The sequence below is a fragment of the Astatotilapia calliptera genome, chromosome 14 (assembly GCF_964374335.1).
Source record: "Astatotilapia calliptera chromosome 14, fAstCal68.1, whole genome shotgun sequence".
NCBI classification, from domain to species: domain Eukaryota; kingdom Metazoa; phylum Chordata; class Actinopteri; order Cichliformes; family Cichlidae; genus Astatotilapia; species Astatotilapia calliptera.
The window spans coordinates 23,583,001-23,727,179 of record NC_137435.1 but is presented as its reverse complement, the minus strand read 5'-3'; the positions used below and the strand labels follow the sequence as shown (position 1 = coordinate 23,727,179).

General features: G+C 40.6%; 2 protein-coding genes, 1 long non-coding RNA gene and 1 pseudogene across 11 annotated transcripts; 2 read left to right on the top strand and 2 right to left on the bottom strand.

The window, feature by feature from the left end:
- The first annotated feature begins 31,849 nt into the window (after positions 1-31,849).
- On the top strand, positions 31,850-58,680 carry LOC145419908 (uncharacterized). Its single transcript, XR_013901166.1, has 3 exons — positions 31,850-31,951; positions 49,577-49,635; positions 57,904-58,680. It is a non-coding gene; the product is annotated as an uncharacterized LOC145419908 (long non-coding RNA).
- A 4,461-nt stretch (positions 58,681-63,141) lies between these two features.
- On the bottom strand, positions 63,142-95,497 carry ets1 (ETS proto-oncogene 1, transcription factor). 2 transcript variants are annotated; one of them, XM_026191928.2, is made up of 10 exons: positions 95,384-95,497; positions 93,658-93,734; positions 90,077-90,224; positions 71,106-71,225; positions 70,327-70,527; positions 69,964-70,041; positions 69,238-69,486; positions 67,312-67,572; positions 63,578-63,696; positions 63,142-63,397 (listed from the first exon to the last, which is right to left on the bottom strand). In XM_026191928.2, the coding sequence occupies exons 2-10, from the start codon at positions 93,724-93,726 to the stop codon at positions 63,182-63,184; spliced, it is 1,461 nt and encodes a 486-aa protein (XP_026047713.1). In that variant the 5' UTR covers positions 93,727-93,734; positions 95,384-95,497; the 3' UTR covers positions 63,142-63,181. The 2 variants fall into 2 exon arrangements, with proteins under 2 accessions (XP_026047713.1, XP_026047712.1); XM_026191927.2 differs by lacking the exons at positions 90,077-90,224; positions 93,658-93,734; positions 95,384-95,497 and adding an exon at positions 82,018-82,399.
- Positions 95,498-107,190: 11,693 nt separating this feature from the next.
- Positions 107,191-135,748, top strand: fli1 (Fli-1 proto-oncogene, ETS transcription factor). Of its 7 annotated transcripts, none has more exons than XM_026192256.2 (10): positions 107,191-107,371; positions 109,069-109,155; positions 118,392-118,603; positions 119,331-119,482; positions 120,345-120,548; positions 127,116-127,184; positions 132,927-132,986; positions 133,385-133,444; positions 134,286-134,333; positions 134,488-135,391. In XM_026192256.2, the coding sequence occupies exons 2-10, from the start codon at positions 109,117-109,119 to the stop codon at positions 135,015-135,017; spliced, it is 1,374 nt and encodes a 457-aa protein (XP_026048041.1). In that variant the 5' UTR covers positions 107,191-107,371; positions 109,069-109,116; the 3' UTR covers positions 135,018-135,391. The 7 variants fall into 7 exon arrangements, with proteins under 7 accessions (XP_026048041.1, XP_026048040.1, XP_080145399.1 ...); XM_026192255.2 differs by having other exon boundaries at positions 119,328-119,482; XM_080289273.1 differs by lacking the exon at positions 127,116-127,184 and having other exon boundaries at positions 119,328-119,482; positions 134,488-135,375.
- Positions 135,749-140,008: 4,260 nt separating this feature from the next.
- Positions 140,009-143,674, bottom strand: LOC113036338 (ATP-sensitive inward rectifier potassium channel 1 pseudogene; annotated as a pseudogene). The gene is made up of 2 exons (XR_013901542.1): positions 143,546-143,674; positions 140,009-141,926 (listed from the first exon to the last, which is right to left on the bottom strand). The product of XR_013901542.1 is annotated as an ATP-sensitive inward rectifier potassium channel 1 pseudogene (transcript).
- Positions 143,675-144,179: the final 505 nt, after the last annotated feature.

Here is a 144,179-nt window from a genome sequence, read left to right as displayed (position 1 = left end):
CCCCTGCCTGTTACCTTTGCTTTTAACTTAAAATCTTGCATGACCTCTTTCTTTTTTCCATTTAGTCTTTCTGTTTTTTGTTCTGTTCTTGATTGCAGAACAGATACTAACTCACTGCCTTTTATCAACTTCTCAGATTGTTTCAGGCCATCAGAGTCTCTGGATTCCAGAATGCTGTTATATTAATTTCTATGATTAACAACTTGTGGTGCAAAACACATTTTATGTGCAAACGGTAATTAATGCTTATTGAGCATTAAATATCCATCCGTGGCTAAAGAGAAGAATTGAGTCAAACTACTTTAGACATATGTGACAAAATGAGCATGTACGTTTCCACCTTTGTGCCAGTATAAACCATTTTAGCCATGAATGTGCACTGATGCTGCCGGCTGTTTGGTTTCAGTACATAACTTTTGCTGCTTGAGTTTGATTGAAAATGGACACTTTGTCTGGGTGCACTGTGTATGGAACTCAAGGCTGCCTTGAGATGGCAAGCGTCAAAGGTATGTCATCCAATCAGTAGTTTCTCCATTTGAATCCCATTTAGTTGAAATTAACAGTTGGAGCTCAACTCATTCAAATCTTAATCGCATCTTTATCAACATTTGATGAGTTCCAACTTATTCATGTGGCATTTAGAACATTGAAGAATGTTTAGATCCCTTTTTCTGTGGCCAGTATGTGTAGCTCATTTCTGAAATCAAGTTTCTGCATCATGCCAACAGTCCAGATTTATGAAGAAATAAAATGATTAAAAAAGTATAATTTCTAAATGCCTGTTGCAAGACTTTTAAACCCTTTGAGTATAACCAAAACTATTTTCTTCAGAATGCTTTTGGTTCGTTTCAAATCTGTTGTGATGGTGTACACAAGAAAAACTGCACACTATGCCCTGTCCAAATATTTATGGGCCTGCCTGCTTGTGTATGCTATTAGTAGACACAGCCAAGTAGAGTTCAGATTACTGGCCAGAATTTATTCTGGACAGCAAAAAAAAATATTAATAATAAATAAATAAAATTTAATCCAAACCACATTTGGAGGTCGTTTGAAATGCAATTCTAAGGCTGTTTCTTGGCCTGTATGCTTTAACCACTCAGACTTCAGTGTGTCTTTTTTTTTATCACTCTCAATGAGACATGCAATAGCAATGTTAAATGTAGATTTTTTTTAAAGTCCTTAGCAGAGTCTAAGATGCTTCTAGTAGTGGACTATGTAAAACAATCTGGAGAATAATATGCAGTAGACGGAGAGATAACTTACAAAAGCCAGTTTCCAATAGACACTTGCACTAGACTGTCCCCAGACTGCTGCTCAATATATAAATGTAATTTACACCTTTTCTGACTTGAGTAACAAACCTGTGAAATATGTCTTTTCCCCACTCAGTTCTACAAAATTCATTATGGAATAATTCATTTTTTATTGTTTCGATCAAATCCAAATTTCAAAATCTAGACTTATTTCAATAAGGAAAGCTTGCTTGGAAGAACTGAAAATGATTTCTTGACGTTAAGGATTTAATTAATAACCTTTTTGGTAATAAGACTCCAATGAACCATCATAGTGATGGCAATGAGAGCAATGACAGGGATTAGGATGTGGTTTCGGCAGTCTATGTGGATGCTGGTAGTTGTGAAGATGAAGGTTGAGGGTAAGGCAGTGATGGGGAGGAAAAGGTGGGTTGCACGAACTGTCTGAAAGGCAGCATGAAAGAAGAGCACTGAGATTTGCAGCACACAAAACAGAGGCTGATTGGGTCATAGAAGGCAGGCAAGAAAATGACTGGACAGAGTAATAATGTCAGTATTGAGTTTCACAATGTGGGGAAGAGGAAATGATTCAATCTTCCGTTTCAGATACAGTGTTCACTTCAATTCAGAGAATGTTATGTGAAGAATAGACAGATGAGCGATTACAGAATTTCCTTATAGAACTATTTCAGCTTCATTTCATTTCAGTTTAAAAAAAGATTAAAATATACTATTCACAATATAAACTGCAGCTACATTTCCTCCAGGCAGCCCTGGTTTCGATTGAGTGGCTGTAGTCTTTGCAAAAGCTGTGTGCTTGTATTTTTCAAATGAAGGTGTGGACTATTTTGCAGAATGATTGGCTGTTAGCAACATACTGGAAAATACTGGTGAATTGACTTATCTGGACAAAAGTGTTCTGAAATATTCTGAAACATTTTCTTGCTCTTCCATAGCCTTTTCCATGGCAAAAAGGCAGGCTGTAACTAAAAAATGATATTGATTTGTTTGAAAGCTGGTGGTTCTGCTGAGTAAGGCTCATCTGTTCCATCACCACCATCTGTGGGGGTATATGGCATGGAGAGTACCAAGTGAGCCTTGGTGATGTGTGTAAGGCACGTGAACAGCTTGTGCATGACCAAAAACTAGATCCTGAGCCGCCAACTCTTTTCATATTGCAGTACCAGCAGACATTACATTTGTTTCTCAGCTAATTCTTCAGCTTATATTATGATGCGCTGCTTTTATTTATTTATTGTTTTTTTTTCTTGGAGGGCCCTCAGAAAAGAGTTGACAGTAAAAGCTCATGCACCTGCACGCAGAAAACTGACATGTCATATGTAATAACATCTAGAAGTTGAAACATCCATCAGTTAATATTGCTGCAATGCATCACAAGCCCTCCCCCCATTTTTATTATGTATTTATTTATTGTGTGGGTGTGTGCATGCCCTCACCTGTATGTACATTTGTGAAGATATGTAGGTGATCTTTCTAATATCCACACCCCTAAAAGGCCAGGACAATGCACCACTATGAGACCCAAAAACCAAACATTTAACCAAGGATGAATATACAAGCACAGACAACACCAGGCAGTGTGGTGGACTCTGCTGTGAGGAGACATCCACTCCCATCAAAATCACCCAAATCTGAGTTCAAATTTCCTAACAAAGAGTCCTGATGAGGTGATTCTTGTTATTCCTGATATTACATTAATCCTACTTAATCGACCATCCTTATTATAAGGATTTTTTTTTATTAAAAAACAAACAAACACACATTTTATAAAGTGTACATGAAAATATAAGCATATACATATAAGCAGAAGTTACTAATCTTGAGCAAAATCAATACATTTATCACACTCTCATTATATTACATAAACCAGTTTTCCACCATCGAGATTAAGACAACAAAACAAGTGTAATTTCCATATTTTTATATTGTTGATTCTGTCTTTTTCACTCCAAAACACTAGAGGGCAGTAGTGCTCTGTCATAGAGGTTTTCTTAGTCAGTAGATTTACGTTTTGAGCGACTGTTCATTTTATGGTATTATATGCAAATTCAGACAAGGAAAAAAATAAACTAATTAAAATTCCCACTTTATTTGGGACCATGGCAACCAAAGTAACAACGTTTACTGCTTCTAAGTAATCACTGTTTTTTCTTTTTTTAGATAGCAAAGAAACCAGCCTTACATTCTTCCAGGTAAGATTCTTTACATTTAAGTGTAAAAACTGTTTTGTTTGTTTTTTTGCTTGTTTAAATCTGAGATGAGGATTTTTCCAAAAGCATTTTCTTTTCTTTTTTAAACTCGTCTCAGGTTTTCTCTTAACACTTTCATGTCCTCTAATATAATGCCTGCTTTTCCATCCTCTGTGACCATATCAGAAGATGTAAATCAGTCAGTGGCTGCCAATAGTGAATCAGGTGTCAGCATAGAGAGGTGGTGTCATGCCGTGTGGGTGGATGTCAAAGCAGGATGTGGTAAAGGGGGCCTAGTGTCAGCAATGTCAGGTTCAGCTTCCTGTGGCCTAATCACTTCAGCATAGGGGCTCAGAGGAGATTGGGTAGACCCTGTTCTCCTCTCCAGGACCGAGTCCAAAGCTTCACCTTGTTTGGCTCCCGACAACACCCAAGTAATCATGGGCGAGGAAAAACCTTGTGGCCCCCACCTACTTCACAAGATCTGAGGCCATAAATATTTAGGATTGGCTGTAAGTAGTAAGAGAAGGTAGGGAGAGAAAGATGTTAGAGAAGGGGAAAGAAGGGCATAGGGATGAAGGGAGGGGTGTTGTGCTGGGGTGATTTCACAGTCTAACTATTATAACCCGAGGAAAGGAAATCTAGACTGCTGGGATGCATAAGTGGGGCAGAGGAGACAGAAAAGGAGAGACGACGAAAGGAGCCTGAAATGTAAAAAATAATAATACTGCAAGCAGGTAAAGAGAGGAAAAAGAGGCAGTCTATCTGAAATTTGTCAACCACATAGAAAAGGAAAGTGTAAGAGAAATGAGAGGGAATATACAATCGAAATGACCAGGATGTGAGCGCAGCTCTTAAGTGTGACATGCAGGAAAGTAGGTTGAATCTAGAGAGAAAATGAATGACTGGAAGGCAGGTACACGGCTAGAGGAGTTAAGGCTGAGAAGTTGTGTTGGCTTGATATGAAACCGAGACTTGAAGTATGAAATCCTTGAGCCTCGAATGGCTCAGCTGGCTCCCACACTGTTGTTCTACTTTCATTTATGGCTCAAAATGACGGCTTGGAGAGACCTAAAACAGTCTCACAGCCACTGTATGATCTCCATGTAGTAACAGCTCAGTGCTTCTCCGCCGTTCTCATTTTCTCTGCTGTAATAGTGTTTCTAGGCGGTAACTTAAACTTGTCACTAAAATGGTCTGCTTTTTCATTTATACAAAAATAGGGAAAACAGAAAGAAGAGGAGGAATGTCTTCCCTTTGCATCTTCCCTTTGCATCTTCCCTTTGCATCTCAGCTGCTCAAGATGAGTACAGACCTTAAGCAGGGATGATACGTTGGATGTTGTACACAAGTACAAGTGCCTTTAAATTACAAAATTTGAGTTAATGTCTACAAATGTTCACACCACAGAAAACTAATGGGAATTGGTCCTCAAACAAAACAGGCAGGCTACTGATCCTGAGCTCAGTACGCCTATAGGTTGCGTATATGCAGTTTAAAAAAGGAAAAGTTTAAATTATATATACATTATTCCATAACAAAACTTAGAGGAAGCACATCCATAGAAAAGTGAATCAACCTTTTGTTTTGATTTGCCCAAGCATTAAATCAGTGCATCATTATGCATTATGCTTCCTTGTGCAGACACAAAGGGAGAAGCTGGCAGATATTACACCATGAGGAAATTAGCTGAATACTTTGGAGACTGTTCAGAGACAGGCTGATGCTATGTGAGCTCTGTGGGGAAGCGCCCATCAGTCGTCCCAAACTCGTCTCTCCGCTGAAGCAGAGAATCACAGATCTGTTGTCCTACTGAGCTTTCCAAAGTTGTGAAGACATGGAGAAAATGTGTGCTAAAAATAAAAAAAGCTCCGGACAAAAAGCTAAAAAGTTCACTTTTACACTAAACTTTGTCACAGGTGCTATTGGAGCAAATTAGTGCGTGCTGCTATAAGATGCAAAGTTTTGGTTGTCCATCTGCTGCAGAAAATTGCTCCTGAGATTCACTGAATAGTCTTATGTGGGCAAGGAATTGACATCATGCAGACTCTGTACTAAAGATAGTTGATCCGGGTGCATCAAACAGATTTTATTTTCACGTTCACCTCAGTTAGGCGTCGCATTAATCTGGAGTTATGTTTTTTATCTTAGTGGCATAAATAACTCAGATTTTGACTCTCTTTAGCCGGGCTTTTGTTCTCAATAAATCCTAAGGGAAAATCCTAGCGCTTTAGCTCCACTGTGCTCACTGTCTGTTTGGTGTAGAGCAGGTAGTACAAAGAAGATTATTAGATGTTTTTCACAGACTGAAAATTATCTGAAAAACTTCAATGAGCCTGCTGAGGACACAGTCAGGAAATGGCTCTCATACAGTGAAGAGAATATAACTACACACCTCTTTTCAGGTAATCAGGTTTACGTGGTTTAATATTCCAGTTCTTCATCTTCAGTGTTCTCGCCTTTGTATACTTAATTTAAAGAATGAAGGCGGCAGTTCTGTTCAGGCTTCAGCACAGAAAAGCTGATTGTAATTGAAGTTCACAGTTTCTGTTATAAAGGCACTGCGATGCTCCGAGTCACTTCCACTCATCAGTTTACCGTGGATATAATGAGAGACAAAGGGAAAACATCTGAGAGGACTGCATCTAGACCAGCGGCTGTGGAATAAACACCCTCACTTTCAGAAAAATGAAGAAGGCAGACAGATGCCAAAAGAAGCTGAGCTTAAATCAGTGCAATTTCCTCCCTTCATGTCTCTGGCCAAAAGGACCTTTGAGAGTTTTCTACCTCTTTTCCTTTTTTTCCCTTTTTTTTTTGGAAAAAGAAAAAAAAACCTGCTTTGAGATATACTGTAAATCACAATGCACAGGGAGGGGCTGAGCTAGTAAGAGAAAAGGGAGGCCTGTGGAAACACATTTATTATTTTCCTGCCAGTGTGCGTCTGCTTATGTTTTTCTTAGATCAAGACACAGTCCTAAAAAATCTGGTGCATTTCCTTCACTTCAGGAAGCACTTTCATAACTTCAAATATAATAATTTCCTTTTTGGAAAGACGCAGAGGATTATCCGTGTGTATTTGGATTTCATTTATCCGTTTTCTTACCCTGAAAGAAAAGGATTGAAGAAAAAAGGGGGCGCTCCCATACAGTTAATGGTTGGACCTCTGGCCTCTGATCCTAAATGGGTTTTGATAGGTGTGGTGAATTCAGTTTCAGCTCAGGGATTATGATTTACCGCCTCTCTGGTTTGGCTCCAGGAAAGCAGCACTCACATCCTCTGCCTATTTTCCTGTTTGTTTTGCCTCCCCGTGATGGCAGAAATAGTGATTATAAATGGCGTGCCGAAGAAATCCCTCCCTTCTCTGACATATGGCACTATAAAGAAGAAAGACTGAATTTTATTTGAAATGGAAGTGCAATCCATTTCAAATACACTAAAGTGCATTGATGAAAATCTAAAAGATTTGTATGGCATGCCAAAACTCGAAGAGTTGAACACTGAAGTGTCCTTAAGATTATTCGTGTTTCTCTATCAGAAGTGTTGGAACAAGGCTGGCTGGTAAAGACGCTTTGTTTGATCACATGGATTGTTTTAATTCTACATAGCAAACTTAAATGTTTTGCTAACTTTGTAGCTTTTATGTTTGTTCATTAGCAGATTTGGACTCTACTTTTAGCATTTTATATAGTCCTCATATTTGCCGTTCATGTACCTGCTTCAGACCCTGTCAGAAGGATCGGCTACCAGGTGAATTAATGACACCGTGTGTTTGAAACACTGATGTGATTTTTATTTAAATAAGGAAATAAACCTACCAAAACCACAAAAATAAACCATATTTATAATTATTATGATTTCCCTTACTTCAATAATGACACAAAGTGTCTTGTTTACAGGGAAACATGTTTTTAGTTTTAGTTTGGAATCTCCTCAGTTATGAAGTACAGCCAAAATATGTGCAACAAGAATAACTTTTGCCAATCCATCCAAGACGTCTTGAATTACAATGTTCACTTGTCATGCCCCCACCACCCCGTACTTTCTCACATTTGAGGCTTTCCCCCATAATCTCTGTAGCTGGTCAACTATTTATGCAGTTTTGGATCAACAGACCAAGAGAGTGTTTTTATTTTCATGCGACAGACTGAAGTCAGATACTTTTTGAGAATAATAGCAGAGTGAAATGAAAGGGCCCATTTTATGAATAGAGGCATTACATCAGCTTATGCATCAGAAGCATTTGGCTGTTGTGAAACAAACGTTTGAGATAGCATAAGGTAAGAGAAGATCTGAATGGAGGCAGAATGAAGTAAGGACAAATTTACTTAGAAAAGTGCAAAACAGGACGAACAACCTTGGAAATGTATGTGGTGTATATCCAATTCAATTCAATGGTATTTCTATAGTCCCAAATCCCAACAGCAGTTGCCTCAATGTGCTTTACATTGTAAAGACCCTACAATAATACAAAGAAAAAAGAGAAAACTCTAACAGTCACATGACCCCCTATGAGCAAGCGCATTCGTGACCTGTGGGCCAGAAAAACTAACTTTTAACAATATATATGCCCTGCTGATCTGAGGACAAGGCTCACACAAGTATGTGCAGAACGATGCTTATTTATGTTTGCTTATTTATACTTATTGTTTGCAGATTAGACATTTGACACTCCTGTCTCCGATAAGCTGACAATAAGCCAGCTAAACTACAACAACAGCTGATCATAACCTAACATTATGCCAGGTAATGTTAGGCTCCAGAGGCCCCCAAATCACACTTTCACTCTGAAAAACACTGTTTTTATTCATTTTAAGTGCCTGTGTCCAGTAATGTTAGAGCCGCCTCAATGATGGTTCACTGTTTTAACTAACAGTGGCTAACAGCAACTAACTAACAGTGGCAAAAATAGCAGTACTTGCAAACAGAAACATTCAGAATATCCTTAACAACTCGCCCTACATATTCACAGCTGAGAATAAGAATGGACTGACAACCTACTACAAACATTATACATAAAAGATGGCCAGGGTGTTTGTCCCACCCCAGCCACCGTACCTAAGATTATGCACTTCAGTCTACACATTGTTACTTTAAAGAAATCAATATTCAGTGCTAAAATCATTAAATACACCTGCTAGTGTTTCCATTTAGTTCCTGCAATATTTTTACTTTTGTATGAAAAAATGCTGTTATTTCTGAAGCACAAGACACTACATTTTTAACACTTAGCAGGTACACAAAACAATAATTGGAATTTCTGAGTCTATCTTGCAAGTTTGTCTTGAAGCCAGAGAAGTTTTCTCTCTAATAACACACTTATTTCCTCGCCATTCTCCCCACAGAGAAAACTTGATGAGAAATAAGTCGAGTGTAGTATTACAGCCTCATCTAATGGAAACATTATTGGGATGTGATACAGCAGAAACAGCAGCATTCAGCAGCATTTCCAAGAATCCATTTCAAAGCTCAGTTTACTCCTAATCTAGAGATAATCCTTGTCAGTCAAGAGGCGCCCCATTCACCGAATGAGAGCATGACCAGTCATTGTTAATTTTTACAGCTTTATCATCTATTTATTGGAGAAGTCATGAGAATATTGTGACAATGATGAATAAAAAATCACAACTGAAGTCATATATTATGAACTAAGTCGAGTAGCTAAACTCATGACTTAGGGTAACAAGGCTAAACAAATATAAACACCTCCTAAAGGCTGCATGCTGGAAATGCATTTGCAGTAATAATTCCATAGAAAATATTTAACAAGAAGTTATTGAATAATGGTAAAACTGTCAAGCAGCTCTTCTTCACTGCTCCTTGTGTCTCCTTAAAAACATTTAAAATAAGCATAGCCTTACTGTAGACTGGATTTTTATATGCTGCATATTTGTAAATCATCCTAGCTGGAATAAGAGAGAGGTTGACAAAATGAAACGGGACTGTAGAAAGGTGGGGCATTGTGATTTTGAAAGTGTTTGTGTGGACGTGGACAGGATGTGAACAAAGTTACCCACAGTGTGTTCATGTGCATGTGCCTGGCTCCATGTCTGACTGTAAATCAGACATGGAGTGATGGCAAATTGTGCAGCCACACCATATGCAAGTTTAGCAGCTTCTGCTTCAGTATAGCGTACTGTTTAGTACACATCTATAGCTGTCAACAGACATGCACATATACTGTACACAATTTGACATCTAAAATTCTTCAGTGGCATGTCAGAACTATGGAAATATACAGTAAGTGTCCAGTATATTTGATCCTATACAGCTTTAAAGCTGTATAAAAATTAAACTTCTGCTTCAACGGATTTTGAAAGCTCACCAGTGGAAGTTATGGTTTCATGCTCCTCTATTCTTTATACCTACATACAACAATCAAACAAAGAAAAAAATGCCAGCTTTGTGCAGTGGCAAATGCCACAGCTGATTCTATTAGATCATTACCAACACATCCTATACTTTTTAGGAACTCCAAAGCAGTGCGATTACAAAATTACATGGAGCTCATGCATTTGCATTGCATTTATGGTTCAAGGTAAAGTTGACAATAACCTATTATCAAAATGAGATGTAATAAAATATTATTTAAATCTGCAAAGAAATTAAATGAAATATAAAAATCTCCACTTTGAACTGGCGCAGCTTGCGACCTTGCTCAGGCCAAGCAAAGCTGCCATGGTCCCTCACTTGTTTTTCTTGTCTGCTATTTTTTTTCTTTCTTTTTTATCCCAAATGTTATCCCTCTGCCCTGTCCTATTGTTCCAGCGACACAGTGTGAACACAGGTTCTTGGATTCCCATTCAGTGAGGCGAAGGACAGCATTCCAACTCCTTGCCAAGACACCTTATCTGTGCCTGGCAGCCTGCAGACAGGAAAGAGCAGTAAGTGTGAGGGAGGGGGGGTGGCTGGGGAGGGCAAAGGCTAGAGGACACAAATGGAAAAATACAAAAAAATACTTGGTGGAAGATACACAGTACAGGTGAAAAATATAAAAAGAAAATATAAAGTTATATGCAGAAGTCCATGTTTGAATATTTGGATTGGTTTATTCAGCTTTGTTGCATTTGTTGCTGGATAAAATTAGACAGCAGATTACACATTAATGAAGCTAAGTGGAAGAAAAGATGAACAACATGTGCTGGCACAATGGCAAAGTATGGAGTAAGGGTGCAAAATACTGAGCTGAAACTTACACAGTTGTGAGGCAGCATACACACATACATGTACTGCGCTATAAGCAAAACAGCTGTCCCAGTGTCCTGTTCCACACTGCTTACATTAAAATCAATGACAATTGTACGTGTTCTGTAAGCTGGTGGACTGAACTAAAAGCACCATTCTTTAGGTTTGTTCTTGCTTTGGCAATTTCGAAACAATGTTGCTGCCAAGTGGTGACTTTTAAAAGGTAAATATCTTATTATAGGAACAAAAACAAGCTCTTGTTTGGCACTGGCATGATTCACTGGTTCCCTCTGTTTAAAAGTGATAGGGGGGATTTATTTGACTTTCCAATTCTGTGCTGATGTCTTCCTCTTGTTTGTTTTTCTTTGCTTTGTTGCTGAAGCATAACTTGACTTTAAATTGATTTTTAGGTGAGAACATTGAAAGTTCACAATTTTGCTTTAGCGCGAGCTTCGAATTGTTTAATTGTGTGTGTGTGTGTGCGTGTGTGTGTACATAGGTAACAAAGGACAAAAAAGGAAAAATCTTATTATTTTTGGTAAATAAAATGGCCTGTATTTATATAGCGCTTTACTAGTCCCTAAGGACCCCAAAGCGCTTTACATATCCAGTCACCTACATTGTAGCCACAGCCACCCTGGGGCGCACTGACAGAGGCGAGGCTGCCGGACACTGGCGCCACCGGGCCCTCTGACCACCACCAGTAGGCAACGGGTGAAGTGTCTTGCCCAAGGACACAACGACCGAGACTGTCCAAGCCGGGGCTCGAACCGGCAACCTTCCGATTACAAGGCGAACTCCCAACTCTTAAGCCACGATCGCCACGCGATAATTTCCATGAATTAAGGGGACCAGCTTTATGGATCACATGAAATAATTCAGATTCAATTTCCACATTAATATTGTATTTTTTATTGGAATTGCTGAAACTATCTGAAATTACCTGATGCAACTCACTACCAATTCTGGTTTTGATTTGCTCTCTGTTTGTTGTGCTGTGAGTAGTGAATTATGGATGCCAATCTGTGGCATCAAGACAAATCGTTTATTGCAAATCACACACTGGCTTACTGCATAATACTGTATACATTACTGTCTTGATCCACCGATTTCTTTAATTTTGTTTCCAGGGAGCCAGACCTTCTTATCATTTTTAAGGTGGCCCTGAAAATCAGTTCTCCAGTGTTTCTGAAGCTATTCCAGTGTGGTTTTTTTGTTGTTGTTTTTTTTATATTGGCTGCTTTTTTCATTCAGGAACTTTGAGGAATGTGTTTTTATTTGTTTGTTAACCCACTTAACTCTGACCTAGGATTCATTTAAGCATAGAAAATGAACTAAGGGATGATGACATAAAAGATAGAAAAAAAAAAAAAAGCTATTTTAAATTGCATCTTTAGGTTTTTGTTAATAGCAGTTTGTCGCAAAAATACAGTTTGTTTTTTCGAACATACTAAAAAAAGATGAAACAATTTGACAGAAAAGAGCACATACTGGGCAAGCATAACAGCTACAGCAAATGAAGAGTGTATGTAAGTCACGTCCTTAAAAAACAGGAAATAAATCCAGCAAAAACCTGACACGAGAACTAAGAGATGCATCTGGCCCTTCAGTTGATCCATCTACTGTTCACTGAAGCCTCATCAGAAATGGTCTCAGTGGAAGGTTGGCTGTCAAGAAGCCATTCTTAAGAAAGGGAAACATGCCAGATTACACAAGAACTGGACTCAAAATCAGTGGCAACATGTCTGATAGAGGGATATATCCAAATTTGTAATTTTTGGTCAATGTGTGCCGAGGAGGCCGTGAGAGACCTCCAACACTGTGTGTCTACAGCCATCTGTAACACACTGGAGTTTCTCTAATGGTTTTGGGGTACATTTGAGCCAAATTGATGGAATTATGAACACAGAAAAAATATTGTCAGATTTTGATCCACCATGCCCTACCATCTGGAAAGTGTCTAATTGGCAACAGCTTAATGTTTCTGCATGACAATGATCCCAAACACACTGTCAATGCAGAAAAACATACCTGAATAGACAACACTACCGGTCAAGACTGGATTCTCCAGAGCAAGAATCTCAATGCGACTGAATCAGTGTGAGATCATCTTAACAGAAAATGGAACAGAAGGCAGCAAACATCCAAAGATTTGCTTTGGATGTCCTTCAGGAAGAATGAAGAACTATTCCTGAAGACTCTGAAGAAATTTTGCCTAAGAGAGTTCAAAAGGTCCCTTTTGTAAGACTTATTTGTAAGACCTACTTTATACTGGTACACATTCTGAACCACATGTCCAAATCATGGTAGAACTTCATGTATTTGAAAAAAAAAAGAAAGAAAGAAAATAAAGTATGAAATACAGTTACCTACTGAAGCTTGACTGCTTCATCTAGTGCATCATCCTAAGTGCAAAACTTCAATTAATGTCAGCGGACTGAGCTCTAGTTGCTCGATTGACATACTGTTCCTATTCCACTGTATGCTGTAGGCACACAGTTTAGAGAAGCACTGCAGGAAACTATCCACATTTTGAGTCACAGACATCCTTTGAGCTTACTGTATATCAAGGGCAGGAAGGCCATCAAAAGGCCTTAAGTAACCCCAGTGTTTCCCACTTGACAGTGGATATTCTGACTCAAATCCCTTCCCACACTAATGTGAACTACATCCTCAGGAAATGTTTCAGTAATAATAAAAAATGAAGTGAAACAACATAAATAGCATATTTTGTTTTGTTTTTGCTTTGTTTTGTTTTCTCTGGAGTAAGCTGAAAGACATAATCTGGAACAACACTGTAGTGTTTTTTTCTTCCCCTGTGATTTTTCAGGTGTTCCATTTATCCATCTATTGATGATTACCTATTAAGTTTCCCATGCCACCCGAGCACAGGGATGGTGTGTTGCAAAAACTCTGAAGTTAATATACTGAGTCAAAAACTAGAACTGTCACATAAGATTTATCATTCATATTTATATGTTAGTGATTAACAACACTGCAGTTAGGGCTGCAATCATTATTACTTTTTTATTTATGTGTTCATGTGCATGTGTTAAATTCATAAAGGGAAAAAACAGAGTGAGAAGAGAGAAAGAAAACAGGTTTGAGAATCATTAAAGAGCCAGAGAGTGTGATGGTGAAATCTAGTATCCAGCTGGTTTTGCACCATCTGCTGTGCTAATGCACTGATACATCATTATGCAAGTGCGACGAAAATAATTATGAACCTCAAACACTCCATTTGTAGTTACTGCAAACGTCCACTAGATGACAGTCATGTTCCTTTAATGCTCTCTGCTTCAAAGAAAGAAAATGACTTGAAAGATGGGCTGAAAAGAAAAACTGTGTGTGTGTGTGTGTGTGTGTGTGTGTGTGTGTGTGTGACAGAGAGAGAGGGAGACTGTTTTAGATGGTCCTGCAGTATGGTATGTTGATTGCACATGGCTCTTTAAAATTTTCAGTTTATTGCTGTTTAATTTCTTCTCGTAGTTTTTTTTTTCCTGTTGTTGTTGTTTCATTGCTTTTTTCCGTTAGATCGGAGTTTCACCAAACAGTATCAAAGACCTGAGCTCTGAATAACACATAAACACTACTGTTTGAACCCAGTCTGCTTAAGCTCTGGTTCTTGTGTAACAGAGGTGTCCAACTCCAGTCCTTGGGAGCTACTGTCCTGCAGCTTTTAGATGCATCCCTACTCCAAGACAGCTGAATCAAATGGTTGGATTACCTCTTCAGCATGCCATCAAGTTTGGGAAGAGCCTGATAACAAACCATTCATTTGATTCAGGTTTGTCGGAACAAGATGCATCTAAAAGCTGAAGGACAGTAGCTCTCGAGGATTGGAGTTTGACACCCCTGACGTATAAGTTTACTAGCAGTTTGCCCAACAGTGTGACACTACTGGTAACAAGTTTTATTTGTTTTGTTTTTTTGCTTAAAACTCTGAGGCTCTAAAGGCACTTGTGCTCAAATTAAATTGTGCAATCTTTAACTCTGTAATTACTCAACTTACTTAAGGTATTACAGGGAAATAAGTTCGATTTTTAAATCACCTTTTAGAATGACTTTATTCAATCAGTTCATCTGACAACAGAGCTCAGAGCAGGTAGAAGGGGCATCCAGCCAGCAGACTGCAAACGTGCTCTCTGCTCAACCATAAGTTCCGTTATAGGAGTAACTGTGGTTCAGCGGTGGTACCATGCTGGCAGTCCATGAGCAGCTATGGACTGCCAGTTGTCAAATGGGGTCAGTGTCAAAAAAGATGTGGTACAGTCGGTCTGTGGGACACAGACTCATACTCGTGCTGTCGTTGGCCTGTTAGCCAGCCATTTGTTGTCAAATTTAAAGAAAAGAAGAGAAACCTTACATTAGAAACAATGAAGTATCCACTGCAGCCAATGTTCATGCTGTATATATTTATTTTTGATGGGGTTTTTTTCACACTTCTCCCATTCCCAGTAAACTCTGCTGTCACTTCCTTTCCTGGTTTGGCCCACTAGTCGACCAATCACAGTTTACATTATTTTGGCATCATGCAATTTGCATTTGGAATTTTGGAGGACTCCACGGGAGCGTATTTGTGCTGGTTGAAAACTCTTCGCTGTATGCAAACACATATGCACATTTGTGAATGAAGAATTACATGAAAACTGTGAATGGATCAAAGAGAAACACGTTGCAAAGCACTCTGTAGAACACTGAAGGTTAGAAAGTCTGATAAAATTATCCTTTCTTATCAGACAGGATGAGTTAAGATCAGATAGGTTTTAGGAAAGTAGGGGTCAATGCTGCATATTTGCCATTTCCTTTGCTTCCCTCTGTCCTTCCTTCCTTCCTTCCTTCCTTCCTTCCTTCCTTCCTTCCTTCCTTCCTTCCTTCCTTCTTTGCTTCCTTCCTTCCTTCCTTTCACACTTTCTCTTACCCTGCTGCTCTTTCTCTCAGTGGGACCTCGTGCAGACTCTACCCAAACACTGCCCTGTTGTTTAGGGCTGGGCAAGCTCTCTGCCTGACCACTCCCTGGACCTAATCGCCTCAGAGTTCGTTCCAAATTGCAATTACTGATAAACAGAGTTGGCTGATGGGGACAAGTGATTGTGCAGGCCATAGCTGGCAGTATCTGGCATCAGCCTAATTGTCACAAACAATTTGTCTCATTTCTTTACTCTTGCTATGATTCCACTGAGCACACTTGGGGAGCAAACCAGTTATGAGTATGCTCATTTGGGACTACTTTGAAGTGTTCTCTAGTGTTTCTCAAGAATCCCCCCCCACCCCGCCCAATCTTAGCAGTCTGCATTCTGGGATTGTGTTTAAACAGAGTCCATTTAGAGTTATTTTGATTCATCATCGGAGATGGAGGGGAAAATATTTAGTGAGCAAGACACAAAATGTAATGTCTGCGCTTGTTTCCCTTGGATTCTGCATGCAAACTCTTTTCATTTCACTAAATAAATAAGTTTCATTTATGCATTTTCATCATGGAAAAAGAAATTTACATTCCTGCCAGTGAATGACTGCACATCTGGGAACTCAGTGAAACTTTATCCTATTATACGCTCTCACCCATCCCTGATCAGGTAAGTTCCTCGCTAAAGGGTAAATGCCAACGGGTACATTGCCATGACTCAAGAATTTTTCCTACTGCCAGGCTAAACCGACAACATTCAGTCACAAACCCGTTGTTCAGCCTTTTAAACTGCCATGATCCTCTATTTAGAATTATATGAGCCCCGCAGTTTCACAAGGCCCTGTTTTCCCCAGATGTGAATTTAAACAAGTATGCAACATGAGAGTTAAATGTGGCTTTCAGAGTTAGTACTGGTGCACATATTCTTGAGGTAAATGTTTTTTTAAAAAGGGAACAAAAACCTTTCAGCATGTCTTTCTAGGTATGTTGTGGGTGGGTGCATATGTGTAAGTGAGTGATGGGCTGAAGATGATTAAAGGGAGGAAGTCATGACCTTGTTTGCTCCTCTTCCCTCCTGAGTTATAACCTCAGCCAAGCCCAAATCATTCCTGTGCAGAAAAGAAAGAGGAAATGACCCAACTCAAAAAGGAAGTGCTGCAAGGTGACCAGTAGCAGTCTACGGGTAGGTGGAGATGGTATGCTCACATTGTTGTGTGTGTGCGCACATGTGGCAGAGAGCCCTTGATTTGTGTTGGCCCACCTTTGGTTCTGCTAAACCACTGTTTCAGCAGTTTGGGGCAGGAAACAGCTGTGGAGAGTGAGGCTAAGGTAACAGTCTGCAAACAGCCGTTTGAGGGTTTTCAGTGCACTGCTCGCCAATATCAATCAAATTGCATGAAGCTTAGCTTTTACTGAGCTGGAAACCCACAGAATTTTAGCACATTCACACAGACACAGGCTTCAGCACACTGTCAGTAATGCTAGAGTATAAGATGATGGTTGAATTTTTTATTTTTTTTTGGAAAGTCATCGTTTTCATCTTAGCGAGTGAAAAATTGGCACTGATGTTTTATTTATGTATTCGTGTCATGTTTTGAAGTTGAGAGCCTCCTGAACGAGCACCCAAGCATCCATATCGAGCAGATGAAGAGTAAAAGTAACATGAGGATAAATGCAGACTTTAGTGACACAAGGACAGAGTCATCGGAATATTTTGAGCTTCACAGCTTGCGAGGAAGACGTGTCACTTTATGGGTAAATTAGTCACACCCCTCGCACAGCCAGCCACATCACCACAATCAACTGGGTGGCTTTTCTGTGGAATTTTGGCCTTGACAGTTAACATGTCTGCCACTAATGAAAACCATAATTTTGTACTGCTGTGTGTGTGTGCATATATGTATATATATATATATATATATCCATTTCATACAGATCCATATGCATATATATATATGCATATATATATATATATATATATATATGTATATATGTATATATATATATATGTATATATATGTATATATATATATATATATATATATATATATATATATATATATATATATATGTATATATATGTATATATATATATGTATATATGTATATATATGTATATATATATATGTATATATGTATATATATGTATATATATGTGTGTATATATATGTGTGTATATATATATATATATATATATATATATATATATATATATATATATATATATAGTATATGTATATGTATATGTATATGTATATATATATATATATATATATGTATATGTATATGTATATGTATATATATATATATATATATATATATATATATATATATATATATATATGTATATGTATATGTATATATATATATATGTATATATATATATATATATATATATATATATATATATATATGTATATATATATATATATGTATATGTGTATATATATATATATGTATATGTGTATATATATATATGTATGTGTGTATATATATATATGTATGTGTGTATATGTATGTATATGTATATGTATATATATGTGTATATATGGATATATATGCATATATATATATATATATATATATATGCATATGGATCTGTATGAAATGGATGTAGACAATATAGACATTTGCCATTTTCTCCTGAAGCATAGCCTGAAGCAATTTTTATTTGTATTCCCATGTATTTCTACCTGTAGCTAGTCCCTGCCAAAACAGTGGCATTTGGGGTATGCAAGTCCCCAGAGCTTGCTGTCAGCTCTGTCAGGTTAGGGTGAAATACGAGACTTGAATCAAGCCTGTAGGCAGCTCAAGCATTCACAGATGGTCTAGTAACAAAATAATCAAAACAGGCTCAGCTGTCTTGGTCCAGTGTTATTCTGAATGATTAAATGATATTAAAGTGAGAGATTCTTTTTGCTGCAATGTACTTTATGGATTCTAATTACATTTTCAAAGCCCTTGCCTGTCATTGACCTTCTGTATACAGGAGTTGCACAAACACAGCATTTTGGGATCCAACTTGAAAAAAGGCAGTGACACAGTTAGACCCAAACAAAACGTTAGAGAATCTCATTCAAACACTAGGTGGCTTATATGCCTTCCTGACAAATTTGCAAAAAATTAAAGCTTGTTAGAATAATAAAAACTTTAATTTTAGCCTTATAATCAGAATCAGATTAATAATTGATTTAATAATCCCAGAGGAAATTATGTGGTCACAGTTGCTTCAAGATAATAAAACCAGTCACCAACTTCACAAATTTAAATATTACAACATATTACAATATTACAAAATATAAAAAATTGCTCTAGTAAATACAAATAACTCTAATTATAAATATCCCAGTATACTGCACAAAATTAAAATACATATAGTTGGAACTAATGATATGAAAAGAGGGACATCTTTTCATGTCATATTATATAAGCTGAATCCATGTTCGTTTGCCTCTATCAATAAATCACTGCACCCATTTCCCATTTTTCAAACAAAAGAAAAGGAAACCAATGGTGGTTGAAGACTTTTACACAGTACTATATGTCTTATGCATCTAATATGAGTGACCTCGCAGTCAAGCAAGATTGTGCACTTGCTCATAAGCTCACAACTCAGGTCAAGTGAGTTGCTGTCCTGCTGGTTATGACCAGCAGCAGGACGTGGTTAACCACATGAATGCATTTTCAGTCATAATGTGCCTCTCATGAGGTGCAGCCTCTTCAGATGTAGAAACACTATATGTAATTTAGCCAATATCATTTCAGAAATCACTGATGATCCATCTGTTCTGTTCTTTACATATTACGATGTGTTTTTTGTTTTTTAAAAGTGTGTTCAACCCAAAGACTGGTTGACTTGGCATCTTTTCCCATGTCCATGACCTCCATGTAGTCCTTGTAAAGCTGATGCAACAAAAAGGAGACTCATGACCCCATGAAGCAACCAGGCAAAACACTTCATAATCCCTTTAAAATCCATTAACTCAGACTTGCTTTGTGTTCCAGTATTCCTTCAACACTCTATTTACATGTGTATAAAAGACATTTTCCTATTAACTTCATTATGAGTTCTTTTCTTGAGCTCAACATACATACATAACTGTGCAGCTACTTTTCATCTCCCCGAGCAAAGCCGAGCAGAGACCTCCGCTGCTTGTCATCTGGATGGGTGGCATCTTGTCTTCTGAAGATCTGAAAGTTATGTTAGAAAGATTGGATTTGACAGAGCGATGCCTCATTCATGGTTCAGCTCAAATAAAATGATGATTTAATCTCTAACAAAGAGATTTTAAATAAATATTTTGCTCATTTTTACATTACCTCCATTATTGATCAAGTGTCAGTTCAAGCACAGTTTGAGACTTAAAAAATAAGTTAAACCTTTAAAATAAAAACATGAATAACATAGCAGCTCCCTACTTATGATGACTCCTTTTTTGTCACAAACCATTTGTTTTACCAAGCTGAAGGACAGAAACAGAGGAAATAACTTCAGTTTTTGCACGTTAAAAAGGAAGAGGTGTCGTTTCCCAAGTTTTGTTACCATGTGGCTGTTTGTTGTTGTTTGTAGCTTTTGTTTTTTCAGAGAAAAGGGGCACTGTTCCTCAAAATCTGTTAACAAACAGTTCATCTGTAGCATTTTTAATAATCATCTGACTTTAACTTAAAGCAGCTGTAAGTGGTATTTATAGAATGATCTAAAATTTCATTGTATCTGTTATGCAGCTGCTGGGAGTACATCTGGCAAGCAGCCTGCTATACCTTGGAAGCATAATTCTCTCTCTCTCTCTCTCACACACACACACACAAACACACGCACGCACGCACACACACACACACACACACACACACACACACACACTGGCTCTCTTCATGCTTCTCTGTCCTTTGTTTTTCCAAAAAAACAAAGTTTTCCCTGAATGTAACCTGGAAACAAAATAAAGTATATGGCAATGATAATGCCAGAACTTGCAAACTCATCTGGAATATGAAGCTAGAGTAAAAAGCTTTCTGAAGGAAAAAAAAATCATAGGAGTGAAGCAGAAAACGACAAGCAACTAGCACTTTTAACGGTGTGGCACAGCCTTCTGTTCAGTAGTCTTACTTTAACTATTCTTAATGTTTATATTTTATACATTGATCAGCCACAACATTAAAACAACAAAAAATAGCATACCGAAGACCAGTGCTATTGATCTACTTGTGACCATGCAGTGTTTCATTGCGAAATATTTGCATTTCCATGAAATTCACCCTGCCCCTATCCCCTAAACACCCACCCACAAAATAACCCTACAACAGGCTTCTATATGGCTTGTGGAGAGTCTCAGATGTTGACTCAGCCTTCAAAAACACCCTAGATTAACATTTCCCTCAGCATCCATGGGATGCACCAGAACAAGACTCATCCATGGAGGCCATAACCTGAAACCCACATGACCCAAACAATCCACTGCCAACATCCCAATGCCAGGGCTACAAGACACCCTCAAACCTCCTATGCCCATAGTCTGACGGGTCAGAGTTGTGTTTGCCGAAAGATGGGGACCTACTGTACAGCATATTAGGCAAGTGGTTTCAATACTGTAGCTAATCGGTATGACCTGTTATTTAGTTCATAGCAAGAACATACTGAGTACATTTAAATCCTTGTATATGTTCTGTCATGAGAGCAGACACTCTAAAGAGCTTTTTCAAAAAAGTGTGTCCAAGTTGTAAATTATATGGCTGGGCTTGGTTTCTAAACTCTCCTGTGGGCCTCTATCACATTTTTATGGATTACAGTTCCTTAAAGTGAAATTCCATGCAAAGCAGAATTCAGACCAGCCATGGTAGACAATTCAGCCTTGAATAGTAGATAATGTGAAAATATAGGCGGACATAACAAATAAGCGATTCCCCTGGGCTTTAGGCTGAATATGTAAACGTCAATCATTGCAGTTATAGTCGTTTTTATTTTTTGAAAATAGTCTTTTGAGAATTTCTGTGTGTGCTTTTCATCCAAAACTAAATCCGAGGTCGACCACAGTACAACCACCCGATATTGTCTGCTTCCAGTGTCTTGTTCAATGTTCCTTCTGCAGGGTGAATGTTTGCTGTCTTAAATCCCACACAGTGTTTGTGGATTCAGTCTTTTACTGTTGATTACATAGTTTATTGAAGTTATCACAGATTTTTTTTTTTTTTTTTTTTTGGGGGGGGGGGTTGTAAGTCTTACTTTTATCTGCCTTTGGAAGATGTGTTATCTTTGATTGAGCTCGATTTTCTCATTTCGCCAGCTATAAACAAGGTAAAGATAAAACAAACATAAGTGCTTTCTGGGGTGGGGTGTATATCACACACATACCAACATATATTCATATCGGTGTATAGAGAAAGTCTACACAGCCATTCTGTTCTCTATAGTCTAAAGTGATAAAAAAAAGAAAAGAAAAAACAGTGCCTGGACACTCATAAATAACAACAACAGCAACAACACACACATATGGAAACACAGCATACCAAATAGGTCTGATTTTACAGTCTGTTGTGTATTTAGTGAAGAGTATTTGGTTGAATCCCCATAAAGTCACGCTACACCCTGCTCTGTGGGATGCCACTCCCTTCTAATAGGGCTCCCTCTGGACAAAACCATTACAGAAGAGCCTCAGACACATTTATATAATGAATGTATATTAATCGGCAAATGGGGGTGGGGGGTGTTCAGGATGTAAAATTCTTCCACTTTATTTCAATTCAAATAATAATAATTCAAATAATTCAAAATCTTTATCCTCTTGGTGGTATGTGCAGAGCAGTGTAACATGGTCCTCATGTGCGGCTCATTGACAGTGTGGTTTAGGCTTTGGCTTTCTGTTATTCAAGCAATAGTTTCAGTTTTGTTGTGAGGTTTTAGTGACTCTTTTGACTCAATTTGCTTTGGTAACAGACGTTTATGTTTGCGTCGCTTTGAATCTCTGTTAAACATTTCCTTTTTTGTTAATTAGGCAGTTATTTTTGTCAGACACCCTCTGATTCATTGTCGACTTATCTGCAGAGGGCTGTGACAGAGCTTCTGAAGAATGTACCCTGAATTTTTGAACACGTGGCCCTGTCTGACTTTGTTGAGTGTTAGCATGGCATGTTCCAGTGACTTGCACATTTGGACCTCGCTGGATCGCAGTCTGTTTCTGTTGGAGGACTGGGCCACATATTTGAGCCACATGTGTGTTTGAGACAGAAACCCAAATGAAATACACATTGGGACGCAGAAGTGCTGCGCATGCAGTTGCATTCCTGGAAGCCGGCTCGCAGGCTGACAAAAGAGGGAATGACTGTCACGGCTGAAACGGTATACCAGGAATTATCTGATGGACACTTTATTGTTATCGTTTTATTCCCTTTTAAAGGGTTTGGAACATTTGCTACTGTGTCTGTTTTTCATGTCTTGCTGCAGTAACCCTTATTTCTTGACAGAGGGCAGCAGTAAGCCATTAAAAAAACAGAAGAAGAAGTAAAAGTGCTTCTCTTTGGTCTCTTACCAGAGCCGCATGCCAAAGACAAGCCATGAACTTAAGCTGATCACACTCTTCCTAATTTGTCCAATTTAAGCTTGTTTGATTCATTGTTGAAAACTGTCTGTCTAAGGGGAGCCAAACCATCATTTGCTCCATCTCCAAAGCATAGTTGAAAGTCTGCCAGCCATATTTGGTGGTTGCCTGCACATTACTGCATTGAAACAATATGTCAGTTTGGAGCATGACTTAATTTGAGCAATAAGCAAATATGCCGGGTAAACCATCCTGATGTTGTGCAACAAAGTGCATGACAAGGGGAGTATCAGGGAGTTAAAAGTCACCATCAACTTCTTGTCATAACGTTTTTTTCTCTCTAATCTTTGGGACTGTTGTGTTGGCCTTTTGAGAATTTTTTTATTACTTCAGCATTCCATATAAGAGATTCTAATGGTCCTTATGTGTCCCATTAAGACTTTACACCATCCCATAGAACCAAACTGGGAAAGTCATTTTCTCTGTGACAACCTGCAGTAGAAGTTCTTAGGTTTCCTTCTCTTAAACTCATGAAAACGCATTAACTCACAGCTTGACTTATAGTTCATGTCATGCACTCTTGATTCAAAATGCTCCGGCTGCTGTCAGTTAAAAAAACCTTCAAACTCGAACAGTTTCAGTTTTAGTGGAAGCTTGGGCAAGTATGAAAGCGGTTGTGCGTGGAGTGTAATTGAACTCCGTGGAAATTTTTCTGGGTTTTTGCAAAATCTGAAGAGAAAAAAAAAATCAAGATAACACATAAGTAGATAGCGGGACACTACTATGATATGTGTTACAGTGCGGTCTAATGGAAAAATGTTTTATCTCAACATTTCATTCTGAGCTCAGCGTCCTTGCTGACCTGCTGTGTAACTAATAATGTTTTTGATCAAGATGAATATTGTTTGCCTTGTTGGGTAAGACAGAGGGAGGGCAGAACATTAAAATACTGACCGTACTTGATGGTGTCCCCCAAGGCTCCTTTGAGAAGCATAGCTTGTCTTCATAAACAGAGGTTACTGTGGCACAAAGGGGGGTTTCATTCCTACAAGGGTTCATGTACTTGAGCTTGGCATTTTTTCATATTTACATTGGTTGATAGTCTCAGTAGATCTGTTTATGATATTTCCCTCCTCGCTGTTTGTTTGTACTTCTTTCTTCTCAGCTTTTGCGATCTCTCTCTCCTCCATGTCCCTCCCTCTTTCACATTCTCTTTTTATCTCTTTCTTCTCTCAGTGTTATATCCTGAATAGTGGGTTTCTATTTTTTTTTCTCTCTCAAAGGCTTGCGTCATTATTCTCTGTCATTTAACTACATTTCACATGATATTCATTGTCTAAAACTTGATTTGTGTTGCCCTATCAGGACACATTTGTATTCCAGGTCCACAGAAGAGGGCTTTGTACAGAAAATATGGAAAAAAAGAGGCTACCTGTTTTGACAGCAGTTCAGATATGTGGCAAACACGTAGCTGGTGAACTGAGCAGCGACAAAAACCAGACTGTTTGTGATTGCCGCAGCAAATCTATTTCTCCTGGAAAGCCTAGTAGAGAAAAAAAACGGGCCACAAAATTTTGAAGCACAACCGTTTTCACTGCACTCAGTTTACTTTTAACTGTTTCACGCCGTCTGTCTCACACCTGGTTGCTGGGCACGGCACTGAACAGAGCGCGCTCTGTTCTGTCGCTAGAAAAAAATCTGCCGAGCCATACGGAAAATAAATCAGCTCCACGTTCATTAAACAAAAAAAGCTGTGGGCAGATTTATTTCATTATTGAGACACTCTCAGTTTAGTCCCCCCTCCCCGTGTACAGCAATTTAACTCTCAAAGGTATTCCTCCACCTCATTCCTTTTGGCTCCTTGTGGAGCTACTGGCAATGTCAACGCTACTCTGGTGGATCCTCTTCAAAGCAAACCAGTGTATTGGTTATGGGTCTCCACCCTTGTTGCTATCTCTTAAGCTGTGGTTTGTGAGGTGCTGTAAAAAAGGGGAAAAAAATACTAGCCCAGACACCCAAATTGCTGCATAATGAACCCGTGAAATATCCCCCACCGGGAGAGCCTAGGCTCTCTGAAACAACACAGACAAACCTGCACAAATATGCTGCTCTGTTTATGGAGAGGCAAAGCGCTCATGGAAATAATCGGCCTATTAGGGTCAGATATTTCAAAGTGTGCTATCTGTTTTCCCTCTTTACCCTCAGCTATGATCTTTGATGCAATTCCCACACCCAGTCTTAGAGTCGTTTGTGATAAAAATCCATCACTAGCTAATTTTCTGCCTATCTCTCTTTTCTTTTTTTTTCTTTCCTTCTGCCTATCTCTCCTGCATGTGGAACAGGTATCTAAAGTGTTGATTTGTTATCATTCTGACTTCGCAATGCTGGTGCACACTGAGGTCACAGAGCAGGGAAACTGTGAAACCACAGCGCCCAAATCTGACATTCATGCGAAAATAAACATGGTGGCATGTCGGTTTCATTTAAGGTCTTGTGAGATTATGCTGATTTTGATTTTCACTCCCTTTCCTTTTTGAAACTTTTAGATAATAGCGTGCAGCTAGTAAGTCATGAAAGCAGCAATTAAGAGCAGTAAATAGCAGAAGTAGGTTGGCTCATTGTTGTTACAGGAATATAACTGTGGTCTCTGAAAAGAATCACCTGCTTTGCGCACATGAAAAGGTGCCCTGCACGACCTTCCAGCTAAAAAAAGAAAAAAAAATCTTAGCCACTACCAGCTCCATCCTCTCAGGATCCACTGAGGAAGGAAGCATGTCAGGCTACCTTAGTGCCCCATGAGCTATGCAGCACCATCTCCTGCAGGGACATTGGTTATTTTTGGACTGAAGGCGGATCGTGTTACGACTACGAGAAGACCCCTCAGACAGGAAATCACCCAGCACGCCACCTAGCTGCTCCCACATTCTTGGCCGTCAGCCTGACTGAATAGTGCTTCAGCATGCAGATGGTGATGAGAGAGGAAAACCCATAAGAGCAAGAGAGCCATCTTCTTTTCAGCTACAAATGACCTCTTGCTCACTCAAGTCTCAGCCCTGTATGATAAAAATGTATATCGCCACACCCAGTTTGCTAAGGGCGTGCAATGCTTTAGTACCTTTCTAGATGGTATATTGTAGAAATGCAGAAATGATGCCATTATCATACAATTTTTGCATTTCTGAGTCCAGCAAGAGGAAAAGACAACATGGCGCATGGTTACTAATCAGCTTACATCTGGTTATTTAAAATTGGCATTTGAATCAGTATTTTTTTTCTTGTGTATTTTTGTTATTCATATGTGGCCTAATATGTGGCCTCCATAATATGACAGGTGGTATAAGTAGCATTATGCTAATCCGTTTTTGCTTACATAGCATCATAGATAAGCATGGCTAATGTTTCAGCAGTTTTCTGAGGCAGGCTTATGCTTACGCAAACTCTCTTTTAATCCCACAATGGTTTACAAAGGTGAAAGCAAGATTAGATCAAGCTTCTACACTGTTGAAATATTTCTTGCATCATTATCATAACCAAGCAAAAGCCTGCGCAACGAAGTCATGCGTTGTGCTATTTGTTTCATATGAACATTCCTGGGGTTAGCTGAAAAACCACCAAGTTATTATGTGGGAAATATCAAAGGCTGTGTGGCCACCAAGGCTGAAGTGAAGAGCGTGGGAGGTTTGTGACATACCCCCCGATTTCTTTCCATCTGCCCACCAAAAACATTTGTGTACTGCATTTGTGTGCGTGTGAGTGTAGTTAGTATGCATGACTGTGTGTGTCTAATGAGACTGTTTGCCTGCTCTGCTGTGGACTTCCGCTTAATTTCAATGAAGCCAAAAGAAATGGAAAAAAAAACCCAACTCATCTCCTCCAGGACAGTTGTTAACAGTCATGTAAATTTTATGAAACTTGTGCCTATGCTAAAATTTACTCTTGAAAGTGGCCACATTGTCATTTTTTTCATACAACATAATGTTTACCCGACTCACACCCTAAGACTGTACATGAATGATGGTCATATCCACCGTAATAACACCCACTGGTTCATTTGCTGTCATCTTGGTGTGTTTCTCGAGCCAGACATGGCCATGTTTGGAGAAGAAGATAATGTGAGTTATGAGTTCATGCTAACATTAGCAAGCTGCAACTAAAGACTGTATGGGTGCATTGCATATACACAGTTACCTGCTAATTAGTCCTCATCAAGATGCAAATAAAGAACAAATGTTAATGCCTGAAATTCTAGAGTCCACAGAGTTAACCAGCCTCAAGTGAACAGACAGAGCATGAAAAAGGCAGGGCGACGTGGCTAACACAACTTCAGCCCTTAATAAACATCTGCAAAGACAGCATGCTAGCACAAAGCTAGCCAACCCTAGTCGAGAAGCCAGAGAACAAAAGCAGTGAAGAGCACTCAGGCTTGCAGCTACAGTGCTGCAAGCCACCATTTCTATCTGCGCATGTTTCTACAGTAGAATAACTTGCTTTGAAGTCTTGATTTGTGTCAGTGTGTGAGACTGTACCCTCCAGTCTATATACTAACACTTATTTGCAGATTATTTGAATTGGATATCATAAGCAAATAAGTACAGATATTAGAACTTTCAATCATTTCTCTCTCTGAGGTCGCTAATATGAAATAAATAACAGAGGCCAAAGAGCAGAGTCCTGTGGGACACCACGCCGCAGGGGAATCTGACACCTAGCCTCCATCATAGAAAATGAAACTTATATGTGTAAGAAATGATTTGAACCATTTTAGGGCTGCACCTCAAACACCCACACAGTGTGACGCCAAGGCGTCAAGCTCAGAGCGGAAATTACCTACAAAGAGCAAAAATTCTTATGAAACATACAGCACATATTTGGTTATGTTTCCTTACAGTGACTTAAGTATCATTATGCCAAATCACACTGGACTAGCACTGTTTACTATCTAATATATCATGCTAATCTTATTATTGCACTATATAAAGTGGGACTATTTAAACTATTGAAATTTGGCCATACTGTGTAACCAAAACCAGACAGCTTCTTTCCATATTTCCCCCCCAAAACCTTTCAATAATAATAGTTTTTTGGGATACAGACAGTTACACTTTTGGTTTAGAATAGCTCTTTTGTTTATCTGTGCATTTTACAATGGAATGTGTGCCAGTGCCCGGTTTATTGGTGTTCACGTCAGCCTGACCTCAGGGTGTAAAAGGGCTGTTTCTTCACAGTTACTTCACCGGCTCAGGTTACGCACCATCAATCGAGCCTGAGAAAAACCAAGATGGAGGTGACCATTCCTTGAAACAACCCTGTTTTCTCGTATGCAAATGAAGAAATGTTTCAAATCTCCATAGCACCACATAGCATTTGGCATTCATTATGGATTTTGATGTATAGGTAAATAAAAGATCCCAAAATGCACCCATCGTGCAAGGTTTCCATCACACATAGAATGATCCGTAACGGATCTGATTCCTGCTTTGTAATCTTAAGATCTCAATAGTGTCTCAATAGCGAACACTGATTACTGTGTATTTATGGATTGTGTTTGTGAAGCTCATCATTACATCCACATCACTTGAATGAAATGTGCTACCTCAAAGACTTACACAAACTCAACAATACCTTCAATTACAATAACTTCCTTTATATGTGGGCTGCAAAGCATGCCTAAGTGTGACTCAGTTTGAGTTATTTTTTTAGTATATTTGGTGCTTTTTATAAAAATTTAAAGTGAGTAGAAACTATTCTCAATTTCCAGTCTCAGCTTTTTGTCCAAACATACTAGTGTTCATTCACTCTGTGCAGGTTACAGCAGCTAAGTTTGAATGACTGGGCTAAAGGTGAACCTCTCACCTACTCAAGCTTGAGTACAGTACATTCCCTGACTGGAAGGTGGAGAGCATGGGGAAGAAGGAGTAGACCGTCTGCCCTCTTTCATCATTTCCCCTCCACGCTGCTGCTGCCCCTGAACCCACCTTCATTAAAACTCACTAGAGGGTTATGAATGGGCCTGTCTGGCCTACTGCGCAGCCTTGAAAGCCCAGCTGGTTCCTATTACAGACTCTTACAATACACGCGTGTGTGCATGGTTTGGTGGGTGTGGGTGAGAGAAAGAGAGACAGAGCTCATTCATCTGACACAGAGGGGTAACAGGTTCTAGTTAATCCCTGGCAGGTAGCCCTGATGAGACCCAGTATTCAGGTGCTGCCAGAATTGAGCACCATTTGGAAGGGTGGGAGGGGCACAAACATCTTTCAGTGGAAGTAAAGGTGGAGAACAGCGACGTGACCCCCGCGTTTTCAAGCCGCAGTCAATGCTGTTTCCCCATGAAACTCTGAGACGCTTATCTTTCTCCTCCTGATCCCATCATCCTCAGCATCCTTGTACACAGCTTCCTTTAAAAAAAAAAATCATCTTCATCCTGCTCCCACCTTCCATGTGCTCATCACTCAGCTCTTTCAGTGTTTATGCTGTTCTTCTTTCACCTGCCTACCCTCTGTAATTTATAATAATACATTTCAAGAAAAAAAGGTGCCCTTTTTATGATAAGACATTATTTTCCTGGATGTTGTCCAAACACAAGGATGGGATTTCAGGCCCTGAGCCAGACATTTTGGGTCCACTTCTATGAAAGTATATAAATCTGACTGAGCCACAGAGGAAATGTATATAAGCTCAGTCCCATGGCCTTTTGTTCTCATGTTGGTCTCCTATTCTCCTATTGCAGCAACAAGCAGGGTGGAGGAGGGGGGTGACGACTGAAATAAAACTGCTTAGTTGAAGAGTCCGTGCTACAGTAGCTTCATGTATCATCCAAACAAGGGTCTTTCAAGCTGGAAGCATTTCCACTCAATTTGTTAAGGAGAAGAATGGGAGTTACAAGGCGACTGCCATTATGAATCATAATTACTGCACAAATCCACGTTATCCTATCCAACTTTGAATTATATTCCCTTGTACCTTTAATGCTGCCGGACTGTGATTAAAAACAAACCGGGTGCACTTGTGCTATCGGAGCCATCTGCATACTGACAAATGTCAGGCTGCTCTGAGTGACAGACGCTGTACATCACTGTGGTATTGGCGAGAAAGGGAAGCAAAAAAAAAAGAAAAAAAGGAAGACACGGAAAGAAGACATGTCTTATTTATGATAGCAATGTGGTTTAAATTGAGCCCACTCACACTAACCCCCCAACTCCACCCCCGCATTGAATTCCCAGGCTTGAGTAAATCGCCTCACTTACGTCGGAGTTTATATTCTCATGCCCTCCCAACCGCCAGGCCTTCGCTCCCACCCCCCACAAACAGATTTTTTTCCCCCCTCTTGTGTTTTTCTCTCTCCCATCACTAACACCCTCATTCACAGCAGCACCCTACACCCCCCACCCACCTCCCAAACCATCCTAAACTCCTGCACAGGGCAACACATGTGCTTCCGATTAAGTTTTCTTTTGTGAAGAAGCTGCCTCCTTCTTGCGTTCATGAGAAGAGATATATATGTATAAAAGGCATGTGTATAATGGTAAATTGCCCTCATTAGCAATGTGTAAAAAATATTTTTCCCATCCCATTTGCATATTTGAATTGGATTTAAGTTATATAGGTTTCATGCACATGTATTTACCTTTATTGCTTTTCTCAGACAATGCTATCAGGTGTAAATACAACATGCCTATTGCACGCCTGTCTCCGTTGCAAACGGCCTAAACAGGCAATCAAAAAATGTGCTTTTCTCATTGAGACACAAAGTGGATGCTAAAACGTATCAACTTCCTGAAGGTTTTGCTTGCGACCACTAGAGGAGCTCCTACAACACATGAACACAGCAGCCCACTCGGTCAGAGTCTGAGTAGTTGCCGTCTGTGGCTGGGAAGCTTTTTATCGTAACACTTCAATGAAATTCTTGCAATCATGTTTCAGCCACTAATGGTAGCGTGATTTCCTTTTACCCTCAAAGAGTGGAGGGGTTTGGCAGATGTCTCAGAGGGTCACATATCATTCAGTGTTAGGCTGTACATCCACTTTCATGAAATAAAGGAATTGGCTAAACATGCATGCACATATGTTTATTCATTGTTTACAGGTGACTCACATAGCAGCGATGTTTAAATGGGGTTGTTTTCGAGGCTGCTTGCTGCAGCTTGTGATTGAAATTACCGTTGCTAGGGAGACGCTCTAATTTGGCTTCATTGTAGACGTTGTGGTTTGAGCAACAGGTGCCTGTTATTTTTGGTTGCTTTGTTGCAGGGCTCTGCGTGTTTAAGTACGCTGTGTTTGCATGTGTGTGTGTGCGTGTGTTTCTTCTGCAAGGGTGTATGCACAAAAGTGTGTGTACTGATGTGTGTCCTACCATGCTACCTTTGCATCTTCAGAAGGACAGAAATACACAGCCGCAAGCTGAGACAAGCAGGAGCAAATAAGGCTCTGCGGTTCGCCGAGCTCCACACCCATGGGATGCTTAGCATTTGTTTACCAACCCTCTTGAAGGTGTGAGATTTTTTTTAAGGGTTATTTAAACCTCACTTCAATTCACACAAGCAAATCAGGTAAGAGGGGGAAAAAAATCAGGTTACCAAAGTTGTGTGAACTGAATCAACCGCCGCTCAACTTGACCTTTAAATTTTTCCATTCCTCTGTTTAACTAAACTGATACACAAGGGTTTGAGCTGACAGACTACGAGGATAAAGTGATTAGACTTTGCATACTCTGATCCTCGTTCTGTGATGTGAAACCGAAAGTGGGTTTATTATGAATTTAAATGACAACTTGTGCTAAAGTAGCCTGCATACATTGCAACCGCTTCATAATCCACCTTATGTTGACATAAAAATGAAGCAACATATGCGTGATACGGACCCATTTTTAAAGTAAGTCTGATGGTTCATTTTTATTCTGAAACAGTAATATTTCCATTGACTTAGCTGTCCCTGATGTCCACTGATAGTGACATAATGCATGTTAAATATAATTGGGGGTTTTGGTAGCACTTTATAGTTCTGTTCTGTAGTACTAAAACATTAATGGGGTAATAGGTCAATAAACAAGAGTGAATCGTGCCAGCCAGTTTTCTCTGGCAACGCCTGTCTGGCTAAATGTTTTTACCTTTTTTGTGCTAATGTGAGCATAAGTTAGCTGACCTGAATTGCAAGCTATGGTGGCTCAGCTTATTTGTCCTGAGAGCTGAGTCGCCGGTAAATTATTCAGCCTGCTCTTTTCAAAACTAACAGTTGAATGCGAGCTGCAAATAACACAGCCAAGTTAAACCTAGTTGTTTTGTCTAATGTTACTACAAATATTACCATGCATAGAACCTTTATCAGCTAGCACGATACTAGATTATTTATTATGTTAAACAACTTGGAATTTAGCTAACAAATTTGTAAATAAAGCTTGCCTACTAGCAAAGATGAGGTGTGGTGTGGTAGTTAGTTGTTAACAAGGGTGCAATTCGGTAGAAACCTCTAGTCTACATGTTCCTACTTATGCCCCAAAAGGCTGATTCTGTTCATCTGGACGTAATGTTTTCAATGGGAGAAACGTTTCGTCACTCACCCAAGTCACTTCTTCTGAAGAAGCACGTTTCGTCTTCATGACACAATTGAAAACTCGTCTTTCAAAGTGATAGTTTTAGCTATGCAAGGGGCTGCTTTCTGTAAGGAAATTAAGTGCATGGTTTGTTGGCTTTGGAACTGATGGTGCAATGCAAAGGTCTCAAACTTAAATGAGCTGTGGCCCACTGCTGTCATCTCTTTGGAGGGACACTTTAGTGTTCAAGTAGTACAAAAACAACCCCCCACCAAACAAGAAAATGTAGTGTTTGTTTGGTTTTTTAAAAAAAATTTCAAATAAACTGCAAATGTGAACACAATTGTTTTTCTGAAGCCTTCTTTTTCATTGAACTACCAACTAAACAAATTGTTACTCTCCTTCTTGCCAAACACGTGGCAGCACTTCTGCTGTCATTTTGTTCGTATTTAACAAAACAAAAATGCAGACATAAGTGTGCACATTCGTTTTTGACTGCTAGTCAAAATTGTTTTCTTTACAGACAACTCTCTCACTAAACTAACACAACCAATCCCTCAACATGTTTGTACTCTCTGCTCATATTAAATCATTTTTTGCTTTTTAAAGAACTTATTTTAACGTTGCACTCAACAACAAACAAATTCTCCCTAATAAAAGAATTAAGCTCAGGGGCCAAATCGCATTATAATTCTCCACGGCAATATCGGGGTGACATGGGCCATAAGTGGCTCCCGGGCGAGTTTGAGACCCCTGGTGAGCAAATTGCAAAGTCTGAAATTCTCAAACTGAGTAAATCAACAAGTTCACCTCATTCCTGTTAGAGCCCAGAGAATTGCTGATGTGCTGCACGAAAACAAAATCAAAACTTTTTTAAAATCTATTTATCAAATCTGTTCTGTAGGAAAATACCTGTATGGAAAAAACATGTATATATTAGCTGAAAACATTTTATGCTGTTAAAATTTGAGATTATTTCATATTAAATATTGAGGTTAAATGGTGCAGCTGGCCAAATATAAAAGTGGGATTTAATCAGAAGCTAAAATTGAATCACCTGTGTCTGAAGAAGAAAACACGAAACTGAGCATATTGTGTGTAATAATTGTAACAATTGAAGAAAGTAGTTACAATGCATATACGGTGACACAAAAATGCACTTCACACTTGCTGCTTTTTTCCTTCCACACCTTCAAGGCTTTCAGTGATAAATGTGTTAAGACTAAGGAAGCCACTGTGTCCACCTACCACCAGCCCCAGCAGGCCACCTCTTTCTAACCTTATGCAAAACTGATCTAAGTTTCAGAGAGTCAAAAAGAGTGAGAAAAGGAGAGATGGAGTGAAGCAGCAAAAAAGAAAAAAGTTTTACCCTGTGACCTCTCTCCAGGCCCCGAGCAGGGAGTAGGACTGAGCCCACCACATCACTGCATGGTGCTTGCCCCCTCTGTTATTCCAACTCTCTGGTTACGGTCCTAAACCCAAGGGGGTCTTTAACTCAGGCCTTGGGATCACAGGCCTGACTGTTAACAGCTTCAAGGTGAAAGGCCTTGGACATTGCCCTCCATGTTACATACTCCCCTGGCTTAGCCAAGTCCTTGGAGACTTCAGCCTCCTCCTTGGTGTGTAAGGACTAGTTTGTGCTTAGGTCTTGGCATGCCAAGGTGTTGTATTACCGCTTTTTCACGTTGTGAAGATGGTGTTCACCGTTTGTGTCAACATATAATTAAACACACAACTTCTCAAGGATTCATTTGAATGCACAAATGGTAATTCGGTATTTTATACGCTACCGATAATTCAACGTTTGCCTCCTCCCTTCTCACTGCCACACACCAGCTCAGTATTTTTTAATCAATTATTTCAGTCATTAGCAGTGATTAGTTTCAATCTCACATGTCAGATAAACATTGTAATCTCACCTAAAAATGATGGATTGCAGTAAAGAAAGTAAGCTAATAATAATTTAAATATATGCATGCTTGTCAACTAATATTCCTCTTTTGTTTAAGCCCCTTTCATGACCTGGCAATTTATCTTTTTGACAGTATGGCAGTGTTCAGACCAGTTAAATTTCCATTATCTCCCAAACCATTACCTGCTTATGTACCACATTTAAACCTGTCAAAATCTATCCAAATATAGTAATTGATGTGTGATCCATTGCAGGCCTAAAGACCCTGTGCTCTTTTTTTGTCAAAATTACACTTGTCATTTTTTATCTGAGGACTTGCCTCTCAAGATAAGAGTTGTTCTTCACCCACAGGTATGATTTGTCTCCTCTGTCAGCGGCATTTGTCTCCTCAGCCCCCCGCCCCCCCAGAGTTAATTACATTTCTGCAAAAAACATGTATTGCATGCAAAGTACCGTGAAAACATGAGTGACTGAAGTAAGAATGTTTGAACCTTAAACGGTTCTATTTAGCAATTAAGAAAATAAAAACTCACATGACTCATATAGCCATAGAGTAAATATGCATATGTACACACATACTGACTCAGTCTGTCAAAAAACAGAGGCAGATGGTACATTGTGATAATAATTATATTGTTGTGTCTGGCCTGGCAAAGGATTTCCTCTGGGAAGTGTCTGGCTGCTGCTGTGATGATGCTTCATTGAAACTGGGTGGAGGTCCATCGCTTAACAGCTGAACAGTCTGCTTTATGTGAAAACAGGGTGTCTTTTTTTCCCCATCTGTCACACGCATAGCATACAGTTGAATATATATGTATTTTTATATACATACAAATACACACAGAGACATAACAGAATGAAAAAAATTAACGGAGCCAACTGAATGTTTGGCCAAAGGTCAGTTAAGGGTTTTACTGCATTTCTCATATACTTTACATACTTGAGCAAAAAGATTGAGGAGTTGTGAACTCTGTACTTCAGCACTGGGGTTTGAATTATCATGCGCTTCATTGTTGTTTTGCCACTGCTTTGCTCGTGTCTCCATTGACCCTTGACGTTCTACTATCTCAGCCACACAGACACAACACACCTACGCTGGTCAGCCAGCGGCCTTGTTCCCCTATTGTCTTCCATTCCACTAGTCATGACCCTGAACAGCACACTGCAGGGGTCTGTTCCTTTTTATAATGGAAGGGTTTCCTCCTCTTGCATTGTTGCTGTTTGCCAGCGCTTCCTCCTTTCATTCACTGACCTCTTCTCTACTTCCTGTTTGTGTGGTGTACCAGTGGTCATCACGGGGTGGTTTGGCTCTTAATTATCATGGGTAAAAGGGTGGGATTGAGACAGTGTGAAGCAGAGAAACTTGCATCTTGTGTCTGTTTGTGATACGCTAATGCCAGATGTTTGTGCAGATTGGTGCTATAGCACATTACATTTTATTGATGCTTCTGTCCAAAAGAAAAAAAAAGAAATCATATACTGTAGACTTAATGCACATTGGTTACTATTTGGGGTTTGTTGTTTTACTCAAGGGCCCTTGAATCTCAACATGATGATTTCATCAGCCATCTTTAGTGATTAATGAATTTACCAACTGAGCTCCAGCTCCTGGCAATGAACAAGCTAGAAATGAACACGCAGACATTTGGTAACATGTTTTGTATTATTGTAAGGTCTTTACCTTACAATGTAAAGCGCCTTGAGGCAACTATTGTTGTGATTTGGTGCTATATAAATAAAACTGAGTTGAATTGAATGAGTTAAGACAGATAAGACACTAAAATGCCAAGTTTAACCTGATCCTTAATAGAAAGGATTGTACAGTTTTTCACTACAGTATTTTGTTTTTGGTGGGAGTTTATTGATGCTGATTGATATCAAGTTCTTTTGAACATGTTAACAAGTCTGAGAACTTTATAAGACAATAAATATCAGGTATATGAGTCGATATTTCAGTCCTGAAAGAAACAAAAGGGTCATTAGGTAATTTTCATATCTTCACATTTATGGGCAATTCCAGTGTTTTTGTAACTGCTGTTGAAATGAGCACATGAAATCAGACTTTCACTTTTGAGACAAATTAGCTTTTTATCTCTAACTTTATAAATGTTTGATTGACTGTTAAAAGAAATACTTGGTAACTTTTTACCTGGTACTTTCTTGAAATCATATATTCATAACCTTTCCCTGACTAACTTTTATATAACTTTTCCATGTCACCAAGGACCCGTTATTTATCAGTTTATGAAGATCCAGGCTGGTGGTGTGCAGTCGCCTCTGATTGCAGAACAATCTGTGAGTTCCACTTCAGATCTTATGTCCCAAGAGAGTCCTTTTTATAGTTTAACAGGAACCAAACCTCCCCTGTGACTTCTACTCATCTGTGCGAATGACATAGTTTTCTTCATAATTTATCTGTTATTTTTTCCCTCTCTGTTTTATGTTCCTCACGCAAAGTAATCAACAGTGATAAGGAGGATGCGAATATGTTTTTGTGATAGCGGAAAGGCAAAGGGTTAAAAACTGGAGCACAATGATACACTTTCAAATTGAATTTACATTCACACGCATGCATGGTTCTGCTAGTTTCTTGCCAATTTTTTTTTTACTTTTATGTTTTTCATAAACTATGGCCTCAAGTGTTTAGATGAGCAATTGAAAATAAACAATACAGTTGACACTAGAATTCAAATCAAACAATCCGCAGCACAACAATGAAGCTCAAGTGTTGGCATTACAAGTCAATGGCTAACTATTCATGCATACTTTGTTGCCCAGCCGATGTTAAAACTATAGCAGGAAATGATGTAAATGGTGACCCGGGGAGGCAAAAACATTGTATAAAGGGAGTCTCATGAGAGTCTGGCTGACAATGGATCAAAATGAGACTATAAGAACAATGGAACACAAGTTACTGACAACATTCACAGCCCGACCAGATGCTAGTGTGAGAAAAAAGAAAGAAAGAAAAAAACCCTGCAGTTTGATTATTTGGACCTTTGAGCTGTTGGAGTCACTGCTACAGCCCACCTGGATATTACAAAGCCTCATCATACAGAGATGGGAGGCTGAACTCTAAGTCATGGGCTCTTATCTCATTCCGACATCTGTTTGCACTGGGTCTTCCAGATGTTTCCTGCTTGGCTTCTGCTGATTCTTAGTAGGGCCAAGGGCCTGCACACTTGCCTGTCCTCTCAGCCTAATACTGGTGCGAGACCTTTGGGTCCTATCAAATGTGTTTACCTAAGGCCCCACATTGATACTAACTTGGCGACAAGGCTAAATCATGCTCCAAATGTCATCATCTGTTAGTGGGAGAGGCAAGTTATTTTTGATACAGGGCAAGTGCTTTGGCCTTCATATAGGGCAAATGGGAGGATTTTCTTTTCTTTTTTTTTTGCTGATTATCTTCTTATTCAGAGGACTTGTATTTGTATTGTATCAAGGTGCAGCTAACTGAATCAGACAACTGAAGTTAAGTCACTGAGGCCTACGTGACAACAATCACTGCTTATTTCATTAAATAATGGTGTCCTTTGTTTGCTTAAGATACAGTTTGGAAGACAGCCAATGGGAGTCGTGCTAATTTAGACTTCGATGTGGAAAATGACTTCATCATTAGTTTAATATCTGATGTGATATTTGACAAACACTTCAGAGCTTAGACACGTACACAACCTTGTTAATGGAGATTCAGTTAACAACAAATGAAACAAAAACAACAAAAATATCTTAATACAACAGTGTGAAGTAGGATTGACTTTGGAATGTATGTAAGTATTCTAGTGTACACGGAAACAAAGCTAAAACAACATTTATAGAGCTGACAAGTTCTGCATGTCTACGTTTCAGTTCTCATGCCTCCCGCCCCTGATGCATGTTCCCTTTGCAGATTATTAGCATGTTCGAAAACAAACAGCAAAATTGACGATTCAGTAAAAAACTGCAATACTGTGATGGCATCAAGTTATTTGTAATATCAAAATAGATATTAGATGGGATAATAAAATCTTTAATTTCACATACAGTGACCAGTGACCATGACCAGCTTTAACCTTTGCACTTTAACTTTACTATATGTTGACTTCTGACTTCTTCTAGAAATTCTTCTGAAGAAGAATTTATTCTGAAGAAGAATTTAAACAAAAAAGAAAAGCTCATAAAAATAACAAGTGGCAAGGTTAAACCGAATATAGGGCCATAGGGAGTCTTCTGATTGTTGGGATTTTCTCTGTTTTATTGTAGGGTCTTTAGCTTATAATATAAAGTACCTTTTTGTGATTTAGTGCTATATAAATAAAATTAAACTGCATAGGATTTTAATTGATCAAATGTATAGTTAGGGTTGGATCATGTGAATCCACCCTGAGTTATTTATAAATAAGCCTAGGCTGCCTTTCAACTTGAGAAGGGTTATAAGGCCATTTGTAAAAAAGTTGAAGTCCATTATTCCACAGTGAGAAAAAAATATTCTTAAAGATAGTGGAAGTGTTGCCAGGAGAAAGCCTCATCTGTCTATCAGGCTGTGCTGCCATGATCCTTTTATTTTGATAATTATAATGATAATTTTTTTTTCAAACAGCCGCGTTTGCTGGACAATGGTAAAGTTATCATTAAGTTTTTAGTAATTTTTTTGTTTTACCTGCACTCTCTACTCACTACTTATGGTTAATGTTTAAAGGCATCCCCGTGGACTGGGGCCTAGCTATATTCTACCACTTCATTTGCAGAAGGAAAAGAAAAAGCGAAATACCGTGTTTGTATCTAAGCCATGCAGAGATCAGTGTTTTACTGCACCTTGATAAAAGTCAGAGACAGGCTCTTACGAGATGCCGAGTTGGTCTATCATCTCTGACAGCCATGGAGACTGCTTGCCTATCTCCTGTCTCATCCTCCTATTCCTGATATACTTCTTTACACAACTGTCCAACCAGCCATCCTCCCTCTTAAATCCCCTTCGAACTCAACGTAACCTCATTCCTGCTATCCTTCCTCTCATGTCTCTTTTAGCCGTTTATTCTTGTCCATTTATCCTGATTCTGCTTGTCTACTGATGGTGATACCAATACAGAAGTGGCAGGCTGTAATAAAGTTAGTATGGATGGAAACTGATAAGAAGTTTGCAACTCTGATTTCATTATCGATATCACTTAGATATCACTTAGGGTTAGAGAAAAAAGTGTAGTACAAATTGATTTGTTTTGCATTACATGTTTAATGTAAAGTATCTACAAACATTTTGCATTTGATTAGAACTGGCATGAAAAAATAAGAATAGTTGACTCGACTTGACTCGGTTTCCGTTACAGCTGAGTACTACCTCAGTGTGTAGGGGGTGATTATAGCATCATGTCCAAAAGGTTTGTGATGTCATTGTATATAAATGAGTCCTTTGTTAGTAGATCACCTGCAGACCATCCTCCCCCCGTCAGTGGATTTTTGTTATTGCGTCTTCATGCCAAGCTCAAACTGTAAAAGCTAAAATTGAGATCACTGTTAGAACCACGTTCTTCTTACAGCCACTGAGCTTTATTCACATAGACTGCCGAGGATAACCGGCCTTCTCCTATTCTTTCAGTTAAAGGCTAAAGACAGAGGATGTTGTGTTCTAAGTTCCACTTTGAGAGTCACCAACATCGCTAGGCAGTGTATCAAAGACATTACATTCGTGCAAATTACTTACATGCTTTGGGGAGAAATGTTTGTCCATGTTTTCATTCGTCACGCTGTCTTTGCTTGTGAAATAGAACTATGCTTTAGAGCACTTCTGCCTCAGCTCCATGTTGGATATGTTCTGAACCAAAATACGGACCACGTCATCATGTAAATGCATCCTGACATTAGTGGAACTCATAACTGGAATTGACTAACACTGCAAGGAACTGAACAACTGGCAACCAACCACTTCTTTACAAGAACTGGTTCTCTATTTCCATTCCTAGAAGTTCGATTTTTCCATTGTTTTTTTGATGAATTATTTTTCCTAATTTTTCATTATTAATATAATTGTTATTTTTAGCAGCAGTAGCACTAATAGCAGTAGTACTTCATCTGCCTTCAGAACAGCATGCACTCGATTTCTGTGATTTACAAAAAAAGAAAATCTACCACAGCACAACGTCTCTGTTGTTCGAGGTGCTATACGACAAGGTGGGGGAGAAGACGCACATGTTTCGTCATGAAAGTGAAGTGTCTGAAAGCTTCAGACAGATTACAGGAGACACTGTTTGATGGTTTGGCAAATGTATGTCACCCACACACACAAAAAAAAACCCCAGGACCGTACACACGGTAGTTTATGCAGATTTTTTAAACCCCAAAGCAAACTGCAAAAACTTTAAGATGTGAACTTTAACAGAGGCATGTGTGTTAAGAGGAACACTTGGGGCGAGGAATGGGGGGTGTTCATTGCCCTTTTGCAGCCATACAACATTGGTAGGTAATCATTCTAGCGCACAAAAACACCTACTGTAGAAATCCACTGGGTCCTATGTCTTTCACTCCTCTGCTGTGTTTGTGGCTTTCTATTCCTGCATCACTATGATGCTGAAGTTATGTCATTTTCCTGCTTATTCATTTGAAAGCATTTTCACAGAAAAGAAACTCTCTTCAATAAATGGAGAAGTATGAACATGTATCAGTTTGTTGCGAAATAGATCTGAGACACAATATAAGACTGCAGCTGGTCTAAAGCCATCTTTGTTATTAGTTTTGAGTTATTTCTAATAAGCACCTATTCTTGATTCTTGCTGTATTAAAACCACTGGCACTAATATGCAAGAGGCTTTGAGGCAAGAGGATCTATTTAATATCCTCCTACATTTCATTTGAATTATAAGGATCAGAGTTTATTTATAGAGTGTACTGCCAAGATGTGTGATTCTTTCCAGACTGTTTGGCACAAAGCTTTGCAGAGTGCCCAGCAGATGGTTCTTTTATTCACCTTATCTGGCTCTTTTTTTTTTGGACTGTTTTTTTTTTATCATTTTTCTTTTATAGAATGCTCTGGCTCAGTTCTTTTGGAGAGGAAATCCATCAGATCTGCAGTGGTGCACTGTACCTCTCGGCTCATAAATTGTACATGCCTGAAAGTAGCAGGAAGTAGAGGCCTAATAGGGTGTATCCTCCAGGTTTCCTGTTAGGTTAACCCACTGGGCCTGGGGTATTCTACCCTGCCAGTGGTTCATAAGACATGACCCCCTGTTGCCCTTGCACTTAAAATGAATGGGCCTATAATGTGGTCAAGCTGCAATATCATCACTGAGCAGTTTCTTTTTCTTTTCTTTTTTTTTTGGTATAGGATTGTATCATATTCTGTTTTCGTACAAAAATATAAACCTCCACCCCCAAGCTATTTTAATGCCACAGTTACCTCTGTTGTCAGTCATAAAGAGCAGGTGATCTGCAAGACGGATTGGGGAGCTCCCATTCCAAACAAGCAATGTTAGCAGCTAACATCTTGTGCACATTGCAAGGAAAAAAAAAGGATCAAGAAATTACAGTTGTTGTTTGGTTATATGATTTCCAAATCATTACAGGGCTCACACTCTTCAGATGCACGCATGCAGCTGTTTTTTCACTGTTTGATTGAATTTCCAGCTCAGCCTCATCGAGTTTCCAGGGAATCAGGCATAAGCAGGCACTGAAAGGGTTAGGCTTGAGCACGGAAACTCTTGCTCAAAGCAAATACGCACACACACACACACACACACACACACACACACACACACACACACACACACCACACATACACGTAGAGAAAAAGAAAGAGAAAGAAAAAGGTGATCAGGTGCCACATCTACATCCAGTCCCACCTGGACACAGATATATATAGAAACAAGGTGAGGGCCATAGGTTCACAAGTCCTTCTTCTTAAAAGGGGGAGGAGTATGTCCTTGGTGTTGACCCATGCGCTTCTTTTAATTTTAATGAGAGCCGTCTGAAGGGTTGCAGGTGCTGGGAATCAGGTTTTGCGATACTTCTGAGTCTTGGCAGCTGTTGAAGTTGTTTAGGTTTCTGAGGAGTTTAGGTTTAGGTTCCTTGATTTTTTCATCACTGAATTGAGCTGGGCCTTTGAACCACCGGTGTGACACCACTAGCACTACCCCCAGGCCTCTTTTTACAGATGAAATGCTCAGGTAGAACATGTTGAAAGGATATGCTTTCAATTTGACTCATGCCACCCTTATCCCCCCCCCACACACACACAAACACACACACAAACACACACACATCATCGTCATTCTTACTATCTCCCTCACTCTGTCTACCTCCCTGTCTGCTTTGGTGGATGTGTCAGACGAGTGATTAATTCTCCACAGGAGAGGAGGGGAATGAAAGAGCGTAGAACACAAGAGGTGACTTGATAAATCAGCTCTTTATTCATTCATAGGTAAATAAAAAACACAACTTGGGTCAGAAATACATAGATTTACCCCTTGACTTGCACAGATGCTGTGCATTAATACCTTCCTGGCTTCAGTGTAATACAATCATTTATAAACTGCCTCTAGATGTACACCCCTGGAATTCATTCGTATTTCTGCAGCAGTTGTACGCTTAGAATTTGCCATGAATCTGAATTTCCTGCATACGGTTTAAGAGTAATAAGTACTAAGATACATTTATAAACGTATGTGATTTGGTAGATGGCCAAAGAGCTTTAACAAAGATCCTAGTCAAATATAATTTGTAAAAAGCTGATAGATATCTTTCAAGATATACTCAGAATAGCAGGAGCATTAGTACAACACATTTGTCTTTCGTGTGCTGTATTTCCAGTTGCACAGTTCTTTATCAGCACTAACACAGACATTCATTTCTGACAAAGCCTGCCGATGACATCTACTCATGATGAAAAAGAAACTTTATATTTTAGAAATTGCCATTGCTCGCACAGCCCCGAGTCCCAGCCGCACAAGCGTTTACACTCTTTCCAACCCGAAAGCCCTATTTTTACAACCACTGTCAACACTGCGATTATTATTCATCACTCTTTTGTAAACATTAACTTCTGCACTGTGACGAATGCACATTGTGCAGATTTCTTCATGTAAACGTTGTTCTAAATATGTTTAACAAGGTATGAAAAATGCAGCAATGTGAGAAAACCCCGAGCGGTTTGGGAGTTTCCTTTCGAACAATGCTGATCTGTCTTTTTTCCCTCACTCGCTAGTTACATATAGTAACGTACCTGCATGCAAGTTTGCATATGAATTGTATGGCAACTTCACTTATATTGGCAAGATCGCCTAGTTTCCAGCATTAAGCAACAATGTTACCACGTTCATTCATTTAGTGAGGTCTTGTCAGAGTGATAAATAATTCTAAATTCTGTTGACATTTTGGATGCTTGGCTTGACTATCTTACCAGAAGCTGTTTGGTAGAGGTTATAGTATAAACGTCATTTCTGTGAGCTCTGTCCTGATGAAAATGTATTGGCTTTGAGGTTCTGGAGGTAGACAGAGGTAGTGAGTCCCTGTCAAAACAGGTTTTATTTTTTGTTTTTTTAATGACATCTGAAAGTTTGAGGAACTATATTAATACTTCTACTTATTATGTCACACTACACTGCCACAGAATTTTAATTAAAATGTTTTGTTTTTTTTCTTTTTTCTTAGAAATGGTTGTTTGGAGAGCTTTGTGGTGCAGGGCCGTCACAATGCTCATATTTTAGCTCGAGCTGGTTAAAGGCGTTCATCTTTGCGGGTGCAGAAAAAAAAAGTCATATGACTTCCTGTATGTGCTTCTTTTAGTGAGAAAGTGTGTGCGTGTGTCGAACACGGAGAGAGAGAGAGGGAGGGAGAGACAGCAGTTCTAACTAAATAAAAAGTAGAGTTTGTGCAATCAGCAGAATATATCCTCTTGGTCATTCCTGTGTGTGCGTTTGCGACTTTGCGTGTGTTTGTGTGTGTCTATAAATAGAGGTACATGTTCATGCTGATATGCATGTGTGACCTCTCCACTGCAAATACATTGTGTTTACAACTTGTATAGCAAGTTGCTAATGGTTGCTTGGTCAATGACCCCAAAACACAGCCCCCTCCACCCTTCTACCCCACCTCCTCCTCCTGCTTACCAGTCCTTATCTGTGCTGCCACTGCCGCCCACTCGTTCTCATTCGCAACATGGGAGGTATGACCACGTTTGCAGAAACTGAAAGTGCCGTAGCGGCTTTAGGTAAACACATCGATTTCTACTTCATTACTTCAAGGGTGAGCAAGATGGCACTCCTGTGTGTCAGTCTTCTCAAGGATTTTATGCAGCATACTGAACTTCATTTTTTAACACTCAGTCACATTGTAAACCACGAAGATTCACTTAGGATATCACCTCAGGCTTTTAAAAGTCACGAGCAGTAAAATTTACATTTTGTCATGATCCTCAATAGATATTTTTCCAAATCAAGCTGAACTTAATGCTCATGCCCACTCACAAACTGACTGCCGCAGTTGCCTAAAACCACTGTTTCCATTCACTGCACTCTGCTGACATACAGCTGACAAGTTTATGAGTGAAAGGTGAACTTTAAATCATAGCTTGTCGAACAGAAGGTATGTTTTGTTTTGTTTGTTTTTTCTGTCTTGCTTGTTTGTCTCATAGTTAGCACGCAATCTGACTTATGTCATACTATATGACAAATAAGACAAAAGTACAGTGACGTGCAAAAATCTTGAGCCAATACTGGTTTCTTTAGCAATAGCATTATGCAAACTCTGTTTCTTGCACTTTGTACTTCAATAAATTGCTCCACCTATTTCCCATTTTCCTAACAAACTATAAAGACATGCGAAGTGGATTAAAGCTTCTACACAGGGTTTTTGTTTTAGTTTCTTTGTTACTGTACTCTGTAAAACTGTAATTAGATCTGGGCAAAATTTGATTTTGTAGCTTCCCACTGATCACAATAGGGATCAGTGTTTGCATATTTATCATTAAAAAGCCATTTAGAAATAAAAATAAATAGAATAAGAGTAATTTGGGAGTGATTTAATGCTCATATTTCAGCATGTAATAGTTACAGATGAGTGCAAATCTAACTTTTGTCCTGTCTCCCTCCCCTCACCTCCAACCAATCGCAACAGATGGCTGCCTCTCTCTGAGCCTGTTCAAACTGAGTTTTTCTTTACCGCTTTCGCCAAGTGCTTGCTTATACGGGTCAGGGTTTTCTGTTATTATATATTATTATTATATACATTTTGTCATTACAACATAAAGTGCCTTGATGCGTCTGTTGTTGGGATTTGGCCCCACATAAATAAAACTGAATTCAATTGAATAAAACTGATCAATAAATGCAGGCACTAATTCAGCCAGGGTTATGGACGAGCAGATAAACTGATGTATACCTGGCAAAACAAAACAATGAACGCAATGCTCTCATGCCAAATAGGCTCAAGTCAAACTAATCAAATGCTATGCAGTGAATCAAGCAACACTTCTGTCTGGACACTGAATACATGCTAAAATGTAAGCAGGAGGCTCACATGTTGCGTAGGCACGCTGAGTTGATAATATTATGCAGTTGTCTGGTGAGTCATTCACTTCGGCTTGGAAACAGACGTACACAAAAACGTCTGCGACAGAGAGACATTGACGTTAATCCAATTGAGCAAATATCCCTCCAAGTTCTCAATAAACATTTACCCCAAAATCACGAGCAGTGTCACTTGTCATCTCTAACTCCGCTCCCGCCCGCCCCCCCCTCTTGTTCACTCTCTCCTGGGTTAGTTGCTACAGGGGGACATGGTGAGAACAGTGGGCCGTAGCGTTTCCCAGCCACAGCCCGAAAAGATTGCTGCAGAGCAAGGAGCCCACCTCTCGCCTCAGCACAACCGCACCACCCCCCACCTCCCCTTCCCCGGCCCCCAATGATGTGGGAAAAGCCGGGGAGGGTGTCCCACTGAGTGTGCTCAGGCAGACGTCCCGGGCTTAAAACCTATCACTGGAGCCCTCTCAGCTGCAGCATCAAGCAGGCCAGGCTGTGCTCGTTACAGAAGGCTCACTTCATGATTGTTTTCTTTACCATGTTGTTTCACCGTGGCTCAGACCAAACACAAACTGCCACACAAGTTGCAGTGGGAATGAGTAAGGCTGCATTGCATCAGTGACTCGTGATTTTGTGTTACTACTTAAAAAGCTCTCCATACACTCTGCATCTGTTTGGCTTCAGAGTTGTTTTCCCGGGCCGGACCTGCAGTTTTTGAAACCCATATCGTTTCTTGCCTTCTTACCGCTTTTGTAACAAGCCACTGCTATAATCATTACTGTTAACAACCGCTTCAAGTGTAATGACTCTTCTCCAGCTGCGTGGCTAACATTTGAAAGTTACACAACCTCCATGGCAAACGTGAGGGCCTGCATGGTGGCTCGGTGAGTAATCTCGGGCTTGTTCCCTTGTAATGCTGACAAAGAGCAGGAGCGTCTGTGCAGTGTCAAATGCTATAACAAGCCAAACACACGCAAATGCTCACACAATGACGGATAAATCGACTTTGCATCAGCAGAGAGGATAAGAACGCCAAAACATGAGGAAAGAAAAAAAGAGATCATTGACCTTCATCTAGGCTTTGAAAGCATTATAATTTTAAGGCTTTTGCATGTTTTCACAAGAAATTCTTGCCATAGGAATGGGAATATTTTTCCACAGCTTGCACCTTCTGTGTCACAATGTGTTTATGAGAGTAGATCAAATCAAGAAGGGGAAAGGGCTTTTATTATTATTATTATTATTATTATTATTATTATTTGTGCAGATAATTAGGAATCAGACGTCATGATTGCTATATGTTCACATACAGACCCCCTCTCTCAGCTGAGAGAGGGGCACTGATTCACAGTCCATATGTGAGGGAGCAAATCCTTGTATGGGAAACTCTGTGACCTGAGGCGTGGCTTTCCCCTCCACGCCATGTGAAAAACTCCCCCTCCACACTCTCCACAGCTTTATGCTATCTTTGACTTTCATTGTCTCAGTGAAAGAGTGACCAGTTGGCACCAGATCGCCAAGTGTCTGCTTTACATTAGTTCTGAGTCACAAGGAGAGTCATGCTTGCGCTGTCAAAGAGAAGGATTCTTGGGAAAACAGTTTATTTACTCAGGTTTCTTGGATTTTTCGAGATACATGCAATGTCATAGCCTTGGGGGAAGCAGCGTAAGCAAGGATTGCCCCCTGTATCTGTGTGTGATTGCGAGTTGGGGCGTGGGGATTGGTTTGTGGTTATCTGAACAAGAGCTTTTTGGCACATTGTCATATGACTCTCACACACTGTGAGAAAGGGGAGGATGTGAGCACACCACCAGTATTATTGTTAAAAAAAATAAGACTATTTTTGCAGACTTGCAGTAAACACATGATTATATAGCAACCACAGAGAGTTTTTTAGCATGTCCATGTATATACAGGCAAGATGTTGCTGACCGTGGGTTTCAAGGGTATTTGTAGTTCATTAAAAATGACTAATGTTCTTTGGTTACACTTAAAGGAGAAATAGTCACGTATATTTATAACTGATGTCACTTACTGTACACCTGAAAACAAGGGAGTTAGTCATTGTTTTCCTTATATTTGTTTAGACTTTAATGTTGAAATTACGTTTCATTTTAAACTTTCACACATATTTTAAACTGTCACCATGACCCTGATAAAGACAAGTGGAAGAGAATGGATGGATGATTTTGCAGGTATTTGCTGACTTTTGGCGACACAACTAAAAATAAAGCTTGGAAGTCGAGAGGAGAATCATGGGACTTTGTCTACTCCTAAAAGTTCTCCTAAAACGTCTTCTAAATCGACATGATGCATTTACTCCAACTGAGTTATAGAGATTTTATAATTGTTTTACTGGAACACGATCAGACAGTCTGCTTTGGCAAGATAGAAATAATTTAGCTTAGACATTATCGGCCCGGGAAAGTTGCTTTTTTCGGTTCAGCGAAGATCCAAGTTGCTAAATGTCTCTATTATTATAATTACATAAAGCATCGCAGACCAAACATCTACAGTAATGGCTCTCCGAGACTACTTGGCACAGTGGTGTTTTGAGCATGCTTTGTAGAACATGGTTACAGTAGCAATGCAAACAAAGAGGGTGGGGGTTTTTTGTTGTCGTTGTTTTTACCATATTCACAATCTTAGTTTAGCATGCTAGCATGCTAAAATTGCTAACTGCCATAAATTACAAAGTATAGCTGAGATTGATGCTATACAGTATAACATCAGGAAGGAATTTAGTGGAATCTTTAATGTTCTCATTAACTTCATTTTCTTTTAAATTCATTAACTAGGACCTGGCGTCCACATATGTGGACGTCACATTTTCGGTTGTCTAGACCAAAATACTAAATTTTGCTCTGCAAGGGCCTGATATCCACTTATGAGGAAATTATATATTGTTCTATCGAAATTTAAAACGAATGTCCGCATACGTGGTTTTCATTTTCTCAGAAAAAAAAAATCAGGTTAAAAAAAAAAGATAATTCTTTGTTTTTAAATTCATCAGGTCCCAATCAGCCCAAATAGCAAAGAGAAATTAAAAATGCATGCCATGAAAGAGGTCGGGTCTTAGGAGGTTAATATATTTTCTGTTGACCAAATTATAGCTGAGTGTATCAACATAATGCTGTGATGATCCATATACATACCTGATTAGGAGTCCTCTTCCTATGTAATACTTACTTGTAGCTTTTTAGTGCTTGCACTCTTCCTCTGTTTAGTGCTGTTATAACACTGATACTTAAAAAAAACATATATTTAACTGTTCTATCAGAGCACAGATATTTGACACATGTTGTATATACTTGCTTTCACACAATTCTTGGGTGTTTCTGTCCTTTTACACAAAGCTCTAAACTCTCAAGAGCCAAAGGTTAAACAGTGTGCTTCAGTCATTTTTGTAGATGCATAAGGGTGTATGCTAAAATCGATCAGTTCTCTAGTTATTTTAACTTTTTTTTTGCTTTTCAGGCTGCTCAGTAAATAATATATTTGAATCATAATGCTATTATTCCCTCATTGTCATTCTTGCTTAATGCCAATCTAATTTATCTTTTCAGAAAAATCATATGCTGGGCTCATCCACACGAGACAGTTTCTCAGACCCGTTGTCCAGAAGGTAAGCCAAAACAGAGCCTGAGACATCTCATGAAACACGTCATATGCCATTTCTCACTACAAACTGCAGATCAGCAGGTGCTGTGAAACTTGATTTCTCCGTTATTCTTTACATATCACTTTGGTGTATTTACACTGACTATGTTTTTAAAGACAACCTCAAAATATCTCATTTAAACAGAAATGCTTTCACTGATTATTTACAGCTTACCATCAAATGAGCAGCTGAGTGCTAAACCAATAATTGCTTCTAATCAGCTGTCAATCCCCTTTACCTCCTTTTAACCCTTGTGTGGTGTTCATATTTTTGTTACTCAGCCAGTGTTCATGGGTCTGGTGGACCCGCTAGAGTTTTGGCTTTCGAAATTAACACTATCAAACAATTTTATGTTAAATTACTCAACAGATGTTCACTTCATCCCGATTACAAACCATATGAACAGCAAACATGGTTAATTTTTTCCCTTTACCTTTGTTAGATCATATTTATGAATTCATGTGCTTCTCGTTTGTTTTTTTTTTATAAAATGTTAAAAAAAAAAATCAGTTATAATCAAGTGGCGTGAGTGGAAAGACACAACACATTTACACGTGAAGCAATATGTTTCACAACTAAATGGGATCAGCTGCTCATCAATGGTGACATTAGGCACAGGGTTGTAAAACAGGGGGAGGTGGTGCACACACTTATCCCACACTGTCCTGATGGCAGCTAGCTTGTCTCTCTGCCGTCGAGCTGGTCTGTCGTCTCGGTTATCAAAACGGATAATCCTGGAAATTTTGTGGAAGTTTTCCAGAGACATTGATGCACGGAAAGGTTCGTGCCGGTTTCTTCATCCCACAGGGATTCTGTCGATTCCCCTTTGGACCTGAAAACTCCTGCAAGGATAAGAACCCCAAAGTAGGCCTTTGGAGTTCTTAGATGAATTTGGTCCATCTCCTTCCACCTCTCTCCAAAAACACACCTTCCTTCTAGATTACTGCAATCCAGAATAATTTTCTGGATGGAATCTGGGATGAAAAGCTCAAATGAAGACTTGATGTCCTGCACATGAGTAACTGTCAGCCGTGTTGGCCCTGGCTTATCACAGTAACAGCTCTGCATTTCTTGGGCAAGAAGACCATTCAGTTTCACCAGTTATTGACATCCATATTTCTTCACTTGCTGACTGGTGGGCTTGTTCTGGTCCTGGAGCTGGCTGCAGATGCGGTACTCGTCTTCGTTTTGTTACTAAATGGTGCTCAACCTCATCCTCTTCTTCAAAGTCACTGTCAGACTCTGAATTTTCAGAAATGTGAAATATTCTGAAACCTCTTTGTCAACATCATCATCCGAAGCCCCTCTCTCTTCCAAAATCAATTGGATGGCCCTCGCAGCAGATAATCTTTTGCCATCTTGATCAGTTGTGATAAAGAACCACACTGGCAAAGTCTTATTTATAGTATTATGCCCCTAATTAGCAGGAGGGACAGAGTATGAGAAAATAAAATTTGGATCCCTCAAGAAAGAGGGTAAAATGTGTGGGAATGTAAGAGCAGACAACAATGTTGCAACTTTGCGCGGGAGCAGGAGGGGAAGAAAACACTATCAGCAGCACCAGAAAGGAGGAAGACAGAGTGTGGGAACACAGGACCTTCACTTTCAACAGTTTTATTAGACCTGGGTCCAGTGGACCCGAACACCTTGTATGTAATGTAAATGCGTGGGGGGAGGTACCGTATGAGGTCATTGAAAATTAGTTCGGATTTATGTTCTTCACAGAAAATAAGCCAAAGCCAATGAATTTCAGGTTGAAAAAATAATTAATTGTTTCATTTTTCTTTTGAATAAAAGTGAAAACGGGTCTCACAGACCCGAACACCATACAAGGGTTAAAGGAAGCTACGAAAAAAAGCTGGATAAAGAATAGATAAAAGACCCTCATGAAAACCATCAATTAGGAAGTAAATACATTTGTAAAAATCCACTAAACACTGATGTTATCAAACCTTTTCAACAGGAAATAAAGCACAAGAAATGCTACATTGGAGCATGGTGACTATGTATTGCTTGGCAACCTTTAAGAAATGTTTCAATTTTTGGTTCAGATTCTGCCTTCCCCTCGGTAAAGGGACCTCCGAGATGGAAAAGATTCTATTTGTGCAAATCATGTGTGCAAAGCCCAAATAAAGCATGAAAATTACACATCTTCACTTGATCAACCTGCTTTGTTTTTTGAAATGCAAAGGGAGGTTTCTGTGGGAACTGGTTTAAATTGAATTCAAAGTGTACACCTTTCCTTTCACGCTTCCTCAGCTTACCCTTAGCCATTTTTTCTTTTTTAATCCATTCTTCCACCATCATCAGCCTCTCTTTCTTTTGGCATTCATCTGTGAAATGCCTGGCATGGGCAAAGGTAATTGGAAGTGACTTTTTTGTCATTCAAACTAAGGAGAGATTGACAGCAATATAAAGGCTCTGTTAAAAAAAATCATTGGTAATTGGTATGATTATACACTTCTGTAGAGCAAGAAGTCAGCAGAGATATGAATTCTCCTTTTCCACAATGCTTACTACTTTTGATTGGCATTTTCTTGTCTCCAAATGCTTTGCATTGCAGAATTATACATACGTTTATTAAGTCTCATGTAAACTTTCAAACCTCCACACTTAACCACCTGTAGTTTCATTTTAACACAGACATGTAACTCATTGTAACATGTTCCGAAGTATAAACCCAGTGTTATGTGTTGCAGGCAGGATATTTAAATGCCGTAACAGTCAAATAAAGAGGCTATGAAATTAAGAAATTGTGATTAAAAAATGTAATCTTTATGGAAACGATTACAAAAATACCAACAAAAGTTGCACACTTCAGATTTATTAGCTCAGTCTGACCCAGGATTACATTCAAAGACCAAGTAACTACTGCGCTGTAAATCAAGCTGTGCCCAGCAGGAGCAGGATCACAAAGTCAATAGCCTTCAGGGTCAAGGGTCATTGGGAGGAAGCTCAAAATCAGGCAGCTGCTAGTTATATCTTTATCTACACTAAATGACACAGTTGTTATACTAACAGTTGTTTACAATGTAATTTCAAACAATACCAAAAAGTAAATATAATGGCATTCAAGCATGTTTGAATCATCTTTCAATCTCAGTACTGTGTATTTCATCAAAGGTAACATATTTACCTGTTTAAAATGCTTAGATTTGTAGCTGGGCTGGCCTTTATAGTTTGCTCCAGCTGCTCCAAAAAACTGTCTGCAAGAACTCCTAAATTTCACTTGACCAGCCTTATGACTTCCAAGTTATTTCTCCCATGGTTGTATAGCCAAGGGGGCCAAAGCCTATTAAGTAGTTTGCTGGCAGAAATAACACAGGCAGCCTTACTAATGGGGAGGTATTGCTAAGAACTGAAGGAACTGCTGCTTACACTGTGTGTTTCTCTTTGGATACAGTGAATCACTATGGTTATTTCTGAATATCTGTGGAAAGTACCTGCTATAATAAACAGGGTTTTCTGGAGTTTGTTGACTTGCAGTCAAAAGTGATACAATAGAAGCAACAGCAATGACCACACAGGAGGGCAGAGCTGTGACTCAAAGATAGAAAGTAAGAAGCAGTAGCAAAACACATAAAACTTGCGGTAGGAAGCTGAACTTTAGTACTAATCATGAAAAAGACAGGATGCTGTGCTGAGGACAGCAGTTGCAAGGATGTTCAACATGTGTTCGAGTGTGTACATTTTGAAAATGTTACCAATTTATACAATGTTTGCTCTCACTCAATTCATTGAGATCTATTTCATGAACAGAATAATGATGTATCATTGCTATCTATCAAATAACAGCATAAAATTGTCTGTGTAAAGATAGTAAAATACTATACTGGTATAATTAAATAAACTTGACCAAGAAGTATCTTTAATGTTGCCAAAAACATAAAATTTCCTCTATGTTAACAAATAAGAATGCAGATGACTGAGAAGAGTGCGTATGTGTATGTGTCTGTGTATATATGTCCATGTGTGTGCACCCCAGACATCAGGGAGAAAGAAAAGCGGCCTTTTTACTAACGTTGATTGGAAACAGATGTTGGCGAAAGCCAAGACAGCAAAGAAAATGTTTCGGAAAATTCTCAGGGCTCAGCCTTCCCTTTCTGGGCCCTGGCCCAGGCAACCAATCATTGCAGAGCACCCTCTGGTCTTTGGGGTGAACTAAGCACTTCTATTGGATGAAGACGTGAACGTGGGCGTTGGGAGCAGATGTCCTGGGAAAGTTGCTGAATCCCACTCAACTCACAGTAAAAGAAAGCGAAAACATTTGCTTGGTTAACTGGACAGTGACCAAAGCATGTTTTAATCCAGATGAACTCTCAGTGCATGTACAAGCTGACAGTAAATACATTAGCACTGTGTTACAGATTTATACATTTGAAATGGATTGCTTTTCAAGTTGTTATTCATTCAACTGCCTCACAAAAAGAAACTTTAGAAGACTAGTCTGTAAGAAAAATGTCTTTAGGACCTCTAATTCTTTTCTGTCATCTAGTCGGCTCAAATGAATGCGAATGAGAGTTTCCTCGCACTATCATCTCCCCATCCCTTCACACTTCTAAACCTTCAACTGCTCCTTTGCTCCTTTTCACCTCCTAACCTTCACCCTCCTGCATTCAACTTTTTCTATTCCATCTCTCATCTCTGTGTTCGTCTCTGCCCCCAGCCCCCTCTCACTCCATCTTCAGCACCCAGATTCAGTCACAGTCTAGTTCACATATGGCCTCACCTGCACACAAAGCTCCATCTCACTCTTTTATTGTGCCAGTCTATTGCCTATTCACAGCAACGGCACAGCACAAATCAATCATCTTTCCTAATGGAAAGTCCACATTAACATGAGAAGACACTCAATTTCCGTCTCAGAATGCCAGGTCGACTGGTACCTGAGCTCCGGTCGATGAAGATCCAGGGCCCTGCAGGCGCTCTCATTTCGGGTGGGATAGCGAGGTGATGCCGTCAGGTCCAGGGGTGGCACCGGGAGTCAATGGTGTATTAACTGAGGATGTGACAATGGCAATAAAAATGCAAATTGCCATCCAAAGCAGGGGATGGCCTGGATCTGCCCTTCATAAGCCTGCATAATACAGTCAGCACACACCTGCTAAGACATGCGGTTCAACACGTCTCAAACATAACAATACAGTGAGTGAGAGGAAGGGAGCGTGTGCGTCTATCCTCGAGACCATAACACCGGTAACTAAAAGAGTTTTCTTATCACTGTCACTTCTCATTGATTTGTCTAGAAGTCCCCATTATGCACAATTTGTATTGGGTAAGAAAAAAAAAAGTTAATATGCTATTGAACAGCACTGGTCTCTACAAACCTTTTACCATTCTTCAAGTTATTTTTTGTTCTCATGAAAACGACTTCAACATGGTTTAACACCTATTTGACATTTTGAAACCAACATGCTAGACAGCACTCGCCACAATCAAAATAACACCAAAAGAGGAAATGTTTTTTAAAAGACTGATGGGTGATATTTCTAGTAGCTCCAGAGACTTGGGCAGTTCATACCAGGGTGCAGTGAAGCTATTCTGGTGTTATTAGAAAATCTGTTGTATCCTCATTGTTGTTAACTTTGGGCAAATTAATCCATTATGTTTTGTCTGATATATTCCATACTAAGGTTAAAGGCCAAGTGTGTAGGATTCAGCATGATTTACTAGCAAAAACTGTATCTCTGAGTCCAGTTCATTACACACACCCTCAATCATGGGAAGACTCTGATCTGACAGTTGTCCAGATGATAGTTATCAACAGCCTCCACAAGAAGGTTAAGCCATAAAAATGATAGCTGAAAAGGCTGGCTGTTGGTAGAGTGCTGTACTGAAGTAGATTAATGGAAAGTTTAGTGGACAGGAAAGTGTGGTAGCAAAAGGTACACATTGTCTCAAAAAGTTATTTCAAAAAGTTGGGAGAGCTTCACAAAGAGTGCACTAAGCTGGTTTGAGTACATCAAGGCTACTCTTGCATTCCTAATGTTAAGCCACTCCTCAACCAAAGCCACGAGAAGTGTCTCTTTCCACATAAAGATAAAGTTTGCATTTCATCATTTGGAAATCAAGGCCATACAGTCTAGAAGAAAAGTCACAGAATCCAAGGTGTTTGAAGTCCAGTGTGAAGTTTCTGCATTCTGTGGTGAATTGCATTGCAATGACCAGTGGTGTCAGTTTGCAGTGTTTTATCACGTCCAAAGTCAACATTGTCATCTACAAGTAGATTTTAGATTAACTCGTGCTTCCATCTGCTGACAAGCTTTACGGAGATGCAGATTTCCTTTTTTAGCATTGTTTTGTTAACCATGTTATTACTGTGTTTGACCCAACTAACCTGGCCTGAACTGCCAAGAGGAAGATGAAAGCCACTATGAAAGCAACTGCAGTAACACCTTAGCAGTAACACCTCCATAACACACCACACTGGTGCAGTAATTTGTTGTAAAGGAGCATCAATAAATCAATGCATAAATCAACACACCTTTTCATAAGGTAAACATTTCTGTATAAAACTTTGTTGCTTGATCTTGGAAAATATTTGAGATATATGTATTAAAAAAAAACAATAAGTTGAAGTGTAATTATAAATCACCTTCACTTTTCCATGATAGTCTATTTTAGTAGTCAGTAGTCTCTATGACATGGCAAACCTCCATAATCGTTTAGCAGGGTCTTTTTTAGACAATGGTTTTAAGTCTGTTTATGTTAGTGCCTGCATACTATAGTAACACAAGACAGCACAACTTTGAAGGGCAATAGGACATGAATTTGTCCTCTGATAACAGTTTTTTTTTTCCTTTTGGGCCATAAGGACCCACAGGGACACATTGGTTGTATTTCAACGCTGCGTAATGGAACCACTGAGCTGTTGTCTCGTGCGTCACAGGGATTCTGTTTCAACGAAGAGGATATAATGTTGGGCAGTGAAGATAGATGTAGTTATGTTCTATCCACAGCAGAATTTTAGGTCATTAACATTAAAGATTGAGCTACAGAAGAAATTAAAAGTTGGAAAAGATTTTGGAGTTCAGTTTACAATAACAATCAGTTTAAGGCACTTTATATTTTGAGATAAAGACCCTACAATAATATGTTGAGTGACATATTATATATTCCATATTATATGACATATAATAACATGTAGACACACGCTTTGTCTTCCAGTGTTGGATTTATGGTTGTTCCAGTTCTACTGCTTTCTTCACAGTTCATTTAGATGTTCTAACTGTGTATTCATGTAGTCTAATACGAAAAACTGATAGAGTACAAATACTATAGCGTCACCACAACTTGTTCTAGTTCCATTCACAAACTCTGAGGAGTTTGACTGATTAAATGAGCCAAAGGGTGATTTACTTAATCTATTAAAAATTACTATGTTACTTAGGGACCAGACAACATTGCAACATCTGTCACATGCTTGTTATTTAGGATTTGTTGAAATTGATTCTGTAATCTGGCGCAGCAACTATTCTGCCTGTAATTACATTTAGATGCTATGCTGCTCCTTGATTCAAGGCAAAGGGCACATTGTGTGTATGTATTTAAATTTCCATGTATAAGTGTCACATATGTCTCTGCAACTAATCCTAAAATATTTTAGAAAATACTGAATATGGCTATTGATGAGTAAGTAAGCCCTTTAACTGTCTAATCTCTCACTGTTTTGTGTGTGTGTAGGTGTGTGTGTGTGTGTGTGTGTGTGTGTGTGTGTGTGTGTGTGTGTGTGTGTGTGTGTGTGTGTGTGTGTGTGTGTCTTGCATTTAAATGTGTACTACTTTAAATCAAAAACAAATCTTGTAATTTAACCAGTTGACATGTTACAGATTTTAGATAATACATACATTGCATTTGCATATATTGCAGTCATTATTATTCATACATTTGTAAATGTAATGATGAAGCAATAGCCTTCGTCTGAACACAAAATGGCTCGACGGTTAATTGCAAGTTACTTTAGAACCTCAAAAAATGGAGAAATGATCTAATATCCTTCCGAGACTGACAGGTGTTACACTTCTCACTTTGAACACAGGTCGCCTCTTCCTTTTCTGTCTCAGTTTTCTGTTTCTCACCTTGAGACACTGCTTAAATCAGTGGAAGGTTTCTTTGAATAAGGCACAAAAGGGGAGAAAGAAGAGTACTGTGTCTGCGTGAGCCAGCTTTGTGTCTCTGGATGAGGAAGAGGTGGGTATGAGTAGTATCATAATGATTTGGATTTCGTTCCAGGTCTCTTGGAACATGCACTGTCTGGTGAAGTATTTTAAAAAGCTGCCTCGTGAATGTGTCTGCTTTGGATCATCAGCCCAGTCAGAGAGAGGGAGGTGGAAGAAGAGAAGACCCACCTGCGTAACCTCAGCTTGTCCTCTGCCAAGAACACAAAACACTGATCCAAGAGAAGAATATGGGTCTAATTTTGTCAGAAGACAGCTCTATCATATCATGAATCTTATCACTTTACATTTTTTTTTTTACATGGCAGTCTATTGTAAGGAGTACAACTGTCAATATAAAATATACTTGTCTAAATAAATACATTTAAACTCCCTGAAATAATAAAAATAACATATCAAATAAAATAAAAATACAAAAATATGTTTAATGATTATTTTTGTAACTTTAGCTTGTTATAGTGGAGCCAAACAGCTGTGGGCAGCAGGCAACAGCTTTGCATGTTTTTTATCTAGAGTGGAATTTATTAGAAGGGTTGAATGAGCCTCAGTGTGTTGGTTTCATTTTTATGTCACCTCATCAGTGTGCACGAAGCACAATTGTTAAAACTCAGACACACTATGGACGGAATGTATTTCAAAGGGAAACGATACGCCTCCTTTGAAGCACCACAGCAATATGTACAAAGGATGAATGTGTTTGACAAATTTGTACCACTATGACCTTGAGGTTATTACAGAATCAGGTCTTTACTCAAACAATTTTTCTGCGCATCTTTTTTGTTTGTCTTCATTAGTAAATCAAAACTATACGTTAATAAACACATCAGGCATACGCTTTTCGGAGACTTTATTCGATACCCCCATTTGCCTTCAGAACTGGCTGAACTCTTCATGGCATAGATTCAACAAAGTGCTGGAGACATCCCTCAGAGACTTTGGTCCATATTGATATGATAGCATCACACAGCTGTGGATTTGTTGGCTGCACATCCATGATGTGAATCTCCTGTTCTACTACATCCCAGAGGTGCTCTACTGGATTGATTGGATGATTGTGTTGGCCATTTGAATGCAGTGAACTCACTGTCATCTTAAAAGAAAGCAGTTTCAGATTATTTAAGCTTTGTGAGATACCATGAAGCAGCCACCAGAAAATGAGCAAAATGTGGTCATAAAGGGATAGACATGCTCAGCAGCAACACTCAGGTAGGTTGAGGTGTTTAAATAATGCTCAGCTGGTGCCTAAAGTGTGCCAGGAAAATATCCCCCATACCATTACACTGCCAGCACCCTGATCATTTGAGGTGAGATTGATCCACATTATTATGCTGTTAATGCCAAGTTGTGATGCTACCATACAAATGTCGCAGCAGGAATAAATTCATCAGAACAGCCGACGCTTTTCCAGTCTTCTACTGTGTGCTATTTTATTGAGCTTATGTGAGTTGTAACCTTAGTTTCTTGTTCTTATTTGACACAAGTGGCACCCAGTGTGGTCTTCTGCTGCTCTAGCTCATATGCTTCAAGTTACAGTATATTATGCATTGAAAGATATTCTTCTGCATGCCTTGGTTATAAACAGTGGTTATTTGATGCTTTCTGAACAATTTGAAGGATTCATTTTCACCGTTCTGTAGAAAAGCCCTGAGATGGTGGTGCAGGGAAAACCCCAGCAGATCAGCATTTTCTGAAAACTTAGACCAGTCCGCCTGTTACATGTTTCATTCAAAGTCACTTAAATCACCTTTCTTCTCCATTCTGATGCTCAGTTGGAACTTCAGCAGGTCAACTTGACCATTTCTACACGCCTAAATACACTGAGTTGCTGCAATGTGATTGGTTAATTAGATGTTCACTTTAACAAGCAGTTCAATAATTGTACCTGATAAAGTGTGTGGGGTATGTACTTTGACATGATTAATAGTTTCTCTTAATTTCACTTCATATTTTACAAAGTGATCTGCAGATGAGTGAAAACTCTAAACTAGGGCTGTTATTTTACTGCCCAGTTATTGTGCAGTATTATCACAGTGACAATAGCACAATATCTGGAAATGCAAACAGCAATATTAATAACACTATGATTCAATTTCATCATTTAGTTGTTGTTTGCTGTTCAAGAACAGTATTGAAGCCAAAGTATGAATATAGGGAGCTGTAAAGAGACTCTGCAAATCAAAGCACGTTACTTATATACATACAATATTTCCATATATTTTATTTTCAATAATGGCATGTAATCCCTACATTTCCCATCCATACTCTCATTGAACTGTGACCAAAATCTATATTTAAACTATATAGAAAAGTGAAGAAAATCACTAAGTAGGCAGATGGTTAACCTTTCATGTGAACTTTCACAATAAAAACACCACACACAGTGATAAAATCTTTCTTCACATATATTTTATAACATTTTGAAGTACATTAAGTACATTTTGGAAATAGAAGCTACAGTTTATAAAACCTTTCCAGCAGAAATCATTGATGGGCCAGCATCAGCCTTTTTACCTCTAGCAGACAGGTCTATTTTCTATATAAAAAATGAATTCAAAAACAAAAACAAAAAGAAATTAGCTACATTATTTTGTCCTGCGCTACCTTTAAATTCCCATGAAAGCACCAGCTGTCTGCATCTCGTCTTTTATAAAATATAAATTATTGAAAAATATTCAAATGCTTGTGAACTAAATACAATAAAAATGATCTCATAACAAAAATACAAAGACACTATAAAATATACAAAAAAACATCCAAAATAACAAGTTTTCCTTCTGAATCCATTCCGAGATATGCATATGCCACAAAATATTGTTAGGTGTACACTTGCCTGACTAGGTTTCATTAATACATAAGACCTGCAGTAGACTGTAGACTCTGACATTTAACAACAGTATAATTTCCTGACAAAGTAAATGTCAAAATATTAACATTTTAGGTAACAGAAATGTTTTCTCCGAGCACATTGATCTTATGAAGCCAACCATACTAACATTATGACGTTTGTGTTGGGAGGAAAAAAGAAAACATTTTTTTAATACAAACAGATAAAAAATAAGTCTTTTAAGCTCACTTTAATACAGAACACTGACATCAGAAAAATACCTGAACAATACCAAAGAAAAAAGAAAAAAAAAAGAGAGAAAGAAGATTTTCAAAACACTGGTGTGAACATATGCAATAAAGGAATGAACATACAGTGCAGCTTATTCCTGAACCAACTGTTTAACTTCCAATTCTTTATCTTGGATAAGGAAACACTAAGCCAGTGCTGAATAACAATGGACAAGCTTGTTACCAGTTACACAGTATGAACGTATACATCATCTCTTACCTAAACTCAGCCGGTATCCAAAATCAAAAATGAAAAGAAAAAAAAAAAAACATCAGCAAAGACGTTACTCTTTGTCCTTAAGCTGTGTGCTTTCTGACGTATTAACAAAAGATAAAAGACGACATTTCACGAATACGTGAGAGGTTTCTGGTCCCCATCTCCTAACGTTGTGGGTGCACCGTGGCCAAAGACCTCACATGGGCTTTGGTTATTATTCCTGCTTTGTCTTTTGCTTATTTGTGTAATCTGGGTCTCAGTAAAGCATTATGAAACAGAATCTGTACAAATAGACATCTCAGAAGCTATTTTCATCCATATGGGTAACTTTCAGCTACTGTAAACAATAACATTGTATTCTAATATAATACTCAACTTTGGCATTTCCCATAAGGCTAGTGTACAGCCACTGTTCCCACTGTTTGGGAGGAAACTGTTGCCAATTTGCTTGTAACCAGTCATTCATTTCTGAACTGAATGTAGATAAGTTGCAAAAGAATGTAAAATTGAAATGGAAGCCTCTGCCATCCGTCCTATATTTCTCAAGCAAGTTAACTTGCATCACTTGTATCAACCTGTCGTCATCAGACATCACGAGAGATCACCTACATTATCCACATCACCCATCACCTTCATCTATCCTCTAAAGTTTCAGATTCTCTATAGTCAACATTTATAGTCAGTTTTCCTATTACCTGACCTGCTTTCCTACACTGTACCTTCACACTATACTACCCTTCCTTATGGCCAAAACGTACAACACATTTGAAAGAGAATTATGCAAGATAACATCAGCAAACCAACTTGCAATTTTACTCTCTAGGCAATTAATATGAAAACGTGTCTAAAAGTAAGCTTACATGGGCAGTGAAATGAAATTATGCATTTAATCTGCACATGAAACAGCTCCTCTTACTCCTGAATTTCCCCATATAAGATTGTCTACAGTTTGCTAATACTGGTGGTATATGCAAAAAAAAAAAAAAAATGCACGACTTTCAGTCACAATATGCGTCTCTAACGAGGTGGCAAACATGTACATAAAGGTGAACGTGTCAGTTTCAAAAGCAACGGCTACTTTCAGTTGTCTTTCAGACACTCTTGCTATGAGTAACCTCACCAGGTCTTCACACTCTACAAAGCAAGGGGCCAGTGTCTATAGTGTTGTCTGATAACGCATCAGCACATTTCAGTTGAAAGTTCCTTGAGAACAGACGAGTAAAACTTGGCATCTAATGTTTGGTTCCACTGTAATACCGTCACTGAGAACAATGTGAAAAAATACCCTTTACAACACTTATCCAGAAGATGTACAGCGACTGTTTTGAGAAATCGGCATTAGTATGGTGGCACAAGCATAAACAGCAATTTAAACCAGACACTTTTTTTTCCCTTTTGTTTTTTTTTTTGGTCCTAGCTGAAAAAAGTCTGTCACTGCCAAAGGGAAAAACAGTAAGCATGTATGCAAGTATGAGATTATACCTTCCTCAGTTCAGTTCAGGTTTTTTTGGCAACCGTTTTCTTAGCAGGAACTTTCCGCTTCGTTTAGCCCAACATTTTTATTGTCTCTCTCTCTCTCTCTCTCTCAGTTCTCCCCCACTTTGCTACTTAGTCAGAACAGAACCTGAAATCTACCCGGTAACGCTTTGTCTGCTTTGAGCTGCTAAATGACACCAGTATAAGTCACTCATACACACATACACACATGCGTGCACACACACGCACCTCAAATGCAACAGGGTAAGAATACAGGTTTTAGGCTTCTGCCTTCGGTTTTAAAATTATGGTCTGAGAGACAGGAGCTCAAAGTTGACAAAGACCACAGTTATTCGTTTAAAAAAAACAGCAAAAAAAACCCAAAAACCAAAACAAAACATTTTTGGTCCCCAAAATAATTGGTTTACCAATTCTATTAAACAGTTAAGACCACTTTATGAGCCTCAGTCCAAGTGACTCCTTAACTTTTTGTCTTCACTTCCTTTTTTATTCTTTCATATCTGATTCACTCGTCCGTATCAGGCTTTACATCCAACATTGCATGCAGCTCCTCGGGAGTGTACCCCAGCAGGCTTTTCAAGTCACAGACAAAGCGGTAGACATAGCGTTTCCCAGATGTCTTGTGGATGATATTCTTGTCATAGTAGTAACGCAGGCCACGGCTCAGCTTCTCATAATTCATCTTAGGCTTGTTTTTTCTTTTGCCCCACCTTCGAGCAACCTGAAAAAGCACAGTGAACAAGCCTGTCAAGATGTGCCAGAAACATTAGAATACATACTTTTGTTGAAACTTGCAATTAATTGAGCTACATGGAACAAGCAGCCATCTTGTTCATCTGGCTAACTACTTAAGACCTCCCAGCACGTGTGCTAGATGACCAGTGGGGTCGCAACCTCTCACCTCATCTGGGTCAGAAAGCTTGAACTCCCAGCCGTCGCCTGTCCAGCTGATGAAGGACTGGCAAGACTTGTCGGTCAGTAGCTCCAGAAGAAACTGCCACAGCTGGATGGGGCCACTGCCTGCAGAGCAGATGGGGGTGGAGGGGGAGAAGGTGTTCGTTTAAGAAGAAGAGCTATACACACTGAGAGGACACATTGTTGTTTGTGCAGATGCCAGTTGCTGTGGGGATTGATTGAGGTGAGGCTAAGTTCAGAGCAAAAGAGCTCCTGTTGTTGGAAAATGCTCCCAAGTCCCATAGTCTGCTCAACATTTTATCGAACTAAACTAGTATATTTCACATAACAATACGCCGAATCTAGGAGATATATTCCCATCAGTCCATGTGCTATGCAGAATGTGTTGAGGAACAGCACTGTCTGTACAATGTCCTCTCTGTGATAAAAGTCACGGCCAGAAGAAGCACGACACTAAGTACTTATGCTATATATGAAAAGTGTTACATATTCATGCTAATTATTCACTTAATTTGAAAAGAGGAACAAAGTAAAGCTTCTAATCTGGGTCAGACTGAAGTACAGCAGTGGAACTAAATGTCGTCCCAAGCACAGAAGTCCCATTCATCATGTATTCCCTTGTCTGCCAGTTGCCCTGTGCAGTATGTGAATTTAGAGTGAGAGGCTGTGTCTGCAAGAGTTCCACACTGATGAAATCACTATTTTAAAAATAAGAAGGGCTGCATTTAGGCTTCAGCAGCACATCTACTGTACTTGAATAGAGTCTGTTTTAAGAAAGAGAGCAGTTGCCAAGTTCAATGCAAAGTTAAGAGGGTGCATTTTTCCAAGAGTAACATTAAATGAATAAACTAGTAAAACATCATTTCAATGTCAGAGCAAAAAGTGTATTAGAGTTCATGGGAAAAAAAAAAGGAGGGAAAGCAGAACAAAGGCGATAAAAAAAAAAGCCTGGTTTTGTCTCTGAACTAGATTCACTGCAGTGCACTTTGATCGTGTGGTTTTTTTTTTGTTTGTTTTTTTTTTTTCAGCATACACATGAACCCACCCACTTTTGAGGCTTGCGTGTTGAAATCACACCTGCCAGTGCAGCACACCGCCTAAGCAAAACTGGAGCTAAGCAAAAGTCACCTCTCTCGAGTGCCTCAGAAAACCAAACGTAGCCTTTTTGTAACAAAAACAAAAGCGTTCAGGGAAACAGACGTGTGGGTTGAACAACTCGAAATTTAGAGCCCTCTAAGGCCTCGCAGGGACTGAAGAAGAAGGTGCATGACAGCAGCCATTCCGAGTTTGGAAAATAAGTGGCTCCGCAACATCGGGTGTCACTCATACAGAAAGCTTTGACTCGTGTTCCTGCTGCAGTAACTGTGAGCCCACATAAGGGTAATACCAGAACCTCGTGCTTTCACGCCACAATGTAGGCAACCCTTTTTAAAATATGTTAAAATCTTTTCACAATGGGGCTCACTGAACAAGCATAAGGTTGGGGCTCGTCTTCATAACGATAAGTATTGAATCCATGGCAATATGAGTCTAAAACCTATATGGCTATTTAAAGGACGATAATTCAAAGGTGTGGATAAAAAATTTTAAAGGCGAGACCAGCTAATATTGACTGGCGAATTACTATTTTTTACAACGTTGCAATGCAAAAGCCCTCTGTGTGTACGAGCAAATACATGCAATAGTGAGACAGAGAGCGAAATATCATGAGCCAAAATGAGAGTTCGCTATGTTGTAAGGTGGCCTGATGTTATTGCAGACAGAGGTGTAAATGATGAATTGTCGCAGGAAACCACGCAGATGGCAACTGGAGCCTTATCTCCCTGCAGCCTTATCAGGTCCCCTGTCCTCGTTACAAGTGTCACCTGTCACCCCGTGACTTAAACAGGAAGTCGAGCAAGAGCAAGCTGTCGAGCTGTCATAAACACTGTTTTGGAATTGTACAAGAGGTTGTTTCTTTATTTTGAGGGATTTCTTTTTTCCAGATAGAGGTCTCTTTCTCTCTCTTGCTCCCCCGATCCTTTTTTTTCTTCTTCTGTTTTTATTCACCCACCCACACATGCACATGGGCAAACACAAAAATGCTTCCATCTTTGAAAGACCACAACTCTCTTTGCACTACTCTTTAAAATAGCAGGGTCCAGAGCGGCAGTTAGAAGTTTTTGGTTGTTGTTTTTTGTCTTAAAAACTGGAGTGTTGTGGCATTATTACCTTCATGGTTATAGTTTCATAGTCAAAACAAGTCTCTTCTCACATTAGGCCGAAAGCAGCTGCCATGCTTTCCTTACAAGTACACAATTTGGAGTTGAAACATGCAGTACATAAAAAGACAGATTATGAAACTATGCAACTATGACTCGTTTATAATATGTTTACGCCGTGACTGCTTGCAGCCAGTTTGCATTGCCTCTGCTGGTTTAGCGTGCAGGGAGAAAACAGATTTAGATCATTCTAGAGATGCTCTGTGCCTTGGTCTAATCCATTTGGTTATAAATTCATAACTATGTCGTTCCAACATTTCATAAATGACTTATTGTTCTAAAGGTGGCTCTTGAACTAATGACCATACAGCTGACCAATTAACTTGTGCATACCAACTTTGGGGCACTCTGCAGAGATCTGATGTATGCATTGTTTGTGACGTTGGAAAATATGCTTGGATTTCCCCCTTTTTCCAATACTGGCAGTCTTACTGCCATGTGACTGTAATTTAAACAAGACCGAAAAAGTCCCAAACACTCTGTGAAGAGTCGATTCAGCGTCAGCGTTCAACTGTGTCAGTGTTCAGCTGTGTTTACAGTTCAGCTTTAAACTAGAATAACTTGAATTAAACCCCTTTGCAGGGATTTGACTTTTCTCTTCGTATGTTTGGCAATTGACATTAAAAGACAGCTAACTTGAGGCCAAAAAAACAGAGCTATTTATGTCATCTTTCTTGATTCAAATTAACTTAAAAGTTGTATTTATGGCTCAGTGCTGATAAACGGTTAAGAAGTAGCAACAGCAGCAGTTGGCTTTCTTTTTTTTGCACCCTTTTGAAACTAAAAGTCATGCCAGATGCTAAAATAGTGCATTTGCTGCACAAGAGCCTTTAAAATATCTCTCCATCTTACTGAACTTGAAGAACATACATAAAGGAGCTTTTTCAGCATGCATGAGTGAGAAGATGCCTCATGAGATGAAGAGATAATTTTACTCTGCTCTGGTGTTATGTGCAGGCATAATTTCTAAGTTTCACGAGCGTTGCTAGGACGACCTGGAAAAAATAGGTTGAGATGCGGGCTGCCGATAAGAAGAAGGTAGATGAGAAGACAGAAAAGAAGAAGAGAAAAAAAAAGCGAGAGAAAAAGAAGTGAAGTAAAAGGAGGCATGAGTAAAATCTGTTTTATTTCCTGTGATGTGCATAACTTGGGTTGCCTGGGTAAAAGGTGTGCTTTTTTTCCCTTCTTTGGTCTAAAAGTGTTGCATTCAGGCACCACAAGATTTGGCACTTTTGCAGAGCATCAACAAGTTTGTTACACCACATTATACACTGCATTTTGTGCCCTACAGAAGTGTTTATATTAAAATTATATTCACAGAAATCAACAATCGGACTGGTTTTCCATAAACGTCTACCGTTTGCATGCACGCGATCAGAAAAAATACATATAGACCAATATTACTCTTTTACTGTAATGACTGCATATAAATATAAAGTGTGATTTCTAGACATCTTACCTGTGTATCCTGCCAGTGCTGCTGCTGGGATGACGGGTTTGTCCTTGCTGAGGTCTGAGCGCTCCCTCACATAGTCTTTAAAGGTGCCCTTGGGCTTGTGGCCATGCAAGGCAGCGGGGTAGTCTTCTGAGTCAAAGCTGTCATAAGACGGTACCCGCTGCAGGCTGCTAAATGAAGACTGGCTGCTCCAGGACTGGGTCAGTCGGTCGCAGCTCTCATAGCTGTCAATGCTCTCAAACGAGTCCTGGCCACCAAGCTTACCTGGAAGGGAAAGGGCGAAAAAAAATTTAAAAATTGGCAAGAAAGCCATTGTTATGTAGGTAGAAACTCTAAACTCACATTACTGTGATTTCAAACTCTGACATTGTTTGTGGACAAGTTATATGATATTAAAATTTTAGCATTTAGGCCAGTTTGATGATGGCAAAAATCTTAAGATGATTCCCGTCAATGTTGCATTGATGTTGGCATTGCACATTAGTGATTACTCAGTTTTATAGCATTATTCAATTTGTCACAGTCACACACAGGCTATGTTTTTTTAGTCATCCCAAGATGAACCAAGTCTACCACAGCCTGATGGAAAGTGACTTTGGACTTTCAGTAAGAGCCAAAGTTGAACCGATGGAAAAGAAATAAGTGCACTCGCTATATGACACAGATAGATTCTATGACAAATCACTATTACCTCCAAAACTGTCGGATGGCGAAACTTGAACAATAGCAAATAACTCTGAATTAATTGCGAAAACCTTGCTGAGATTTGACAAAAGGGACATTAGCCACACCTTAGAAGTAAATTGTTTTGCTCCTCACTAAGCTATAGCTTATTGCTCTGTACAGTGCCACGTCCCTCCATTTCACACCTCATTTCACTTTCACAACCAGCATTTGGGTTTGATTTTAAATGGAAGACATTCACAGAAATTGCCCCGCTATTTTTGGCCTTGATGACGATAAGAGGAGTCTTTCAGTGGTAAGCCATTAACAAATGACAGATAATGCCATGCCGCTATTGATGCTGAAATCTTCAACTGGTAAAATTGGAGCCACATGTGGATATCAATTGTGCTACAAGATACTTTCCCACGTCGGGAGAGCACAGTTCAATGCGCAAACACTTGGTATGTGTGATGCATGGGGATTGGATCTCAAGCTTTGCAGGCAAATGCTTAAAGCACTGGATGGAGGACTCGTATGGTTTACATGGCACTTGCTAATAATTTATACAGCTGGGGATTTGGGAGAAGAAAAACCCTAGCTTTATGGGTAACGGTCTAAATCATACCGCTAATTCCTCTGTAAACTATTGCTGGGAGAGAAAACAAGCTCGAGCATTCAGAAAAGCAAACAGTTTCATGAGAAAACCCCACGCTAACTGAGGATGACACCTCTATCTCCTTACCCAGAACCCTAAGGTTGCGCCGAAGAAAGGAGGCCAAGAAAAACAAGAAAGAGAAAAAAAAGACCTTTTTTTTTTAAGGTTACACCACTTGAACTGTTTTACATAAGGGACATGCGGCAAGAACAGAACACATTGTGGCTTTGGTTCGTGTATCGCTCTGACAAAAACAATAGAGTTTTTTTTTCCCCAACCCAGTCTAGAGTGTACAAGTCGGGTTTGCTTGAACCACAAGCCAACCAGAAGGCCTGCTTTTCTTCTCTTCTAATACTTGCACACTGATGTGGCATGACAAGATTCTGGTAGCTTCAGCACAATCACACGCAGGCAGACACCCATAGAAACCTTCAACTTTTACATGCATTCAGACAAACTCAAGCAAGTGCATGTGGTAAGCAGGTAATTAGAGCAAACCTTCTGAGTAAAATGTAAATGCACCACATTTTCACTGCAAAGCTAGTCCCACATTCTTTAATGTCTCCTCAAATCTCAGCCACATACTTATGCATTGTACGATCGCTCACCTCTGCTGAGGCGTCCCACGCACATGTTGTCAGGTGACACCACCTCTTGCTTGACAGAAAAGTAGTCTCCCGGCATGCCGTTGAGGGCCGTGTCCCGGAGGATGACCGCAGCAGGGTATTCACTCTCATATTTGAGGGTCAGCAGTTCTTCTGAGCTGATGGGATGAAGTGTCTGGTAGGACTCTGTGATGAAGCCGGGCTCTGAGTATTCAGAAGGAGGGACACACTGAGCGTGCTCAACACCATAGCCTGGAGCAAACAAAGGGAAATGAGTGTAGATAGAAAGCAGAGAAGGAAGGCAAGCAAGGAGCAACACAGAGGAGGAAGATCGATCTTAAAAGGAGTGGAGTCATTATCCCTCTTGTGCTGAGCCGCCACCGAAGTTCTCGGCACGTGAATAGTCCAAAAGAAAATATAGCCCTGAGCACACGGGAACAATCTTGTAGATTTTCAGCAAGACATATTGATTGAAGCTAAACTCAGCAAAAAATTCACAGTGATGCCACTGTACGTGTGGTCACTATTCATCTACAGCTGCAAAGATGTACTGAGGATCTATATCTAGGAAATAAATCCAAGAAAAAAAATGTGTGTGGGGGGATTATTTGTTAACGCTAACCAACTTGCCACACTGAACCACCTTATCTACTTCCTCTATTTGGATTCCCTTTCATATTTTAATATTTGTTTTCTTATGCTATCAGATTGACTGTGATGAATACTTACTGACAAAGTAGTCTGAGGTAAAGCGGGATTCCTGGAAGTTAGAGTTGAGTCCATTCATGGGGTAATGCTTTGTATCCTCTTCATGAAAAATAGATGGAGAATGAGAATCAGTGACCTCATCATTGATTTTATGTATCGTGTAACTGCATCCTGCTCTATCAAAAATTAATGACCTGAGCTAAATCGTGTCTTCCTGTTTGGCTCCTGTTACAAGAGCAAATACCAACAGTCCTAAACTGGAGTAAGCAGTGATGTCAGCCTGTGTAGTGAGAGCTTTCTTATTTGACTCGCATCACAAAACTGAGACTTTTAAATCTCTTAAACTCATCTGATAATCAGAGGATAACCATCTTACGCCGTTACCTTTTTGAAGCATTTCCAAATGCTCCCAAAGGATGTCGCCCACAAAGTCAGGCGCCAAGTCCAAGAATCGCTCCTTCCCCATCGCACACAGGCTGGCTCCGTTGATGCCAAACTTGTCAAAATCGACGTTCTTCAGACTGAATTCGTTCACGGTCCACGTTAGCCACTCGGCCACGTGCTTTTCTGTCCACAGTCTAGGATCTGCACAGGATTGCAAAGAGTGGCAGTTACTGTTAAACGTCGACAACACCATCCAGACACATTTACTCAAATATTCAGGTCAGCTTGTGAATGATACAACAGGACAGATTCTCGTTTTTTGCAGTCTGAGCTGGAGCCAACTTTCACTTAATAACCTACAGCAAAGTGGGAAGCTGAAGTGACTGTAAACCACAGTTGTAATGAAAAGCTAAAAAAAAATCATAATTTGCAGATCACATGGGTTGCTTTAATTGCTTCAGTTTTCAATGCCATCTCTTTGCTGTCTGTCTCTGTGTCTCAATTCTTGGGATGTTGCAGTCAGTCAGTCTGCCTAGACTGAATATATATAATGCAACGCCATTTCTGGAACAACTGGGCGTTTCCTTTTCAGTCAGTCTTTCTAAGAGGTGCTTTCTCAGAATCCTCTGAAGAAAGCCGAAATGTGAAAGAACTGCAGATGTGTGCGCCTGATATGTGACACACTGAGGTATTCTTAGAGGGCTGGTGCTGCAATTTGAGTTTTCAAATGAAAACATTAACAGGAACTAATGACAGCAAAAAGCAGCTGGCAGTCTTACCTTTGGGAATACCCAGTCGCTGCTGTTCCTTTGTGAAGCCACTAAAGGTAGCCTTCAAAGCCTGGGACATCATCTCTTTACTTCCTGGAGTTAGCAGGGGGACATCTCCACACTCGGGATCTGCAAATCACAAAGAAGAATATTTATTTTGAGTAACACCAGCATCTGTTAGACTTGAAATCCAAATGACTAATATTACATGCTCCTTTCACTCCTATTGACAACTGAGGCTGCGGCAGTGCATCCTGTATTATATTTCATGCCGATAAAGCTCGCTGAATGGAAAATTTAATTGAGACAAAGAGGCGGCGGGAAGAGTCCTGTGAATGTGCGCTTCGGTTAGACATTGACACAGTTACGTGCGCGTGCATCCACGTCCACACAAACACACCAAACATTTATATCTACCGTGATCAACAACATGGTTCAACAATTACATTCCGTCTAGACAGACACTGTCTCCATATCGGCTCCAATCTATTGAAACAAGGACTGTCACAGCTTTGGCTCGAACCTGTTTAAAAAGTAAGGGAGAGCCATGTCACTGTGTGTATACTGTGTTGGTAAACCCCACATTTATTATCTTCTACCTGTACATCCTGGGTGGGAGAGTGGTCAGTGGCCAGTGCTGCCCATCAGCGACACTATCACCTCTGCTAGCCCTCCTACCACGTCGCCCCGACACAGTGGGCCTACTGTCACAGGACCCAGCGCGGGGTCAAGCATTCTCACAGGTCAAGGGTCGAGGGATGAGGTGATGATGTCACCGCGGCTGCTGGCGAGTGACTTGGAAAGTCGGGGGTGGCCCGTCTCGAGGGGATTCAGTTACACACTAGGGTTACTGTTCTCGGCTCACAGCCAGTGGGCAACCAGTGGGACACAGAGCTCCCTTTGATGGCTTTAAACAGTGCCTGATGACTCGCACTCATCTAATTAGATTTACTGGGCTGCAGAAGTATGGCGATAAGGGGGCAAAACAGAGGATATGATGAGGAGGAGAGAAGGGGAAAGACCCTCTGGCCTCTAATATAAAAACAGACTAGTTAAAAAAACAAAAACAAAAAAAACCCCAGCAACCTAGGCTCAACTTGTAAACAGCCACAAAAAAAGAACCTAGAGTTTCAGTTAGGGCATATTTTATCGTTTAAATCTCCAAACCGTCCACACACATTTGCACAGCACACAATTACATCTGTTATTATCTGTTACTGTGCAGTAAAGCTTAATGTCACTTTCTTGTGTACTCAACTTTTTGGGGGGGGGGGGGGGGGGGCAACGTGCATACGGCAAAACTTAAAAACACAGCAGGTCAGCTTAGGTCTCAAGTAGGTTAACATGCAAACACATAAAAAAATCAAAGAGTCAGCCAGGTCTTGATTTTGGTGGTGAGTCTATTTCTTTAGATCATTTTTTTCTTTGTCCATTACATGCAATTTCAAATCATTAATCCTAGATCACAGAAAGGCTTGTCTTCAGGGCAAACAAGCTGTGAGGAGTGGGTGTGTCACACTTGCAGCACCGCCATGTGTCAAACCCAGATGTTCTGGCATCTCCACTGGCTGGTGTTTTATCTGCCAGCAGTATACTAGAGCAACATACAGTTCATGCTTGTTTTCACCACTGACGTCGCGACCTTGTCTGGAATGCACAGCAGCTTACCCCCCCCCCGTCCCTACTTCGCCCATGTAACCAATGTCTGTCTGGCTGTTTGTAAAATTAGGTTTCCCAGTTTCTGTTTTTTCGGTCTTTAGGTCGTTTTTTTTCCCCCTTTTCTTCCCCCTCTCAAGCTTTTTTGCAGCAGACTGGAGAAAAAAGACAGAGGAGCTCTTTGCTTCTTCCTGTGATTCAATTTGGGCTGTAATAATATAGTCTGAACAAACAGAATGTAACCATTTCAGTCAGAAGTGAAGGTAAAAGGTTGAAGAGTTGAGAACAGCCATTGTTTTACAGTCTCACACAAAAACCCAGTTTAACTACTGTCAGACATGGCTCACACATCAAAATAAAGCTGGTTTCTCTATTTGACAAAAAAAAAAAAAAAAGACTGCAAGGTTGTCTAAGTTTCTACTGAGCTCGTTTTGCTTTTAAGTAGTGTTGGTAATGCAGAGAGGTACATGTTGCAAATGGCTGCAAACTGAGATGTGACCGGGGCTCAGACAGTCTGTGCTTTGATGTGAAAGCAAAGGCAAAATGTGGCAGTTTATTTAAGCTGGCTCAAGTGGAGTTTGTCTGCACTTTCAAACCGCTTACACCCCTCCCTCCACACCGCTTTTATCAACCCATCCGCACCGCGTACTTGCCCACACAGACTTGAACCCACTTTAGCACTAAATCTTCCATCAAAGACACTTAACACTACAGTGCATGAGAACTAACATTAGACACTAGAGAGAGTAAAAAGAAAAATGTGAACCCCGTCTACAAAGCATATCATTATTGGGTTGTTTTAATACTTCTTGAAATCCTGCTCAGGCTCTAATTCAAACCACAAACACAATTTAAAAAAAAGAAGAAGGTTGACTGTCAGGTGACAGTCAAATAGTGTGTTTTGTGTACATACACTACTTTGTTGTAAATTTTTCTTTTTGATCTGAGCTGATCTCCTAAAAACATGATGCAGAATGTTCAGCAAGGCTGAAAGGAGAACGCTAAACGTAACAGTGAAGTGATAATAGAGCAGTCTCCATGGTGAATGATCCATATGAAAGTTATCTGCGGCAGTGCTAATGTACAATGTGCATCCATTAGCGAGAGAGGCGAGCTTGGATCTAGACAGTCTCGAGTAAATGATGAAGTCCTGATACGATTTCAATGCCTGCGAGCCCCATTAGATAGAGAACGGTCAGTATGTACTGAGAGCTAGAGCATCCACTAGTCATCACTTTCCACATTAGACTGTGTGGGTCTGTCCGCAAAATGAGTCCCATCCACTTAGCTCATGAAATGTGGGAATGGATGTAAATCACAGGCAACATTATGGCATTTCACTGACAAGTATCTGACTTAAAAGAAGAGAAAAAAAGAAAAAGAGCTTCTGCAGCAAAATGTACAAAATGAAACCAATTTTACTAATGAGGTAAAAACCATATTAAGTTCATCTATGCTAAGAATCACTGACGAATTGAGACTGATGTTTAGTCTAGATTACAGTAAAAGGTATTGATTAGCCACTCTCCTCTTGCCATGAAATGAGTAATGGACAAGCTACTGAGTGCGACGACGATATTTCCCCCAGGGGTTCTCGCTGAGGCTGTTCCACCTTTACTGCTCTGCCCTTGTGAGCAAGGCCCAACCCAACTTTAGACAGAGGTACTTCTTTGGCACCTCAGGCTGTTAAAGTGACTCACATAAACACACATATACATATGCACACCAAATTAGTGGCCGTCTTTGCCTGTGCGCCAGAGCGTGGGTGTGAAATTGGGATTTTCACAGCCAGGGCCAAAGTCTATTGGGCTGGAATAGGCACGGATGGGCAGGGCGGGACAGGGCTGGGGAAGATAGCAAGAAAGCATCTTGGGTGGGTGATGGGTGACTGAGTTGGGTGAGGGGTGGGCAAAAAAAAAAAAAGAGCGAGAGAGAGAGAGCGAAACCAATGAATGGGAGGTTTCATAAAGCTCCCTCTCTTCTCCTTGTCTGTGGCATGACATCACAGTGGGATCGGTGCCATCTCCCAGCCTCTGGCGGAGAGTCAGTTCATTCATAAAGCCTGGACTGCTGCCTCTGCTCCGAATGATGCAATGATACAACAGAGCAGGCAACCAGACCCAACAAATAAGGGACAATATGCTTTCTATCATGCGATTGAGCTATAAATAGGCCTATAGTTTATGAGTGGGTGTGTGTTGGTGTGAGGAAGCAAGATTGGACTGTGAATAAAAAAATAAGGACAAGATCTGAAAGGTTAAATCAAAGCTGGGCTTTTGATAGCCTTTGTCAATAGCAAGGAGCCAGTACTTAGGACGGCATAGCCGTTTATTTATATCAGATTGTGGCAATTTGGGTATCCCGCTATTCGCACATCTTAGCACATTGGGGGGGGGACGTCTTTATAAAGATCTGCATAAGTCCATTTCCTGTGGCTGAGTTGCCACTTCCTGTGGGAGGTGAGGTGAATTGAGGGTTCGGGTGAGGGTTAAAACATTTCATAACAACCACTATGGGCTTATACCCTTCTTGATTATCCCTACATGCACACACGTACATATTAAACAGGATTACGGCAAGCTGTGAGGAAAAAAAACAGGAGCTCCTGGTTAATAGTTAAGAGCTTATAATTAGTTCTTCAAGGCAGACCAGCCCACAGCTGACCAGAGGTGACAGAAGTATGTGAGAACGCCTTTGATGGAGATACATATCTAGACCCCCGGTCTGCAAAAGCAGGGTCATAAACTCGGCTGGTATGAAGGGGACCCATTCAGCACCACAGAGTGATAAAGTGGTGACTGAAGGCTGCAGTGGAGCAAAAGGAGAAGAACGGGGTGGCGGTCTGGTTTTAAGAGGGCTGCTTGTTCAGTCAGCCAGACTGTTTAAATTTCCATCTCAATGCCAAGAAACCAGGAATTGAAGTGTATGCAAGGCGATGAAGCCGGCCAGACCGGCAGCAGACCTTAGCATGCTTCGAAGCAGGACAACGTCAGGCTGAAGTCCTCCCACGCGCAAACCAGTACAATCCCACCATCACAGGCAGCAGTGCTGAATAACTAGTTTTATTCTTAGATCTTCACCACTGCCTTCTGGCTGCCCTCCTGAAACACAAGCCTGTGGTGGTGTAAAGCTGCTGTACGGGACAAGCCTAGTATTGCTGACATCTGTCTTTGGCCATGAAAATAGAGTTGCCCAGGATCATCACCACCACAGACACACTGGCTACTGAAGCAGACAATAAGTCAGACTAATACCCCATAGCTGCCTTTCTGTCTTTCTTTCCTCCACTCCCTCCTTCTCTGAAATCATATTAGCCCATGATGTGAAAGTGCATTAACGCTACTGTTTATGCTATGGCCTCGGTGCTTGATATGACATTCACTTTGATCCACGCCATCACCAAGAGACACTTAACATTATTTTTCTTTTTTCTTTTTTTTTGCTAAAAGCTTGTTAGAAATTCTGTCCTAGAAAAATAAAAAATAAAAAAATAAAGAGCTTTCAGCAGGATTTGGCTCCTTGCTGCAACTTTAACTGGCTAAAAGCTGCACTGGTCTGTCTTTAACAGTGTGAAAAGGTCTGTTTTTACTTACTTAGTCCAATAAGATCAGTTCATCTTGTTTTATGCATCAGTGCATAGTGGAGAAAAAAAAAAAGGGGGGGGGGGGGGTTGACAGGGAAGTGCTACAGTCCAGAGTGCAGGTGGCGCTAGCCTAGCCATGTCCAGGCTCCATTGCTGTTATAAACAGACATGGGATGCTCTGGAGGAACTGTTTAGGCGTTAAACCAAACACACGACATATCTGACAAACAGTTTACTTTCTGTGTTGCATTTTTTCCACAAAACATGGTGCCTGCCCCATTTTTAGTCCAAATTGATACATTCCGCAATCGGGTTCCTGATACACGCACGATTCATGTGGGACAGTATAAAGATGCACGTTCACACACTTGGATGGAGCCGTCTGCAACACAACCATGCTTACGGTTTGCAACATGTATGCTTGTAACGGTTGGGTCCAATTAGACATCATACATATACACATGTAAGAAGACTGTTGCTTGTTAGACGGCGAACTTTGGGCGGCAGATGGATACTTCATAAATAAATTCTCCCAAGACCGCCATGTTTTCATGTTGCATGCCTCGCATTCCACCTCTGTTTTACAATCGCCAATGTGCTTCTCACAGCTTTCTTGTTTTCCTCTAATGCGACCAAAAATGACTCGCGGTCTGAGTGGCAAAATGGTCTCAGCTCAAGAAGATGAATCGCTCTTCTATTTTGGGCTCCGTGTCAGCTCCACAGCTAATAGGAGCGTAAAACATCTGGCCACATCTTTCTTCCTTTATCTTTTTTATAAAGATATGCACGCTTTTCACGATGCTGTGAAACTTCTCAGGTTTGGCTGACTGTACTGATTGAAAGATTTAAACTAGGATTTTGATAGCTGGAAAGTTACAACTCAGGGTTTTGCAATACGAGATGGAAGTGATTTCAAAAAACATGAGACTAACGTTGCAGTTGTGTAAACTGGTGCTCGAAATATCTTATCTCACTCTCTTTAGTTCTCTCTCTTAAACACACACTCACATAGACAAGCATACATAGACAGGGTGTGACTCATTTAGTTAAAGGATGACTGGACGTACGGGGATATCGTGCTGCTTCATTTGACAATGTGACTGGTCATGATTAAAGCAATGACCAGATCTTGTAAAATTCCTGCTGGTGATTCAAAATGTGGTCACAGTTACCTTGAAACCACACATAAAACAAATACACGTTGCAGAGCAACAAAGAAGTGTCTGCAATAAGAACTTACGTGAAGCAAAAATAACAATGGTCTACACTCCCAATTTCTACGACAAAATAACAGTGATGAAATGTTTAATACAAAAAAAAGTACTCTAACTAACACAGCCCATAAAACACACACTCTGGACATATGTCTTCCATTTGACTGTGTCGCTCATTACAGGCATCGCAGAATCATACTTAAACGCCAAGCAAACACCACCCCTCTCTGTCATCTGTTGCTTTGGCGGGCTGGTCGATCTACATACATCTGACGCTGTGGGTCTGATATGGGCACACTCGGTGGCTGTGCCCCATTTGCTCACCTGATTACAAAAGCAGCATGCTATGCACACCAACTCCGAAAACAGGTGTTGTGAAGCAAGCATAGACAAAAGAGAAGAAAGTGAGCACAATGTAGAGCACACGCCGAGCAAAATAAGTTATCCGACTTCGTTGTGGACAGCCGAACATCTGCACTGAAACAAACCGACTACCTTTAAAGACAGTGGACTGATCCCCAAAGCAGGCGTGTTCCTAAACCGGCCAAGTTTCCATTTTATTATAGGAAACACAGCTACTAAATGTGGAAATATAAAACAGAAACTCTGTGAAAAAAAAGATTTTCACGACAATGTAGAGATCCGTGGGCAGTTGTTGAAGGCCTTTCTGGACAGTGAAAAGCTAGTCAGGGTTCCCCGTCATACTAGTAATGAGGGGCAGAGGACTGTGATAGCTGTAAGCTAATCAACACCGGCGCATAGCCAGTGGCGTGTGGTGTAGCAGGCGTCTAGTCCCATGACTCAGGGATTACAAACTAGGAATGACTGGGGATGGGACAAAGTGCATTCACCGGGAACTCACTACAGTATATACCACATCAAGGGCATGAGAGAAACTCATGTGGCCAACAGAAAGACATTGAAACAGAGGGAGAAAGGGAAAGGAGGGGGGAAGAATGCTAGTGGAGGAATTGAGTCAGTGGGTGGGTGAATGACTGAAAAGAGTAACAAAAAATGCTTTTTAATGCTTTCTGTTCCTCTCTCCTTTGCTTTGGTTGTCGGTGTTTTTATGTAATGCAAATAAAATCAGAAGCTGCGAGAAAGGCATTCTAGCCTTTGTGATCTCTTTTGCTTTTATAGCCATTTACTGTAGCCTCATTGGCCACACCTTGGTAGCTCCTCAACCCCTTACTCACCATATGCTTATTATTTAGTCGACTGCTGTCTGTGGAGCTAGCACGCCTTTTTTATGACTAAGCTTTATAAGCAAATATTAAGGTGTGTAGTCACGAGGGAAGCATCAAGAAAGACCCACGCACCATAACGGTTTTATGTTTCTATGGGCAACGCAACAGATGTAGGAACCAGTGAATGGTTGGCTGACTGGATGCGGGAATAACCCATTTAATGAAACAAAGTGGCACCACTGTGCAACACTGAAAAGAAAGAAAGAAAGAAAGAAAGAAAGAAAGAAAGAAAGAAAGAAAGAAAGAAAGAAAGAAAGAAAGAAAGAAAGAAAGAGTCATTGTGAAAGCCAAATTGTCACAGGGAGTCCCATTGAGCAAACTGATATCTGTTGCCCTCTAGGGACAGTCGAATCCCATTCAAATGAAACCTCATGTTAAGTAGGTGAGGCTGGACTAAAGTTTTGATCTCACAAACTAGATAGTTCGACACGCCAGACATCAGAAGAAAAACTGACCCGTTTGCTCTGTTTGGCCCAGTTCATTGACAGACCACATCAAGAGAAGCACAGATCACCCAAACAGTGTTTGCACAGCTGCTAGCCAGCCACGCACACTCAAACACTGGCATATATTACACTGTGCTACTCAAGCAGTGCTGTCACAAACGCACTAAAGAAAGAAAGAAAAAAAAAACTTATGTAACTCCCTCATTCCTGACTCAAGCTACTACTCCTCTCCACAGTGCACCAACATGAGAGGAACCATGAAAGAGAAAGTAGGTGAAGTCCTTCTATGAGTCTACTGTTTTTGCCATGGCCTGTATGTGCTTGTGCATCTGCTGCCTTTTTTAAAGTGTGGATTTGGATGCCATATAAGGTCTCTCGGAAGAAACGTCAGAACTGCCAGTTACAACAAAGTGCAGCATTTTTGATCAGATAAACCTGAACCTTGCCAAAGCTATTTCTATGCTTCTATGCATACCACCCAGCAGGGCATATTCACAAAACATTCCTGTCTTTCACTGAACCTCGACCTTCAGGCCTGGCAGAGACATAAACAAAACAGGGACTGCTCATTCAGGTCTAAAAACTGTATTGTAAATAATTAACTCTGTTGAATATTAAATCCATCACTGGGCAGCCATAATAAATGTTTCTCAAATGTACTACAATGCGCCTGGTGAGGTAATGTTCTACACTATCTTTCAAATTAGTCTCTGTAGAAGTTTCCTCGTGGCTAGAGAGTGCTTTCAGCAACAACAACCCCACCGGCTGGGTCACAACAAAGTAAGCTTGGGGTGCTTCGAAGTGAATCCCATAACAGTGAAGTAAGCGGTGTTATTTTGGGTTTACCTCTGCGCGAATGACTTTTAAAGAGTTACCTCTGCTGTCACTTCCGTCAAAAAAAGAAAACAAACAAAAGAGCAAGGTGGGCTAGAAACCACTTAAGACTGTTAGCAGGGTGTGCATGCATGTGCAGTGTGTGACTGCAGGTGTTATTCAAAACAATGCCATAGACCTGACGGGGCTAAAGCTGAGCTGCCATCACCACTTGCTGCAGAGGTGCTTCTCACAGTAACAGTCCAAGAACTTGACCTGTGTGGACTACTTTCTTTCAGTAAGCTGTAAGCAAAGGGCAAGTGCAACTTGGTCATGCCTTTAAATTTGTTATTTCTTATCAGGCTGAAGAACAGCCTTGGCCATTGGTAGTACATCTATCTTGCGACTATGGTAACACCAAGAAGTAAACAAGAACAGTGTGCGTGAGTGTGTGCGTGTATGCATGCGAGAGGGAGGTGAAGAAAGGATGTGTTTGTGTGAAGTTGTGAACTGCTCCTTGGCAGGCTTGGCTTGACCTGAGTGCACCCAACTTAGCGTAAGTAGGAGCGAGAGTTGCGAAATGCTTTTGCAAGATTGTGCTACGCTTTGGCAACAATTCTGCAGCTGTCAGCAGAATTTGCGACTTTTGTGTGATGTGCATGTATGAATCTATGCTCTGCAGGTATTGACAGCAGGGAGAAGGCGGTTAATGTGGTGAGTCACAGCCCCTTAGTGGGTCAGCACTAGCAATTAGTATCAGATTTCCATGATGCATCACTGCTGCTTGCTACTCTGCTAATAGGTTCTCTGCACCTGAACTGCAAAAGCACAGGGGGATTGGTTAATGTAAAAAGCTGCTGAATGCAAATCCTGCAAACGTGCCACCATATGCTATGAAAAAAAAAAGATAAAGAGAGAAGTGAAACCACGCAAAGGTTTAAACCCCAACACGAAAACAGCTTACAGTTGCGGCCTCCCCTGCCTGCGCCCTGGACTACCCCTGGAGCGATCCAAAGGGTTCTGGGCAGTGGAGTTAAGAGAGAGGCAAGCCTCAGCACTGCAGATTCATCACCTCAGCCTGCCTCTCCTGATTTCTGGAAAGTCAGTTTCAGCCACTAAAGGAGGAGGTGGTGGGGAGGGAGGCAGAGAAGAAAGGGAGAAAGAGGAGGCAGTTTGGTTGGTGGGTGAGGGGAGGGGAGGGGGTTATTAGGCACCACTGCCTGTCTCCCATGCCGGCTGGGCAATATGCCTTGGATTTCTCCAGCATGGCATGGAATATATGGGTCAGTGTTAGGTGAGATCAAAGCAGGATTAGAGAGATAGGGTTACCATCTGTACAAAAAGAGGAAATGTGGCAAAACTTAACTCGGATAGCTGTTCATGCTTGAGATCATCAGAGAACTGTCATAAAACATACAGCGTGTCTTAAAGTGGCAGCTACACACATGCATAAACAGTAAAAGTCACACTGCTGTTTGCATGTACTAGTAAAAATTGCCAATGCTATGCAAAGCAGCATGCTTTGTGATGACTGATCATAAATGTAAAAAGTCCAGTGTCCTAACTTTTTTTTCATATTAGCACATCATCACATCTGAAACAGTCACACCTGTCAGAGCCGGATTTCTAGCAATACGGAGCACACACACACGCACGCATGCATGTATGCATACAGTACAGTCTATTGCAAGACTCTAGACCCTCAGGCATGATTTCATCTTTCTCAAGTCTTGCCTGTAGAGTCCAATATTGAGCAACCAGCAGCGCCTTCATCAAAGAAATGCGTTCAGGACGTTATGTCCCTCTCTCAGCTCATCTACTTGTTCTCGAGAATTAGCAGCGTGCTTTACTGTGAGCGTAATCCGGAGACAGCCGCTTGTGTTACAAAGAAACATTGAGGAGTAATGTACAGTAAGTCTCGTGTTAGCTGTCAAAGCGCTCAGAAGAGTTGAGATTACTCACCGTCCATTTTTTCAGCCTTTATGATTGTTAACGTCGGTTTCATATCGACAGCTGCCGTCATGATCATCAGATCAGCGTGAATTAATAACGCCGCCTCCCTCTTTAATTCTAACACCTCCAAAAGCGCAATATATTTCAAAGGAAAAAAAAAATCTCCTCCTCCTCTGGCGTCCCGATCAGTTCTTGATTTTGTAAAAAAATATATATTTATATATATATATAATATTCTCCTCTCACACTAAAAAAAAGAAATGGAAAAGAAAGAAACGATTCAGATTCTTTTACTCCTAACTTATCTTTCTCCCTCTCCGGTACACACACTCCCTCTTTTCCTCGTTCTTTCTTACTCACTCACTCACACACTCACTCACTTACTCCCTCCTCTGTATCTGTGGCTATGGGCGTTGCATTTGTGAAGAACCAGAGTGCGACGACAGAGAAGGGGGCGGTGACTGGGAATAACTTGCTAGCTGATTCACAATTCAATTACAAGGACCCCCCCACCCCCACCCCACACCCCACACCCACCTCTTCCCTCTAGACACCCCCCCCCCCCCACACACACACACACCAGCTCATGTGAAAGCTGTTACCTGTGACCCCGAGCAGCCTACATACGTCATCGTACGCACTCGGCGCCTTGCTCTTGATGTTGAGAAACACGCTGGTGATTTGATGATGAACATTTTAAATATGTAAACACATATTTTTAAGAGAGACTAACGGAAAAAAACGTCTTTATCACCTAATTTAGCATGCCAAACCATTAGGAATGAATTAATGTTGATCTATAAATCAGAGTCTGAGTTATTAAATCAGAGTTATTAATGTGTGGAAATAGTATTTCTACTAAAATCTCAAAACAAATAAGCTATATACCTGAGATGAAGTTACTAAGAGCTAAAAGAACCTGGACTGTCTCTGTCCTATATATTCTGTGTGTCCAGGCATCCTCATAACTTGTAACTCACCCTCATAAACACCTCAGAGTATTTCCTGTTCAGGTTGCAGAGATCAATAAAAGTCAGCCACGTCTGTGTTCTTTATGCTGCTGCAGCACAGTCATAACAAAGTTTGTCTTTACAAACAGTTGCCCTATTAACCTTTATTGAAAATGAAGATATAAAAATAAAATAAAAATAAGGCACAAAAGTAATGCGAGGTTTAGTTGTCTGGATGTTTAAATCGATCTGCATTACCGAGACCGTCAATGAAAATCTAGTTTGGGAAATGCAAACTGCTTTTTCTTTAGTTTTCTGCTCGCTTTTTTTTTTTTTTTATCTGCCAATAATCAGGAACAATGACCATGCCTCACTGGAAATTGAATCATGTATTTGTTCTGCTGCTGAAAAAGAATAAAGACAAAAGAAAGACTGGGCTTTTTGCCACAGTAGGACTCCACTCTTCACAAGCTACTACCATCAAGGAGCACCTCCCATGGCAACAGAAGCTGTAATAACAGATGATTCATTTTTAACCAGGTTTTGTAAGAAATTTAAAATGTAAATAATTTTCTTTAGAGCACATATCCCACAGCCAGCCCCATCTTAAGAAACCTAGTTAGAATGAATCAATGGTACATCCTATGATGCACATCCACACGATACATCTGCATGTCTTGTACACTTGTACGTCTAAATGGGACGATGTGGGAGGAGGCTGGGGAGCCAGGGATATTGATCATGCATGGATTTTTTTCAACTGGTGGTACTTCACCGACTCCATTAGCAGCCCTGGATCGGGTTTCATTGCCCTGATAGGAGCCTCATCTGTGAGGAGTGCTGGTGGGTTCTGCGGTGAGAAAAGCTGCCTCACCAGGGAGGGAGGGGGGCTTTAAAGTAGAGGGGGTGATGGAGGAGAAGAATGGAGGAAGAAACAGTAGCTCTCCAGCAGTCAGCACGTCGGTCTCTCAAACGCTCTGACTGAACCTCTTTGTCTTCTGTTAATGAACTCCCTTGTATCTGCTCTTAAAAGGACAGCCTGGGTCCTTTTGTGCCTAAGGGCAGCCATTTAGAGTTTAATGGTGTTGCTGACTAATATCTGGGCTGGTGACACTCTGGATGATTTTCACTTTGTTCCTGTCCATCTCTATTGATTTACATATTTTGTTAATATTTCATTTGATTTTAGTGATGAAACGTGCATACTAATTGGTAAACTAATATCTTAATAATAATCCTGTTAAAAAGTGATTACAAAAGCTCTTGAAATTCTTGGCTCCACTATGCATCTGAATATATTTATATTATGTTAGTACATTGTTGAGCTGTTTCTCAGAGCAGTGGCCATTGCCTTAGATAGTCTGGTGTACAATGAACCTTAAAAGCAAGGCGAACAGCACTCTGACATGAGGAAAGGTTAAATGCTAAACAATCAGCTTCTCATCATCAGTCGTACAAGCTTATTATAACACAGTTTTGAACAATCTGAATTCCATAAGCAACTGCTAAAACAATTGTGTCATTTTCTTTTTAGCAATAAACATGAAACGACCGTCTCATGCATGTACAGTACCCCCAGGACACATGTCCTAGATCAAACAAGTTTTGGTTGCAGTGTCTCTTTTTCTTCACCTGGCAAATGCTGTTTCCATGGTTTTGACAGTTAGCTGCCTTCACTCATTTGTGTTGCTGTATAGCACCCCCGGCAAAAACAGCCTTCTCTCTCTCTCCTCGCTGCTGCTTGCTGTCAGTCTCTTACTGGCACATCTGTGCTTTCTGCCTGTCTATAATCCTCAGATGTAACCGTTGCACCTGCTACTTTTCACAGAGTTAACTGAAAGGTTATTTGATTTAGAGCAATCCATACAGCTGTCAAGTGATATTTGTCTTTGATGGCGGCACCCTCGCAGTAGTTGCAGGAGCCTTGGATGCTCTGAGGCTTTCGATGTTTGGCGTGTGCATTCTCACACATTTACAAACGCGAAGCCTTAAAAGATGACTGGGATAAAATCCCAAAGTCCCAGAGAATGTCTATGATCTGATGGGTATGGTATTTGCGTGAATAGAAGCCATTTAGCATGTAATCAGTCAGTCATTTATTTACAGCCACTCAAGCACACACACACACACATATGGGACACGCACACACACACACAGGGCAGACAGTCAAACAGTAAAACAGTGGGGTCCTTGTGGCTTCTGTCTAACAGCTCAGTCTCAGCTCTATCTGTGGTGGATGCTGTCTGAAGGTGCCACAGGCTGGATGCACTCCTGCTGAGATCAGAGGGTTAGCTGGGACAGGAGTGCTGTGTCCCTGTATGTGTGAGTCTGTCTCTGCTCATAGATGTCTACTGTGCTTGTGCACATCTCTTTCTTATGCCTCGCATTCCAAAATCTTTTTCTTCCCGAATGTGTTTGTGCGCGTGCATGTGTTTTTGTGTGTATGTGTGTGCGCACACGCCGCTAAATTGTGTGGATGTAAAGTGCACTGGGAAAGTAGCAGGGCCTCCCTGAACAAAGGCTCAGCTCTTTTCTGAACAATTAGCTCCGCTAAAAAGGACATCTCTTCCTCCATTAGCGGCACCACGTGCCCCCCATCACTCCATTGTGCAGATAATTCAATTATCCCCACCCCCCTCCGCGTCTCTTTGCCTCCCAGACCTCCCTTTACTTGTCTTGCGTTCTTCTCCCTCCCTCCCTCCTCTCCATTATTAGCACAGTCTCGCAGTCTGCTAGTCCTCACAGCTAAAGGGATCATACATCAGTGTTACTCTATGTTTCATATGAAAAATGAAGGTTGTGTATCATAGTAAATAGCAACGCCCAAAGGAATGATCCACTCAGTTAAGAAACAAGCAGTTGTTGGATTCTTTTTTTTTTCCTTTGGTTAATTGTTGTATAAATTCAGTTTATATTAAAATGCTAAAGTGAGCAACTGACCATTAACTATTACAAAGAGGACTTGACTCAACAACCAACGCAAATTACGGGATACAGTTAGAGGAATTCACTTTTACCGCTACTGGTAAAGTACGCTCATTGTTATTAAAAGCTCTGCATATTGCTATGCTCACGACATAAACATTAAAACAATGGGAGGTCTATCACAGGATTCATTAAAGCACCACCTTTCCTGGTGAGCTGGCATCTGTTGCATCATCACCCCCGTCAGTGATTGCATGTCTTTCAGAACTGCATGTTCTCCTACTGAAGTGGTTTGTAATTAGTCACTGCGCTATCAAGAGGAACTTACCACAGGAACACTTCCTAGAAATATGGCCTGTAGAACTCTGGGAAAGGGAAGTTTAAAAAATGATTGGTACTTAAAAGCAGAGCGTTTCCAAAAAGAGAATAAATAAATAAAATTACAACACTAACAGAGAAGAAAGCAATCATTTTTCAATCAGGGTACAATGCCAAAAGCTGTAGGTGAAAAGGGGAAAAATGCATTTCTGACGATCTCAAGTGATATTTTAAAAAGCATTGGAGAAAATGGCTCATCAAAGGAGAAGAAGCAAAAAAATAATTTCAAGATTTCAGTTAACCAAAGCAGAACTTTGAATTATGGGATAGAGATTCCAGAGTGGCTCTATTGTAAACCGTGTCTCAGAAGCCTAATGTGGAAACTCATTCAAACGGTTCAGACATCTAAAAATAAAACTACAAATGTGCAGTGTAGTAGAAGCAGATGAACTCTTCACTATTTTTATTGACTTGCATTTCTTGCTTTAGCTCTATCACCATGCCATGCGCTTCAAATGTGCACAGTTGTGTAGCCCATTCCCCCACAGTTGTCTGCCGCTTTTCCGTGTTTCCACTCTTGTTTTGTTTTATTGTTAGAGGGGGAAGTGTGCGCTGGCCTGATTAGTATCAATGTTTCCTCCTTTCCCATAACCCTCCAGACCCCCGCAGGCTGCCTGTTTACTTTTAGAAAATAAAAAATGGGCCTTCGCCCGTGAGGACGTGCCCCTCATCAGAGGCGAACCCCCCCCAACTCCACTCAAGGCCCCACATCTTAGATCCTCCTCCCCTCATCTCTTCTCCTCCCACCACTGCAGTCCCACTTCTGTGACTTCTCTTTTTCCCTATCCATATTCTCTCCTAAAATTGTACTCCACCCCCCCCCCCCCCCCCCCCAATTCCCCTCCTCTTGCAACTGTCCAGCTGTCAAATCACATCATATAAAACACAGGCCAATGGTCTCTGAGTGCCAGATCACAGCTGTGTCTGCGTGTACTAAATGGGAGTGCATGTTTAAATGTACAGTGAACTCAGGAGAGCCTGGGAGTGAATGTATGTGTGTGTGCGCCTCCCTGTATGTGTGTGTGTGTGCCTGTTTCACTGAATGGAAGGATGCTGTAATACAATACACACAAGAGTGCAGGGTGTGAATTTAATGAATGAATACGCGAGTGTGTATCACTCCAGGATGTTGGTGGAGCGTGTTTGCATGTGTGTGATTTCTGTGCCTGGATTTTGGTGAGATTGTGCAGAAATGCACCCTCACTCTTTTATTAGCACACACACACACACACACACACACACACACACACACACACACACACACACACACACACACACACACACACACACGCATACTTAACTCACACATGCACATAAAGTGAATTTCCTCAGTGGGCGTTTGCAACAGATCCTTTGGTGTGAGTGTTGGAGAGTATAGAGTAGAGCTGGGTTAGTGTAAACATTACCATGTCATGGCTGTTGTCAGGAAGCAGTGTGTGTGACATTGGGCTCAGGGCCAAGCATGTAACATCCTAAATCCCTGCCTCACATCTGCTCTGTATCTTTTCTTTCTCACAGTAACACGTTTCATTTTAAACACACCCAGTCCATTCACAAGGGGAAAAATAGTGACTTCAGTTGCAAAATCAGGCTCTAACCACCTTAAACGACACACAAAATATTTCATCCCAAATATCCAAGACAGACATGACATGTTTGTGTTTATATTTATAGCGCCAATGGATTTGTTACATGAATATACATAAAGAGGGGGGTTTACAGATGTGAAAAAATAACAGAATTTAAAACTGGCAAAACCTCAGTGGTCTGAAAAAGAACAAGTATGCGTTCAAATACGAGAAATCTCCAAAGCTCTGCTTGCACAGCACCAGAAACTTAAAATTGTTTGCACCTGTATTTCTAAGTCTACACAAATCGTTTGCGGGTATTCAGAATTTGCAAATGTGAAATTATTAAGAGAAGTTTCTCTTTGTTTTTTTCAGTTTGAAAGAAATGAGTCAAATCAACGGCTCGGGGTGTGGAGACTGTGTCAGAGATTATTGAGCAGCTTTTTGAGGTTAACGGCAACTCATAACAGCGTATGGTGGTAGGACAGAAACCAAAGCAGTTCTTATGACATTGCTGTTAAGAGCTAAATGACTCTAACCGCATCTCCAGGTGGCTCAAATGCTCTGAGACCTGCGGTCTCCATGGATTTTGGAGACGAGAACGAGAAAAGAAAAAAAAAAAAGAAGGTCAGCACTCGGTCATTTTTTTCCACTTAGCAATGTTTATGTCAATGGTTTAGCGCTGGGAGGAATGAAGTGAGTGCTCCAAAAGAGTGTGTCTCTGTAACAAACATCAGCAAATCCCATCAAATCCTGACTCCCTCTTGTACTGGCGTATGCAAGCATATGCACACACACACACGTACAAACACACACACACATACTCTCTCTCTCTCTCTCTCTCACACACACACACACACACACACACACACACACACACACACACACACACACACACACACACACACACACACACACAAGCACTTAGCCCCCCTCCACCTCTCCAGAGACCAAACCAGAGGCTTGGGAAAAAGATGGCCGCCCTTTGGCCCCCTGTCTTGCCCCTGCATCCAGCTCAGGGAGGTGACGGAAGAAAGCCTGTGCCCCCCAGCACCCCTATCTTACTCCCGTGGCGTGTGTCCCAGTCCAACAGCATCAATCACTTTTGAGAAGTAGAAGAGGCCAGAGTCAAACGCAGGCAAATGCACTGGGAGGAATGTTCCAGTTTAAAATAAAACTAATTTGAAAAACAATGAACGAAAAAAAAAAAACCTAGAAAGAGAGGGCTGTTAGAAGAAAAATGAAGAGCATTTGCCCCCAGAAACAGAGTGGGAGGAAGATAGAGAACGTAAGAGAGGGGGGTATGAGGGTATCTGGTAAAGGCATTGCCCTCAGGGTCAGCATCACCAACATCCCCCGTGCAGCAGACGCAGAACAACAGGCCAAGTTGAGACTCTGCACGCGTGCATGTGTGTGTGTGTATGTCCTTAAATGTGTGCAATACTGAAGTTGTGGAAACATAAATCTGTTCCACTTTGGGGTCTCTATTAATAGGAGCAACGCATGTCCACAGTGTAAATCATCACATTTTACTTTTGAAAGCTTGGTTTAAGGTTAGGTTGCGGGTTAGGGAAGATGACAATCAGGTTAGACCCTTGTCCTGAGCTCCCCTTTTCCCCATCTAGCATACAGCAGGGACTTTTTTCACATAACTGGAAATACTCAGTTTTATTTAAGCATTGATGCCTCCTTCATAGAGCCTATGCAGGCAGCTAAGCACAAGATGTCCACTCAGCTTGGTGTGAATTTTCCAGACAATTACCTTCACTATTCTGTACCTGGAAGATGATAAGTTAAAGGCTGTCAGCTCTGACTGAAACAGGCATCGGGGTTTGACATTCATGGTGACAATACATGTGTTAAAATAGCTTTATTGTGTTATAACAACAAAATGAGCAAGATTTGGTGTGCCATGATCGAAGAGATGAATCCATTTAGCATACAAACTCTTTTGGTTGCTCTTTGTTGTTGTAGTGCCGAATCACATACAAGAAGGAATAAAAAGGAGGCAAATTGTAATCTCTATTTTCTGACAGATTACCACTTCTGCATCTTGTGGTTTCATACAAGCTATGACAATGTTTCTATCAAGCAACTAAGGGTCTATTAGGAACATTAACATTTGATTGTAAAAGGTTAACTTGATCAAAACGCTATCACAATTAAAAATTGTTAAATTATGGGTCCTGGTTGAGAATCAGTTCATAAATACTACATACACTTGACATCACACTGATGATTTCTTACCTGTAGGGCACATTTCACGTCCGTCCGGAACCTCCTGCAGGGGTATATCGTGAGGGTAAAGGGGCTGTGATGGGTAATACTGCTGATGAGGGTGAACCACACCTGGGTGCTGGGTCTGTGGGCCCATTGCCACACCTCCACTCTGCCTCTGGAGACAAAATTTAATTTGTAATCATTTATCCACAAGATGACAAACAGAATGTGCAGTTGCATGCATTCTCTGCATGCAACTGCTCATTCTTTCTTAAAAGAAATCTTTTTAAAAATCACCCAAACTTCACAAACGAGGGATGGGGACTTTTTATTTGATAAACATTAAATAAATCAGTTAGCAACACAAAATGTGGTATGGACTTTATGAAGTTTATGCCTCTAACATTAAGTTATACAGTCTTCCTAATTGGGATTTTGGTTATAGTGAGCTCAGATAGCATAGCTAATGAGGATGTATGTGGAAAATGCTCCTTTTAAAACTTCTGTAGTGTGTGAGTGTTAGAATAAAAGATATGGTCAGGGTTTAAAATCACCCAAAATCACTTGAACCCTTGAAGAACAAGAGGAAAAGCCTGTTGGTTAGTGTGCCTTTCCATTGAATAATTATGCAGCTAAATTTGATGTGTTAACCAATGAAAAATGTTAACGTATGAGCTTATCAATATAGCTGTCCGGTGGCTTTGTCCCAGAGTGTAACCTTGTATTTTGGAAACATTTTTTCATTGTACTCACATACAGATAACCCCTGCAGCTAAATTTGACTCATTCAGTTTATCTTTGCTCTGTTGTTTTATCCTGCTTATCGCAGAACTGTTCACGTAAGAGGCTGCACTGGGGGGGAAGTCTAAAGTCAGCACTTGGCAGCAGGGCTAAAGAGATATAAAATTCTTTGAGGAAACAAGAGACAGTGGCGAAGAAGATAGCCATTTTTAGTAAATCAAAATCTAACTTTGACCACTCATGAAAAACATCAGGAAATAGCATTCTTTAAAACTGGCGTTTTTCTCACAGGCACATGACGGCTTATATAACTGGATATATAATTGGATATAACTACAGCATCCTATGATTTATGTCACATGTGTAAGTGACAGCCCCAGCAGACAGAGTGACTGGCAATCTGATAAGCAGCTCCTGTTTAAGCACTGCACCATTTATCAGTAGCTATCTAGTTTTATGGATGACTAACATGACCAAAGAATCGAGGAGGCCAGTTTACAAGGTTCTTGAGAGATTTGCATTTTCTATCAAGTCAGTCAGCAAAGGAGGGAAAGTTAGATAGGGAAGAAGGGAGCCACATGGAGGATTTATGGAGTAGACAGGCTGTCGCAGATACCAATGCAGATACCATCGACACCATAATATTCAGCTCATTCAGCTCATGTAGAACAATTTTAAATGTCGGGGTCAGCCTATATTTGGAGGAGCCTGCCTTTATAATGCATGCTTTTATATGGCCTACCTGTTATTTTAGGGACTAAAGTATTGGGAAATCTAATAGAAGTTTAGGGTCAAGTAATTTCTCAGGGGGACGACTACTGTCGACTACTGTAAATGAAAATTCATATATTTTGGATGTGGGGCTTGCAATGCTCACTATTTTTGAGTATAAGTATTAGCAGCATCCTGTTTGTTTTAATAATCTATGTGAAGCACATTGAGTTTATGTGTAGTGGAATGTGTGAAAATTACATTTTTTTTCAAAACATTATACCTATTAATCAGTGAGAGCATGACATGCTTACTGTTGTTGCAGAACTGAATAGTCTTTGGTGTATAGGACTTCAGCATTCTTATATAGCATGTATGTGACGCAGTTAGATGTATTTTTGTGTTTGGCCTCACTCCAGTAATCCAGTTAGACCATTCCATGTACAGAAAGGCATAACTTTAGAATATTGCAACATATTTTGCAATATGGTGAAGAAATCTTACAGTGCACATGTAAAAACAACTGAAACGCCCACTGTTACAAGACGCTACATTTGTGTCACAATCAAACATATGCGCACAGACACATACTCAATTACCACCGAGTGGTTTTAAGAGGAAAGCCCTTGTCTATTGCTAGCAAACCAGGCAGATTTAATTAAACATACCTTTGTGTTACTTGAAATGTGGTCTATATAAGGGTTCTTAATATACTTAATACAAATGATGTGTTGTTAACAGGTTATAATTTTTTGCACTTTTGCTTTTCTGCAAAGACAAAATGTAAAGTTCCAAAAATAGCCGTGTCTGAAATCATACATCCATATGTCCACGCAAACAACTTGGAGTGCAAGAAAAGTGAGTTGCAAATTTAGATCCAAAATCTAAATTTGCAACTCATTTTTGAGTAAAACAATGAGTTTTCTTTGTACATTGTGGAGGTAATGAGTGATTCTGGGTACAGCCCCTGCAACCTGCTGCTGTTCACTCCATCCTTCATGTCTGGGGTTCTTTCATTGTGTTCATTATTTGCGTGAAAAAGATATGTAAAGAAAAGGATTAATTCAATGCATTACAAAAGGTAAGGTTACAAATGAAACTATTTGCATTTGTATCAATTTCATTTTCAACAAGCTGTGTGATTCTTTGAGTTTTTCTTTTTCTTTTTGCAGCTGTTTTCTGAATACTGCCTTTGTGAAATACATAGAACTTAGATATTGTCTTAAAGAGAGAAAAAAATATCAGAGCCTTTGCTTTTTGCTGATAATTTATGTAAATTCAAGAGAATAAAGCTACCGAGGTGACATGGGCTCACCTTTTGACCAAGCTGCCCTTGTATACAGTAGTCTCAATTTCAAAGGCAAGCCCCACCACCTGAGCCAATTAGGAAACAGGGAGAGGCATCATTCTGTGTTTTGTATTAGAACGGGGTGGGGTTGCCATTTGCATGTAACCTCAGTCTATTATCCTAATGTGCTGGCGCTCTGCATACAAATGGAGCCATTTATTTTGCAGCACACTGGCCTTCACCCTTCAAATGCTCACCTGACAGGAATCCCAATGTTCCCAGCAACTGTCTCTGACTTTGTATTCAGCACTACCATTTGGAAAGTGTTAAGGGTTCTTGCAAACACACTGCTGCAAAGCACAGTGCGGGTGGCTCAGCTGAGAAAAGTGCTGGTCTGCTGGGGTTGCCTGACTCCAGTTTGATTGGTTAGTGCCAAGGCTGGAGGCCTAGGTCTCATTATTTACAATATTACTTGCTAAAGAGAAGTACACAGTGCAGGCTTGTTGTGCAACACAGAGGAGCTCGAAAGGGCAATTTCACAGCCGTGTAGAGAATTGTCTTGTTCAACAGCTCTGTTTCCTAACTTTTGATGAAATCATGAGGAACAGCATGTACAGATACAGGCGCTTTTACTGCAAACCCTGGTGGAGTGAACTGAAAAAGAAATAGAGTATCCTCCTGTAAGGTGATGGAATCCAGAGTTGCTAATACACTGACAAGAACACCACTCTAATGCTCCTGCACACATTCCTGCACTGAGCAGTTTGCACACACACACAAACGCTCATTCGCTCACACTCGTGGACGGCTGTGTGGTAGGTAGCCGAGGCAGTCTTAACACAGAGATAATTTACGAGGGAGGTCTTACCAGTGTGCCCAGACGGTCACAGGGGTGAAGGGCTGGGTAGGAAGAAACTGGATCCATGTAGTAACTCATCACGGACACTGTGGACAGGAGAAGCAGGGCCTGCTGAAGGGATCAACGTACAAACAGTGCAGGCAGAGAGAGGCAGCCTATCCGTCACACGCTGTCTACACTTTGTGTGTGCAGGTCCGTGGTATATGTGCATGTATGCATAGGTGTGTGAGAGAGGAAAAGCTGGGAGAGGGAAGGGGGTCAAGAAGGAGACAAGATAATACAGGGAAATAGAAATTTGAGCTGTTTTTTTTAATAATAATAATAATAATAATAATGGATTGGATTTATATAGCGCTTTTCAAGGCACCCAAAGCGCTTTACAATACCACTATTCATTCACTCTCACATTCATACACTGGTGTAGGCAAGCTACAGTTGTAGCCACAGCTGCCCTGGGGCAGACTGACAGAAGCGAGGCTGCCATATCGGCCCCTCTGGCCAACACCAGTAGGCAAGTAGGGTAAAGTGTCTTGCCCAGGGACACAACATCCTGTTTTCATGCCATTTTTTACATTTGTTTTTGATTTACAATATATATTTGCGTTACTTTATTTCTATTGACACGTAGTCAATCAATCAACATCTCACATTGCGCTACTTCATGGTTTAAGTCTGACAGGATGTTATTTTTTTAAGAAAATCTTGGTATGTTCTCAACAAAAATGAATTTCAGCTGATGTAAATCCATCCACTAAGGAACATTTCCACCACTTCTTCCACTATCTTCCTCCCTCCCATTACACCAGTCTGCCTCCTCCTTTCATCTACCTCGCTTCTTCCTCCTCTTCTCCTTCACCCTCCTTCCTCCTCCTCCTCTCCTTGCCGCCCTCCTCCACGCTTCTGCTTATCACTTAACATTGTTTACTCAAAGCAGCACCAACAAAAGAGACTGAAAAGTGAACTGAAGGACTGCATTAGAGGTGGGTTGTGATATGGGCAGTGTTGTGTTTCATACAGGTCTCATCTTCGTCACATTCATATGTTAAGCAATTTGGCATTTCTAGTCTGTGGCAGCTGCTGACAGAAAGATGTGCAGCCGCTCAATGCTTGCAGATGTTCGGCATATCAAAAATAAATAAATAAATAAATAAATTTAAAAAAAGATTCAAATGCTTTTATTCCCGTAGAAAGAAAAAAATAGCACAAAGTGAATAATTACTTCTGTCAATCAAACGCATGCCTTACTTTTAGCCGTTCAAGTCTCTCTGATTTATTGAGAAAAAGGCAAAAAAATCAATAAAAAAAATCAATAAATCACTGCTAGATAAAACATTCATATAGGTCTAACTCCACATTTAGTCATATGAAGAGATGCTATTTATATATGAAGCTACATTTCGGAGCTCTGTTAGAAATCAGTTTAAAGCCCGTTAATTGAAGGCAATTAGCAATCCTGAAGTTTCTCTTGTTCAGAGAAAATAAAATAAAACAAAAACGTGAAGGCAACTTTTTATGCGCAAAATAAGTAACGGTGGAACAGGTCGGAAACAACGCGTCATGCATTCGGAAGAATTCCTGACGGGAAAAAACTAAAACTTTAAAGCCAACACTTTCCCTCTCGTGGATCAAAGGAGCGACGAGCGCAGATAATAACAGCGTCTTCTTATTCTACCACTGACCTGTAAGAAGATGCAGAAAGAAAAGAAGAAGAAAAAAACAACAACTTTGCACTTACCGACTGCGGTGTTTAAAAGTTTCCTGTGAGCGCTGGACAGCTGAGTGTGACAGCTGAGCGGTGGACTGCAGAGATGCTGTACCTGCCTCGCAGCGAATCCCACGGAGGAAGAAATGATATGCACACTTTTAGTCCCTCCCTCAGTCCTACGGTGATCCTCTCCAAATCCAATTTTTCCTCTGTATGTAGTCTTTGGACTTCACATGTGGTTCACATGCAGCCACAGTAGGTGTAAACTTGTAGAGAACCTGTGCTGCCATGTGTAGCTTTTCCTCTATTTTCAGTCAGCTTGTGTTTCAAAAGATTATAATATCTATATTCTCTTTCAGTAAATATAACAGTGTCATTTTTTTTTAGCTAAATTAGATTTAGGTTTGTTTATTTCCTTTTTCTTTTGGTTTGTTTGTTCCTCTTCCTCCATCAGAGTCATGACAGGGAGGAAACAGCAGGGAGGCAAAAAACAAAGGTTTTGACTATCATTGCAACTGTTGACTTTCCTGTGATGTTGTCCTCTGACACCGTTGTTTGTCTGACATGCAATTTTTTCTCTCTCTCTCTCTCTCTTTAAAACAAGGATCTCAGATGTCTGAGCATGTGTGTCAAGCAGCAATTTTACATTCTTGTATTATCGTAACCTGGCACAGTATCCCAGACTTCTTAGATCTGGCATCGGCTGAAATTACCTTTTAAAGGAAACTGTGGCTGTTAGATCAGTTTGTCTTAGCAGAAAGCACCTGCATATTTATTTACTGTACATCACTGACCATCATATCATCCTCCAACCTTTAACTGCAAGCGTCGGCCGGTGCATGCGGGACACTGATTAAAGCAGTGGTAGGAACACTGACTGCTCTTCTGCGAAATGAGAAGCCCCCCACTACAAGGCAAAATCTACATCCACATGTTCTGATAGAGGATAGTGATAAGTAATCGAGATTGGGCAGTGTTATCTGTCTATTTGCTTATTCATTGCTGCATTTGTTTGCTTATTTCCACGCTGAAAACTCACAAGCTTTCCACAGCATTGCTCCCTAACAGCACCCCCCCCCCCCCCCCCCACACACACACACACACACACACACATACTGCTTCTTCTCCCCTCTTCTCTCTCTCTATCAGCTCAGCACTCAACACTTGCGAGGCATCTGAAACACCTTGTGGCTCCATGATAATAGCGTGACCTCAGTGCCGCATTTGTTTGAATTAGAAAGTGCACGGTCCAAACCTCCTGACAACCACTGCTCTTACCAGTAAATCTTAAGTCTGGGGGGTAAAGAGGTGTGTGTGTCTGTGTATGAGTGAGTGAAGAGCTGTGGGGATGTGGGGTGGGGGTCAAGTCCAAGGTGAGAGGCGTGAAAAAGTACCATAAGGGGCTTTCTCAAGACCTCATCTGAATCCCTTGGCGTTCTCAGGGCCTCAGCACTCTGGGCCCCCAGGGGACACAGATGGGCAACACGTCGAGGGCAAAAGGCGAGGGTATGACTTATTGCCATGTGGAGAGAAAAAGCACGAGACGCGCCCCTGTGATGAAACCAAATTGAATAAAAGCGGGGGTGAATGAGATCCAGATCTTCAGCCGATGCCCTGGCAATGCTGTTTCAATTAGCCGGCTCACCAGTTCAAAGGCGAGGCCCCAGATACACTTCTGCTCTGCATGAAGCTACTATCATCGCTTTGCCCCTTGCCTTTCACCTCCCCATTACGGTGCCATCTTTTTCCGCTCAGAGCCTCAGCCCGTCTGCTGGCTTTGCTCATGTTTTACATTAAACAGATAGTGAACGGCTTGCCATCGCAGTCGGTGAAAACCATCAGTCAAACAACCTGCAGGATTTTACGACCTTTACAATCACTCTCTTGGTTTGAACTGCATCTGGATCAGCTCTGAATTAAACTTATGTTGGGTTATTTTTACCAGAAGAACAACATTTAATACATTTTTTTCTTGTTTTTATTTTATCTAAAACCATGTGAACTTAAGGTCATGACAGCATTATGCACAGCCCATATTGAAACACAACCCCTTATATAAAATATGCTAATATTTATACTGAAATTACACAGTTCTCAAGCATCACTTTAAACTACGTTTTTCCTTTTAGTTACGATACATAGGAATATTCATCATCCTTCTTGTTTTCTTGATGGTTTCCTGTCAGCTCACTGCTCAAGCGCTGCAGCCGTTTGTCCTCCACTGGTATCCCACATCTTGTTGAGCAGCTCCAGACTGAATCCTTTTGTCTCATTTTCTCGTTTTGGATCTTCCAAAGATAGCACTGACAGGTGATATTAATGGTCTTTTATTAGCATCGTCCTGATTGCTACAGATTTTTTGGAAGCGCAAGATAAAAAGAGCGAGGGAGGAGAACAAAAAAAGAAGGAGAGAGACAGAGAGAGAGGGAGAATATGGAAGTCCTCCACCCACCACTTCTCACAGGAGATCGCCTCTCTTTGATAGCCTGCCCGAATCTGTTCCCCCCATAGAAACTGCCCTGCAGATGTTGTTGCTGTATGTCGACTACAAAGAAGGAGCCCTTTATGAGAGGAACATCTATTTTGGTCCTCAGCGTTTCCGAGTTGTGGTGCTCAGCGAGAGAAGTGCAGGCCTAATCTTTCTGCTGTTGAAAACTCTGTTTTATTCTCTGCCCATGATATTTTTAGATTAAAGCGCAGTTCTAATGAATAAAGCAAGAATGTAATGTTTTATGACAGTATCAATATGCCATCACTGTGGTGGACTTGGGCCTAGAACAGCCTACGTTGCTATTGGCATCAGCAGACAGAAAAAGGGGTGGGGTGGAGGGGGGCGGGGGGGGGGGGGGGGCACATGGGACAGTAACCTCAGTGAAATCACAAATGTGGAGAAGCCTTTGTTTCGGGCCTGACTATACTCGTTTAGAAGTGCTTGTGGCTCAGATTTTCATCTTCAGCCACAGAACCGTGTCTTTGTTGCACTGTTGACTGCGAGGCAAAGGTCTCGGGGGCAATATTAGCTCTTGATATTATTTTTAATTAAGGCACCAATCCTTCAGCCAAGTTGTCCAAACAGTTCTAAATAGGCTCTGTAAATCAGACAAACATCCTCAATATTTGATGGGTTGAGAGTGTGCACTATAGCCTCCAGATGGTTTGTGTTTCTCAAGCGTTTCACGAGGGATGGTACGGGACAGCAATCTTCTGTTCGAGTGTGCCTCTTGACAGAGCAAGTTCCTCCAAATCACATGCTGAGTCGCTGGACTTCTGCCTAGGTCTTCTCTCTCTCTCCCTCTCATGCTCTCTTTCCCCACTGGTCTTCTGACTCCACTGTGTGTGGATTTATTAGTAAGCTATGTGTGTGCACGAACTGTAGCTCTTGCTTTTTTGCCAGTCAATACTTTGTTTAATTAATTCCATGACAAACTGATTCGTGCTGAAGCTAACACTATGAATTTTGGCTTTTACACCCCCCCCCCAAAAAAAAAAGGCCAGCACAGCTCGCGATATCAGGATATCAAGCAGTTGTGTGTGTCATAGTCAAAGCTGTTCAAAGCTAATGCATTCTTTGATAAGTGTAAATGTAATGGTGCTTAGGAAAAACAAATCAAAACACTGATGTTCTACACTAAAAGAAAAAAAAAAAGATGGGAGTAGAGTAAGATGAAAGGCAAGCAGTCTGAAGATGTAGGGAGAGGACTAGATGCACAGTCCAACTTTCACTGGTTGATAAGCTGCTGGCCTGGCGCCAAAATCCCCATCCCCACACCCCTCAAACACACACATACTCACACACGCATGTTCAAACACCCCACCCAGTGGTGAGCACTGACCCTCACCACCCTCACAACCACCACCACTCCAGTGGCGTCTCCAGCTCGCTATCCCTCTTCATTAGTGTCCCAGAACGAGATGCTTGTCATGTAATTAACAGAGGTTTTCTGAATGCCTGCGTAACGCACGCTCTCATTAGGAAAGCGGAAAAAAAAAAGGCTGGAGCGAGAGAGGAGAGGTGGGGAGGCAGGCCTGGGAGGCACGTAGAGGGAGAGCAATCGGGGAGACAGATGGGGAGAGAGACGGACAGAAGGACAGGGAGTACATGGGGGGGGGAATAACGTGCTTAGAGCAGCAAGAAAAACAGTGACTTACATGTCGAGGGGCAAGGTTTCTGACTTTCCGCGTGCCAGCTAGGGACACAACTGACAATTACTGGGGTCTGGACTAAATTATAACGACTTACCTCAGTCAACTGCTATTCTCGTTAATATTCAAAAAGTCTTCTAGAGGTCGTTTAAGCCAAGCCCTCCTCGGTTTTCTCTCAGGGTCATCGTATTTAAATGTGATGTAAAACGAAACAGATAAGTCAAGTATGAATAATGAGTATAAGTGTAAAGGGAAAGTTACCATAGCTGTTGAAAAACATGTAATTGTGCTTATGTTTGAATGACTATTGGCTCTGGTGACCTGTCCTCGGTCTCTATGATAGCTAAGATAGGCTCCAGCCCACTTATTAGTCAAAAGAAACAGATGAATACTGCTGTATATTTCCCAGCACCTAATTTAGCAGAAGTCTGGAGAAAGTCTCTAAAGTATAAAATGTTATGATTCTTGTTGAAGCCATATCAGGTATGAAGCAAAATTGTACATGTACCTGGCCAGAGAGGCTTATACACTGAACCATTCAGAGATGTACTGAAGGGCCAAATCACTGAGACCTTTATGAACTAATCAAAGGATTTTAAAGGTAATTCTTTATTGAACTGGGAGCCAATGAAATTTCCTCAGTACTGGGGTAATATGTTCAAATTTCCATGTATGACTGACTCTGCTTCATTCTAAATATGCCGGCAATCCATGGACCAAGAGCCAGGCTGAGAAAAGAATGCTCTAACTTTTGACACATATTTTTCTAAGTGACAAAAAGCTGTTCTGGTGACTTTATTAACATGATCATCAAAACAAAAATCACCGCCCATGCTTCCTTACTGTTTTAGAAATAATTGTGATATATATGAAAAAATATTTCTGTCTTGGCTAAAGGTCTAAAACGTTTCTAGTCATCCAGCAGTTAGTGTCATCAGCGGAGTTTATAGATCTTGAGAGCAAAATAATAGGTACAACTGTATATCATCTGCATAAGAGTGAAAGGAGATGTTTTTATATATTACAGTACCAAGCAATAGCTTGTAAAAGTTAAAGAGCAATGAACGAAGAGAAGACCCTTGAGGAACACCTGTTTTATTTGCGCAGTTCTAAAACTACTTATTGAAACATAAAAACCGCTGCCCTTTAGGTATGAAAGCGGTCGAGAACCTGACTGAATCATGAAGCCTTTGAATTAAAATGTCAAGATCAGCAGAGTCGAAGGCAACAGTGAGATCAAGCAGAAGTCAGAATGAAACTCTGTGAATCACTGTTGCTCTTCAGGTCACTGATGACTTTGGTAAGAGCTGTTCCAGTTCTATGATTTGTTACGAAACCATACTGGTATTTATACATACTGTCAGTTCAAAAATATTTCTTCTATATTTTAAAAACTTTTTCTTTTTTTTAAATTTGGCAGAGGAAATAACGATTAGAAATATATCTGTAATTATTAATTACCACTGGATCAAAGTGTATGATCACAGCACAGTTACAAGAACCAGGAAAATTGCCTGTCTGTAAAAAATTTAATGATAATATTTATTACTAATGTTATTAATGATTATCTTAATATGAGAACGTGGGTTGGAATTTGGTGCTCAGTGCTACCAGAAATAAACACAGAGAGATTACACGATTTTCATCCGATAACTTGAGATTTGCACATTCGTCCTGAGCTGTTTATGAGTGCAACACTATGCATTGTATATTAGTGTATATCAAGGCAAAGCAACCCAATCAGGGATATGGGACCATTAACCAGCTTCCATCTGATTTAAGAGGAAAGCTGTGACATTAAAAGCCTCATATTATGCTGTATCATAGTGCTGCGTTACAATGGGCAAGGCTGTGAAGCCATGTTAAGGGTCATGATGGCTGTCAAAGTGTCTCTGAAATGTTGTCTCTGAAATGCTATTTTACGTGTGTGACTAAGCACATGTAAAACAGCATGGGCTTAGTCACCAAAGGAAATGTCATGTTGTAGATAACCACTTTGTTAATCTGCTTCCATCTGTTAGGTAACTGAGTCTGCAAATCTACCTTTGTATTTTGTGGCCACTTTTTGACCACAAAATCCTCATTAGAGTCTTAATACTGATAATAATGCAGCCACTAGTAGCATTTCTGTTCAGCATATATTTAGCCAGTGATGGGCTGTGGAGTAACCTGCAGAGGAGGGGTTATCAGGGTGATGAGAGCAAAGAAAGAGCTGCTTTTCAGTGGCTCGTTTTCAAGGGGTTCTGTGCTGTTTTCAGTCCTTCCCTGAATGTGTGATGTAAATCAGAAACACAGGTGTCATTAATTCTCTCAGTTAAAACAAAACTTGCTAATTGCACCAAGTTCCTTGTATGCCACAGGTAAGCAATGGTTTGATCCCAGCCAATTTCACTTGACTATTTCCAGAACCAAAGAGAGTTTTACAGGGAAGTCTTTCATCTCAATCGGGGTCGTCTCTCATCCACTTTCACTCTTTCAGTCCTGCACACTTAGTCTCTCTCTCTATCTGAGGCCTCTTATTCTCTGACCCACTGCTTTTCACAGCTGTCTTGCAGGTTGGTGTTTCTTTGTTTCTACCATTTCCAACTGCCAGACGCCACCGCTCACCCTCACCTCACTCATTCCTACTCCTACTCCCACTTCCAACTCTTACTGTGCAGAAAAAGGGGGCTATTTTTAGAGCACCGTTGACGGTTTAAGGATTTCCATATTGTGCCCTGGATTTTAAGTGAGGAAACAGACTGTTTCTCTTTTTGCCCCCCCTCACTTCCATTCATTTCCTTCTCTGCATCCTCTCGTTCCCTCCCAGTTACCCCTCTCTGCAAAACGCCCTTGAACCAACACACTTTCTTTTTCTCTCGCCCTCTCTGTAACCGATTGTCAACATTAACACCATTACCGCTCTCTCACCTCTCTCCTCACACCTACACCGTTCTCTCGTTTTCTCGTCTTGGTTTGTGCTCTTCCTAGCAGTGAGCTTTTTTTTCCTCTGCATGTAAACTGGGCCTGTCATCTTCAGACTTCTCAAGCCACTCTGCTGTCTGTATGTTGAGTGAAGACACTTTCAGAATTAATACTAGCTTCTTGTATGCGCCAGTTTTGCCACGTTGTGAAGGATTTTAGCTAAAACTACAAACTAGATACAAGAATACACCTCAGTTCACCTACCTAGAAACCTCTGGAAACCTGTGTAACATCAGGGACTAGCATGGCAGTGCTAGCAAGGCAGAAATACTGGTTGTGTAGTTGACCTTCTGGTATTTTTTTTTTAAATTTATTATTTTTTTTGGCAAATCTTAAATCAAATCTTTGTGATTGATACAGAAAAAGTTTCAAACACAAGCCTGCCTCTGCTCGTGTGTGGAGCTCTCCTCTCCTCGCACTTGTTTCACGGCTCAACTCTGCCCTCTGTAGTGTCTCCGAAATGTAGCCACAGTAACCTGTGTTTTTGTCCCCTTTTTCTTTTTTAGCTGTAGCAAGACACAAGCCACAAGTCTGTTTGGATTTCAATCAAAAAGAAAAAAAGAGTCCAATTTTAGTGAAACTAATGTGAAATTTTAAAAAATGCATAAATCTGCACTTTCTCAGAGATTACCTGACACCCAACTTGAATGCCATCGTAGTGCTGGCATAGCCACCTACTGATTCTGCGCCTCTCACCAGCTGTCTCAAATAGCCCTCTCCATATGTTAACGCTTTACGCCCCAGATACCCACGATGACAGCGTCGCTCTGTCTCTTTAAGACTTACATGGAATGCTGTGGTTTTGCCTAGGCGTTTGGGGTAGTGCCCTCACCGACACGTAAACACAACCCTGAAAGTAGCTCTGACTCATTCTCCATGCGTCCCATTTCATTCTTAGATGCTTCTTCTGGCTTTTCTGTCAGTGTGAGGATTTTCCCCGTGCCTTCACTCTGCTTCTCTCCTAATATTTAGAATGAAACGACCTGGAAACGACATTATCGATACATAATACACTCATGGGTTATTTTATTTATTTTTGATTCTACGTGGTTGTTTGTGTCATGGCTGGAAAAGGAGGAGACTGTTGTTATCTTTGGATTCAATAACCCCACAAGTTCTGTTTTTAAAGCTTCAAATAGTCCAGAACAGGAATGTCTTATCTTGCAGATGTCAATATCTCTTTTTTATCTGTGCTAACACACTTATATAAAATGCTGCCTTTAGATAAAAGACATTTAAAAGAAAATCAATGTGAAAAAAGTTATTAAGACAGGAATAGATGCTGTTTCAATAACAAATCACATCAGTTTACTTAGAAGATTTCGCCCTTCCTATCTCCTATGATGAGCAACTGTACCAGAGTGATCAAGAAGCCGTCACAAACTTGAGCTACAGAGCCCCCAAGTGGTAAGAGTTTGCACTGCCGTCCCTTGTAAATAGGATCAATAGGCAGGCTCCCTTTATTAGATCCAGATTTGACCGTCTGAAGCCACAGATGAATGATTTTTGTAGTCTGGTGAGCAGCCCACATCGAGTTCAGCCTGTCAGACATGTCTGGGGGGACGTGGGGGAGGAACGAGAGAGACTTGGGCCTCAAAGCATTGAGAATGAGGGACAGGGGCAAACCCTAAACCTGAGAGCTCAGCTCAGACTAGCAGCCTTCCAGGGAACAACACTTTTCTTATTGAGCTAGTGGGCCAGACCCAAATGAGAGGTGACAGCATATTCATTTCACTCAGTGTTTTTCTTTAAGGGGTTTTTAAAATGCTGCTGAATGATGAGTGGTCACAGGATTTATAGTTCAGGGGATGATTTAGGCTTTCTAAATGGCACTGCTTTCCTCCTGCTCTCACTCTCCCAACTGTTTTTTTTTTCCACAGGAGCAGTCATTTTCTGGGGCTTTATTTCAGCCTCGTGTTGTTCGTGTAGGGATGACTCCCCCCTTGGCAAGTGAGACTGATTTAAAATGTAAAGCGAGCACCTTGGTTTCCCATGTCCTGTCTGGACTATAGAGGCAGGGTGTGCCAACACTTACGGCTGAACTGGCATGGGATAGGTGGTCTGGAAGACCAGTGTGTATGAGGTTGTGAATTCAGACCAATTTGTGGTGTTGGGGAAAGCAATTATGTGGACAAGGTGTCTCACAAAAAGACACCGACCACTCTTCTTTTGATTAAAGACATACCAGAACACACTGTGTGAAGTGGCAGCGTGCGTTTTGTCTCAACACCCCTCCCAAGCTCTGGTCTCAGCATTATTCCCGGGAGCGAAAATACCAAGACTGAACAGGTGGGGGTCAAATAGTTGAAGTATCAGTGCTTTTCTCCGGACCTGACGAAGGGGAAACACATTAAGAGACATCGGGAGGTCGTTGATTTATAGGGACGCTATTACCTTCATAAATGCTTGGCTCATAAAATGACTGCTTTGCTTTAATTTAATACTTCCCCTCTCTAATTATCACTACACACACGTGCACAGAAGTGGGCTGCTGTCTGCTATGGACCTACAGAATGCAGCTGTCTGGATCATAAGTGCCTGGGAGCTTGCGTGAAAACATTTGAGGTTCTGCCCTGCCTTCCCTGGTGCCACACTGCCATTTTCTCTCTCCCCCAGGAGCTACAAAAGAAAGGTTTGGATTGGACCAATAATCTCCATCTTCAGATCATCTCTCAGTAGCCTCTTCAGCTAAATAAATAACTCATTACAGTTCAGAGCGAGGAGCTTCATTTACTCTGAGCGATGCAATCACAGATGTCTGCAGGTTTGCCCGCATCATCTCAAATAAAAGTGTTTCTGTTGTGAATCCCAAGAGAAGAGGCACTCTCAAATGTTAACATAGCAGTGCAGAGCGAGGACTAGCAGTCGACTGCTTGTGGCAAAACTGCTGATGGCAGATTGCTCGGCACCGGCGGCAGAGAGGGGTTACGTCTGCTTGCTTAAGCACACAATGAGATTCTGTTTGCAACATTAGGGCTTAGATGCTAAACAATATTAAAACAAGACACATAAAGCTGCCAGCATGTTTGCCTGGACCATTAGCAGGAGGCATAATGAGCCACATTACACATTTACTATCAGTCTCAGGGAAACCCCCCCCAAAAAAACAACAACAGTGAAAAGTGCAAGATAGTGCAACACTATAGGTGTAAAACTGTCCCCCAGTGTTAATATATGACAACCTCTGTTTCCTGTTGTTCACAAAAATTAGATTTCAGTAAATATGGGAGGTATTCAGTGTTGATTTGAGAGTGAACAAAAATAAATAAAAGCCTGGGCTTTCTTTGGACTGAGACAGCTGGATGTTAATAAAACCCTGCACTGTGCAGCATATAGATGAACATATACTCTGTCTTCGTTGTTGTTGTTGTTGTTTTTTGTCTATTTCTTTTGTAAAACTGTAGTAGCTGCTGTTCAAATGTGTTAGAAAAGTCTTCTGCTGTACCCTGAGGAAGGCAACAAAGCAGGCGCATGAATGCCATTTTTCAGTAAAAAGGATGTTGGGATTTCCGCCAATTGTTTCATGCTGGGAACACTATTATCAGCGTTGTTGTTCTTAATCACTGCATTAGGAAACGGTGCAACAAACAGAAGGTCTAGCCGGTGATGAAAGACGACCTTTTTACCAGATGACCCCATCACTGTAAAAGAATGAGTGAAGGCGCTCGGTAGGCCATATCTTAGCGTTTTAAGACTGTTTTCGGACGCCTGTCATTAAAGACATGTGTCAGAAAAAAACATAAATGTATTTATTTTCTTGACCTCGTTTTATAGCCTGAAGCAATCCCATCACAAAAGTAGGCTATGGAGGCGGACATTACAGCTCTGCTCTGACAAGTATGTAAGTATGTTACAAAGTATGAGAGGTCTTAAAAAAGCCGCATCAGATCCAACATTTCACACTCATTTTAAGCATATCTTATAGGCTCTCGCACGCAACAAGTTACAACCAACTTCTCTGTTTCACTTTGGTTGCCCTGCGTGAAATAGCAACCTTGATGAGGCTATAAAATGCTATGGTTGGGCGACTTTCCTCACCGTGAATTGCCCCCACACCCTTTGGAGGACTACGAGTCGAAGATGAGGGCAGAGACGTGAAGGAAATGAATTTAGTGAAGCGAGTGGGGTCAGAAGCAGGAAAAGGAACTCGTTTTGCTGTTTTATTCCTGCGGGGACTGTCACCGTGAGGACAGAGAGGAACATGAACGGAAAAGCTACTCCTGAGAGATAATTGATTATTAATATTAGCATCAGTATTAATAACTGGAGGGGGTGCTTGTTTGCGTGGCAGAGGGAGATTTCCTCACTAAGTCAGTTTCTTGTGGATAACACTTTTAGGCTTGCTCAGTATCTGTCATATAAATTGCTTTATGTTTTAATTACACCCACGAACGAACTTTGTTTACAACTTTATTCTGGATAGGTAACAACAAGTTTGTTGAACACAAAAGGTGGCTCTGGTTTCTTTTTGAAGTTTGCCCAATGTGCCATCTGTCTGATATTTGCCTGCTCGTTGTAATAAATAATAAAGCTGTTCAAAATATCTTTTTTTTTTGCACTTAAAAAATATATCGACACTTTCTTTCAACAGGCTTTATAAATCACCTTTATGACGCTCTTTCCCTCTCTCTGCTTCTCCCTTATTTCATGGTTCAGTGGCCTCACACCGCCGGGCGAGGGGAGGTTTTTCTCTCTCTGCTCATTGGTCGCGGCTTTTCAATCTCTCTAACATTTCCATTCATACAGCCGGCGCTCCTTTTTGCCCCTTTCAAAATAACTCACTGTCATCATCATTCGGAAAACGGTTTTGCCTGGACGGGACTAATTATTTAAAATTGGGGGAGTGATTAGCTGCAATCGGAAAAAGGAAAGCAAGAAAGAGAGATCAAGCGTCTGGCACAACAACGACAGGTGAGTGAGGAAAAATAATCCTCAAAATACGGAGTCGTGTAAACTGTGCACAGCGTGGGTGAGAATGCGGGAGGATAATAAATCACTTCTGCTTGTTTTATTGCTTTTATTGATGCCCAGTCACGTCGTAAACGGATGTAGAGTTTGCACCTCGAGCGAGAGTGGACGTTTCGGAATGACTCCAAAAGTGAAATGAAACTGCAGCAGCTACATCTTAATAGTTGCGCTAATCTTCGTGTATCGTTGCATCAGACTTTTATTTTTCCCACTTAAGGGTCGAATTATATCGAAAAGCAATAACCTGATAATCTTTTGTCAAGCCACTTCTTCACAGTCTAACTTTGGGGAAGGTAAGACAAACAAAATGGAATGCGTATTAGCCGAAAATCAGTTGGCTCTCGTTTGTGATGGATAACAGCAAGGTAAGATGCTTAAAATGTAACACTAGAGGGGTCCCGGCCCACGGGGCTGTCTCGGAGGAAGGTTCACGCCGTTATTCACCAGTCCTCCTCTGCCTAATTGGCTGCAGATGCGGTATCCTATGGTCTTTTTACCGCGTAGAAATTGGATGCATTTGGGGAACTTTATGAGGCGAGCTCTGCTTTTGCCCGAAGGAATCGAAAGAAAAAAAACAAACTTCAAAATAAAGGGATTTAAAACCGTGCCACGTTCATGTATAATGCGCTCTTCCTTGGTCAATTTATCACGAGGCACGAAAAAGAGACTCGAAATTGCGCTGCACATAGAGAGAGCTTGTGTTGCTGTGACTCTCTGGTATAAACATGTTTTTTTTTTTCTTGGATTTTTTGACAGGTGTTTTCTACAAGATGCCAAAGGCTCGTGGTCTGGAGTCAGCATCAAAAATATAAATGTGTACAGCAGGGGGAAAAAAATCGATTATCAAAATATGGCCACGACTGCATGCTTCTAATCATGACACATCGCAGCATAGCTGCTGAACAGGACGACGATGTCCCGTACGCCTTGTTAAAATATGTTAAGCTTTAATGGTGCGTCCTGCAAGTCCATATACATTTATTTGCTTTATCACGTAGCACAAGAGCCATTTCTGGTGCCGTGTGCCGTTGCCTTCCTAATAATTGCAGAGGGAGGGAATGGACTAAAAAACACCGTCCTCTAAGTGCCCTTTCACCCTAGACTTTGTAAGCTGCACTTATTAAAGCGAAAAGTGTTTCAATATGTGGTAAGCTTTAGGGGGAAAACGTGATGGGGGTTGGGATGGGGCCCTCCTTTTTCTTTTTCTTTTTTCTGCCCAACTCCTATTGGGCGACATGAAGTAATTCATCCATGTTAGCAGTAGGTCAGTGGTGTAATTTCCGTCTAATGGTGTTTCTGAATGTCAGCTATGGACAGCGGTAATTAAAAGGTACCCGTATCTAATACCGCTGACCACTGGTGAAAAAAAATGAGAGCTTTATGAATGAATCCAGCCATTATGCGTGGAGTCTGACGTGCACGGGGGCCATTAAGCAAATTTGACTTTCTCTTTATTTTGGTGGAAGTGGTAACCCATGTGTGCACTACGCCGGACTTCTCAAAACACGTGAAAACACGCGGTACTCTGTGGATGTTTGCAGTTCAGCAAGTGTAAATAACGTTTAAATGAAATAATAAAATCAATAAATAATGGTGAAAGAAATCTCGATAATTGTTTGTCTTCTTTTCCTTTTTCTCAGGGCCCATTGGACACTGAGCACCCTTGGGCCTGTCTCTGTCAAGTAGACATGTTTCAAACTGTCCCTGACACGTCGTCTTACGTCAAGGTAAGACACCACCGTCTCTTGGATCAGGTAATGTTTGAGGGACAATTTGGGGTCCTTTCATTGAAGACTGCGCACAGTGAAATGATACTGAATGTTAAAACCTTTAGCAAACCACTGTCTTTATTTGTATTTAAAACCAGTGTTTCTACCCCCGCCTGTTGCCAAAATGGGCTTTTTTTATGCTGATTTTATGCGCCTGTTGAAATTTTTAAATGCTACTTATTTTTGTATTATTTTCTAAGTCTGACACCTGTAGCCTGAGTACCTACCGGGGGCATTTTATTTTTCTTCGCGTGGAAAAAGCCTACATGTTTACACTGTCAAGTCAGTGCTGAAGTGTGGATCTGTGGTCTGTGTGATTTACCAAACTCGACTCAACTTTTTTTCCCTCTTTACTCCAAAAATGCTGCTATTACGGGTCATAAACATGTCTGACGTCACGAACTTCTCTCTCCCTCTCTCTCTGAGTCTCTCTTTCTCTTGGTCCTAAAAATGTAAATAAAGCAAACAGCGCACATCTGGTTTTCACATAAACCTGCATCACGTCACACATGGCTCGGCGTGACTACCTGCAACTGCTACAGCCGCATGTCTGTGGCTGAAACCATTAAGTGTTTCTCTTTATTGCTACGTGTGTGTGTGTGTGTGTGTGTGTGTGTGTGTGTGTGTGTGTGTGTGTGTGTGTGTGTGTGTGTGTGTGTGTGTGTGTGTGTGTGTGTGTGTGTGTGTGTAAGACTAGAAGATGTCAACAAGTGTAAGTAAACTTGGGTGGCTGCGTGACGTTCACTCCCAAATCCATCAAAATAATCTGCACGGGTCTGATTGCCTGGATTGCGCCTCATTAAAATAAGTCATTGTGCAGGAGCAAAATTGCTGTAATATCTTCATAATCAAGGTATTTTTTTCCCACGGGCTTCTTGTTAATGTTTTGAAGACCCGTTCCCTTTTGAATAAGGGCTCCTTTCATCCAGGAACGGCGTTTGTGCCACTGCTGAGAGATCCTGCGTTTCGGGGCTCAGAACAATTCCGGATTTGTTGTGAAAGAGTTAAATAGCAGGGAATGTTTAAGGAGAAAATACGCATTTAAAAGAGTCTTTCTGCTCCCTCAGAAAAAAAATTTAAATTAAATTTTATATATATATATATATATATATATATATATATATATATATATATATATATATATATATATATATATATATAGAAGAGGGAGTGAGACAGAGGAGATCAGTGAGGGAGAAAAGTTGATATCGGGAGTTAACTTTCAATTTTGCTCGCCTCTTATAGTTTGCAGCCCGGGTTGCTTACGTTTGCTTTAATCCCAGTCTTTGTTGAATGACAGTTACTATTCTCCTGTTTGGGTTGAGGGTTAGCCTGTGCCTTTTTTTTCTTTTTTTCTTTTTTTTTTTGCGTGCAAGTCCAGCACTCACTGGCTCACTCGCACTCAAAGAGATGTTGGTCTGAATGTGGCACGCCTCAATAGAAAATTTAAAAAGAAATATTCCCCATTCAAGCGGATCCACGGCCAAGCATTTGGTTTTGTTTGGTTAAGGCCAGGCGAGACTGGAACTCTCCAATAAAAATAAATCTCAAATTAATTATGGCCTAGAGCGAGGGGCCAGACAGTTCGTGCTTATATGTGCTGCAGACTCCACTTTTTGCCCTCAGTATTTTGACTCGAGCTGTCTTTTAGCCCCAGAGAAGGAATGATCTGAATACAAGTCTGCATTCTAATAAGCAGCAACCCCAACAGACTCGCATGGACCGGGACTCTGAGAACAGTTGTGTTTCTCACAACACTCAGTGGCCCGCTTTACGTATTTCCCACTTCAAGAATAGCCAAAGGTGCACACCATTGGGCAAAGAGTAGCGAACTCGTGTTTAAAAATTGTTAAAGAATAATCTTATATATATATCACTCCATTATATATATATATATATATATATATATATATATATATATATATATATATATATATATATATATATATATATATATATATATATATATATATATATATATATAATGGAGTGATATATATTTATCACTCCTTTCACAGACTGTTTGTCTTCGCCCCATAACCATATTACTCAATTGAACTCATTAACTAACTGTAAATCAGATTTACATAAGACAAATCTCAGCAGATCCTTCTATAAGCTAAAGAAAAAGGATGGGCCTAACAATTGAAAAGCTGCAGAACATAAACTCACCATAGTGTCCGCCCACCTCTGGCTCGTTGCCCCAGCGGAGAGACAGAGGAGCTACTGGCTCGTGGTGTAAGAAGAAATGTCTGGCTGTCTAGTTCCAGCGTCAAGCCAGATGTTCTGTGGTTCGCTGTGTAAACCAACTTGCATTTGTTTATTGGCCTTCCAAAATGTTTGTTACCACAGTATTCATTATGATCTATGTAGATTCTGCCACCACCAACCCCCCAGTCTTCTTGATAAATCAGAGTGGCAGGTAGGTTATGGCCTTGAATCAGAAGGACATGTTAACTTCCAAAATCACATATTTTCTTTTCTTTAAGCAGGAGGGGGGGGGGGGGGGGGTGTTGCATCATTTGATAATGTCCTGGAAATTTGCAGCTCTGTTTCCAAAGATATTTCGTTTATTTATGTTACCTAAACTGATTTTGGCACCACAGCGGGATGAGTGTATTTTTATTAATGGAAAGTGACATAAATCCAAAGATGCACATCACACACTGGTGGGATGGAGTGTTTGAAGAGATCTGTTTCTTTATTGCTGATCATAAAACCTTATAGTAAGTCACTTGCTCAAGGTCGCAGCTTAAGTACTTCTTTAATTTCCCCCCTTTATCACCAGTCTCCCAACAACAAAAAATTGAAAACCTTAGACTTTGGAATGTATAAGAATAACAAAAAACAACCCAAGCCAGTCACTGAAGAGTTAAACAAGGTGTCTCCCTTAATTACACGAGTCTGAACTGGCCTCAGGCAGGAGAAGCCTTGACCCTTAGCAGGATCCAGATGTGGTGGTCCCAAGGGTGGGGGCCCACAGCTTCACCAGACCCCCAAGCCGAGAGCAGACAGGCCGGCCCTGCTGCCAGTCTTCGCTGGCAGCAGCTCCCAGCTTCTTTTTTGTGCACACTGAGGCCGATCCTCAAAGCGAAACCACCCCTCAAAATCACAAGAATATTCATAATCATTATTATCTTAATTACACTGTAACCAGGTGCATTCAGTTTAGCAAAGAAAGTCTCTCATTTTATTTTATTTTGTACTCAGACTCCTGCAATTGCGGAACCTTGGTTAAGGTGAACATTTTAAAGGCTTCTAAAGTTAGTTACCCGTTTTGTTGGATGTAAATGTGTCCCGTCTTTCAGAATTACCAAATGTAGTGTTATTAGTCTGGTCATATTCAGACCTGGTTACTCGTCTAGCATGTGCCTGAAATTGGGTCTAAATTGATGAGGAGGAATTTCGTGGGGTAAAAGAAGAGGAAATATATGTGGGGGTGGGGATCTGGGGTTTCTTTTTTAGACTTAAGCAAACATGGAGTAAAACAGAAAGCTTGAAGTTTAAAAAGCTATGATTAAATTGACAAAAACGTAAATATATCGAATAATAATAATAATCCTTTTTAGTGGGCTTATGTTGATGCATTCTGAGCTTCATCCTTTTAGCCCTGTGCTGAACAGCAGACGCACACGTGTAGCCCAGACCCTTAGATTATAGTGCGGTTGGAGCTAAATGCTTGGATTTTATTAATGGTGTCTCAGGGAAAAAAGAAATCCACAAAAGGCTTCATAGAAAAAAAAAGTTTACAACAATTCCTCTCAGAGGTGTTCAGGTTGCTCTCCTTATTTGATTTAGAGCTACATCGAACCTAGTCAGATGTGTCCAACATCTGTCTAGGTTCAAAGACAATGTTTATTTAATGTATCACTTTAACTATGTATATAATAAACATTATTTTATTTTTTATTGTTTTTAAAGAGAGAATAGGCTGATTTATAGAGAATCGGAGGTAGTGGCCAGATGTAAGTCTGAAGTGTAGGCGTTAACCAAAAGCGCTCTAAAACATGCAATCGCATAACTTAGATTGTCCGGCGACAGTAAAACCTCTTTCCACAAAATCTCAGTCAAATATGAGCAGGAATAATTCATAAGCCGGAGAAATAGTAAACCATTCCACACCATCTGTGGCATTACTGGGAAAGCAAAACACACAACACAATTTTACTGCAGGCTACACAGCAATGGCTGTGCACAACGCAAGCAGCCATCCTGTAAATATTTCCGACCAGAAAAACATAACAGCGGAGCGAACACTCAATTGTTTTCCCTGCTTATCTCTCTGGGACAGTATCCTGCTTTTTTGAAGGCAGGGCTTTCGGTGACACACAGCTTCCTTCTCAACCTTCTCAACAGTGGTGACTTCACTTCCCAAATTTAGAGGAAAGAAAAAACGCAATCCGGTAAAAGTGTCTCTTTCTCTCCGCCACATACCGGGGACTGGAATTAATTCAGGAGCGTGTCATGTTTGGGGTATCGTCCGGGTCCGCTGAAAATTGCGCAAAATGGACGGAACTATTAAGGTAAGGGTGGAGAACGGGGTGTATGAGTTTGTGGGAGACTGCTTTTTTTCGAAGTTGCGCCTCCTTTTTTTTAAGCAATGGTTTGAAATACTCCTCTGTGTCGTCTGTGAGCTGGGATCTCCAGTCAGGCAAAGATGAGCGGCTTTTTTCTGTCGGTCTGAAAGCGGGTAACCCGATTTCCTTCTTCTTTCTTTGAAAGTATCCTTCTCGCTTTTTGTATATACATATATTTAAATATATATTATCTGACTGGTTGCGAGGGCACTGCTGTGGTGTGGATTCGAGGCTAAATCAGAGATCACCCTTTGGATTTGGGGGACCGAGCGCATAATTACGCGCGTCTGGAAAGGCACAAAGGAGCGATGAATTGTTTCATACAAACCCATGTAGACTGTACTTTCCTGTAGTCATAAGTAATACTTGTGTTCAGCGATTTGGTTTTGTCTGGACAGCGGGGGCTGAGCAATAGCCATGACTGGATGTACCGCTGGATAGATGTGTCGAGCTGCGCAACAGTGGTGTGGCACATCGCCCAGCTCGGTACGAAGATCTCGTCTAGGTTAAAAACTCTGACGGCTTAGAATTTACCACAAAAGAAGAAGAATCACATTCCTCCCTGTATTTCTGTTGGTTGTTGTTTCTGTTATCCCCTCCGCTGCCGGACAGGGAGATTTGTGAAAGTGTAAGGAAGCCTGTCATACGGTTACTTCACACAGTAACTGCACGGTTTGCGACACTTTAAACCGCAAACCTTCACAACGATACCTTGGCTTGCTCCTCGTGCAGTTACACAACTATTTTGAAATGGTGCTGCTGCTGGTTGAGCGCTGGTCTACATTAACACTGGCTACCGGCCCCCCCATCAGTCAAATTCCAGATGCATTATGGCTGAAGCCACCAGATGTTGAATGGCAAAGTCCCTATTAAGTTCACCCTGCAACGCGTTTAGTTAACAAGTGTGAGCTGGGAAGAATGAAGCATCTGTATTCACTCTTATTGTTGCAAGAAAACCTAATGCGATTTATTTTTCTTTCGGAAATTTAAAGTAGCTAGTTTGTGGCGGCTGGGTGTGGTGTGAGTTTTGGAAGAGTGTAAACGTTGGCCAGACAAAAAAAAATGTCAGTCTACATATAGCCTTAAATCGCTCATCGCCCACAGCGCTGTGATTGTTTTGTAGCGCACTTGAAGTAAATTACCCCCCACGGCTGCAAGAGGACATGACTATATCAGCCTGGGTTGTCTAACAAAGTAAGAAGCTGCATTACAATTAATGCAATCATAATTGAATCCTTTTGGTGTAAACGACTGGCTGCTACTTGCATTCATGCTCGCTAAAGAAAGGAAGGACTCTCTAGCCATGAGAGCTTCCTGTTCTACACAATCTTTTCCTGACAGGTTTCCTCTTCCTCCTTAAACAAAAGACAGGAATGCCCCCCCTCCCTCTCCGTGGGTGGCTCCTGGTAGATGGCTGTGTGTGAACGCCAAACAGATACACGTGTAGTCTGGATGTGGAGTTATTCCACGCAGTATCCAGCCAGCTCCCAGACACGTAGTGACGCATTTGCGGAGATAGACTTGGCTGATGTAAACAGAACAGAGGTTGCTCCCAGCAGGTGTCACACTCACACAATGGTCATAATGGTGCGGGCTGATCCACAACTGAGCTATGATTTATTTGATGTTTTTCCCCTTTGTCTGGTTACTGCGGAGAGCTATAGTGAAAAAAAGCAGAAAGCATGCTTTGGGGAATTGACTTTAAAGGATTAATTAAAAAAAATCTTTAAATTTCAGGAAGTTTCTGGAGATTTGTGTGTGTGTGATTATAATTTTTCAGGAGAAGTTCCTCTTTGGTGCTTAACACATTTTCAACTTATCTTAGGACGATTTTAGGCAGACAAAGAGTGTGTAATCGGCTGCCTGTAGCTCTCACTGGTAGTATGTGTGTGTTCCTAATTGGCTCTGTTCTCTCATCCTTTCAGCTTCTTCTGCGAGAGTGCTGTACCCCTATCTAAAACAAAACAAAACGAATAAAAATAAAGAGTACTCCAATCCTGATGGGCACACACCACTTGCCAATCATTGCTCCAATTGTGCAGCCTGATATGTCATTGTAAATATAACGTGCAACAGTCATAGTAGTTAACAAACCCTTTATCAGGCTGCAATGAGACATTCCCTCACTCTCTTACACTTTATCATCCACAAACTAGCTGCTGTGCTCTGCTCAGATAATGTGTCTTGCTGCCAGTGTTCAGACTATGACAGATCCACTGATGAAAATCGCTGGAAAGTCTAATTCTGGCAGACGGTTAAGAGGGTCAGCTTTTCCTTTTTTTCTTCTTCTTCTTCTTCTTTTTTTTAATCCACCCATTAACCTGAAGAGTCGTATATTACAAAATCCCTAGTTTGGTCTACAGTTGCCATAGCCCGTAGACCTGACGTTTCCTCAACGTTTAAAGGAACACCATCATTGAGGCTTGCTAATCCAAATCATCACAGCGTTAAACACAAAACTATATATTCCAGTTTGCGAAAAGCCCGTAAAGCTCCGGTTTATTTGCCACAACCATGCACCGTAAATCATTTTTTATCTATGTTTTGCATCCAGTTCTGTAAACACAACCAACACAGAGGCAACAGATGGTGCTAAATGGCACATACAAATGTTAACATTTTTTTCCACTGCAGTGAGTATTAGACACTATCAAACATCTCTTCTGATCATTGGATAAGTTTTATGTAACATATCATTTTTCACTGCAGTAATAAGAAAAGCACCAATACAACAGACACCCCGATTGTTATTACTGAAGTTCTAGAGAAGGTTGGGACATTAGGTCCCTTATTAAGCTCTCAAACTGTAGCTGATGAGAGAGTCTTCTCACCTTTTTTCTCTTTTTTTCATTGTTGTATTTAACCTCCTAGAACCTGGCGTCCACATATGTGGACATCACATTTTGGGTTGTCTAGACCAAAATCCTACATTCTGATATCCACTCACGAGGACATTTTACTGCCTCTGTTTTATCAAAATTCAAAACGAATCTCTTCATATGTGGCTCTCAATTTTCTTAGAAACAAAAATCAGGTATACAAAAAAAATCTGGTGATTCTTTATCAGGTCCCAATCGTCCAAATAGCAAAGAGAAATTAAAAATGCATGCCATGAAAGAGTTCGGGTCTTAGGAGGTTAATGCATGTGCATACATGCATTTTATATATTAGTTAGTTATGCCATTGCACCAAGAGAAATGTGTCCTACAAAAAGAAAGTGCACTGAAATGAGGGCAAGTGAAAACTTTCCACTCACATGAAATGCCTTAGAAGTGAATAGAAGTGAAGTTATGTGAGATCTTGAGGATTTCACTTTCATAAAAGCAACATTTTTGAGAATGCAACGGCTGCATGTTGGAAATATTGATCAATGAATATCAAGTAGCATTTTTTCCCCCCGAGGCAGATATCTGGCATGTTGGAATGAAATAATTCAGTCCTTGGGGATTAGACACGTCTCAGTCTAAGCTGTGCCATCACATCCTATCAGATCCAGATGCGCATCAGATCTAGGCCCGATCCTCAGAGGCATATGGCTGTAATGATTTCACTTTAAACTTTAGTTTTATTGTTTTGTTTTTCTTTCATTGTATTTGTTTGTTTTATTCTTGTCCACAAAGATAAATGGAAAAACTAATATAAAACTCATTCCATTCCTGTTAACATGTATACACATTCTGAGCACAGATCTGACTTGGTGACGTTGTCTTTCTCTGCTCCCTGTCAGACACAAACCGGTGACATCTTCATGTTAAAATGTGACCAGCAAACTCCATAATCCAGTCTTTACTTCCAAGACATTACATGAGGAGCATGTTGAAGCCGCATAGCGTTTCAGAGTTTGTTTTCTTTAATAAACTTACATTGCTCCAGCTGAGTCAAAGTAGAGGGGGGGTCACTGGAGCCGTGACCCAAATGCTTCTGTTGAGTCTTCTGCTGTGGGGAGAAGCCCAGCACCAGACAGGGTAGCCACACCAGGGCCTGACAGGGGGAATTTCAGGGTGCAGTGAAATTACAAAGATGGCGATAAGAAAAAAATAATTACAGCCCAGGAATAAGGATTATTAGATTAGGATGCTGTTAACTGTTAGTTAGAAGACCTTTTTATTTTTTATTTTTGTCGTTTTATATGGGAGCCACTAGGTGACCGCTGCTGGCCGTGTGTTTTGATTAATATTATTGTCATTATTGATGTTACTACACCAGAAGGCCCTGTGGCATCCTATCTGCATCTCCCCTACTCCACTGTGGGCATGATTGAAGTCCTCGTAACATCAACAGGAAGCTACAGCCACTACTCCTGTAAACACAAACCGCCGAGGATGCCAGACAGCGATATGACCCATAACTGCACATAATTACTGTAAACAAAAAATACACTAGAGATTCGAAATTTGACATCACAAGTTTCTGGATAGTGTCAACTAAGAAATTTGAGTTGTATTTGTTCGTGTCAAGCATTCGCTTTGATGCATGTGAAGCCAGAAGAGAAAGATATTTAGTATAGTGCAAAATTGGGATGCTATAAAGAATAAACCCTACTATAACACCTCTACAGCTCACAAGCATTAAAGAATTTTGAAAGAAATACCAAGGATTTGTTATTTTCACCTCCAGGAGGCGCTATCAGTGGTGAGTGAAGACCAGTCCTTATTTGAGCCTCCCTACGCTGCTGCTGCCCCTCTACCCAAAACAGATATGACTGCATCTGGCACACAGGACTACGGCCAGACCCACAAAATCAACCCCTTACCCCCACAACAGGAGTGGATCAACCAGCCAGTGAGGGTCAACGTCAAAAGAGAATATGAGCACATGAACGGATCCAGGTAATGACATGACAGCCACACCCTGTGGCATGCATTGTTTAGTAGAGATGAGTTTTTATGCACTTTTATCAGACATGCAAGTGGGTGATGAATTAAAAAGCAAAATTGACACAATGAGTTTCAGTTAGGCGTGGCTTTGGCTTTCATTCTCCAAGTCTCTCAAGCTCTCCTGGTAAGATGCAGTACCATTCACTGTTAGGTGTTTTTTAACTGTGTTGAGATGTGGTGAGTGCATTTCCTCAAACCATCCAGTAACTCCTTGCTCCAGATGGCCAGGGCTATTGTCATCGTAGAAGAGACCCCTCCCTTCATAATAGAAATGTTTCGGCGTAGGATAAACATGATCTCTCAGATAAACGCTGTATTTATTTTCAGTGCCCCTTCCCTCTAATGGTACATGTGGACCCAAACCATGGCACATTATGCTGCTATGTGGATCAAACAGATCCACACTCATTGCAGATTTTCAGGTTTTGCTTCTAATTTGTCACCCATTTGTATGACACTTCTGCTGCTGTTGTCATTTGTCATTCAGCAGGTCGTTTCTTTACCACAGCTAACCTTCACGTTTCACATCTAATCTTTGATATGCTTGGCTCAGAATATCTCGTGCCAAAGTCAATGGCTGGAAAGGAAATTCAACAACACCCAGTTTATCTGCTGATAATATTTTTACAACTTACTTGGTGTGCATGTGTGTGTGTGTGCATGCATGTTTGTGCAGCAGGGAGTCTCCAGTGGACTGCAGTGTGGGTAAATGTAATAAGCTGGTGGGGGGTAATGATACATCTCAGATGAACTATGGAAACTACATGGATGAGAAGAACGCCCCTCCCCCCAACATGACCACCAATGAACGGAGAGTCATTGTACCTGCAGGTAAGAACAGATGTGTATAGTTAGGAAAAATTAATCAGGACATAAGAACAAAATTGATTACTATTGTTAGATGGCAGTCACTTGCCTGTTCTGGTATGATGTCACTAATGCTGAGGCACAATCTAATGAACCTAAGTAGATATTTATTTTTTTTACTATACCCTTTGTTTGAACACTTAGTTTAAGAAATTTGTCTTTCACTCAAAGTCCAAACAAAAGGCGTTTCAGTACATTTCAGAATGGCAAACAGTGTGCCAAAAAACGAGAAATCCAGATTATTTAATTAAAACTGAATGCAGACTTGGTAAATTATTCATTTTTTAGTGTTTAGCTGATGCCAAAGGCCACTCATCTATTAACCTAATAGGAGCTCACTTGGATGCCACTCCTTAACCACAAAGTGGCAAGTTTGGGGTTTGGTTTCCAAATTGGCTGTGCTGTGTATCAGGCATGGGTCAAGTAACATTTGCAAATACTGAGTTTTCTTTGGTATCACAAAGTTCAGTAAATTTAATGATGAGATTCAAAAACGAATACTATTCTATGATAGGTGACTGAACTAGGAATCTGCTCTGTTTTCATTTTACTTAATAAAGTAAAAGCAATATTTAGTATTCTGTCTAAACCACACAAACTGAAGTCTGTTCACCTCAGCATTATTATATGAAGCTAAATCACAGCAACAGTTGCCTGAAGGCACTTTATATTGTGAGGTAAAGAGCCTGCAATAATACAAAGAAAATAGAAACTGCCTTCAGTTTGTTTATTACTCCTCCTCCCTTTAACTTAGAGATATGTCTTTCCTGAAGTCTGCCCGTAACAGTCAGTAAAACCAGTCTCCTTCCCTTCTGTCGTCCTGCAGACCCATCACTGTGGTCCCAGGACCATGTGCGCCAGTGGCTAGAGTGGGCCATCAAGGAGTATGGCTTGTTAGAGATTGATACGGCAATGTTTCAAAACACGGACGGCAAAGAGCTCTGCAAGATGAGCAAAGATGACTTTCTACGGCTCACCACCATGTACAACGCAGAAGTGCTTCTCTCTCATCTCAATTATCTCAGGGAAAGTAAGTAAACTTTGGTAATTACTTGACGGGTCTCTGGAACAAATATAGGAGTGCAACAAAAAGTGTTTAACAGTTGAAAACAGAAGATAAAAAATAAATCGGAAAGTATTAAACACAGTGAAAAGTCAGCAATGCCATGCTGCACTTCGTTTTCATTACTTTCCTTGTTTGTGCCTAAACCTGCATCACCATCCACGTTTGCCAAAGGGTGAAAGTCATTTAGTTTTTTTTCTTCTTCTTTTTGATTCAAAGTGTGAATGAAAATGACCTCGTTTGCTCAGCATGAAAGAAAAAAGGAATGTCACCTTTTTTCATTCGCACTATGCTTGCATTACTAAATAAACAATGAAATTACTAATTTCTCTACGATAGCTAACACGTCTAAAGCACAGCATAGAAACCCAAAGGGTTTCTTTTCCCCTCTCCAGATAACCATCATCAACCTCCCCCACTACACTTTTATACCGCATGGCCCACAGAAAGATGAAGCCCAGGTGCATTGCCTCAGGAATCACGCTAGGCTTGTATGTCCAGAGCAAAGAAAAGAAAGTTGATCTGCAATTTGCAATGGTGGCAGCTAAATTTGAGCCCCTTACCTTTGAAGAATATCTCGCCGTAATCCCCGCTTCATATGTTTCTGTGAGGAAGCGAAGCCAATTTTCTGATGCGGTATGCAAATGACATTTTAATATAAAGTGTAACATCTGGTGAGGCTCTGGTTTGAATACATGCAGCGTGGTGTCGAGTTCGAATGCTAAATATCAGCCGTGTGCTATAAAAATTAGCAAACGAGTGGCGCGATTGATGCACGTGTAGGGAACGGTCTGTCCCCATCTTTAAAAAGTTTGGATACTGTAGAATAGTTAGAGCTGCTTGCGCCGTGGCTGCAGAATATCACGGCAGCACACTGGGTGGAGTGACTGATGGCTTGACTAAATTTAACATTACTCTCAAAAAATTGCGATGGGCCTCAATGTGATGTAATGGGAACTGTATTTTGTGGGTGTCAACAGTTTTCTCTATGCACTGCGTCTGGGCAGGGAGAGATGCTTGTCATGAGTATAACAGCCTCATTGTGCAGCGGTGCAGCGGGTGGATCTGTCTGACCGCCACTGGGCACACTTCGCAGAGCAGTTTTCATTATGGCCAATGGCTGTGGGACTTAGCCACGGCTTAGGCGTGCTGCATCACGATTTTGCCCCATTTTTCTTTCTTTCTTTCTTTCTTTTGTGTGCTTTGGAGACAGAAAAGATGTCTTGGGAATCCTCTCCACTTGCCAGCTGAAATTGCTTTGTATTAATTCCTAACAATCAGCGAAATGGACGCTCCCTTTCCTGAGCTGAGTAACCCGTTTTAGGGCAGCTCGCGGACGATGCAAGCGGGGTGAAGTGCTGATACTGTACCTGCATTACACATACAAAATTTTCTGTCTATTACAAATGTGATACAAATATCCAAAGCAGATCAGGCACTGAACACACTTTAGCCTACCAGCTTTCTGTTGCAAAGCGCCTACCATGTCCTATTGCACAGTTTTTCATCTTATGTGGGACTTGCACAGATTTTACAGCTAGTGCTGCCTAAATCAAAAAGAGTATTTCCAGTTGTGAGACCATCTCCTGCCACGTGCCACGTATGAAAACATCAGATGGCATCCTGATTCTCTTGATACTGTCCGGAGCTCAAGTGTGAAAACAGTTTGTGAGCAAAGGAAAGGGGTCAAGGCTTTATGACGACCCTCACGGGGTGATAATTTAGAAATGAAAGGCTTTCTCTCGTCTCCCCCCACAGCACAAACAAACACAATCAGAGACTAGGAGTAACCCTGTCCAGAAAATAGACCTCTGTTTTCACTCACAAGAGCTGGAGCTGGGACTAGTTTCCAGGAGGCAGAGAAACAAAGAGAAAAGGGGAAAGGCTCAAGCAAGCCCTGGAAGTATTAGTGATTACAGGTCATGTGATCTGATTCACTGAATCTTTTCATTATCACCCCCCATCCTACACCCCAAAAAAAATAAAAAATAAAAAATAGATGGTCCAGAGGGATACTGCAATCATTTCGTACACATCTGTGTGCACCATATGTGTGATTGGTTCTGTTTATTGAACCTCTGATTAACATTCCTCAGAGTCATTAGACCCTGTATGTACACTTGGTGAAGGGCGGGAGACGCACTTCCACACCCTACAGCCATACCATAACAAAACATTCCTGCCACGTCACACACACAGAAATACCGCTCAGACATCCATACTGGCGCAACCGCTGGCACAACCTGAACATCTGTCTGGCTTCCCAGCTGCTTACAGTAACAAGGGTAGTTGCCCGTGCATTATTTTGGCCTCGTTGTTGGTCACTTATCCAGATTTTCATAAGTGATGGCCGCCCACACCCCAATGTGCTTTCAATTTGGGGCGCAATTTGAGAATTTGTTCAAATTAGTCTGTCAGGGAGGGGACTGCTGACTGTTTGCTTTATCGCACCCATGTAGGTCGGTTTGATACCACATGTGCTGGAAACGGAGCAGAGCAGCAAACCTCAGACAAGGAGAGACTGTATCTTCTGACACATAGAGATGCGAGGCGGAGAGAGAAGGGAGGAAGAGGGGGGAGAATTCAAAAACGAGCAGAGGGACTGGGGAGACAGAACAATCCAAAGAAGCATGTGAAGGAACATAATAGTAGGAGTTAAGAAATATGTCACTGACAGATTGGGTTGTTGCTTCAGGACAAAAACAGGAGTGTGTGTAAGCAAGAAAGGCAGTTATAGAAAGGGAGTGCGAAATTTAAAAAAAGAAGAAAGAAAAAAATTTGGTGGCTGAACTATTCCTTTTTGTTTTTTTGCGAAGAGTGTGGAAATGGTCCGAGATGGTCATGATTGAGTGCCATTGGAGAATAGCAACAGTTCTGTTTCCCAGCTGTCGCCGTTGCTTGTGTGTCTGGATGGATTTACAGCGAGGGAGTCCAGAAGGAGAGAGAGAGAGAGCGAAAGAGAGGAGAGAGAGAGAGTGATAAGTCTGGGCTTCTGCACTGCTGCTGCTCGCTCGAGAGTGGGGGACATTCTCGAGCCCTCAATAGTTTATACAGACCATAAACATCTGGGCTCGCAGGCTGAGTAGGGAAAAAGGAGCTCTGGAGAACTCTCTCTCTCTCACACACACACTCTCTCTCTCTCTCTCTGTCTTTCACTCCTCTTTCTCCCCTCAAAACATTTTTATTGAGCTCCCCTTGCATTAGTTCTTTCTATTGGCAGATTATCACTGGTGCAGAGGGGCTCAGCAGGCTGGCTCTGCGCCTTTTGCCGTTTGCTGTCTGCTGTTAGCCACCATTACAGTGCAGTCTGCGGCTGCTCACTCAACTGCTGGGGTTCGGCCACTTATGAGCTTCGCAGGAATTTATGTCTATATCACATTAGCATAAGTGGAAGTGGATAATAAGCAGTTGCTATTCGTGTAAACACTGAGATGAGCCTAGCTGTAATTGAAGCGAGATGTAGATAATAATTGTAAGTTTCCAGTTAAGAATACTGATGTCAGCCAGTTCTGCATATCTCGTTTTATAGTCCTGTTTTTAACATTAATGCTAATTGTTTTAAGTGATTTATATTTTTCCCATCATATCTTGGACTGGTAACTGCATGATTGCAGTTAGGAACAGCATATAAACTGTGGTCAGGATATTGTTAAAGCTAAGAATAGTGATTAAACATTTCTGAACATTTCACCTCTCACTTGTCCAATCAGATAGGAGAGCACTGGGTCCAGATCTCTCTAACATTTCTAAATGGATAATTTGATGTTTGCGCCCATTTCACGCAACAAACTATCAGATATGTGAAGGTGTGTGGAGGGAGACAGGGTTGGATTGATATGTTATAGCTATTTTTGGCCCTTTTTTATGACTATAAATACCTTCAAGCGGAGTCTGTCTAAAAGTGTTGACCATTAACCAATAAACACTTTCACGTTAATACATAATGGAACATTTATAACCATTCTCTGGATCATTGGCAGGATGGGATGTAATCTTGGTGTCAACTTCACATAGTTTGACCTTTTTTCCACCAACAAGTCTAATCTAGTACTAGTCCCAATTATTTTCACTCAAAAAGGACTGATGCTGCTCGGCCCAAAGCTGAACACCCTGATTTCAGTGGCTACAACCCAAAGATTGCATCCACCATGATCTTCTAATGGAAAACATTTAACATTTTGCTATTTGGCTCTGAAAGGGCATCACTGCAGAACTGGCTCCACATGAGCACTGGTCCCAGAACTGGAACTATGTTGATGGAAAAGAGGCACTTGTTAGTCTATCAATTCATAACAGCCTCCACATAAAAAAAAACCTTTGTCTGTACAACAATACTTGTGCATTTGATACTACCTGTTTTACCAGGGGTTTAATAAAGAACCTGTATAACTCTTCAGTTGGCAGACTGGTTTGGTAGCTTGAGGCGGTCTCGAAGTGTGGGCAGGAACTTCAATCTGTGCCCAACACAAATGTAATTTAATGAGAAGAGTGTTTTCTTTTTCTTTCAGTTACTTGCGAACAGTGCCATCATGAAAGGAGGGTCATAAGTTAAAAAAACAATTCCAATACTTTGTAGCGGAAGACTCAGAAATGCCTCATATGAAATATGAAGCCAAGCAGCAGCGTTATCCAGTACAACTAAATGGGTTTGCCTAAACTTATGTGCCCCCCTTTATGTGGCAAGGTGCCTAAAACAGGGTGACTGGGGACCCTGAGTTTGTTGACAAAGCTTAGACCACATGTTGAGGCAATGGTATCGTATAGCTATACAGAATAAACAGTACAGGGGGCTTGCCAGAGGTCCTACACGGCGCTGTACAAGGCTTTAGAAATATCGATCAATGTTACGTGCACGTCAGGCGGCGCTTTCGTGAAACCAAACAGTCATACGAAGGAGAGAAAAGAAAACTGTTTGCGGGTGTTATGTAATCTTACAGAGTCTGAAGCAGATGTGATTGGAAAGGGAGAGCAAGAGAATGAGGGTCTCAAAGCTTGAACACTGGCCAGTCCTCCCACTGCGCTGTCAGATTACCGGGATGTGTTTGTTTTCGAAGAGAGGAAGAGGCCATCCAAATAAATAGGCAGCCCAGCCAAGGCTCCCTTCACCAAAACTGTCAGCTGTGGTGTTTCTCTAGCTCGCTCTCACTCGCTCACTCAACCCTCCACTCGCTCTCACTCTCTCCCATACAGCAGTCCCAAATTTCTCTGTGGGATGGTTTGAGGTTTTCTTAGCAATGCTGCCTGTTTGCCTGTCTGGGTCAGACCACATATGTGGCACACAGTAGGAAAGGGGTTAACAACCCCTTCCTCCTTCCTCCATCCCCTCTCTGTTCCTCGTTCTCTTACACCCTCTCCCTCATTCCAGAAGTCGGTGCTTCGGAGGCTCGTTTGCCCCTGTGAGCTTACGCTCTGCGTGTGGAATTATTTTTGTATGGGGGAGCTGCGTTTGATTGCCATGCAGGGACCCTTCCTCATACAATGGCTCCCCTGTTCTGAGTCCCCCATCCTTCTAAACTAGACCCAGAGCCTTGGGGGTGCCGTGGAGTATAGGTGGAACTGGGAGGGGTGGGGACATTTGGAGGGTTAGAATACATTTGTGGAGCACCCCACATTACCCCACAGCCACCTCTCCCCCCTTAAAAAAACAGACCCCTAGTCTGCCACTATGAGGCCCCAACCCACCACCAGCAGCACAGCACGTTAGTCGAGGACCTTGCATCGAAACTTTCACAGACTTTCTGGATTTTTCTTTTTCCATTTGTACTTTAGCTCATTTCTCAGATTTCTCTGCACCACCCCACCAGAAAAGGTACGGTCCCTACTCAGCAACTTGCTGTTGCTGGCTCAGTGCTATATCTTGTCTACACTCTCCATGTAGTAACTGCTCTCGTGTTTTCTCTGTGCATTTTTGGGTCTGTTTTTCCACTCACTGATTTATGCCTGGGGGCAGCTAAAATTAAGAGAGCATTTTGGTGCCGCCCAGGGTGCCTGTGTAAGTGGAGGAATGCAGTGCAGAGTTCTGCTCCATAAGGTGAAATGAACAGGCAGCCATACAAGGACTCTTAACTCACTGTCTTGCTTTATTCAGGGGCAGTGGTTCCAGTTAAAATGTTGACATACTACAGGGCTTCCTCACCACTATTCAAAGGACAGACTGTGTGCTGGGTTTGCTTTATTCGAGAATAGAGTTCTTTGTCATTAATTAGCTTTCCTCTTTAAAAAAATAATAATTTAAGAGCAAAAGGTACAGAAGTGATCCAATGAAAATGGCTTCAGTGGCATGCCATAGGTATCGAGCTGGACCTTCTACTGCCACCTGCTGGGAGTATTAGAAATTTGAGCTTTTTGTCACTCATACAAAAAACCTCTCATAGCAAATGCAGCAAATTTCAGTTCAAATGAAATATATTCTGCATGTATTCCTCAAGATACTTTATTCTAAAGTAAACACTTTATAAAGCAATGAAGACTCTTTAATTGTTTAAAAAATCCAACAAAATTAATCTCACCATGCTCTCTTCTGTCTCATTGCAGGTAGCTCATCATTATCCTACAATACAACATCTCACACAGATCCATCACCACGGCTGGCTGCCAAAGAGGGTAGGGAAGTTTAGAAATTTTCTCTGCATTTCTCTCCACATATTTAGAGTTGTTTTAAATGCTGTATACAGACTGAACAAGGTGGGAATGGTGCAACCAAAGCTAAAGATGATCATGTATGGCAAAAATATAAAATACCCAAACCTTCAGGCTTCGCATGAAGAAAACCACACACATGTGAGAACAAACGCTACTTAACAAAAAGGAAGCACAATGCAGCCACCGATTGTTTCTGATGAAGCTCTGGGCAAGTACACCTTTTGTTTTGAGTCAGGCTGCTATTGCTATTCGGGACTACTACCTGAACCCAAAGAATAAAGGCATGTTAACAATAAAACAAAAGCAGAGTGCTGATGAGTTCTTTCCATAGCAGTGGGAGCATGAACAGACTGTAAATGTAGTAATTATGGAAAAAATCTATGTGACTGAAGCTGTTTACTGGAAGGACGGGCAGCACAGACAGGTGCCCGAGCAACAATGTGCTTGGTAAACATGACAGAAAGGGGCTGATTGGCTGCTTTAGACTAGACTAGAGGGGAAATAGGGGTTACATGTGTGAGTCTCTGATGAGTGAAATAGTGGCAGAAATCATGATAAGAGGTTAAGGGGACACTACACATAAAATATGCTATTGTAAGACAGTGTCCAGCAGCACTGAGACCCTTTGACTAATATATGTAGATATATATAAATATATATATAGCTTTTAATGAAAATCAAATGATAGTAGCCATTTTCAGCTATTTTATGTAAAACGTAGGCTTTAACATAAACTGTTAGCTGGTTTTATTAAGAGATTTAATGGTTAAGGAACCAATGTCTGATTAAAAACAATAGTGAAAATGGCTTTTTAAAGAAAAATGTTACCATACAAGCAGCTTGGTGTTCTCCACATCTTAATCTGGCCAAAATTTAAAGGACACAATGAACTAATTGAATTAGTGATACATTTTTAATAAAGCAGAAGAGGAGCGGTCAGAGGGACCAGCTCTAGTGTGCTAAGCCGAGAACAATGCCCCAAGCAGCTCAGGATGACGGTCCTTTTCCTGCCGATACCTTTTTCACCCTACAAACACTGGTGTGCTGACACGGTTCAGACAGGCGATAGCTTCGTATCTGTTTAGAAAAAAAAAGAAAAAACTACACATCCTTCACATAGGCTATACGGTGTCACCACCAGAGTCGAGAGCAAAGACTGCAATAACAATGATAGCCTTGCTAACAGGATGAGAGGCCCCATCAAGGCAGCAGCAGAGGAAATGCTAGGTCTGATAAGTGTCAGAGAATGCTCTCTGCCTCTCGCTCTATCTGCCCCATTGGTGGGAATTCCAGGCCACGTAGTGGTTCTCGCCCAGCTTCATACTAATAGGCCATTGGGCAGGCCAGATAAGATTCTGCTCGGTCACCCCCCGACCTTGGTCTTCCTGATTCTCAGCTCCAGGTATTTGGACTGGCAGGAATAGAGGGTCACTCCCATCAGCAGCATTTCCCTTTCTCAAGAGGTGATTTCTATTAAGTGCTCCTGTAACACTGCCTTCCTCTAACTGTGGCCTAAAACTCTGGCCTTAAATAGAACACTTGTAGCATTTAAAACATGCTAACTTTTCCAAATAAAGGAAATACGACAGTATTTTTGCTCGCACAAGTGTTACTTTCGTGCAGAGTTTCTGCTTCGGCAATAAAAGATGCGTTGCTTCAGGAGAAGCCTTTATCAGCGTTTGCTCAGATCAGCACTGCCAGATGTTCCACTTCATATTGCCTTTTGAGAGCAGTCAAATACCATACAGGCTCTTTGGGGTAGAGTAAGCACGAGCATACAGCAGGAGACAACCCTTAATCTGCCCCAGACTCTGCGGTGTAAAATGCAATGTTATGAATAAAAGAGAGCATATAAAACACGGAATGCAGCAGCTATGAAAGGACTCGTGCGCGCCGATGTGTGTGTGTGGCTTTCTCAAAGTCTGCGTCTGCTATGTGCCTGCTGATCGGCTTGTAAGTATGGGTTTCCTGCATACCTTACTAGTGTGATATATATATATATATATATATATATATATATATATATATATATATATATATATATATATATATATATATATATATACAAATATTATACTATGCCTATGCCTTTGCATATCTTTTGGACGTGGACTGCATTATTCATGAGTGTAAGAGTTATAGGGCGTTGCTGGGAATTAGACATCATGTCGTTGTTACAAGTAAACACCTACACTTCTACTTGTAAACTACTTTTTTTCCCCCAGATTGATTTTTTTGTTTTTGTTTTTTTTTTCTCTTTTGTGGTTTCTGATCTATTAGCACAGCAATAAAATGTCAAAATGTTCTAAAAGCATTCATATCCTCCCCTGCCATGTTGAGGAAAGATGATTCACCTTTTGAAAAGCATTTCCTCTGGTGCCAAGTCAAAGGCAAAAACAGCTTGAAATGCTTCATTACGTACACAAACCATCTCAGATTTGTGTTTTTTCAAATGCTCACCTTGCTCTGTGCTAAATATAATGTAAGATAAACTGCGGACTTGGAAGTGAAAACGTTTAATGTTAAGAGTGTTGCGAAGATGTTCCCCCCTTTTTTTTTTCTTTGATGGTTTTCTGTTCCAGTGCACCCACTGTCTCCTCGCTGTGTCTAACTCCTGTACTTTGCCATCATTCTCCTCCTCTTATGGCTCCTTGCTCACACAGATGGCTTTTAAAGCACCTGTATTATGGGTATTAAAAAAGTTTACCCTGTCTGGGTTTCTCTCCTTGGCTCGGACCCTGGGTTAAAAACAGTCCACAGCTCCACTCTCTCTTTTTCTCCACTCATTCTCTATCCCGCTCCCGTTGCTCAGTTGCTCTTTCTCTCCTAGCCTACTTGCTGTCTTTCTTCTTCCCTCTGTGTCTCTCTCTCTTTCTCTCTCTCTCTGTCTAGCACTTGGGCCTTGTTTTGACTAACTGGTCCTGCAGTTGAAGTCTCCCAGGAGCGTGCACCACACCCGAGACCAGAGTGGAAACTGGCTCAAGTCGCAGTCAGAGCGAGGCCTGGAAAAATGAAGGCGGGAGAAGGGGGTGGGTGGTGAGGGGTGAGGCGGTTCTGTGTGTGCACAGTCGAGTCTACGTTTGTGTGGTTGCCCCCCCAAACCGCCGTGCATTGTGATTCTTCCTCCTGCATGTTCACTTTCACTCAATCAATGAAGCTAAACCTTAATGCACAGTAGTGGTGAAAATTGTATTTGCTGAGATTTTTCTTTGGCCAGAGAAAATTGTTTTGGTGGCAGATGCTACCAACCAGCCAAGGTGTCTTAAGGCAGAAAACACACCCAAATAACACAGCTTCCGCTCTTCTTCTTCCACAGCTAACAGTAGCTGAGTTTGCAGCCATTGTTTTCTTTCCAGATTCCAAAGTTGTGTTTTGTCTGACTCTTTTTTTCATCATTTTTCTGTCCTGATTTTCTTCTTCACTTCTTTCTCTTCTGTACCTTTTTTGTGCTTTTATACCCTGACCGTAATTTGTCTGCTTCTCAGTACGTCTTTCTGCGATTTCCTCACTTCCACTCTCATCTCTCTCGTTCATCTGTGCCTCTCCCCCACCATCTCCTAAACCCCTTCTGCACGTAGATGGAGGTAACCCCGTCGTGTTTTTTCGGGGTGGTGGTGGTGGTGGAGGGACTGGCGGTGAGTAGAGGGGAAAAAAGGGCCAGTAAAACAAAGAGAGGTTGTCTGCAGGCGAAGCAGGCAGGAAACGCAAGTCTCTCAGGACTCTCCCCCAGTCACTGCTCCTTGGCTATCCTGCCAGCCCACACCAGATTGAACCTGACAGCCCCGTTGAGCCACAGCAGCCCGCTTGTTATTTATCCCTCCTCTCCTTCTTTTTGTCTTTCTCTCCTCATATACTGTCTTTTCTTTTATTCATTTGATCGTGTTCCAAATTCTTTTCTCGTTGCAAGCTCATATATGTTTCGCTTCATGCATCTGCCGTTGTTAACTCTGCAGGGGACACAGAGACAGGGACAACCTCTCTTGTTTGCAGATTGTAACGAGTCCTTTGCTGAAGCGTTTAAGGTTAAAAGTTGATATGATAGAACTTAGCGAAGAGAACAAGAGGTTCAACATGAATATAAAATGTGTTTAAAAAGAAAAATAACTAGAACCAGCCAAACTTGGGAAACGTTGTTTTTTTCGTTCTAGTGAGATTAAGTTGTGCTCAGATGAAATAATCATTTGATGTGGAATGTGTCATCATTATTTATTATAAGGAAAACACCGATGCTAATATATTCTTGTCCACTGGAGGGCAGTGCCGCACAGTGTGTAGAAATGTCTGTCCGTGTAGTGAAGCGAATGATGCACAATTTGATGTCACTGGATGTTTTCTTTCTTGGTTTCGTTTGGTTTTTTCCCACTTGGACTATATGAGGTAATATGGGTCAAGATGCTATACCCAAAACACATTTTTTAAAAAGCCAGGCACACTTACAATAATTGATAATGTGTGATTTTTTTCCCCATAACTGAAATCTACAGACTTAGAAAAACACAGGAAATTACACTAAAATGAATTTAATAGTTTTATGTTTTTAATGACTGATATCTTGCAAGGATCTGATGAAATGGAAATGGAAGTAAATTTCCCATTACTTGTCAGACAAATCTAAGTAAAAGTTAACAAAGTCACAGTTTAATGTCATCAGCTCTATACAAGCATGAAGAGAGATGAAATTGTGTTCAGTTGTTTTCACTTTAATCAGCATAGGAATCGTCTCAGATCTTTACAAAAACCAGCACACGATAACCTTTCAAACATATCTGGTCTTAAAAAGTATCAATTCAGCATCTGATTTATCAAACAAGACAACTAAAGACTCGTCCCTCACTGATGGGAAATAGAATTGCCTCTTGACCTTCTAGCAGCTTGCTACTTCAAATCCCTTGTCATCGCCATTGCACCATCTCTATCTGCTGCCCTCTGGGAGCAACGCTGCCGACAAAAAAAAGAAAAAGTTGGCCGATCACGATAACACCGTTGAGCGCTACTCAGCATAAAGCACGTCTGGCCTCATCATATTTTCCCCTCGTGTTCTGACAATTGTTTGAACTGTTTTACTCCATAATAATACAAACCATCAAGGGTGCTGGCCAGGTGCACTCTGAGTATACAAGGGTGTTCACTGCCAGAGGAACGACACAGCCTCTGTTTTATCTGTTTGTGTCAGAGTGATTGATTGTTACTGGAAGCTGTCCAGCTTCACACTCGGTTAGTTGGAACCACAGACACACACACACAGCAGGTAGAGCCCATGGAAACCGGGCCAGTTTGGCTGTTTGTCAAGGTTTCGTGAAAGCCGCATGTGTGGGAAGAGAGGATGATAGTGGATATCATGCACATGTATTGTCTTTGTGTGTGTCTCTGTTGTACGTTAATTTGCATCAGTCCCTTTCATTTGTGGTCGGGGTGTTGCAAGCTCTTTAACCAACTGTATTCTCTGTAAAAGATTGTGCCATCTACATTTTAACCACCACAGCAAGCCAAACAAAACCACATTTCCATGTCCAGATATCCTGTGAAGAACATTTTAACGATGTTTTGATGGATTTATTAATGCCCTAACTGTTGGCCAGCTGTAATTGTTAGGATTGGCTTGTGCACCGTGGCATTTTATGAATTGTACTTAGCATGTTTAAAAAAACAGTAACTGTTTTCCTAATGAAACTTTGTCTGTCCTTTTGTCTTTGTTGTTGTTAGACCCTTCATATGATGCTGTACGGCGGACAGGCTGGTCCAACAACATGCACAGTGGCAAAGGTGAGGGCACACAAATCACCAATAATGTCTTTAGTTTTTTCACTGAACAGTAATGGTAAGTATGAGTGGAGCAACTTACTGAGCAGGGGCATGATTCGTGACAAACCCAATCATTTGTTATGGGGTGGAGGTTAAATAGTTTTCAGATACCCTTTAATGCAACTCTGCAGCATGCGAGCAGCCCTTCCAGAATCCACAGAGAGTCTAGACATGTGGGACAGCCTCCTAAAGATTACACTCGGCCAAAAGAAGCCACTAGTACCACCAGCTACTGCCTTATTTACTTTGGACCACTGCTGGCATTCCTTTAAGATGTGTATATTGGTTATCTGCAGAGCACCCCTACTGATGTTTTCTGTGTCTCTCTTGTCCCTCACTTATTCCATTTCTCTCTGCAGGCTCGCCAGTGGTTACTCAAAATGTGACCAAGTCCACTGAGCAACCCAGAGCTCAGCCAGGTACTGGCTTACGTGGTGTCTTTCTTGACCTACTTAGTATAAGCACACACTCAAATCCGAGTCATACCAGCTTGTCTGTTGTGCCGCTTGTTCTGACAGATCTTTCTTTTAGTCTTTCTGTTAACAGTCGAGACAGTGAAGCATAATCACTTTGTGTTTATCATAGCATTATCTATTCTAAGATCCTGGTATTTTGTGTTTGTTTACTCGACTGATTCTGCTAAAGCTTCTCTTTAAATCCTCCAGCCTTAAGCAAAGTGTTTACTGACACTTACCAACAAGTGTAGTTGCCTCTTCTACTTGCTTTATTATTTGACAGACTTCAGCGTGTAATACTAATTTGTTTTGTCAGTGTTACTGTTAGTTGTGTTTACTTCATTTCAAATGTAATGACATGAAAAGAGCTATAAAAAGTGAAATTGTATCGATTCATCCAAATCCACCTATTTGAATGGTCGATTCATTTGTTATGGATATAGGATAGATACTTTAGAGTATCTACAGACTAAGTTCAGCGTGTCATGCACTATGACAATTATTTGAAGTTGAAAGGTGTATTTTATTGTATCAACTAATAATTGTGGAAAGTAAATATCATAACGATTTATTTGTCATTGAAATGTGTTTAGAATTTGCAAATTAATGATGAATCATTTCATAAATCATGAAACACAATTTATGGTATGGGTAATGGTATCAGCAGTACTGGCCCTGTATTTACTTGGTTTTACTTGATACCAAGTAAATTTTGGAGATAACCCAAAGAATCTGCAGTATCGCACAGCACTAATTGCCATAATACTAGTTGTGATGACTCACAAAGCTCTCCATTTGCCCACAGACCCTTACCAGGTTCTGGGTCCCACCAGTAGTCGTTTAGCCAACCCAGGTAAGTCTCTCACCATAACCAGGTTTTCAATTCAGCAGCTGTAAAAACACACTTTCTCCAAAACCTTTGAACAGCATTGTTAGTATCCAACTGAGCTTCCAGATGGATGAGAAAGCAACCATGCCTGAACGTTTGCTCTTGTGTTTTCCAATAGGCTCAGGTCAGATCCAGCTGTGGCAGTTCCTCCTGGAGCTCTTGTCTGACAGTGCCAATGCGGGCTGCATCACTTGGGAGGGCACCAATGGCGAGTTCAAGATGACAGATCCAGATGAGGTGGCGCGACGCTGGGGTGAGCGCAAGAGCAAGCCCAACATGAACTACGATAAGCTGAGCCGTGCACTGCGCTACTACTATGACAAAAACATCATGACCAAAGTGCACGGCAAACGCTATGCCTACAAGTTCGACTTCCATGGCATCGCTCAGGCGCTGCAACCGCACCCGACCGAGTCTTCTATGTACAAATACCCCTCGGACCTAGCCTATGTGCCTTCCTACCACACCCACCAGCAGAAGGTCAACTTTGTATCCCCGCACCCTCCATCCATGCCAGTCACCTCCTCCAATTTCTTTGGACCCACTGCTCAGTACTGGAGCTCGCCCACTGCAGGCCTCTACCCCAACCCAAATGTTCCTCGCCATCCTAACACGCATGTGCCATCCCACCTGGGTAGTTATTATTAAAACCACCCTTTCTGATCATCCACCACCCCTTGAACCTCCCCTGGCCCACGCCATTTGCTGACATGCACTCTCAATGACGCCAAACCAATGAAGACTGAACTGACAGAGGTATTTTGTCCTCTGAAGAAATTTGATCCAAAATGAAGGATGATCAAATTAAAGGAAATTTTTTTGTATGATTATATAAACAACTGGATATTAAGGTCCAAAAAATGGAATACTACTTACCTTTAAATGACTACCAAGTTTTTGTTTTTTTTTTATGATTTATGGACATTTATCTGAGTTTCATGTGCCTTTTCCTTCCTCCTGAAAGCTGCACCTACAGTAGCTGCAAGTGGGTGTTCAAGAAGCTTCCTAAACCAAAGCCTGAAGACAGAAGATAACCCGCAAGTCTTTCTGCCTCATCTTCCCTTTACAGTACCAGACATGGGCCTATTACTTATGGGTCTCAAAAAGCATCCTTCTCAGTATGTACCTTGTCCTGTAAAGCATCTGCCTTTTCATTCATCTAAAGCCTTGACAGGATTTCTTATTCCCACTACATCTAACCTTCTGTTTTGACTGTCTATGTTTTTTTGTTCTGTTAATCTGCATGTTTTCATGTGTGTGTGTGTGTGCATGTGGAGAGTCTTCTGGAATTCTCTGGACAAGAAGGAGCTCTCATTGAGGTGGACTTTTCTCAGCACTGAATAAAATTTGGCAACTGGAATATGCCATTCACTATGCCATTTAACTTATCCTCCAAACTGGAAGGCTAGAGAAGAGTTGAATGCAGTTAAGAGGGAAGCGCTGTATGTTTTTGCTGATTTGGGTCAATTCAGTTGCTTAAAATGTTTTCTTGTGAGTTGTTTGCGGCGTTTGAGCTAGGCTAAGTGTTGACTCGATTGTGCCAGGAAAGCTGAGTCAAGATATAATTGCAGTAATTTGTTACAATAATTCAACGTAGGTCAGATGTTTTCACTCGGGGCCACACATTAGGCTATTAAATGTTTGCAGAGTCTTCGCATTTTTCAACCGTGCCATTTCCAGATGTGTTGTCGCTCGACCGTGTCAGTATTAATGTGAATGTCTTCTGGTTTGTGAATTTTTTTAAAAAAGGGATACCCTTTGGCAAAAATCTAAATTTGTCAGAAGTATTCATTTTTATTTTTAAACGTTTGATGAAAAAAAAGTAATTCCTTCACACTTGAGATCATGGATATAGAACACGAACGTGCCTTTTTGCAGATGTGGTCATGTTGACGTGTTGATGTTATCAACTGCCATTTGGTGGCTATTTATTTTCTATCCAAAATTGTCTTAAATGTTCTTCTATTTTGAATATGTGCTGTCCTGAAAATCCTGCCATGCTTTAACTGCTGATTTTGTATTTTTTTTTTTTTTTACCATATTTTGTCTATTCATTAAAGATGAGACAGCACTTCATCTTAAAGTGCACGCAATGAATTATCACACCACAAATCTGACAATTTTGGACTTTGAAATGGACTCTGACAGTAAAAGCTGCCGTGGTGTCTCTTTACTCTTTCTAGGCCAGTCACGACCATATAGGTCAGCACAGTAGATGTGGCTATGCATCAAGTCATGTTAATAGACAGTTAAGTTGCATTTTTTTTTTTTCACCAGGGCTGGATCCTAATTTGAGAGTAACATGTGTGTCTGAATGTTAGTTTCTCACTGATCGTAAAGCCCAGCTAAATGCACATGAATCTCAAGTCAGGATTTCATTACCACAATGTAAGAAGACATATCCATCTTCATGTGTTCAAAGCTGTTAATATCGGAAGTATTCCTTTAGCGTAACTGAGAATGGACACTTGAATATAAATTACCTGGGAACTTTATCAAAGAACAAATCCGATAAAGTATGACGAGACGAAGCAAAGAAATCCTCAGATTCGCAAGCGCTGTGCGTTTGTCAGACCTATTTTTTATTATTTTATAAGCATCAGTCAACTAGGCATTAAAGCAACTTACTGTATAAATTATGCAGAGTTATTTTCATATGTGACACAGTATTAAAAAAGTCAAGAAAATTAATACACGAGTTGACCTCGGTCAAAAATGCAAAACTTTTAAGTCCATTTCTGCTAGGTGGTTTGTTAAGCTTTTTAAGCGTTTTTATATCTGTACATTTGGGCAATACATTTTACCTTTTTGTTTTTTTTGGTTTCTCTTTATTGTTATTATTTCTCAAGTTAGTTATAAAATCCTAAGTGCCATTAGGTGTAAACTATATTTTTGTGTATTCCCAAAACCATGAATGCCGCTTGAATGATAACCCGATGGCCGGGGATTCCTTTACTATATATGCAACGTGTGATCATGATGCCTTGTTTCCATGGCCAATCACTTTTCTTGCCAAATGACAGAGTTTCAGGTATTTTATGCAAAATAATACTAACAGTATTATTATCCACGATTAATTTCTTTTGACGATTTATAACATTCAGTGAGCAAATTGAAAGGAGAATATGATTTGTAGTATAAAGAAATTTTTCTAATGCACCCTGACTATTCATGTTTCACAAGCATTATCAATGAAAAGGGATCTCTGCTACTTCATATATGCAATGTATTTTGGATATCAAATATGTATATATATATATATATATATATATATATTTATATATATAAATATATATATATATAGTGTATGTTTTACAATTAACCAATGTATTATTGTTATTATTGTCATTCCTGCAATGTATGAAGTAATACCTTTTGAAAAAGGGCTTTTGTATAGGAAAATGTGACAAAATAAATATTTTTACCTCTCAATTAATGCCCTGTTGCCTTTCTGTGGTTTCACCAAAAAGTGAGTGCTAATAAAAACAAAGACTCAAAGAAACCGTATCTCTAAAAGCACAGTAGTGTAATCTTGACAGTAGCTTGCATAATTACACAATACATCTCCGTTTTGAGTTTGAATTTTTTTTAAATATATTTTGCAGAGATGCATCTGAGTTTCATGTGCCTTCTTCATCCTCTTGAAAGATGCACCTAGAATTGCAACTATTTACACACATTTCTTCCTATAGGTCAAAGTTAATGTGTTTATATTTGTTTGTCGTGGTGAAATCTAATCATTTATGCGTGCAGATGCAAAACTCCTTAGTTTTAATTAGGTCAGAGCAGTGTGAGACTTCTATGTGTCTTCATGGGTTTTCTGAAGGCAGCCTAAAATAATGTTTTTGGCAGTTAGCATCTGTGCATGCTGTCTGTGTCAAACAGCAGCTATGTGGGAGCATGTGGGAGCATACTGGCTAAAATGTATATAATGGAGGCGACCGTGGCTCAGGGTATTGGGAAGCTCATCTGTAACTGGAAGGTTGCCGGTTCGATCCCCCTTGTCCTGGTCGTTGTGTACTTGGGCAAGACACTTCACCTACAGCCTACTGGTGATGGCCAGAGGGACCGATGGCACGATATGGCAGCCTTGCTTCTGTCAGTCTGCCCCAGGGCAGCTGTGGCTACAACTATAGCTTACCTCCATCAGTGTGTGAATATGAGAGTGAATGAATAGTGGAATTGTAAAGTGCTTTGAGTGCCTAGAAAAGCGCTATATAAATACAATCCATTATTATTATTATAACAGGGAAAGAGAATCACCATCGGTGTTGGTCAAGTTACTTGAAAAAAGTAATCAGTAACTAATTACTGATTACTTCCCCCAAAAAGTAATCCTGTTACTTTACTGATTACTTATTTTCAAAAGTAATTAATTACTTAGTTACTTTTTAAAAACACAATTTACAACCTGAATAGGTAATAAAGCGATAGATCTTTCAGCCCAATTCTACTTTTTCTGCATAATCCATCATATAAAATGTAATCAAATGAAAAAGTCTCTTTTTAAAACTTGTTTTATTTTTTTTTAATCTTTTAACTTTATTCATCAAGCAAACATTAAATTATATGCAACATTCTCTGACTGGAAGAAATTTGTTTGACATTTAAACCTATTTTCTGCACATTCCAGCACATAAAATAAAAATATTTTTCAAATAAATACAAGTGAAACACAGCAGAAAATAAATAAAATCAAACACTCAGCGGTCCTGTTGCTCTATTTTCACCTGTATGGCAGGCAGATGTTTGCTCTGGTGCAGGTGTGCTGCAGCGGTCAGTGGAAGAATCTGCGAGTTTGTCTGTGAATTTCCCATTAGCGTACTCGGTGCTTGCTCGGAAGTAAAAAGAAGTTTTCTTCCCACGCAGTGAACAGCGGACGTTAATGTTTTTGTCACTTTTTACGGAATCAAACTCTAAGTAAGGTCAGTACTTCCACGCTTTAAACGCTGCACGCTCATACTCTCTCCTGCACTCGATATATTATCCATTGTTGATCTGCACACAGCTGTTGCCACAAACGTCGCACTCGCTTACGTCATTGTCATGAGACACTCTCGCAAAAAAAATCACAGTTTTAGTAACGCAGTAACGCAGTGTGCTTACGGGAAAGTAACAGTAATCTAAATACTGTTTTTGCAATAGTAATCCCTTACTTTACTCGTTATGTGTTACTGCCCATCACAGACATTTTTTTTTAATTGAAATATCATTCTGGAGCATGTACCATCTTTATTTTTTTCTAGTAATTTCACTTATTGATTTGCAACATCATGTTCAGACTTTTACATGAGAGCATATGCCTGGGAACAGAGAGCTGCTCTGGGGTCTACCTTAATAATGAACTCTATGTGGTGCTGTTTCTCCAAATAGTGAATTTTGGTTTCATGTTCTGACCCTGAAATCTAAATAATGGTTTTGTAAGCTCCCAGCTGTCATCTCGTGAATTCTTACGCTAGTTTGTCTTTTCCTTCCTGTTTGATGTCACAACTTTACACTGTGTACAGCTAAAACAGCCACAGTAGAGGTTGGCACCAGTCACAGTATGTGCTTTGACCTTTTGTGATCACAAGTCCTTGTAAGGAGCTTTGATTCCTTCAGATGGACAGTAGAAACAGTAATATGGCACAAACACTGTATTGGTTGAAAATCTTTTTTATTGATATCAACATTTTCTCCCTGAGAGAGAATACAAAAAGACTTTACAAACACAAATGCATACTGTACTCAGTGCTGCACGCTTGTTTTCTGTGAACTTTGTTCACTTCATTTAAAAAATACAAACAAACAAACAAATAAACAGAACAGACACGAAACTATATAAACTAGTGTTGAAAAGACTTGCGCCAGTACCCAACCATTTGCCTGTACCTCAGAATCTGAATAGTATTCCAGTGTTTCAAGTTCATGTGTCAATTCTTCTACACGTTATGGCAGTACTTAAAGAAAACTTAAACTTTGGTGTTTTCTCACCAAAGGCAACAACGTTGCTTCTTCAACTGCATTGTGAGGGTTAAATACAGTTTTACACATTGGTTTGTTTTTCTTCATGTCCATGCTCTATGAACCTGAGGTGAGGCAAGTGGTAAAACAGAAGAGCTTTTCTTCATTTAAAGCAGGAGCATACTTTGTTCCTGCATTGAAGCGTGTTGTATAACCAGGCCTCCCTTTTTGAAAACAGGCTTATGGTCAGCAGACAGTGGCAGGTGTGGTTTTATATCTAAATAGTTCACAATAATGCTATGGAATTGATGGTGGCTTAAAAACACACACACACACACACACACACACACACACACACACACACACAAAAGAAGTGCAAGTAAGCAGATTTTTTACTTCATATCTAAATGCTACACAATGTGCTGCCATTTCTATTTGTGTTGCTTTCCACCTCTTACATTTTGGTGGCATCTTGGGACTCAGTGATTTCTATCACCTCAAAGCCAGGATTGTCTTGTCCTTCTCTGGAGTGGTGATGATGACCCTTGATATTGTGGAAACAATAGGCGCAGTGTGCAGTGGCTACTGGCACCACTTTGGAGAAGTTGGAGAAATCGACTCTGTATTTGTTATCCCTGCTCCTTGAGATGACGGGCAAGAAGCTGTAGCCCCACATAATTTCCCGAGGAATATAGGAGGTCCGCACTTGACAAGAAGCACTTGTGGACTCCGCTGTGCCGTCCAGGAAGACGACCAGCTCAAAGTCTTGATTGTGGAGTGTGTCAACTGCAACCTCGAAGAAGGGGCTGCTTTTGTCGATTATGTGATGGAGAGTGAGAGGACAAATAAAGAAGAGGTTGTCCTTCCCAGCATCCACCATAAAATCAATGTTCACCTGATCCATGATTATCGTCTCTCCATCTTGTGTGGTTGTCGTTCTCAGGAGCTTACCGTAGATCTGGCTGCCGATCATCAGACTCTTACGTAGGTTGGCCACTCTGATTGAAAGGCAAAGATAGTCATTTCTGGGGCTAATCACAGCCATTGGACTAAATGAGATGGTTTTAGCTCTCTTTTTAGGTAAAGAGATCTTGGCCATTATAAGACCACACATGAAGCAATTAATAATTGCTCCGAGGACTGACTGGATAGTGACAAGAGCAACAGCACCCGGGCAGTGAGGTGTGAGTGCTCGTACACCGTACCCAATAGTGGTCTGTGTTTCAAGGGAGTAGAGATATGCTGTGGTGAGTCCTGCAACACCCCAAACACACGGAGTGTGATCTGGTGAGGGGTTTTGCCAGGTCAGATCTCCATTATTACGCACAATCCAGTACCACAGCAGACCGAAAATGAACCAGGTGAGGGTGTGAGTTGCAGTGAAATTGAAGAAAACGAACCGCCACCGGGCCTCCACCAAGGTGGTCCAGAAATCTGCCAGGAAGGCAAAGTGTTTGCTGTACTTGACGTTTCCATATTCAATGTTGCAGCGGCCATCTTTGGTCACTAGCCTGGTCCTGTGATTTCTTCTTTCATCCAGATACTTCCTGATTCTTGTGCCTATGGATCCACACATTTTGTTTTTTGTTTTGTTTTGTTTCACGAGCCAGCAGCCTAAAATACAATAAAATAGGAAATGATGTAACGTGGATATGCACAACATGTAAATACGTAATAGCAAATCATTAAACAGTCTCTAGACCAAAGATGCTACGATAATGACAAAAAAATATTGAGAAAAAGAAATATGCTCTGCACTCGTTATAATGAAGAAGAATATAAAACTGACTAATAATCGCTTAGTTTCCTTAATATTGACAAAAAGATATTTTTACCACACAATTTGAGTTCTATATTCAATTTGAAACATAAAAAATAATGAAATAACATAATTGTAAATGAATAAAACAATCATTCTTGAACTTTAAGAGGCAGATTTTATATTTTATTTCAGGGCATTTTCTACTTTTTGATACCCTGTTGAAAGATTTTACTCCTTGCCCCATGATTAGCTGAGTCTCACTGTAAACTCCCTATGCACAGCCTCAAATGTTCCAAGCTTCCCTGTCCCACAGTAAATTTAATCATCACTGAATGCCTGTAATCCTAAATGCAGCGCTGCAGTGGAGTCCTGACATTAATGAGAAACAAAAGTTTCCACTGAAGCATAACATGTAAGTGTTCCAAATAAACCAAATAATTCGGGAACTTTGGTCCTACGCAAGTGTCTAAACACAAGGATCATCTTTGTTTGCTGAGTTTCAATGTAGCATAACTTAACGTGGCATTAAAATAATTTGAGCAAACCCAGCCAGAAGGGGAACAGCTCACAGGCATAACAATCTTTGACTTTATTCAAGCTTTTAGTTCTCTCATAAGTCTGGTGCTTGATGGATGGTAGCTGGCAGTGTTGGCTGTACAGAGGTTTCCAAATAAGTATGGCCTCTGTTCTTGCCAAGCCATGCAAACAGCCATTTGGATCATGCTGTGCTTGTTAGCAAGTGTGAAGTAGGACAAAAAAGTCAGTACAGCGAGTTTATTTTTTTGTTTGCAGTCCTCAAAGCTCAAATCGTGACATTTTGCCAAAAGAAATCTGATAATTACACGCTGTTGCTTGTTGGCAAGCTTTAATGCTTTTAGAAGCAAACGTAGTCATTTTACACCTAATCATTAGATCACCATGTTGTCATGCTGTAACAAGATATGTGCTGAAGTAATTTCAAATTATATAGGCTTTTTAATTGCAGATATGATAAGTACAAAAAAACAGGTAGAATCACAATTGAAAACGTGACATAGAAGAGAACTCTTGATATGCGTCCTCATAGCTTTAAATGTACATTAAAACTGCTTGAAGTTTAACATTTAAAGCATAGTATATTAGAAGTTTAGTATTTTCAAAGTTTAAATGTAATTCATGTTTGTAAAGCAGTACATGTACATTTCTGTATTTTATTTTTTCTGTAGTAAAAATTTAGTTCATGGATTTTTTTTTTGATTGAGCAATTGTTGCTGTGACTGAAATGCTGTAGCAAAAACACTTTCTTAAAGCTACACATAAAAAAATCACGACTGGTATGTTATGTATGTTTTTTGTCTAATATGTACATTGCTGTGGTAGAAACAAACCAAAAACAGGTCACGAGTGAAGTAACCTTGTTAAACTTCCTTGAAGTAAAAATGTACATGTGAAAATTCATACTTTAAAATAAAAGGCCTGAAGCCAAACTCACCGAAGTGAAAAGTTCACGTCGAAAAGTCAGTTTCGTCTCTGTCTTTCTTGCTTCCAGCTGATTGGGACAGTTTAGGCGTGTCCCTCTCTTGTGCTTGCTGATCTGTACCTGAGTGGCTTTATATCGTCCTGTCTCAATGTGCTGGAATCACCCAGGTGATGTTTACGCCCACAGACACATCAAGTGTCCCCACCCCCATCCCCACTTCTGACTCAAAACATACACATGACCAAGCATCCTAAGACACACACCCATGCACATGCTTCCCAAGTTAGAAGAAATACGGTTTATTTCATACATGCTTGGCACCTAGAGCCACCCTGACCTCTGTGCATCACACTTTGTGCCTATTGTGTTGTCAGAGTTCCTCTGAATTCACAGTTTGTTGGTTCTTTTTTGTGGCTTTCGTGCAGTTGCCCTCACATTTCGATATTGTGTGGTGTTGACACCACACGTTTCGTGTTCTGGATGCTGATGACGAAACAGACTGTGTTGCATTATTTACTGTAAACTCTATACACACATAATATTATTGACAGTTTGGGAGGAAAACTTTTCTTTTCTTTTCTTTTTTTTTGGACAGTGAGACCATTTTCTGTGTCTGAAGTTTTTTAACAGGTATGTTGTCCATTTA

What these genes read in the sequence shown, in the direction of transcription:
- fli1 (XM_026192255.2), top strand. Translation starts at nt 109,117, where the DNA reads ATGTTTCAAACTGTCCCTGACACGTCGTCTTACGTCAAG. An exon ending in GAGAGTCATTGTACCTGCAG is followed by an intron (nt 119,483 to 120,344) that starts GTAAGAACAGAT and finishes GTCGTCCTGCAG; the next exon opens with ACCCATCACTGTGGTCCCAG. An exon ending in TAGTCGTTTAGCCAACCCAG is followed by an intron (nt 134,334 to 134,487) that starts GTAAGTCTCTCA and finishes GTTTTCCAATAG; the next exon opens with GCTCAGGTCAGATCCAGCTG.
- ets1 (XM_026191928.2), bottom strand. Translation starts at nt 93,726, where the DNA reads ATGAGTTACTACATGGATCCAGTTTCTTCCTACCCAGCCCTTCACCCC. An exon ending in TTTGGAAATGCTTCAAAAAG is followed by an intron (nt 70,042 to 70,326) that starts GTAACGGCGTAA and finishes TTTTTCATGAAG; the next exon opens with AGGATACAAAGCATTACCCC. An exon ending in CGTGGGACGCCTCAGCAGAG is followed by an intron (nt 67,573 to 69,237) that starts GTGAGCGATCGT and finishes TTTCCCTTCCAG; the next exon opens with GTAAGCTTGGTGGCCAGGAC.